A 144,179-nucleotide genomic window follows, 5' to 3' on the forward strand; every position below is an offset into this window, starting at 1 on the left:
TAACTGTCCTGAGGAGCCTGCATGCTTATCCACAGAGCACTAACCACAGTGAACTGCTGTCTTACCTGCTAGAGTAGAAGCTTTTTGTTTCTGTTATATATTCTGGCTATGTTGAAGACACTCAAATTTTTAAAAATTAATATTTTAGAAAGGATCTATTTGTGAAATCCTGTTCCTCATCTTATTCTCCTGGTGACCTTTAGACATTCGGAGAAATGAAAAAGTAGATCTTCTTTGGTGACACTTGGTGCACAAACAGATTTGTCTCTTCCTTTCCCTTTTCTGCTAGATACTGCTGGACTGAGATGATGGATAACATTGCTACCTTTTGAGTATTACATGCTACAGCTCACTTTTTTGGGGGTGACTTCTGGTTTTTTGCTGAGTTTTGCTTCTTGGAAGGCTAGGCCTTCAGATATTCCATTCCAGTCTCTCTATGGTGAGACTGCGTACATGATAATGAAGTCTGTTCATTAGTTAAGTTCTTGTATGAGTTGTTAGGCAGGACTGTAATGGCAAACCCTTGTTTCTCTATCTTAGGCAACAATATCTCTCATCTCACATGCTTTCCTAGAATGTTGTCACTCACCTATCAAGAGATGGAGTTTATGTCCTCTGCCTTTGGAGCAGGGTTGGCCTTTGTGACTGCCTTGAGCAATAGAGTATGGTAGTTGTAAGGCTAGATGACTGTGAAATTAGGTCATTAAAATACAGTACACTTCTGTCTTGCTCTTTTGGAATGTCTGCTCTTGGAACCAGGCTGTGAGGAAGTACGTTCTGGTGCACAGAGAGACCACAGGTAGGAAATCTAGTCTAAGTCTGATTCTGAAGGCAGGAGAAGACAGATGTCCTAACTCAAAGATGGGCAGAGAAAGCAAATTCTTCTTTACTCTTCCTTTTGCTCTATTCAGACCTTCAGTGGATTGGATGAGGACTACCCACATTAAGGATGGCAATCTGCCTTCCTCAGTCTAAGGATCTGTGTTAATCTCATCCAGAAATATCCTCATAAATGCACTCAGAATAATGTTTAACCAAATATCTGGGCATCTCATGGCCCACTCAGTTGACACATTAAATTATCCATCATAGACACTAAGTTTAGGGTGATTTGTTAAGATGAAATACGTAACTATAGTATATGTCTACTCTTTTCATCTTAAAGATAGTGAATTCTATAAATGTAGTGATTGAGGAATAAAAATATATGTTTGAAAATGTAAAAATATTATTTCCCTTTCCTTAGTAATCCATTTGATATCACAATCACATTAATCACATCTCTGGGTAGATTTGAATTTCTAAAGGCAATTCCTTGCATAGAAATGCAAATGAAGAGACAGAAATGGATTTCTTCTCCTTTTTCTCCTCTCCTGAGCAATTCCAACCCTAAGAAACAAAAAAAGCAAAGAACTGTTAAATTGGGTGAGAGTGAAGGCAGATATATTCCTGTTGAATGTTCTAAACATTTATCATATTTAAAATCCTGTTGTGGCGTGCTTTACTCATTTTTAAGATCTGCACATGTGAGTCAGGGCAATGGGGAAGCTGAATGGCCCCTTACAAAATAATCATCTGCTCCCTACCCGCTTGCAGTTAGATGGAGTTGGGTGCCTGTTTCTGGCCAATGGGCTCTGAAGAGGAGTGATATGGATCACTCTTCAATGGTCACTATAAATACTGTATGCTGGCAGTAAGGAGCTGCAACCTGGAAGCAGCCTGGATGGCTACAAAGAGGAGCACAGCTGCCCTAGAGACCAGCTGACCTGCACTGGACACGTAGCTCCAGTGTGTTGAGCCATGGAAACTTTGGGGGTGTACTTTAGGCTTAGTCTATCCTGGCTAATACAGATACCAGCAGTTGGAACTATCATCAGTATGACCAATTGCTACTAGATTGTGCTCCATGAAGTCCCTAGTGGACAAAACTTACCATGTGTGTCTGTCTTTTAGTTTCTCAATTTTAAACATAAATAGACAGTAAAATATCACTAGATATTTAAGTAAAGTGTTCCCATATTAAAGAGAGGGATCATAAAAATAAAAAAAATTGATCTTAGAGGAAACAGAAACAAAGCAGTGAGCAAAAGAAAACTAAAAAATATACAATATAGTTATAACCTTAGGGGAATGTGAGGAGCTATTTTATCCATGAAACAAAAACAGGTTCCTATTAAAAAAGAGGTCATGAAAAAGCCTTTGGAAATAAAAATTAAAGTGCCATAGCTGAGTTGCTAGGCAGGACTGTAATGGCAGACCTTTGTTTCTCTATCTTAGAGACTTTGAAAGGGCACTAAATCCTCCCATTGGAAAATAAAGTGTCAATCACAATATCTAGGGATAGCCAGATGAATAATAATAATTTCCTTTGTTTGGGAAAGGAAACTGAAAAGGGGAAGAAGTAGTGCAGACGACTGCTAATTTTCTTTTTTCTTTTTTTAACATTTTTAATTGATTGATAATCATTTTACAATGTTGTGTCAAATTTCAGTGTAGAGCACAATTTTTCAGTTATACATGAACATATATATATTCATTGTCACATTTTTTTCTCAGTGAGCTACCATAAGATCTTGTATATATTTCCCTGTGCTATACAGTATAATCTTGTTTATCTATTCTACAATTTTGAAATCCCAGTCTATCCCTTCCCACCCTCCACCCCCTTGGGAACCTCAAGTTTGTATTCTATGTCTATGAGTCTATTTCTGTTTTGTATTTATGGTTTTTTTTAGATTCCACATATGAGCAATCTCATATGGTATTTTTCTTTCTCTTTCTGGCTTACTTCAGTTAGAATGACATTCTCCAGGAGCATCCATGTTGCTGCAAATGGCATTATGTTGTTGGGTTTTATGTCTGAGTAGTATTCTATTGTATAAATATACCACTTCTTCTTTATCCAGTCATCTGTTGATGGACATTTAGGCTGTTTCCATGTCTTGGCTATTGTAAATAGTGCTGCTATGAACATTGGGGTGCAGGTGTCATTTTGAAGTAGGGTTCCTTCCGGATATATGCCCAGGAGCAAGATTCCTGGGTAATACAGTAAGTCTATTCCTAGTCTTTTGAGGAATCGCCATACTGTTTTCCACAGTGGCTGCACCAAACTGCATTCCCACTAGCAGTGTAGGAGGATTCCCTTTTCTCCACGCCCTTTCCAGCATTTGTCATTTGTGGATTTTTGAATGATGGCCATTCTGACTGGTGTGAGGTGATACCTCGTTGTAGTTTTGATTTGCATTTCTCTCATAATTAGTGATATTGAGCATTTTTTCATGTGCCTATTGATCATTTGTATGTCTTTCTTGGAGAATTGCTTTTTTACATCTTCTGCCCATTTTTGGATTGGGTTGTTTGGCTGTTTCTTATTAAGTCGTATGAGCTGCTTATATATTCTGGAGATCAAGCCTTTGTCGGTTTCATTTGCAAAAATTTTCTCCCATTCTGTAGGTTGTCTTTTTGTTTTACTTATGGTTTCCTTTGCTGTACAGAAGCTCTAAGTTTCATTAGGTCCCATTTGTTTATTCTTGCTTTTATTTCTATTGTTTGAGTAAACTGTTCTAGGAAAACATTTTTGAGATGTATGTCAGATAACGTTTTGCCTATATTTTCTTCTAGGAGGTTTATTGTATCTTGTCTTATGTTTAAATCTTTGATCCATTTTAAGTTTATTTTTGTGTATGGTGTAAGGGAGTATTCTAGCTTCATTGCTTTATATGCTGCTGTCTGAGGACTGCTAATTTTCATGATAACTTTTGTAGTGCTATTTATCTTTTAAAACTATGACCATGCATTAATTGGATAAAAATAATGTTTAAAAATAAAAAAAATTATATCTTTCTCCCTCTTATTTCTCTTTTCCATGGTTTTCTCAACCATGGCACTATTGACACTTTGGACCAGATAATGCTTTGTTGTTGGGACTGTCCTGTGCATTGTAGGATGTTTAGGAGCATTCCTCAGTCTCTACCCACCAGATGCCAGTAACACCCCCTTCACCTTCCCCCAGTCATGACAACTGAAAATGTCCCTGGACATTGTCAGATATTCCCTGGGAGATAAAATTGACCCCCTATTGAGAGCCGCTGCTCTAAACCTACACAAAACTAACATTAAAAACAGATGAAAGATGGAGGTGCATAAGCTCTCCAAATGTTGATCAGCAACATGTCAAAAACATTTAGAATTCACTTTGAATTGTACAGAATTTGTTAACAGTGTATGGGCTTTGAGATGTAAGTTCTCAGCATCCTTGCATTTAGATTTGTGATGTGTTGTGCTGTGTGGCTAATGCTGTTTGCCTACAATGAAAATCTTAATACCCACTGTATACCTTGACTTTCATTTTAGTCATAGTGAATTGATTAGCAATTGGCAGTCTAACAGGGGAGGCATCGAGAACCCTCTTTCCTCCCTGCTGGATGTGTGCACACCCCTCTTGTTCAGAAGTTGCTGAATAATAATCCACTGTTCCAAAGGAGATACCTAACTATGAAGGGGATGTAATTAAAAATAACAAGCTGTGTATGCTGTTTATCACGGTAACAAGTTTGGCTTTGTGTACTTGTGCTGTTTGGAGGAAGATCCTGCAGTTTTAACAGAACTCCTCTGGTGTTCATGTTAATCAGTGATCTTGTGGTCAGTCACAAGGTTGACTGATGCTTCCATGCTGCTAGAGTAACTCTGCCAGCTAAGAATAGAGTAATAACACAGAGAAGGGATAATAATAGATAGTTGGCAGCTCTAATGGCCACAGCCTTCAGTTTGAAAAGCTTGACAACCTCCCTTAAAGAGTCAGTGGACTGATTCCTTTTTAATTTGGACACCTGACACCTAGAATTTCACTTCTTACTTTGCGTGGTGTGATGACCTGGTCGGGGGACCACATATGAAGCAGTGTGCTCACATCACATAAAATTGAATATAATGTTTTCTCACTGTTTTGGGGCATATTTTCTCGGTCCACTTGCAGAGACTCTCAGGAAAAATGATTTTACAGCACAGCATGGGAAAGAGAGCCCTTAAAAAGAGGCCTTCTTAATGATTAACTTACTGTTATAAGTTTTTAGCATTCCATTGATTGATAATTTCTTTGTGCCCCATTTCTTTCCCCTTCTCTCTCTCACCCAGCATCTTCCTGTGTCTGGGCAACTGACCCACCTCTTCCATGGAAAAGCTGTTGGATTCTGTCTTTTCCCTAATTAGCCAGCCTCTTGGGCTCTCCAGGCATTTAAGTGAGAAAACAGGAATGTTCTTTCCCTTCCTGCCTTTTACTTTCCTTGGGCCCGTGGTGTCCCTGGGGTGCTGTGTGGCAGATGGAGAAATGACGCCTGCTGTTTCAGCTCATGAGCAGCTTACCTTAGTGATTCAGACTGGAGATCAAAGAACTGTACAGGTTTTTAAGACAAGACACATCGAGATTCAACTTTTTACAGCTGCCAATTTTTCTTAAATCTACACAAAGGCAGCATATGAATCCTTTCTCATTAAAGAAGTAACAATGCAATTTGCAGGGGCCTAAAGATTGTCCATTTTCCTGAACATAGGTTTGTGCTCAGAGGTTGAATTGCAAACTCATTGAAGAGCTTAACAAAGTAAGGGAAAGGGGAGCAATGCAGTTAAAAGGGAAGCAAATAGGAAACAATGTTTGTGCAACATATTCTTTCGGTTAACATGAATGACTAAAGAGCAGAAGTGACAATTTTGCCTGCATGTTACATAAACAGACTTCTCAGGACTTTAAGAGTTTAGAAGCCAAGATGACAAGAAAATAATTTAGAGGACTGGAGAAATTCACAAATAAATGGTTAATTGGTAACTATTCCTATTGCAAGCTTCTTCCATAGGGAAAAATGTAGGTAGTGTTCTATACCCTCTTGGCTCATCTGGACTGACCAGGCATGTGACAGATTTGTTAACTTTTGAATGAACGAAAGGGATTCGCCACATATGATCATCTTTGAAACTGAGATAACCAAGCTATGGGAGTTGTTGAAAATGATTGAACCTTTGAAGGGAAGCCCACATTTTGTAGTGATGTATCAAGTTCTTCAGAGAGTTGATGGATAGAATAAGTATTCCCAGCTAATCTTTCATTGGAGGAAATGCACTGTTCTGTTTGTACCTTCAACAAACATTTATTGAGCATTTATTTTGTTTCAGGCAGCATGGCTGGCACTAGAAATTCAGAGACTCAAATGCAGTCATTGGTCTCGAGGAACTCACATTCTAGTGGAGAGAAAGACAAGTGCACAGCTGTATGTGAATCTGTCTTAAGTGCTAAGATGGAGCCACCCCTAACCCAGGCTGGAGGAGGAGGTGAGGGTCAGATGAAGGGCTTGAAAGAAGATGTGTCAGGCAAATCTTGCTGAGGAAGAGGAAGCAAGTATTTCAGGAATTTGGATCTAGGCCTTTTTTCCTACTTTGTGGCTGCTTGGAACTTGGGTAGGGGCTGAAGAACGGTTATGAGGAGGATTTTTATTGGGTTTATGGGGGAGGGATCTCATCCTTTAGGGAGCTGCTTGGGATAACAGGAATACATTTAGGTGTGACCTATGCTATTAGTTTATATTCTCAGGACCCTCTCCCTTGTTTGTATAAAAGACTAATGGTTTGTTTGTTTTTTTGATTTATTTCGTAAAAGAGAACAATTTTCATACATCATTTGAAGTCTATTGTGGCAGTGAGGCAAAGTTGTGTTAAAAGAATGACAACGGTATTTACTTGATGAAACAATCAGAAAGATTAATGCTTATTAGGGACCATTTAATCCCTGTGTTGACTGCTGCTGCTTGTCTATATGAAACTGATATTAAATCATAGATTAAAAAATGGACTCAGACACAATTTCTAGTTGCTTTTCAATTGCAGGGTAGTGGGAGGCAGTCCAGGGCTTGGATTAAAATACAAAATACTCTGGACTTTTTGGATGGAATATCTTTATGGGCTAAACAGATCTCAAACAAGTCAAGTAACAAAAAGAACCACATTATTAGTAAGCTGCCAGAGAATTAAGCATAAAACTAACTTTCAGAAGCTTTACCGCTAACCTTTTACAATCAAAAGAATACAAGAATTGCATTTTCAAGTGACAGGATCAGAATTTGTTTTGACTAAAGCTAGTGTAAAGGTTTAATACCAAAATCAGAATGCATTATCAAGTCTTTCCCTCCGTTGTTGGTAGGGATTTACAAAACAACTTTGTCATAAGCTTGGACAGATTATTTCTATCAGACCATAACATAAAATGGCATTAGATGTTAAAGGCGTGCCAATTAAGGGTTTATCTTTGCAACAGAACCATCAGATGAGTGACAAAAATGTGCCATTTCCATTCCCTATAATCTGCGGAGCTAACAGCAGATTAACTGTAGGAAAGAAATTCCGTATCTTTATGTGTGAATCATTCAAACTTGGCTTCCTTCATAGCTCTTTTTGGTGGTTAAAAATTTTTGTTGTTGTTGCATATTTAGTAATTACAAGTTTAGAGACGTAGTGAGCCACTTGGAGAAAGGCTCTTGGATGGAATCTGGACAAAGAACTCTGGACTTCAGAGTGCTTAATTAGCTCACAGAGAAAAGCTAGACTGAGACTTAAAGTGACAACTAAGAAACAGTAACTTAGGTCAAAAGCTCTAAGAAATCTAGACCAGCTGCACTGTTGTCTCAGTACTACATAGACTCTTGCATTCTTCTGTAAGTTGAACACTCCTGTCTACCTTAATTTACCTTGGCTCTAGCCGACAGGGCCATGGCTGAGGTGTAACAAATGAGTGTGGTCTCTAATGTGTTAGATAGCCCCAGGGCAGGGAGAGGTCCAGTAACTCCTGTGGAAGGGGAAACTGTGCTTTAATTCAGGGCTTTGGCTTCCTGGTGCTGCCTTTGCATGAGTTTTTTTGAAGGTGTCCCCCTGGGAAGGGCAGAGTTTTGGAGGGCAGAGTGCAAGCTTGATTTCAGCCCTGACCTCCTCAACCAGGCACCACGTGAGTGGTCTATGTTTTAATAAAGGCTTTTGAAGAGAGGCCTCCACAGAAGCTGCAGAAAGAGCCCTAGACTCTTAAGTTCTACATGTAAGGCGCATGTCTGCCTTTTCCCTATTTTATCTTGTGCGTAGTACGAAGCACAGTGCGACAAATATTTGATCTGTAACTGCAACTGATTAGCAGACAAACAGGTGAGCCTCTAGGTTGGAAGAATTGTTACTTGGCTGTTTCTCCCAAATACATTTAAGGAATGAGGATGCTTCAATTGTGATAAGGCAATTGGATTCTCTCTGTAGGTGTAGACCTACAATTTTACACATTGGCTGTTACGATAAAATGCCCCTGATTGATGTGTGTGACATGCTACTCAGCGGCTTCCTCTTTCAGAATGTAATGGAGCAGGACCCTGTGGGCCTTCCAGGGTCAGACCCCTCCTCTCTATCCTCTGCTGTAGCTCCTCTCTGAAGCGCCCAGATAATAGTATCTCATGTATATTTCCTGAGCTTTTCAGATGCTTAAAACCACCACCAAAGGGAAGAAATTAACGACTTGATGATCGAGAGCACGTGGCCCCCAGACCTTCTTGCACGCAGGGGTTGATAGTGTTGACCACCCCGTTAACTTCAACATCAACCAGAGAATTGTGCACAAGCCGATCACATACCCTGAGATGGGACCCCCTCTCACTTGACCTTTAAATGTGCTTTGCTGAAACCCTTTGGGGAGCTCAGAGTCTTCTTGGGCAAAAGCCACCCTGTCCTCTTTGCGCAGCCCTGCTATAAACCTTTCTCTGCTCCAAACTTTGATGTTTCGGTTTGGCTTCATGGTGCGTCGGGCCTCATGAACTTGCCTTCAGTAACAAAAAGCTATATTAAGTACTTCAATCTGTTCTTAATCATTGTACAGCCAAATCACTACAGAGACATATGAATATTCATCAAAAGTTCAAAGAGACAACAAAGTGAAGAGACCGGAAGGTGAGTGAGAAACAAAGAGAGGCAAAGAGGGGAAGAAATGGTTGCAGAGATAGCGAGTTGGAGGTAACTGCTCGGCAATGACTCTTTTCGTCTTCTCATATTCTTTTCTTTACTATCCCAGGGGAATATCTTCTCTGAGCAAGCGTAAAGCTTTCTCCTACTTTCAGCAAAGATGTTCTCTGCTAGCTCAGTCATCAGAACAGACACTTGTCTGATGAAGCAGGGCGCTCCTGTTTGGATAGATTACATTAACTACAAACATGTGCTACCTGGGAAGAAGTTCCTAGATATTGCCTAAAGCATCTCTCTTTTGAACACTTTTACTTTGCATTCAAACTGCGTTTTGATTCTGTGCCAAAGTATATCTTGCAATTACCTGATTAGCGGAAATTAGAGGAAGAATGCTCAGTTTAGAAGCATACCTGTCCTTTCTGTTGCTTCCTGTCTGCTGTTCTCAATGTTTTGACTCCATGGGTGAATCAAATGCACAGGAAATTTCATGCCCAGTTTCCTCCTCTTCCACTGCTGAATCAGAAACTTACTTGTTTCGTCATGGAGACATAGAGGAAATGCTAGAAACATTTTCCATTTCTTTCCTGATCCACTGCTGTTTCTAAGAAATTTCTAACTGTTGACTTCTAAATCTGTGGTCCTTTTGTCAGTTATTCTTGTCCATGTGGAAACTGGACAAGTGTTGGAATTTAGTAAATTTCGTCACGTAAAGTTTCAGAAGGGCCTGAATTGGAATCTTTCAGAATTTACATGATGGTGGTGGTGGGGCAGGGGGGTGGTGAGGCAAAGAAAGCCAAAAAAGCTTTTAAAGCTGCTTTAAACTCAGGAGGATCTTCATGAAAATGGCGTCTATTCAGCTGAATCTAGGAACAGATGGTATGTCCTGTAAAGAACAGGGGATCTAGAGAGCTGGCTTCTTTTTAAAATAATTAATTAATTATCTTAATGGAGGTACTGGGGATTGAACCCAGGACCTCGTGCATGCTAAGCACACACTCTACCACTGAATGATACCTTCCCGCCTCTGGCTTATTTTTCTTACCCAAATAATTTCTCATTCTTCAATGTGACCTCAGTAATAGAAGAGTTACAAATTAATGACTTAGCCTATTGTCCTCTTCATTTCTTGGTGTGGGGCTATAGAGAGGTGACACTGAGGGTCCTTGGATAAAAGGCATTGTGCCCAGAAACACTTGAGCGGGTAAGTGGCACATGGCCTGGGAACCTTATTTACTAGATGAGTAAAGGAAGGCTTAAATCCCGTTTGAGTAATCAGCAGTTTCTTTTCACAGTGGAGGGAATTCTAGCAAAATGTATTTAGGCAAAGAAATAAAAATGGCTTGGAGTGAGGCTATTAAGTCTCGAGCTATAACATTTGAGATTTAATAACGACCTTTGGCTCTTTCCTATAGGAAAGTTCCATGCTACTAGCTTCCATCAGCATGGAAGCTTGCCCTCATTAGCTTCAGGGCTGTCAAGATTGTGACTGGTAAAATCTCAGCCCTTCACCCTGGTGTGAAAGGCCATGTACTCATGGTTACAGAGAACATGGAAAAGTATTTATTTTCCAGAAAGTTTAAGTAATTGGAATACTGGACTTGATATTTTTCTTTTGAACTTTGTTCTTCTGAATGTGTAACTAGACACAGAAAATAAAGAATAGGAGAAGTTTGAATGAACTTTATTCCAGGCGAAAATGATAAAGTTAAGTATTAGTTAGTTTAGAAAAAGAGAATTAGAAACTGAAAAAAAAATTAAGAGCAAGAACAGAATAACAGCTGGATTTTAAACATTTCTTTTATTATTTTTAATTAAAAAAATAACAAAATCAACTTTGTTCTCATACATTAAAAAGCCACCTACATTTACAGAAAGTTGATTTAAAAATATATAAAAATATTTTCCTTAACTATGAGGACTCTCAGAGGAGGATGAACACTAAATATCAGAAAATAAATATCATTAAAATGCTTCTGAGATTTTGCCTTAGCTTTGTGTGTACAGTATAAAGATATTAGCAAAACTTTGTTCTTCTTTTGTTGCTTTCTCCACTTAGGAAAGAATTTGTAATTATGTCCTCTACAAGATGCAAATCAGTAATTATGTTTGGAGAATTTTTTTCCCTGAAGCAAGAAGAATGACTTATTATGAAAAATACCCCTAAGATGGTAATCATAAGCTCTTGACAATAATAGAATACACCAATCCAGGATGCTGGGAACAGGACAGGAAGGGGAATATGGATGGGAACATGCCTGGGTACTGAGCTCCATGTAAAACTAATAAAATGATAGCAAATATGATTCGGTGGTGCATGCTCCCATAACTGCAGGGCTGAAAAGCAGTATGAAACACTGCTTAATGATGAAAACTTCATTAGGAGGTGAGCTTTGTTGTTACAAATTAAATGTAATCCCATTCTGCAAATTTAAGCTTGGGACCTGGGCCAAGACTCACAGCAATTTTCTTTGAACTTTGTTCTCCCTCCACTGGGCCAATCTGCTTTGTATGCTAAAAATGTTCCAGAGGGAATTTTGGTACTATGGAATGGATAATGGATGGGAAATTTAAAAGCTTGGCTTCTAGTTTCAAATCTGTTACTAATTAGGCCTGCCAAACTGGACATACAAAACTTCTTTGGGTTTTAGTTTCCTCATCAGTAAAATGATGTGTCCTTCCAGCAATAAAATTCTGTGACAATTGCCTGTAGCTCCTCAAATTCTCGTGGTAAGGAGACGGGGCACAACTGAGGCCTCGGATGGAATCTTTGCCTTGGGCGTCTAGTCTTATGAACATGTACTCAACCTGTTACCCTCTTTATCTGTAATATAGTTAGTGTTGGTGAGGCGATTCTAACTGTAAGTTTGGACACTGAAGAGACACAGAGTAATTTGTAATTTTGGGAGTGTCATGAAATTGAATATAAATTATGCAAAGCTAAAAGAAGCCAGATGACATTTATGGCGAAGTAGATTCTTAGAGTTGACACAAAGAAAATTAGACTTGGTACTACTTCCAGTCTGTCAAGCTGTTTTCTCCCAAATAGTTGTTAAATTTCACAGACTTGAGACCCAAACCTCAGGCTTTTATTCAGTGCTACCACTAGGTGGCACCAGCGGTGCATTCTCTATATAAAGCTCCTTACCTTTCAACCTGGCCATCTCTTTCCCGTTGAAATTGCTCAGAAGCCTCAGCCGGGGAATCCTAGTTTTAGGACCTCCTGGCTATACCATGAGTAAATGATTTAATACTGACATAGCCAATGTTCTTAGAGCAAATGACTTTTATTCTGAGTCCTCCTAAGGAATGTGACAATGATTGATTGAGCCCACTTCTCCTATAACTGCAATAATAACAATGTAACTTGAAGTCAAGACTGGTATATGAGCAGGTTGCCTTTTTTTTTTTTTTTTTTTTGGTGCTTTCAGATGGATGCGTGCTTGGAAGTCCTTTCCTTGCCTGTAATATCTCCACAGGAGAAGAAGAGACTCTCTTAGATTAATCCCTCAGAGGAAGGTTTTCTTGATATATTGCTGAGTTTTAATTTTACTTGAGGTACAAAGGCTTGACTGAAAGCCTTTTAAAATATTAAAGGTTGCATAGTATTTGAAACATTTTTCCATTTTCCCCACTCTTCTCCCTATTCAAGCAAGCAGTCAATTTTGGGCTCATTGGGCTCATTGGGAGGAAGGACGTAGCTGTATGAGAAATAGTCATGTGCTGTGAATGTCTCTGAACTTTGTGTTTCAAAATCTTTAATCTTCTGGGGGAGAGGATTTATGGGAAGAGAACAAGTACTTCACCAGAAGCTGGGAAGAGAGCAAGGCTATAAACTACCCCAGACTAGAAAGTACTTTCCTTAGGGCAGGAAGAGAGGAAAGGGACAGAGGTCCGTGGGACCCAGGAAAAAGGAGACCTGGGGCCTGCTGGCTACCAGTGCATTGGGGTGGCTGCAGGACTCTAAGAGGAAGTGGCTTCCCATTGCATTTAGGCTAATGGAGACCCTGCAGCATCACATGAGATTTTTCTCCTGCAGTTGTGGAATGGAAATAGCGGAGAGCCATAAACACTGAAGGGGTTATGTCATCAGAGATAACGGATGTTACAGTGGCCACCCACTTGTGTGGACTGGATCGCTCCGTATTAACCATCACACACAGAACTCCCAGTGCCTTGGCACTTTGTTTACCTTGGGAAAGGGGAAAAGCTAAATGTTAAGTGTTTTCTGTTAGTCTATAGCATGAAGGCTTGGAATAAAAAGTTGTAGAAAATAAGTATATTTTTATCCATCTGAATACATGGACTGTATTTCATTCTTTCTCTGCTGGGAAGGATTTTCTTTGTGCATCCATCAAGAGTATCCCAGAAGTCTCCTGACCTTTCCCAGTCTGGCTCACCACAACCCATTTTGAATGTCTTTGCTCAGTGAGGTTGGAAATGATCTTCTTTTCGGAACTTTCCGTAACACGTAAGTTTCCTCACAGGACACTTTCCTATCTGGCCATCAGTTGCAGCTATTGAAGAACATGGTATGATAGCAGCAATCATGGTATATATATATATATGTATATATATAATGAATGCCGTGACATCTGATATAGTATGTACTTGATAAGTCAGGGAGTGAGCACGGAAGTACAGCTTTATTAATAGTAATTTGAGATAAAGCAGCAGATTCACATGGAGCTACACTGGGTCAAAAGATTCTTCAGTGGATTGTTAGGACTTGGGAGATTTTCTTTTTCTCTCTTCTTGTTGATGTAATAAACAAATATAGAGGCCACTGAAATTAAGGTCAGGAATATTTATCCCGATGTGATGCTTTTCTATCCTTGAGAAGTTGTAGTTGCATAGGGATATGTGTAATATCTGAAAGATATGTGGTTTTCTTTTTTTAAAAAACGTTATGACTTTTGTAAAGTGATGCAGGATTATTGAAAAAATTATAATATAGAAAAGTACAAAAAATGTAAAAATCACCTGTTATCACATTACAAGTAGGTAACTACTGTTGAAATTTATGGATACTTTTAAATACCTCTCTATTTATATATTTCTGTATATAACACATTTACATGAATAAGACCCTATCATACATAGTATGAGGTACTACCTTTTTCCTACTCATCAATATATGGGCTGTTTATGTCAGTGCATATGAATTTATTCATAGTTTCTAATGGCTGCGTAGTATTCCATCATATATATTTACCCTGATTAATTTAAACAATGCCTTTTTCATGGGCTACACATTAATGAGGTTACATTGGTGGATACCAAGAGTTAGCCAATAAAGCTTTACTGTATGTGCACAAACACAGGCAACCTCAAATAGAAGTATGACTATGTAAAGTTTTAGGGATACACATAAAGCATTCCAAAGTCTGTTTTAAAAATATTGGTTTAATCACACACAAATTTGAAATAGCATTTTAAAATGTTCTTTTTCCTAATTTTGTAAAACTGTTTTATTCAAACTCTTCATGCAACTTTGATACCAGTGTCGTTCTTGTTTCTAGAGGTCTGTTTTGAGTCATTGATCATAGCTTTACTGCAAATATGATCTTTTTAAAAAATCAAATTGTTTCATTTACAACAGTTTTGAATCAACATATATGGCAGTTATTGGAAATTTTATCCCAAATTAAAGGACCCATTCACACTTTGTGATCTCTACCTGTAATCACTCATTGTATTGCTTACATTTTAAAATATATTTTAAATTTAAAATATATCACACCTATTGAACAGAGTGGAAAATGTATTATGTTAAAAATAATGATAATAATAATAATGGTCACGTAGATATTATAGTTTCTGTAGAAGACAGAGGGTACATACTTTATAGCAATTTGGGGGGTAACATAACACCTTTCAGTGTCTCATGAATGCTACAAACCTAACCAAAGACTTAATTTGTTTTCCCCAATTTTATATTATGAAAAATTTCAAGACACAGAAAAGTTGAAAGAGTAGTACAATAAACACCCATAAAAATTCCAACCTAGATTCAACAATTGTAACATTCACGATATATTTTTTCCTCCCTCCCTCCATCCCTTTCTCCTTCCTTTCTTCCCTTCTTCCCTCCCTCCCTCCTCTTCTTCCTTCCTTCTGTAGGGGAGGAAAAACCTTTTTTTTCCCCCTTACCCTTCTGGGTTTGGGGGCTGGCCTAAGGATTAAACTGACATAAAACAGATTAATGGGAGAAAAAGAATACAAATTTTATTTGATAAAATTTTACATGTATATGGGAATCCTCACAGGAAAATGGAGATACAAAAATGTGGTTGGTCCTAAGTGCTTATGTATTAGCTTGAACACAGAGAAGCAATAGTAGAAAAGTAACTAAAATATATGAGAGACCTAGGAAGGTAAGAATTATTTTAACAAGGTCTGTTTGTGTAGATCTTAGTCTCAGTTCCCTGTCTCTGGTGATAATGTTTCGTCCCCCACAGTATAAGGAGGGCATGCTTCACATGGGAATTTCTAGTCCTGCTTTCAGGAATAAAAAGGAAGGTCAGATGCCCTTTTGTACCTGCTGTTTTTCAAGTGTTTTTAGCTCATCAACACAATCAATATGACAAAGCCACGTATTTTGGGGTGACATGTCCTGAGCTCCTTTACTTCATTCCTTCCTTCTTTCCTCTCTTTCTTTCTCTCTCTGTACACACACACACACACACACACACACACACACACACACACAAGAGATGTAGAAATTTTTTCTGTACCATCTGCAAGTAAGTTGTAGATATCAAGACACTTTATTCCTATATACTTGAGCATTTATCTCCTGAAAATAAGGTCAATTGGCTACATAATCAGATACGATCTTCACAGCTAATAAAATTAACAATAATTCAGTGATATCAAATAATATGCAGATTATATTGCAAATTTCCTTATAGTCTAAAGATTTCATTTTATAGGTCTCCACCCCCTCCCCAAACTGTCTCTCCTGTCTCTTATAGTCTACTACAATAGTTCTAAAAGTGTAGTCTGTGGACCCCTGGAGATCTCTGAGAGCTTTTAGGAAGTCTATGAGGTTAAAATTTTTTTTATAATTATACTAAGATATAATTTTCCTTTTTCACTCTGTTGACATTTATAGTGGTGGTAGTGCACAGCAATGGTGAATAAAACACAAATCAAGGCAGTGGCACCAAACTGTTCTAATGAATCACAGTCCTTTTCACTGCTGGGCACTAGAAGGAAAATAAAAAGCCAGTTTCACTTCACTGATGAAACAATGTAATTTATTAGTTTTATAAAATATCGACCCTTGAGAATATACATTTTATGTGTAAGAGTAAACAGAAAATACTCATAAAGAAGTTCTGCTGCATACCAAAGTATGATGGTTTTCTTAAGGAACACCCTTGTGTATTTGAATTGTGAGCTGAACTAACCATTTTTTAAAATTTTACCTGAAGGACAACTGACAGAAGCTCTGGATTCAGATTTGGGTATTTGGCGGATACTTTTCAAATATGGGCTAAATGAACCTGTCTCTTCAAGAAAAATAACTGACAGGATTTGTTACCAAAGATAAAATTTGAGATCTTAAGAAAAAAATGATAATTTTGGAAAACTTTAATCCACCACCAGGAAGTTGACAACTTTTTGGTACTTAAAGATTTTTTTGGTGAGATTGGTGGTGATATTAAAAAATGTGAGTTTTTGATATTGTGTAATAAAATATATCAACATTTAGAAGATCTGTATAACTCAGTGAATCAGTATTTCTTTTAATTGAAATATAATTGATATATAACTTTGTATTAGTTTTAGTTGTACAACATAGTTATTTGATATATGTATATGCTGCAAAATGATTACCACAATAAGTTTAGTTGATATGTATCACCACACATAGTTACAAATGTTTTTTCTTATGATGAAAACTTTTCAGATCTATTCTTTTAGGAACTTTCAAATATACAATACAGTATTTTTAACTATTGTCACCATGCTGTACATTATATCCCCAGGATTTATAATTGTAGTCCATAGCTTTTGAACACTTTTATCCATTTTGCCCATTCCCCATCCCTTGTGGCAACCACCAATCTGTTCTCTGTATCTGTGAGTTTGTTTTTAAAAGTTAAAAAAAATTCCATCTATAATTGAGATCATATGGTATTTGTCTTTCTCTGTCTGAGCTATTTAACTTAGCAAAATGCCCACAAGATCCATCCATGTTGTCATAGATGGCAGAATTTCCTTCCTTTTTAGTGGCTGAATAATATTCCATTGTGAATGTATACTACATTTTCTTTCTTTCTCTCTCTCCTTCCTTCCTTCCTTCCTTCCTTCCTTCCTTCCTTCCTTCCTTCCTTCCTTCCTTCCTTTCTCTCTCTCTCTTTCTTTATTACTTTCTAAGGCAGTCTTTATTTCTCTCTCTCTTTCTTTTTGATGGAGGTACTGTGGATTGAACCCAGGACCTCAGGTATGTTAAGTACATGCTGTACCACTGAGCTCTTTCCCTCCCCCTATACTACGTTTTCTTTATCTATTTATCTACTGATGGACACTTAGGACTCTTAGCCAGTGTCTTGGCTGTTATAAGTAATACTGCAGTGAACATGAGGGTGCAGATATCTTTTTGAGTTAGTGTTTTTGTTTTCTTCATATAAATACCCAGCAGTGGAATCGCTGGATCATATGGTAGTTTCAGTTTTAATTTATTTTAGAAACTTTTATACTGTGTTTCAGAGTGGCTACACCAATTTATTATTCCCACCAACAGTGTACAAGTATTTCCTTTTCTCCACATCCTTGCCAACATTGATTATTTGTTGTCTTTTTGAAAATAGCCATTCTGACAGGTATGAGGTGATATCTTATTGTGGTTTTGATTTGCATTTCCCTGAGGATTAGTGATTTTGAGCATCTTTTCCTTTATATGTTGGCCATTTGTATGTTTTCTTTGGAAAAATGTCTATTCAGATCCTCTACCCATTTTTAATCAGATTTTTTCTTTTTTTTGCTGTTGAGCTGTATGAGTTCTTTATTTATTTTGGATATTAATCCCTTATCATATATATAATTTGCAAATATTTTCTCCTATTCAGTAGGCTCTGTTTTAATTCTTTTGATGGTTTCTTTTTCTGTGCAGAAGCTTTTTAGTTTGATGTAGTCTCACTTGTTTATATTTGCTTTTGTTGACTTTGCTTTTGATGTGAAATCCAAAAAGTCATCAAGACCAAGCTCCTTAAGGGGCTTATTGTCTATGTTTTATTCTAGAAGCTTTGTGGTTTCAGGTTTTTGCGTATGGTATAAGATAGGGGTCCAGTTTTCCCAATACCATGTATTGAAGAGACTGTCCTTTTCTGATTGTATATTCTTGTCTCTTTTGTTATAAATAGATTGACCATCTATGCAGAAGTTTATTTCTGGGCTCTCTATTTTGTTCCATTGATCTATGTGTGTTTTTATGCCAATACCATAGTGTTTTGATTACTATAGTTTTGTAATGTACTTTGAAATCAGGAATCACTATTTTCTTTTTTGGGGGGGGTAATTAGATTTATTTATTTTTCTTTTAATTAATTAATTTTTTTAGAGGAGGTAATGGGGATTGAACCCAGGACCTCGTGCATGCTAAGCATGAGCTCTACCACTTGAGCTATATCCTCCCTGCAAGAATCACTGTTTTCTAAATGACAATGCATTTGACAATATCAAATTCAAAGTATAACACAGACAAATAAATTTTAATGTAACAGAAAAGTTTATTGATATGGTTTCAGGTTCCATATTGCAATTAACCTTAAGGAAACTTCCACTTTTTGACTTTGATGTAGTATTGAAGAATATCTATAATTATCTGAGAAAGTTATTAGAATATTTCTTCCTTTTCTAACTTCATATCTGTGAGGCTGGATTTTATTAATATACTTTAACAAAAAGAACATTTTATATCAAATTGAATATAGAAGCAAGTATGAGAATCTAGCTACCTTTATTAAGCCAGGCATTAAAGAAGTTTTCAAAAATATAAAACAATGCCACTGCTCTCATCCTATTTTTTGTTTTGGAAAACTGAGTTTTTTTTAATCAAAAAATATGTTACTAATTTGGACCTGTATGGGTTAATTATTATTTTTAAATGACCCAATAAACATGTGATTTAAAATATTTGTTTTAATTTCTAAATTACAATATTAATAGATATAATCTGTATAAACAAAAACTCTCTGGGATTCTTAATAATTAGTAAGACTGTAAAAGGGGTCCCAAGCATGAGAACAGCTGAGACTGAGAGATGAAATTTAGCTGGGTGACCAGGAAAGTGTTGTCTGGGGAAGTGACATCTGAGTTGAGAATTGAATAATGAGAAGAAAGCAGCCAAGTAAAACTTTAGGAGAAGAACATTCCAGGTAAGGAGTGATGGTAAGGAGCAGCCAGTGAAAAAGCTCCAAAACAGGGAAGAATTTTGGATGTTCCCAGGAAGAAACAAGCCAGTAAGAAATCAGGTTAGAGAGATGAGTTGGGGTTGGATCATTAGGGTTCATATCGTGATAAAGAGACTGATTTTATTCTGTGTCTAATGGGATTCCACTTGGGAGTTAGCAGCAGATTTGGTGTCTGGTGATGCCTGCTTCTTGGTTCATTGACTGCAGTCTTCTCTCTGTGTCCAAGTGGTGAAAGGTATAAGGGAGCTCTCTGGGGTCTCTCTTTTATAAGAGCGCTAATCCCATTCATGAGGGCTCTGCCTTCATGACCTAATCATCTTTCAAAGGACCCATCTTCAAATACCATCACACTGGGGATTACATTTCTACATATGAATTTTGGAGGGAGGCAAACATTCAGTCTATTGCAAGTGGCAAGAGTTAGATTATACTTTTTTGAAGATAAAAATGACTGATAGATTAGATGGGGAATGCAAGGGAAAGTAATGGGCTGGAGTTTGGTCAGAGCAACTAGGCAGGGGGTGGAGATATTTACTGAGACCAGGAAGACTGGGAGAAGTACAGTTTTAGAGAGTTCTGTTTTGTTCTAGTATTCACAAACCTTATGACATAAGTACAATTATTTTCTACATTAAGAGGAAATGAGGATGTGATGGTTCAGTGAGGTTATGAAACTTGTCAGAAGTCACTGGTGTGTAAGTGGTGGAGGCAGGATTTGACCCCAGTCAGTCCAATTCCAGAGCCTGCTGTCTGAGACACTAAGAAGAGAAGATACTTGAATTTTGGGAAGGTGAACCACTAGAATGATCTTTTAAAATATAAAACAGATTGGGTCTCCTCTCCCATCCTCTTACTCCTTTCCATGACTTCCCACTGGCACAGAGAAGAAAATTCAGATCTCTGCCATTTCTCCAACCTCACACCATTTCAACCTCTGGTGAAGCTCCAACACATTGGTTTCCCTTCTCTTCCTGGAACATGCTGCGTCTCTTCCTGCAGTAGGGCCTTTGCACATTCTGTGCCCTCTGCCTGCAGTGCTCTTGCCCCAGCAGTCTGCCTGGCTGGCTCAGTCTCACCCTTCAAGTCTCAGGTCAAAGTCAGATTTTCAGAGAGAACTTTGTTGGCTCCTTTTTATCTCAAGGAGCCACTCCCCGGCACCTTATTTATTTCCTTGTAGACCTTTTATAGTATGAAATTACCTTGTTTACTTATTTCTTTACTTTTATACTGTATGGTTTTCAGCACTACAATGTAAGTTCTGTGAGGGCAGGTCCACTGTTCTTTTTTCACCACTATCCCATAGGCCCAAGATAAGTGCCTGGAACAGAATATGCACTCAACAGACAATTGAATGTTGAATGTATAAATGACGTACTTTACTACTGGTGAGTAAATAATCAGAACTATTTATGGGGTACCAAAGAAAGCGAGGGAGTGATTAACTCTACCTATTTATTAACCTTGAACAAGATCAACCCTTTCTGAGTGAGAGGTTGCTTAAGGCTTCCAGTCCGATATTTTCTGCCCTGCACAAACTGCTTGAAATTCTTTATTTTGATTTGTTGCACTTCCTGAATCATCACAATAACAGACTGAGTACTTAGCATTAACAATTTCTTGCTCTCTTCTTTCTTATTTGCTCTTAAAAGGCAAATATCCCTGGGAGAGTAAACACAGACCGAACTATTAGCCAGTCATATTTTAGTGGGAATCACTTCAAACAGCTTCTTTTCTAATAATATGAACCCTCAAGAGAATGGAGGAAACAGGAGTTAACTCTGAAATACAGTCACTGGACACCCAGAGGAGGGCCCAGTCGTCACAGCTGAAGTGAGGGAAGTAGAGAGGTGAGTGAAGGGCAAAGACTAGGACATGAGAAGATCCCCAAAGGCAAAATCCTTTTCTCAGTTTTGTCCAGAACTGAACTTGGTAGTTTAACGATGTTTCAGCTCATTCAGATTGGCTATTACTTAGTTCATGAAACGTCAAAATCAGTTATTTAAACCATCCCACATGTATTCAGCTGTAAAGATGCTTTCCTCTCAGAGATTTAACTGATGCAACCTTTGCAGAAGAATCTTATGAATTATTGAAATGGTGGAACAAGAAGCAAGCAGTTACCTAATTTGCCCTTGATGATGAATGGCAGGGATTTAGAGATTAATCTCTTTCTTTGAGACTTATTTTCTGTTAAATGAAGATGTAGACACTATCATTTGAGTTGGACCAGAGTGGAAAGTATCTTTCCAAAGTTTATTAGCTTCCAGCTGTGAATGTAATAAACAGCTTTTTTGCAAATTAGTGTTTGTTTTCATTCTTATGGTTTTAGCAATTGTTTTCTGTTCTGGGGCATGGAAGTGAAGATGTTGACTTGGGAATAAATTACCCCTGTTGTCCGTGGTTTATGTAGACAGTATTTTTACAAAATGGCAAAAAATATCATGACATTTTGGGAGGAAGCTTTTACTTATAACAATATTACTTTTGTTATTTTTATGGTTACCTAGCAGGAGAAAACTTTATATCTTAAATTCAGAGCAATTTTGTTTGTTTGTTTGTTTAGTTCACGTCTTTTTGAATTTAACATGCTGTGATATGAGGTGAAGCATTTTATTTAGTATTGACGGAAGGTGAATTTTTTTCATTTTTCAGAATTAGAAAAAAAGTTGATTAGCTTAATAGAATTATTAAAAAATCAAATAGTTGTTTAAAAAATCTAGTTGTTTTAGATTATAATAATAAACTAAAGATTTTAAGGTATAGCCCAATTCTATCTTACTACTGGGATCTAAACCCAGAACCTCCTTCCTCTCTTCTTTATTCGTGCATTTCCAGAGCAAGAATAGATATAGATGTTTCATAAATACATATTGAATAGATGTGGCTGAGATGAAGACTGTTTAGTGATACTTAAGTACAATTGTCTTGTAATACACACTTAAACAGAATTATCACAGAGAAATCAAAATTAATCCCTTCTGCCCTTTTGATTAGATTTTTCTCCAATGAGTCTGGAAGATTTAATAATTTGTGTAATGTCCAAAAACAAACAAACAAACAAAAAACACAAAGTGCCCATGAAGACATAGAAAACAAGGGCTAAGTCTCATCAGTAACACTGAACCATATATTCCTAAAGAAGTAGTTATGGTGTGGTCATCAGTGGTTGGGATTTCCAGTCTTATTGAAATATAACTGACATGTAACATTGTGTATATGTTACAAAATGATATCACCATAGCGTTAGCTAACACCTCCATCACTTCACATAATTTATCATTTCTTTTTTGCGGTAAGAACATTTAAGATCTACTCTCTTACCAACGTTCAAGTATATAATACAGTATTATTAAATGTAATCACCTGTACTTCACACTGTACATTAGATCCCCAGAATTTATTTATCTTATAACTGGAAGTTTGTACCCTTTGACCAACATCTCTGTTTTCCTCACCCCCAAGTCCCTGTTAACCACCATTCTATTCTGTTTCTGCGAGTCTGGTTTTTTAGCTTCCACAGGAAAGTGGTATCATGCAGCATTTGTCTTTCTCTGTTTGACATACTTCACTTAACATAATGCCCTCAAGGTCCATCATGTTGCTGCAAATGGCAGGATTTCCTTCTTTCTTGTGGCTGAGTGGTTGGAATTTTCATTGCCAAGATAATAACCAGTATAAAAGCAGTTACCATTCTATCAGTAGCAGGGTTTGGTGTATCAGCGATTTATCATGGCCACATTCCCTCCATTTGTATTCCTGCCATGCAGCCACACACTTGACACCATGTTTCTCCGGCTATTTTTTGATTTTTGAAACAGGAAGCATGAAATAGAATGACTATTTCTAAATGTAAAAGAAGTATAATGATTTTAACTTTATTATGAGCAAGTGAGCCAATGTGTCGAAAACTGTGGCAGTAAATCAGGACCTCTGAGCTTATGAGCTTAGATCCTAGTCTCTCTTACTAGCCAGAGGGGACTTGGAAAGATTTTATATTATGCTTTTATAGTATTATTGACAGTGATAGACTCAGTCCATATGCTAAGCCAGTCTTTCTCTCTCTCGTGTTTGACACCTAGAGATGTTTCTAAAGTCTGAGCCAGAGACCTTGCAATATTTTCATTGGAGGTTAGTTGAACAGTAATAAATCATTGAGTCCCTCAAGCCAAATATACTCCTTTGGCTATATTCTGTGCAAGGGCAATGGCTAATATATCATACTGCTTTGTAGTCCTTTGTGCTCTCTCTCTAGTTGCACTTCTGAAGGCCCAAAGCATTTGGAACCTTAGATCTTCAGAGACATCATGTACCTTAATATTTCCTTTGATTTGGAAGCAGAGAAATTTTGAAATGGAAGTTATTGAACAAGAGAAGTATGGGACAGATAGATATCATCTCCGAAAAGATAATAATGAACTTTGATCTCCAGAATAATACACTAGGTGGGATAATAAAGCTTTCATTGAGTTCAGAGCATTGCCTTGTTAAAAGTAGCTTTATTGCATTTTTGTGCTTTTCTTAAAAAAATCAAAGATGGCTTATGTAACTAAAATATATAAGCCTGAAATACATAAGGCTGAACATATTCAGCGTGGCTTAATGTGAGTTATGAGAACTCGTTCTACATTGTGACATGGTATGAACCTGCATATGATTTTTTTCTTCTGCATCTTTCCTGTGAGCAGGAATTTCTATAATTTATAATTCTTCGAATCACAAGTCTGGAGATTCTGTTTATGCTTTTAAAATTTATCAATACTAAAGTGCCAGTCTGATCTAATGGTTCAGAAGCAGGTAAGAGAGTGGGAAGAATTGAACTTCAGGCCTTGAATGTATGCTTTAATTTTCTTTCTTAAAGTACTCCTCACCTTAGATTTATACCTTCTGATTATAAAATTGATAAATGCTCAGTGAAGGGAACTTGGAACTATAGGAAACCATTAAGAAAAAAAAAAATCACCCGTCAGAGATAACCATTCTCAGTTAACAGTTTAAAATTTATTTTCAGTTTAAAAATTGTGTATTTTAAAAAGATAATTTGTAAATAGACCTTAAAAGTATCTTAACTCATTTTCTTCATGAAGATCTTTTAAGATCATTAACGACAGAATTACTAGATTGGAAGTAATTAATATTGTAGAGATTCTTAATAAATATTTGCATTGTTCTCAGAACTTTGGTTTTATTGGATAAAGATCAATTTTGCTCTTTGGTAAATTTTTAATGACATTTAAAAAATCATATTTAGTGTCATTATTACATTTGAATAATTTAACATTTACTCCAGGAACTCAATATCCTTGTGTCCAAACGTGCAACTTAATTACCTAAATCAATTCATATATTGTAAATGAGAGTCTAAAAAGCATGTGGACAGATTCCTTTGAAGTCCTGATGCCAGGCTGTCTCATGTGCTTGGACATTTGTGGATATCTCCATTCTGAAAAGTCAAAGCCCTGGAAGTCTTTGAAAGGATTTTGAAGGGGGAAGGACTGATGTGTCTTACATAGAATCGAACGCTCCCCACCCCCACCCCAAATCAAGTTTAGAGTTTGACCTTGTTGCTTTTACTCTACCTCAACTTGAAGCTCAAAAGTACCCATTTCCTCATTGGGTCAATTTGCGAAGATGTCCTAGTGAGCTGAATAAATATTGATAAATTGGTTTAAGCAATTCTTCACAAAAGATTAAATTTTGCTTAAAAGTAGTGAAAATAAAATAGTAAACTTGAATATAAATGATATATGTGCAAAATAGTTCTTTAAAAAAAGTCAAAGCCAAAACCACTCCAAACAAGACAAAGCACAAGCCTTAACAAACCCAAACCAGGGAGTGAGCGTCTGAACTTAAGGGGTAACTTGTCAGCAGATGCTTTTCTTGGGCCATGTAGTATTTTGCATCATCATTTAAGTGGATGTGATTGTAAATTGGTATAGTAGCAACTCAAAGGGCATTGATTATTTTTTGCTGGTCTCTATGTGCAATAAGTTTGGGTAAAACTATATTGCCATTGTTAGTTTATATTAGTAATTTAAACTTTCAAAGGGAGAGAGGGAGACTGAAGATCTTCATGTAATTTCATTTTCATGTTGTAAAAACAGACCCCACTCCCAAAACTAAGAGCTAACTCATTCCAGCAAACATTAACCAGAAGTGTTGTTCAGTAGTTCACTGGGTCCAGTGTCAATGACAATAGCTTGCTACAGAGTTAAAATAATCAATTTAAAAAGTTACCTTGTAGAGGGCCTTAACATATTAAAAGAACCCTTTTATTTTAAAAGCAACAGTATTTATTGTGGACCATTTGAAAATAAAGACCATAGAAAAAAAATACAACAATCTCACCTGTAGCACCATTACTTAATATAATTCTGAGCTATACTTCCAGTCATTACTATTCAGAAGTGGAGTCATAACATATTGTTGTTGAACTCCCAATATATCATCAGACAAACCTGTTCATATAGAAAAGGTGTTTATTAGAACACATTGCAGTAAGAAAGTCACTACCTTGACAGAGACTTGCCAGTTGCTCAAAATGGGGAAATTAGAGAAGGGTATTTCTAGAGTTTTAGGCCTAAGATGAGGGATATTTTATCATTTAGAATTTATGACTATTAGAATTAGACATTTCTGTATTGAGTTTAATATGTTTATGGACACATCATATATTTGTACTGCTATTATGTTTCCATTCTTTGGCACTTTATGTAGGCAGATTGGAAAGTAATTTGTATTAAATGAAATTTTTATATTTGCCTCTGTGTAACCTAGACTTTCCTAGTGCTAGGTCTGCAAGTTATTTATGGATTGTTTCAATCTGGTTGTCACTGGGTTGAGAATGAACCTCATCATCCATATTGTACACTTAGGGGCAATTTCAGCATGGTGAAATCAAGCATGGTGGCTTGATTAACAAATAAATGGATTGTGGGCACTCACCTCTTAAACGGGAAGGTGGAGCAATTTAATCCTGATATTGAATATAGCATACTTATAGGAATAAAAGGCAGCCCCAGAAATGATATGCATAAGCACCTACTCCTAAGCTTCTTTTCTTCTGCTACATCACAGTAATTGTCTGTAGTGGAAGGCTGATCACAGTATACTAGGTGATCAGGCATATTTTGCAGTTGTGTTAAAAGATTACTTTTTCATTTATATGTTTTTTGGTTTTTTGCTTTAAATACTTTATTTATTTATTTATTTATTTATTTATTTATTTATAACATTTTTTATTGAGTTATAGTCATTTTACAATGTTGTGTCAAATTCCAGTGTCGAGCACAATTTTTCAGTTATACGTGAACATACATATATTCATTGTCATATTTTTTTTTTTTGCTGTGAGCTACCACAAGATCTTGTATATATTTCCCTGTGCTATACAGTATAATCTTGTTCATCTATTCTGCATATGCCTGTCAGTATCTACAAATTTTGAAATCCCAGTCTGTCCCTTACCACCCCCCGCCCCCTTGGCAACCACAAGTTTGTATTCTATGTCTATAAGTCTGTTTTGTATTTATGTTCTTTTTTTTTTTAATTCCACATATGAGTGATATTATATGGTATTTTTCTTTCTCTTTCTGGCTTACTTCACTTAAAATGAGATTCTCCAGGGACATCTATGTTGCTGCAAATGGCATTATGTTGTCATTTTTATGGCTGAATAGTATTCCATTGTATAAATATACCACGTCTTCTTTATCCAGTCATTTGTTGATGGACACTTAGGCTGTTTCCATGTCTTGGCTATTGTAAATAGTGCTGCTATGAACATTGGGGTGCAGGTGTCTTTTTGAAGTAGGGTTCCTTCTGGATATATGCCCAGGAGTGGGATTCCTGTGTCATATGGTAAGTCTATTCCTAGTCTTTTGAGGATTCTCCGTACTGTTTTCCACAGTGGCTGCATCATTTATATTTTATAATGACCATATCCTAACTAAGATAACTCTATCTCCTTTACAGACTAATAGTAGCAATAAAGAATCTTCAGCATTTATAGTTCTTACGATAAGACACAAGTTCACTTCAAAATGACAACTCTAGATAGGTGCAAAATTTGCAGAAATACATTCAGGGTTAAAAATACTTGTTGATAAGAAAGAATTTTGCTTTATTTTATTTCCCTGTCAAGTCAATAGAATATAAGCACAGTAGTAATAATTGGGGTTGCTGTCTTTATAATTGAAAATACTGAATATTTTTAACAGACCTAGTATCTTCAACTAGTTTACCGAGTACTTTTGACTAAAAGCATTCTTACTCTAATCGATCACACATGTAAGGATGCCAAGCAAACTGAAGGGAAAATAACTGATAATAAAATGATAGTCTGTAGGCACTACCTCAGTGCTTGTGACAAGTCATTTTAAGTCAATTTTTTAAAGGTGGGCTGGGTGATTTTAAGATGGGCCTTGCAAACTGGGGAACAAGTTGATTGGGAAGATTTTATGACATAAAAACTTTGGATTGATGGATGGAGCATAGAGTAGGTCATTAAGTGAGACTGTTGTTCGATAAGTGAGCTATCTGCTCAAGCACATAGAGTGTTGTCTCAGAAATTATCGAGGATCTCCAAGCAGTAAAGCCATTTATTGATTTATTATCTTAACTTTCCTAGTTAAATAACTTAGTCATGTTGGCCCATTTGGCCTTAGTTCTTACTGCTAATAATTATGTCATGGTGATACAGGTGTCGAAGTCCACACTGTTCTGTAAAACCTTTTTCTTAGCACGTATATCCTGAAAGTTAATCCAAGAAGTCCTGAATCTTAGACAAATGTAATCACCTCTCCTTGGACAGGATTTTAAAACATACAGTTAACACTTATCCTCAAATTTTTTTGGGTAGTAAATACTGCAGTACCACATGATCTGGCATTGGTTGAATCTGCAGCTGCAGAACAGCCGGTTGGGAGGAACCATGGGTGGGCAGGGCTGATTGTAAATTATATGGGAATTTTCAACTCTGTGCAGGTAGGTGCCTCTAACCCCTGCATTGTTCAAGGGTCAACTATATACAAAAAGAATAGTGTCAAATGGGAAAAACTTTATTTTTTATCTGAGCAAATGCCTGAAAAGTTGTGCATGTGGTTCATCCTTGAGATTAAATCAAGTCCTTTCTTTCTAGCCCTAAATCCTATCTTAACCCCAGAATTTAGGCAGGTGTTTGACTGAGTGGAGAGGGGGTGTGCTGGCCAGATGCCAGATACCAGATGAGCCTGGCTCTATTTATAAGTAGAGATTCCTTTGTTATGTACTGTTACAGAATCCTATTTCTTCTCTTTATAGCCCATTATTTCAGGTGGTAATTAAATATGTACTTGGTTAATGATTGGAAATTTCGAGTGAGCAAGAATCTTTCTTCTTTTGGTTTTAACGATATTCTTAGCACTGAGTACAGAGCCTGGCAAACAATAGCAATGACTAAGGCTTACCAGGTTCTACTATGTGCCAGTCACTGTTCTAAGGGCTTTAGGTATACGAACTCATTTAATTCTTAAACAATTTTAAGAAGTAGATATGATGAGAAACTTAAAGCACAGAGAAGTTAAGTAACTTGAGTCATTTTTATGTAGCAAGTAAGTAGCAGAGCTAAAATTAGAATCCAGTCCAGCATCTACTAAATATTATTGAATAGATGGAATTAATGGGTAAAAAAGTAAAGTTCTTTAGGATTCTTTTAGATGAAAGCAGTAATGCAGTAGGGGGCCCTTAGTCCTCTCTAGCTGGAATATTCATAAATAATAATTATAAACTGACATACTAAGTAAACAAAAGAAGGGCAGCATGACAGAAGCATTTATAAATCAGGCACTTAGTTCACTTAAAGCTATATAAAGAAAACTGTTTGGATTCAATCTCTATCTTCTAAGCCTCTTAAAAGTTCACTGTTAAAACTATCAAAGGAAGATGAAGTATTCTGGTTCACAGGTGAGCTGGCTGGGAGGCTTCCCCTTTCTTTAGGTGCCTTGTGGTGCTTTATGCAACAAGTACCTTGTAGATTATATCTCTAGCCTAATCTGTTGGGATATAATACTTTTGTAAAATGACTCAGATATCAAAAACTCTAGTGTTCCCTTTTGGGCTTCTGAGTAACCCATTTTTAATACTTTTAAGAATACAGTAAGTAAGAAATGAATTTTAAAACCAGAGGATAACCTGATAGCTTTTCCCCCTACTATCATTCACCTTAATATTTTTTGTTTCCTTAGCATGCCAAATTTCAATCTGCAATGCACAATAAAAACCTTACCAACTCCCCAAATCTCTATTCCTTGTAAATTTGTAGAAGAGCTTTTGTCTTCTTAGAAATGTTTAAAAATAAATGTTAGGGCATGGCTATATCTCCTGTAATATGTCTATATTTGTTTCCCATTTCAACCAGCTCAGGATCTCGTTTTAGTGGAAGCTGCTCAGTCTTATTAAGAATTTTAGTTAGCATTGAAAATTTGTATTGGCAGGATTAATTGCATACAGAATTATTTCCATAGGTTTGCTGTAGATAATTTACAATTTGATGTTACTTCTCTAATACTTTACTATTCGAAATGGAATCATGTATGATTTTCCAAAGATGATGGTATAATGTTTCACTGGAGTTGAAAGTTTCATTTGAAATTTGAACTTTTGCAAGACAGAGTATAGTATAAAACAGTGAAAGGCATTAAAACTACGATCTCCCATTAGAGAAATATGATGGTTGCTGCAAATTACCAGAATGGAAGTAAATCAGAAGCTGGTACTGTAATTTCATACATCCTTGTTTATCCTTGAGTATTCTGAGTGACTTACTTTCAGCCAGAATACTGGTGTTGTACTGGTTAAGCTTAGGTGGAAGAATATCCAGTGAGATTCATAGAATTATGTAAAAAGGGGAGATATGTGACCTCCTTCTTGGTGTAATTAAAGGATACTAAAATTCATGGAGTCATAGAATTTAGAAAAGTTCTGGGCCTGGGTGAGATGTTGCTCTGGCTTCAGTAATCAAGGAATAGTCTGAAGATTATGTTGCAGTGATGAAGAGTGAAAGGCTTCTTGATGAAGCAGAGTAATAGCAAAGATAAAATAGACTCTGCTTTATAATTTTTCACAATGTTTGACTTGCCCATTGACTTTCATTGGGCATTGGCTTCCTAGACTCTGCTGAGGACCAAGCTAACCCCAGAAGATAGAACTTTAAACACTGAAGATGTTTATGAAGTCATTTAATGTCCTGAGTGCCTTTCACACAGTAGAGACTGGGTTGGATCAAGGAATGAAATGTGTAGAAAGAAGAGCCTAGGAGGAGATGGACGTGGAATTATTTTCTTTAGAAGGTACTGACTGTGATCTTTTTCTGTTCTCTCTTTCTACCTTTCCATATACTTGGAAAAATGACTACCTGAAATATTATTTAGGCTTCAATAAGCAGGAATTTATTCACTGATCGAATATTTGATATGTGCAGTGATGTTCTAGGTCCTAGGAATATAGCAGTAAACAATCCACATTTATGCTCTTATGAAGCTTACATTCCAGTTGGGGCACAGGAGAGAGGAGAGAGAGGAGAGAGGACAGAAGGGGTAGCAAGTAAACAAATACTTTTCAGATGGTGATCAAGTCAGGGCATAGATAATGAGGAAGTTATTTTATATGGGATTGTCAGGTTAAGTCTCTCAATAGGTTGATTTGACCAGAGACCTGGCTGAAGTGAAAAAGCTGGCCAAGCAGATATCTAGGGAGAGCATTCCAGGACAGGGGTGAAGAGGCAGATGTTGCAAATGACTTGGTCCTCACAGTGCTCCAGCATCTGTTTGCCACAAGCTGCCTTGAACTTCCAGGACCTCTCCAGTATATCTGCAAATTCGGTCTTCTTGGAGAAGCTCCAATGTTTTATGTCTTCGTGGCACAGATGTTAACAGTAGTAGCTCTCATTTATTGAGTGCGAACCAAGGTGCTAGACACTGGTTATCTAATTTATTCCTCACAACAACCATGCAAAGCAGGCACTACTATTTCTGTTTTAAAGATGAGAAAACTGAGGTCCCAAGGGGTCACAGAGTTTAACAGCACATAGTGGTCCCTGATGTCTGGGGCCGAATGGAGGTTTTCTAGTTGTGAAGTCTATTTTGCTGGACTATATGGTCTCTCTACATTCATTTCGTTCATCTCTTTCCCTTGACCTTGCCTTCAGGTAAGAGCTAGTGTTTCTAACACACAAAATCTTGTTAATGGGTTAATATTTTTTTAAATTGAACATTTTATTTTGAGATAATTGTAGATTCATATGCTGTTGTAAGTAATAATACAGAGAAATCCTGTGTTCACTGTACTCTAGTTTCCCCAGTGATAACATCTTACAAAACTATAGTTCAGTAGGAGAGAGGAGAATTGAGGCAAATCTTTTTTTTTTAATTGAATGAAAGATTTTAAAATTCTATAATGCTTTACAATTTTCAGAAGTTTCACACACATGATTTTATATAATCCCATAATAACCCCTTCTTTTTTATCCCTTACCCTTATATTACCCTTCCCCCATTTCCTCTCCCCAGTGGTAACCACTGGTTTGTTCTCTGTATCTGTGAGTCTCCTTTTTTTGTTTTGTTTTGTTTTATTCATTAGTTTGTTTTAATTTTTGATTCCACATATAGTGATATCATACAGTATTCATCTTTCTCTGTCTGTCTTATTCACTTAGCATAATGCCCTCCAAGTCCATCCATGTTGCTGCAAATGGCAAAATTTCAAGAATTTTGAGTTTTTAAACTTTACCCAAGGCTGTATAGACTGCCTTGTGACTATGTGATGTGAAGGTGAAAAATTTAGGAGTCAATTTCAATCATTTCATTTTTCTTTAAAATAATAATCCTCAAAATACATACTTTTTACTCCTATAAAGGACATAAGTTAACTAGCTCTCTCTCATGGATATAACTTTGAATTACGTTGATTGGAGGATAAATCAGGAGAACTGCATACTAGCATATGAATGTTTAAATAATTATCGTTAATTTAAGTGTCCTTAAGAGAGTTTTAGCTGCTCAAGTGAGCATTTGCTTAATTTAAATTGAATTAAAAATGATCTTTGGGAGAAACAGTTTCTAAAGTGCAACTTGAGTTTTATGGAAATGGGAGGAATAAGAGATGTTGTATTGCAAAGAGCTAATATTGTGAGGATGGAATTTTGAGCCACGCTGATGCAGATATGCCTCAATATTAGATTGGTACCAAATTACAATGTCAAATGGCGTTCCAGTGGGGCAGAAAAGTTTCTGTCCAAGGTTTCTTTCCTGCGGCCAGAGTCCTATAAAAGGTTCATTTCTTGCTTTCAAATTTAGTAGCATCTAGGAAATTCCCTAAAGGATAATTTTATGTAGAGTATATTAAAATGTTCCAATCTTTGCCCACCTTCCAGGTGGCTGAGCAAAACTCATAGGGAAGGACATTACATAAGGGTCTGATAACCAACATGAAATAGGTGCCAGAGCCACCTCTTTGTTTTAGAAATATGTTTTTGGAGAATTGCTTAAGAAAACCAATGTATATGGTATATTCCCTCACTGGAGTCGCCTGGGCATGGTTTAATTCTTACAGTCATCTTATCTGGATTGCCACCCTATTTTAATAGGGAAAGCACTGGATATTTTAAAGAGAGTTATTTGGGAGAGAGGTGAGGATGTAAATTTCACTTTGTATGTATAGACAGGGTCTTTGAATTTGGGGAACTTAACATCAAACAAGGTTATCATATAACTTATTCAGTTGGGCATTTTTGCTAGTGAAAGGGGGACAGTTAATAATTTCTTTGGGACATGTATAACTGGGACTGTTCCTGGGGGAACTGAGATATGTGGTTATCCCAGCTTTGAACACTTACTTTCTCCTCTTTTTCCTTTCATGGGTATCATGGGGATTTGTGAAACTGTGAAGTGTTGTAGATGTTGTGGGAAAAAATACTCAGCAAACCTCTGTTTTTTTTTTTTTAACATTTTTTATTGATTTATAATCATTTTATAATGTGTCAAATTCCAGTGTAGAGCACAATTTTTCACTTATACATGAACATTTATATATTCATTGTCACATTTTTTTCTTTGTGAGCTACTGTAAGATCTTGTATATATTTCTCTGTGCTATACATTATAATCTTGTTTATCTAGTCTACATTTTGAAATCCAATCTGTCCCTTCCCACCCCCCGCCCCCTTGGCAACCACAAGTTTGTATTCTACGTCTATGAGTCTGTTTCTGATCTGTATTTATGTTTTGTTTTTGTTTTTCAGATTCCACATATGAACGATCTCATATGGTATTTTTCTTTCTCTCACACCTGTGTTTGTTGATACTAAAACATGGCTTCAAAATTCTATGACACTTCTCCTGTTAAGAGGTGGGGTCTATGATACCACCTCTTGAATCTCTATAGGCTTGTCACCACCTTGACCAACAAAGTATGATGAAAATGACACTGTGATTTCCAAGGTTGAGCCAGCAGCTGATGCAGCTTTTTTTCTGTGACACTACTGTTTGGAACCCTGAGCTGCCACGTAAGATATCTGACTACCCTGGGGCTGCCATATTGTGAGGAAGCAAAGCCAAGTGGAGAGGCCACATGCAGGTGTATTGTCAGCAGTGCTCATCTTCAGTCATCCCAGCCTGGACGAATGTGAGTGAATGAGCCCTTAGATGACCCTTGTGTGTAGACTTCAGGTCTTCCCAGCTGAGGCCAGTGTCAATGTGGGGCACAGATGAACCATTCCTGCTTTGTCCTTTCTACAATTTTGACCCACCAAATTCATAGCATAATAAAATGGTTGTTTTAAGCCACTAAATTTTAGGATAATTTATTATACAGTAATACGAATAGGAGTACTGTGCTTTCCATTTTTGCATTTATCTGTTTCAAAGTATTCCAGGACTTTCCCTAGTATTCATGGTTCTGAGAAGAGAAATCTCACTGTTGTACAAACACACTGTTGGTCCCTGTGTCTTAAATCACTCTAGCCACATATTAGCGATCTTGAGGCACATCTGTTTTCTTGAAACCTGCTTCATGGACGTCGATACTTGGTTTTCCTGTTCTCTAAATTACAACATTGTACACTATAATATACATTTTTTTGCACCTAATGATGAAGCATTTTATTCTGCATCAAGGCGTCTGGAAAATAAAACTGCATTATTTCCTAGTATTGCCAGATACTCCATTACTGATGCTTAATTGAAAGTAAAACATGATTTGCCACACTAGAGGGCTAGAAGTGAAATATGACAGAATTTAAACAGGCAGATATAAATGTAGCACCTACCTGTATTAAGAAAAAAATATTGAAAAAATCCTGAGGAAGAGTTCTGGCCTTACATTTCACCTGAAATACAGCCAGAAAGCCAGTCCAGTTGCAATTTTTAGCAATTCATTCTATGAAAAAAAAGTTATGAATGCTATATGAATTCAGTGACAGAAAGGGCACTTTTTGGCTAAAACTACAAAATAAACTGGTTTTCTGACAACACTGTTGTATCAGACATTGGGCTTTAGTAGACACTATTTGTATTGCTCACTATTGTTTTGTGTGTGCCCTTTCTCCTCAGGTAGGTGGTAGTATAAGCTGCTTCTTTTTTTTTTTTGTCTTGATCCCAAATCTCATTTTTTTTTCCTTTTTCAGTTTCATTAGGTAGAATTATTATTGTTTACACATATACATTATATTTCATATAAATACATGTATACAATATACTGCAGATTTTTTTTAGTTTACATATGTGTACTTATCATTGTTTCTAAGAACAGATTAAAGCTTTAGCTTTTTAAACTTACATTAGTTATCAAAGGAATAAAGCCAACTACAAAATAAGAATCAACAGAATGCAGTAATCCAATCATAAAGGACCGTCAGATGTGCTTACGGTAGTATAAGCTTCCTGAAGGCAGCAGCATGTTGCATATTTTATCTTGTGTAACACAGTATAGTGATGAATGACAGAGTGAAAGTATCTATTTGCCTGGTTCTCCCTGGGACGGTGTTTACATTTTCAGTATTTTTCTTCAATCTTGAAATGTGATGGAGCTCTGATGTATTTGAAAGCCATTCTCAAGGAAATTCTGAAATATAAAGAAAAAGCAGAAGAGACTATTTTAGGTGTGTTGTGCACGATGAGTTGAGATGCTGGGAAACAAAAGCACATAGTGAGTGGCTCTATTTGTGGGATAAATAAGACTTGCAGAATGTGCCAATACAATATCTTTTATGATGAGGTGGATTTAGATTCTTTGAAGGCTTTTGATCATGTTTTGCAGGCTAAGAGGGGGAAAAGTATTCTAAAATCTTTGCCATAAATTAGCTGATGCTTTTATTTTCCCTAAATCAATGATTGTGTTCCAATAGGAAAGCTTTAAAGGGAGGTTTCTTAGCAATGGATACAAGGAAGTTCAAAAAGACTTAGAAAGATGTTGAGGAGGTGCAGAAGAACATTTTAAGGTTAATTGCCTAGGAGGGTTTTCAGGTTCCAGGGCTATGAAGATAGGGCAGTTCTGATATAATGTGACACTCCCTCAGTGTCTTGTGGGCTGACAGTGATACTATTTTATCTCCTCTTCCTGGACCTTATTCAATGCTGAAATCTGCAGTAGAAGATTGGGGTAAAAGTTTCCAAGTTCTCCATTTCATCCCCTGGGAGTGGCATAAACTAACAAGGGAAAATTTGGTACTAGATTAGATAACTGAATATGGAGGAAACATGGGGAACTGTAGAGAAATGTCAGAAATAAAATTTTCAAAGACAAACAGTAAAGACATCATCGTGCAAAATGAATTCTCTAAGTGGTTTCGCTCTTAGATGTTTTGATAGTACAAGTCCCATTTTAAATTCTAGGTTGCTATAGAGTTTTGGTCAAAACTGATGGCCCTTCAATTTCTGCTTCTTGGAATTTATTTTGCCTCAGAAATTGTCTTATTTTAGGTCTTCAGATCAATGTCTTTGACCCTATAAAAATTTTTTTCACTTTTAGACCCATTTGAGGATATGAAACAAGATTAGAGAACTTATAATTATTAGTCACTTTTCTTTTTAGGACTTTTGACTTCACCAATTCTGTGGCTCCTGATTAACCTTAGCTTTGAGAGCTAGGGGCAGTGGTTGACTCAGAAATTCGCTTCTTATGAGTCCCACTGCATGGGGAGATTTTTCAGGATCTATATGCTACAACTGATGTTGGAGTAAGTTTAGGAGTTAGTGATATGAGTTAATGGCCTACAAATCCTATTGTAATTAGGTGACTTAGAGGACATTGCAAAGAAATCAGTCAATGAGCACCCCTCAGGGCAGAGTGATAATGGGTAAATAGCTTAATTCTCAAATTTAGGGATGAGGAAAAAGACAGGTTGGCACAGCACACCCTAAGCTCCTACACAGATGTGGCTCCTACATCTGATACCTTGGCTGCTCACAGATGAAATGAATTGGGTCTGTTAACTCTTTTACTAGATGTCTCTTGGTTTATGAAAGAAATAGCAAGTCTACGACAACTTATCTTAGAGGAACATGTGAATCTCAGAAGTTTGTGGTTCCTAGTTGTCAGAGAAAAGTGTAGAATCTGGAGCACAAATGTATATTCTCGTTGCTAAGGTCAGTGGTGGGCATCCTCTGCTTTTTTATTGGTTGGGTAGCTGTGGGACATAGGAAAGGGCAGGTGGTAGCATCTTACCAATTTCTGAATGAAATTTTAAATTGTCCTTATATCATGTATTCTATTTTAAATGTGAGGTTCATACTGAGAAAAGATAGAGGAAGAAGAAGAACTTAAGTCTCAGTTTCCTATGGTCCGGGAAACATTTGTATCAAGGAATAATAATAATAATAAAATTTACAAATTAATTTTTTGTTTACTTTTCATAAAAGCCTACTTTTAAGAAGGTTGAATAGGCATTTGGAGATTGAGGTATAAGCAGAAGCACAATTCACTAATGGGTTAATTATTTTCTACGTTGTAGACCTCACTTAGTTTGATCTTTAATAATAGTAAGAAAGCATACTCAGAAAGAAATTAACCTTGTTACAGTGAACTGCCTACCTGAGCCCCAGTAACTCTCCTCACTCCCTGTTTGTAAAAGTAACATGTGCGCTTCATAGAAAAATTTTCTGAAAACAAAAATCCTTTATACTGCTACCACCAGAGGGAACTACTACTGTTAGTACTTTTCTTCTATTCCTAATTTTGTACATTATTGAGATAATATTGAATATATAAATTTATCCTGCTTTTAATATAAGCATTTTCCAGTTTTATTGCAAATTCTTCCTGAATGTGTTTAGTGCTTGCATAATATTCTGTTGGCTGCTGATTTAATGCCTACCACCCACTTAATATTTATATTATAGGCTGGTTAGGAAATCATGGTGTTGACTTTGAGTGGAGTCGACCCTTGCGGGTAATAGCAAGCAATAGTGTGAGCAGTCTAAGCAGCAGGCAGCTGTAATCCATTCACTCCTAAGCCAGTTTACCCAGGACACCAGGAAAATGAGCTTTGCCTTTTTCCTGCTAAAAGTTCCTTTCTAATAATGATGCAGACAGATAGGATACATTTTATTAGTGCACAAAACTCCATTCATTTATTTGTATAGATTATTACTAAGTCAGCTCTAGGAATAATGGGTCGGCCATTCCTGAGACGTTCTCGAGCACCCAGCTGTGGTGAAATTTGTGGTATACAAAACCCAAAGTTATTCCCTGTGTCATTTAGAACGTTTCACTTCACTAGTTCAGTGGGCCCATCCTGGAATTCTCCCTAAGGTAGGGCTAACAAGAAAATGTTAATCTACTCCTAATTAGTAATTACTTCATTTACATATGGATTTTCTAAAAATACATGTAGTATAAAGAGGAGGCCTAATCTGAGAACAACAGAAAAAGGTGCATATTCAGTTCAATTTTTTCAGACATCTTAGCCTTACTGGGTTACCTGTTCTTACAGAGGTTGTGGGAATCCTCACTTCTGTACTTTTAATACTGTAAATTTTCTGCAGTGTCTTTCTCCCCCTTTCATCTGATTTTCCACAAGTTTGCACTTACCAGTATATTCTCTCCTGAGTTTACTGACTGTCAACTTATTTTTTCCTAACAATACTTGATATTGTCCCTCCTCCAGGATTGATAGATCTGATCAACAGTATCTAACATGCTACTGAATACATTCCACTGTATGGGGGACACCATGATTTCCTAACCATTCTATAATATGAATATTAGGCTTTGGATATTAAGCTTTTTCATGTTTTGGATTAGTTGTTAGGATGTTTTCTTTGAAATAAAATTACTAGATCAACGTTTATGAGCATTTTAAGGCTCTTGATTTATAGTTCCAAAGTGCTTTCCAGTATGCCAGCCTGTGGCATACATATGAAATACTGACAGGGATGGCAGGATTGTGACTATACTTGTGAGGAAGGATCTATTTGATATATGTCTTCTTATGCATATTTGTGATGCTCTATCTATGAGAGATTTTTAATTTGAAGCTTTATGGTGAAATGAGGAAGGCTGACTCCCACCCCAGTACACAAATGAGTGATAGTACATTTACTCTGTGATTAATTTAAGCATACATTAACTATAATAACCATGAATACCACAAAGAGATTCTAATGTCCATTTACTGTTCATCTCTGAGGGACCAGTAAGCATCTTTTGTTTATTGTGCCAAGAGAACAGTTGCACCTCCAGTTTGACTTCTTTCTAAAATTGCCTTGTCCAAGTACCAGAATACTCTTTCACACATTCCATTCTATTTCCAACTCCATCTAAATTGGAACTGATTCTTTTCTTGCTTAGGAACTTATTACTATTTGCAGGAATTTCTTGTTTTTGTCATCTCTGAATACTCAAAAAATTCCTAAAATCCTCCATGTTTATTTACATATTGGTAAGAAATGCTGATTTTACTATTATGTTTTTGGTTGCATGCTGTACTTATTCCTTGGGAATTGCTTCTTCCTGCTGTCTCTTCTTACCACATTCATTCTCCATGAGCACACTAACTCAAATGCTCACATTCTGAATGGCTCTCCATCTATGGTTTTAAATATTATGTATGTGCTTATAACTGCCAAATTTTCAACCCCTGCTCAAATCTCACCCAACTGCAGAATTGTGTATCCAGTCATCTAATTGACATCTTCATTGAGATGTTGACTAAACATCTCAAACTTGAACTTTATACAAAAGTGAAATTTTCAAGTTTCTGTCTTCCCTCCCTGCCTCAAAATATTCCGACATTTATCAACAGTTTTTCTTTCTTTTTTTAAAAATTGAAGTATAGTTGATTTACAATGTTGTGTTAGTTTCAGATGTACAGCAAAATAATTCATATATATATATATATGTATATATATAGTGGGGCTTTTTTGTTTGTTTGTTTGTTTTAGATTAGTTAACAGCAATTCTGTTCTAGTTGCTCAGGCCAGAGGCCTAGAGTGATCACTGACCTCTCTTCCACATTCTACTTTTACGTATTTTTTTTCACATTCTACTTTTAAACTATTAGTAAATCCTGTTAATTACCTTTAAGATGTCCAAAATCCAACACGTTCTACTACCTCTACTGCTAACAAACCAGTTTAATACACCATTACCTCTTGCATGAATTATTGCTATCACCTCCTAAAAGGTCCCTTTACTTATATCCTTGCCCCACTTTACTGGGTTGAATAGTGTCAGTCCAAAATCCATGTCTATTTGGAACCTCAGGATGTGATTTTGTTTGGAAATAGAGCATTTGCAGATGAATTAATTAAGAAGGGATCAGACTGGATTAGAATGGGCTGTAACCAAATGGCTGATGTCCTCATAAGAAGAGAAAACAGACATAGAGACACAGACAGAGGGGAGATCAGGGGAGGATGGAGGCGAAGATTGGAGTGCTGCATTTACAAGCCGAGAAATTGCCAATAACCATCACAAGTTATGAGAGTCAAGGAATGATCCTCCTCTTGAGCTTGCATGGTGATCATGGCCCTACTAACACCTTGACTTTGGACTTCTAGCCTCTAGAACTATGAGAGAATGAACTCCAGTGTTTTTTTAGCTCCCTAGTTGGTGGTAATTTGTTATGGCAACTCTAGGAAGTTAGTATACTCACTATGGTTCATTTTCATCAGAGCAGCCAGTTATCCTTCTAGAGTGTAAGATCAAGTCCCTCTTGCTCAAACCTTTTCGTGACACCCTTTCACTGAGATTTAAATACACAAGTCCTTTCAATGGCTACAAAACTCAACATTATCTGTGGCATTCATCCTCTCACCTCTCTGGCCTATCCTTTGTTCCTCTTCCCTCACAATTTGCTATATCTTGACTACACCGAGCATGCTGTCACTCTAGAACCTAGACATGGTCTGTTTCCCTCTTGTCAGAATTCTCTCCTACAGACATTTGAAGTGCTAACTTCCTCATTTCTTTCAACTCTTTGCACAAGAGCTCCTTCTTGATGAGGCTCACCCTGACCACCTTACTTAAAATTGTAAACTGCTCCCTGCTCTGACCCAACTCCTTATTTTGCTCTTCCCTATTTTTCTTCCATAGCAAAATCAACTTCTAATATACCAAATAATTTATTTAATTTAAAATATTTATTATATATTTCCCTTCACCTACCACAGAAGCACCATAAGGGTAGTAATGTTTGTATGTTTTATGTAATAAGCCAGAGTCTGTCATGTAGGAGGTCTCCAAACACTTTTTTTTTTTTACATTTTTATTGCATAATAGTCACTTTACAATGTTGTGTCAAATTCTAGTGTAGAGCACAATTTTTCAGTTATACCTGAACATATATATATTCATTGTCACATTTTTTTTTCGCTATGAGCTACCACAAGATCTTGTATATATTTCCCTGTGCTATACAGTATAATCTTGTTTATCTATTCTGCATTTTGAAATCCCAGTCTGTCCCTTCCCACCCCCTGCCCCCTTGGCAACCACAACTTTATATTCTATGTCTATGAGTCTGTTTCTGTTTTGTATTTATGCTTTGCTTGTTTGTTTGTTTAGATTCCACATATGAGCAATCTCATATGGTATTTTTCTTTCTTTCTGGCTTACTTCACTTAGAATGACATTCTCCAGAAGCATCCATGTTGCTGTAAATGGTGTTCTGTTATCAGTTTTTATGGCTGAGTAGTATTCCATTGTATAAATATACCACCTCTTCTTTATCCAGTCACCTGTTGATGGACATTTAGGCTGTTTCCATGTCTTGGCTATTGTAAATAGTGCTGCTATGAACATTGGGGTGCAGGTGTCATTTTGAAGTAGGGTTCCTTCTGGATAGATGCCCAGGAATGGGATTCCTGTGTTATATGGTAAGTCTATTCCTAGTCTTTTGAGGAACCTCCATACTGTTTTCCACAGTGGCTTTCCTTGCTTCCCTCTACCACTCTTAATGATTTAGATGTCTTCTTTTACAATTTTGTGTTTATTCTTTTTGTAATTCATGGCAGTTATCTCCTTTCCGGTTATGAGTTTCTCATTTTTGTAGCATCTTGCTTCTTTCCTATTTAGAGTATACCTGTCAATATTTCTTTTAGCGTGGGTTTAGTGTTGCTAAACTATTTTAGTTTTTGCTTGTCTGTGACATTCTTTATTTCTCCTTCTATTCTGAAGGATAGCCTTGCTGGATAGAGTTTCCGAGGCTGCATCTTTTGTTCATTCAGGGCTTTGAATATATCTTGCCACTCCCTTCTGGCCTGTAGTATTTGTGTAGCGAAATCAGCTGAGAGCCTTATGGGGGTTCCCTTATAACTCACTCTGTTTTTCTCTTGCTGCCTTTAGGATCATTTCTTTATCCTTGAATCTGGCCATCTTGAAGATGGTATGTCTTTATGTGAGTCTGTTTGGGTTTTTCCTGTTTGGGACCCTCTGAGCCTCCTGTAGTTGAATATCTGATTTCTTCTTTAGGTTTGGAAAGTTTTCAGTCATGATTTCTTCAAATACCTTTTCAATCCCCTTTGTTCTTTCTTCCCCTTCTGGAACCCCTATTGTACATAGATTGGCACGCTATTTATATTATCCCGTAGGTCCCTGATATTGTTTTCATTGTTTTTTATTTGTTTTTCTCTCAGCTGTTCTGATTGGGTGCTTTCTGTTGTCCTGTCTTCTAGGTCAGTTGTTCATTCCTCTGCATTATCTAGCCTGCTTTGTACAGCCTTTAGGTCAGCTCTCATCTCAGCAAATGAGTTTACTAATTCTACTTGGTTCTTCTTTATAGCTTCTATTTCATTTTTGACATATTTTATATCTCTAAACAGTATTTCTTTTAGTTCCTTCAGTACTTTCATCACTCCTTTTTTTGAAATCTTGATCAAGTAGGCCATCAATGTCTATTTCCTTGATCGTGCTTTCAGGGGATTTCTCTTGATCTTTTAATTGGGAGTGGTTCCTCTGCTTCTTCATCTTGCTCATATCTCTCTGGCACTGTGGCTTAAGGAGTATCAGTTATCTAGTTCTCCTGGAGACTCTGTGCTCTTAATGATTTTATCTAGAGGTCTTTGTGTCTTTGCCTTGTTTCACGAACTCAGCTTGCTGTTTACAGAGGCCCTCTGTTGGTGCCCTCATCTGTGCTGCTCCCAGTGGCTGTTGGCTAGCAGATCACACCCCCTCCCAACACTGGTCAGGTGCTGAGCTCTTACCCGGTGGGCGGGCGGGTCACTCCCCCTCCCGATGCCGCAATCGGATGCTGCGCTTGGGTGAGGCAGGTGGGAGGATCGCGCCTCCTCCCAGCATGGTGGTCAGGTGCTGAGTTCTTGCCAGGAGGGCGGTTGGCCGCCCACCCTCTTCTGGCACCAGTCGCTCCACTGCTCTGTGCAGCTGCCCGCTCTGCCTCGGGTTGTCGCTCTGAAGGCGGGCTCGGGGAAGACCGTGGAACAGCCCCACCCCTGCTCATTGCCAAATCTCAGATCCTTGTTTGTCTTGGTGGCTCGCGTTCTCTGAGGTGCCAGGGCAGAAAGATCCTATCTGCCTCGGGCTATAAACAAGTCTCAGTCCTGCCTAGGAGGTTGTGGAGCCCCCCGGGGGTGGATTCAGGCCTCGGCCCCTCCCCTGCCCAGGCGCTGCGCACAGGAGATGGCGGCTGTGGCTGCACCCCACCTCTCTTCTCACCAGAAGTGCCAGTAATGGTGGTGCAGGTCTAAGGAGACAAAGGCTATGGCACCCCTACCCCCTAAGGCACACCAGCCATTTTGCTTTGCTTTTTTCGCAATTTATGGGGGACCCAGGTTGTTCTGCTCCATATCCCCTCCCAGCCACGGCGCGCAGCATTCTGCAGTCTCCCAGGGCTGCCTCAGTGCAGCCGCCCCTGTCCTCCGCCTGGCTCAGGAGGCCTGTCCTGGCCCCAGCTGCTGGCTTGTGTCTCCAGCTGGGTGTCGCGGGGACCCTTTGTGCCCGTTTAACTCAGTTCTGTCGGCCAACAGGTGCTTGGGGAAGATCTGAGCCTCAGAGGCTCCCCCTCCATCCTGCTGGCCTCTCTGTTGGAGAGAGGAGACCCAGCGAAGGAGCGCCAGTCCTCCTTTGCTGCTCCCTCCCCGCGGGATTGGTCCCGCACTGTTTTGCTTTTTCTTCTTTCTTTTTTCCTTTTCTCCTACCAGATTTTTGGCATCTTTGTCTTTTGAAGAGGGCAATGTTCTGTCGGAGTTCGGCAGGTGCTCTGGTTGGCTGAGTAGGTCCGTAGATGTGAGTTTTGGTGTATTTGTGGGAGAGGGTGAGCTACGAGCATCCTTCTATTCTACTATCTTGCTTCTCTTTCCAATGAATAGATTCATTTATCCATTCAACAATATTTCAGTGCATACAATGTGTTGCATAGTGGCTCTAACCCTATTTTTATATGCTGCATTTTCTGTTGTGCTCTAGTTCATGGAAGGGCATTTTAAACTCTTTTAATATGTACTTTATAGAGTTGTTATGAGTATTTTGTGAGTTGTTAGTTATAATACATTTTGAACAATCCTAACAAGTATTAAGTTATCAATAAATTTTATTTTTACTTTTGGAGGGAAAAAGAATTGCTTCCTAAATACATTCTAGATTTGAAAATAGATTTCCTCAGCTGGAATGAATCCTAAATACTGTTATTTCTTTGCTTTCCTTAATACAGCAGCTCAAAGGTGTCCTTTTAAATAATTTCATGTATACTATTATATGGGCTATTGTAGCATATATTTAATATAGCTATGCTGTTCCAAATGATGAAAAAAAGAGCTTTGTAGGAGACTAACGGGAGTGAGTTGGTGAGAGAGTTAGCTAGAGTAAACACAGCTAGCAAATTTCTTTGATCTTCAAGTAAGTATATTGTTAAATTTTTGTACATTTAAAAATTATTTGTGAAGGACCAGTATTATTAGACTCATTCCACACAGTGGATTTGCAAATACAGAATAAACTCTTTAAAAATTTAGGGAGCTTTTGAAGGTCACTTGAAAATTCATTGTGGCCTGTGCTAACCAAAATTAAATAAGAATAAGTGGATTGTACTAAAAATCCATCCTTAAATCTCTGTTGAGATACAAATAAACTCTAGGACAGAATAAAGTCCAATACAAAGATAAATTAAGAATATAAATATTATGTAAGTGTATATGTATACATATATTTCTATATTATTCCATATTAAGTGTATATATATTTTAAATTTAATCTATATATTACTGCTCAGGTATTTATTTAATCCTATGTTCCCACTTATTCAGTATGTTGCCATTTTTCTTTTCAAAAGCAATCTGCTCTCTCCTACAATTTTTTTCCTATTTGTATATTTTGACTTCCTTAATTTTTCTTCATGTTTTATGTATACTAAGCTTGAATTATTGTCTTTGCCCATTTAATTATCACATGAACTGGTTTTTAATGTTCTATTATTATGCTAGCAATTTTAATTAATATTTCTTATTTTTCTTGTCCTTTCACCATTCTTCACTTCCACTGAAGTAAAAGTTATGTCATTTTGTCTGACTTTTGCAATGATCTTCTGTTTAACCAGCATGTGCTTTCCCCTCTGGGACATCCAGCAGACTTCTCCTGCCCTTCGTGATGACTCAGCTCAGGTGAGTGTTCCCTTGCCTAGCAGGTGGTGTCTGAGCACTCCCTTCCCCCTACTCTGGTAGGATGAGGTAAAGCTTCTCTGTGTCCCCACAGCAAGCAGTGCATATGGCTCTCATAACACTTGTTTTTTCATCTTTTTATCTTTCCTTTGAGCTCCTTGATGGCAGGATCATTTTGCTCCCCTCTGATTTCTCAGCCCCTCACACATCTAGGAGAAAATAAATGCCTCTGTGCCCTTTCCTTGATAAAAACTCTTGTATTTAAAAAATATATATATATTTTTAGGAGTGAAACATATCTTCTTTTGTAGATAGATATTTAAATTCAGGTTGCTTGGAAATATTTCAGATACTTCTGAAATCTTAAGATATGTTAAGCATTACAAAAAAAATATTGGCCAAAGTATATCTTTTACAGATATCAAAATAATAATTTCAAGAAATTAATAGGCATTTTTTGTATGCCACTAAGGTACTTGTGTTATGCTGTTTTCCTGAGTGTGTTCTCATTTTGGTTCTTACAACAGCCCTGACAATGTAATTATCTTAAGTCTACAGAAGTAGAAACTGAGTTAAAAATAGGATCCCTCTCTATCTCAGTGGAAATCAGTAATCATTTTCCTTGACTTATCTGCTCCTTTGCATTCTTATGTGCATTCTCACCGAGTGGCACTTCCATTCACTAGATTGTACCCGTTAGGACCAGGGTGCCATTTGTGACTGTCTTTGCCCTCTCTACTTATGGCCTGTCACATGATCCTGTTTGATAGAACTTTCTTACAATCTCTGAATCCACCCACATTGCTCTATTAATGCAGCTACTCCCCTAGTCCAGGCTGCCTTCATTACTCACCTGAGTTCCTGCTACAGTTTCCTAATGGGTCTCCCTGCCTCCAGCCTCCCTGCAGTTCACTTCATTTTTCACTATCATTGCAGAAACATGAATCTTTTCTAATCCCTCAGTATGATTATGTCACTATTCCTCTAAAAATATTTCCATGACTTCCCTATTCTCCACCAGGATAAAATGCAAATTCATTCCTTATCTGGATCCTTCTTTTTCTCTTTGTTCATGAATCACTACTCTGCTGTTCACATGATGCTCCAGTCTGATAGGATGTTCTGTTTTCCAGAGCTCTTTTGTTTTCCTCCCACCTCCCCTCTTTCTAGGATTTTGCATGTGTTCTTCTGTCTCCATGGCACATTTTTGTCTGACTGCCTTCCTGTTGCTACTTTACCTATCTGGTACCTTCTCATCCTGTTAGCTCTTAGACATTCCAACTTCTCTAAGAACATTTTCCCAATCGATGCTCATTTTACCTCCAACAACACCAGCTCTGTCTAAAGTAGGATGTGCCTCTTCTGTGCTTCTATGGTATCTCGCATTTCACCTATCATAACATTTACCACAGAAAATTGCAGCTACCTGTTTATTACTCTGTGTCTCACAGGCTGGGCTGGTGATTTGCACATCTACATATTTTAAACATGTAATGCTGTGCTTGGGACCTTAGGAGGCATGCAAATAAAGATTTGCCAGATGAATGAACAAGCTTTTCAAACATTTCTCACCTTAAAAAAGATAAATTACTCTCAACATTTTGCTTGATTATATGTTAGGACAAAATTCAAATTTTAACATCCAGTATTTTCACAAAAATAATGCAATTGATATGTTTGTTTCTATTTTTCTTTAAAAAGGAGTTATTTGGTAGCCAGGGCTGCTCCAATGGACTTAATCACTGGGCATTTCAGAAACCAGTACTTGAAGGTGACTGATCAGAGAACATACAGAGAAGACTATTAGCCTTGATTACATAGAATCTAGGTCATTTTCTTAGGTTGAGGTAGAGGGAAAAATTCTATGGAATTATTATAAGCTGAGAGCTAAAAAAGATATCTGTAATATGTACATACTGACTCCAGGACTCAGATTTGCTTAGAAACGTGGAAGAAAAATCAGCTACAAAATAGTGATAGGTCTGGCAACAGTGGGAAGCTAGAAGGAAAAGGAAGGGTGTCTTTACCTGGAGAAAGGGAGAAATTATTTTGGGGAGAGAGATAAAGACGTTAGATGACAGGATACATAGATGTGAAAGGTAAAGAATACACATGCACTCTTAGCCCCTTCTAAAGAGAGGGTTATTTTAGTTATTCTTAGTGACTGACAACTAAAACAAATGATGAGGTGAGGTCTTAGAGACAAAATTCAACAGACTGACCCAGAGTTTGCCCAGGACCGTGAAATAATTAGGAATGCCTTCTGAAAGTTGTAGATAGGGAATTAATATCAATACATTTTTGAGAGTCTCTCTTGGATGACCGGAAAGGCCACACTAATGATTATAGAAAATTTGGACGGATCTGAGGTTACTATGCTGGAAATTTCACTACTGACCATCTTGGATATTATTAGATGAGTTTCAGGGTGACCAAAGTTATTATAAATAGGGAAACACACACTTGGTAAGTCCCTTGGGGAAACATGGCCAGAATTTATGAGATTTGGATTCTTTAATAACGTAGATTGATCATGAAGCACATTAAAAATGAGTCAAATGGGACCAATACAGACAGATAAAGCTTGGATTACAAGTTGGACTGATGGAAGGCTATTTCCTGTGTGGAATAACCCTTAACCCTGCCCAGGGATTTGAAGGAGGGCAAACTTTATCTGAAGAATAGATGTTTGTAGCAGACCTTGGACTTAATGACTTCTTATCGCTCACTGTGGAGGACTCTGTAAGACAATCTATAGTTACAAAAACAAATTTGAGGGTGGGGAAGCAAACAAAGCAAAACAAAACAAAACAAAAAACACCAGTAAAGAATATTATTGTTAATACTTCTTGTGGTAGAAAGGAAATGGCAACAATCTAAGGATTATGTTGAAATGATCAAGACTCATTTGGTCCTGCTTGAAAGGAATAGGGGAACAATGGCCAGATGTGGGAGGCTGGAGATGGGTTCCATTACTGTGGGGAACAAGATGGCAGAAAGAAGAGTTTCTGCCGCTAATAAATTGTGCAGCTTATAATAGGTTGGGAAATTAAAAAACAATGAAGTAATGAAAAGCTTTGGGGACTAAAACATGTCAGATGTCAGATGACAACAAATGTAATGTGGTCACAAGATTCTAAAAAGTGATTGTCTAGTGAAACACATATGGAGATCAAGGATAAAGTTTTGCTCAAGTGAAGTTTAATATGCTCAAAGAATTCTATACCAGGAAGTAATAACACCTGCCTGTTTAGTACAGGAATTTTTCTGGGGATGAAAGACACTGAGATTATAAGTGTTTGGGCCTGTAGGGAATGCAAGACCATACAATTTTTTTGGAGGAAAGTAGAGTATGCCCTTTTCTTAAGAGAGAGTGGAGGCCACTCATGTGCCAGGAAATTTATAACAAGTGTTTAGATTTTATTCCTCCAGAGAGGAGGAAAAATAGTAGGAGGATTTCTCTTCTTTGGGTGTGGGAAACCAGTGTCACAATTACTCTCTTGAGAGGAGACTTCTAGTAGTTGAATTTATGTTTATATGTCTTGGGCTCTAGACACTGGCATGAATTCACCAGCCTCCTGGCAAAGCTGAAACAAGAAAAGATTTTCTTTTTCTATCCTGTTTTCTCTTTCTACACTAGATTAGCACCTACTCTCCAATAATACAAGGTGTCTGCTACCTTGACTGGCAGAGCAATGTGAATCTCATTGTAAGATATGCTTGGTTCTGAAAGTATTATTTTTTGTTTGGGATAGGGTTGTCAGCTACAAGATACTGATTTTTTTTTTAAGGTGGGGCTTATGCTGTGGAAAAAGGCAAGAGAATGTCAGACTAGTGAAACTTGTTTCTGGAATTTTGGGGAAAATTAAAAAATAAATTCATAGGAAAGATAAATACAATCCTTTGATCTGAGATTCTAAGCAAATTATTGCTTATGAGGGAAAAGGGGTTCTAAAAATATGTTCTTACTTTAAATTCCTGAATAAGTCCAAAGAGAAGGAAAAAGAAAGGACCTATAGAAGTCGTAAGAACACCAGATAATTTTTGGTGCAAACCTAAAAGATCAATCTATCTATGGCCTATAGTAGATTATGTATGTATACACGCACACGCACACACACACACACATATATAATGAAAAACATATATATATATATATATAAAATGAAAGACATGTATAAAATGGAAAATATACATATATAATGAACAATAGATATAATGGAGAGATATACATATTTATAATGGTATATATATCTTTTATATGTATATACAATGGAAGGAAAGGCTAATGACAAGGAAAGATACTAAAGAGGTCTTTTTTTTAACATTTTTTATTGATTTATAATCATTTTACAATGTTGTGTCAAATTCCAGTGTTCGGCACAATTTTTCAGTTATTCATGGACATATACACACTCATTGTCACATTTTTTTCTCTGTGAGTTATCATAACATTTTGTGTATATTTCCCTGTGCTATACAGTGTAGTCTATTCTACAATTTTGAAATCCCAGTCTATCCCTTCCCACCCTCCACCCCCCTGGTAACCACAAGTCTGTATTCTCTGTCTGTGAGTCTATTTCTGTCCTGTATTTATGCTTTGTTTTTGTTTGTTTGTTTGTTTTTGTTTTTTAGATTCCACATATGAGCAATCTCATATGGTATTTTTCTTTCTCTTTCTGGCTTACTTCATTTAGAATGACATTCTCCAGGAGCATCCATGTTGCTGCAAATGGCATTATGTTGTCGGTTTTTATGGCTGAGTAGTATTCCATTGTATAAATATACCACCTCTTCTTTATCCAGTCACCCGTTGATGGACATTTAGGCTGTTTCCATGTTTTGGCTATTGTAAATAGTGCTGCTATGAACATTAGGGTGCAGGTGTCATCCTGAAGTAGATTTCCTTCTGGATACAAGCCCAGGAGTGGGATTCCTGGGTCATATGGTAAGTCTATTCCTAGTCTTTTGAGGAATCTCCACACTGTTTTCCATAGTGGCTGCACCAAACTGCATTCCCACCAGCAGTGTAGGAGGGTTCCCCTTTCCCCACAGCCTCTCCAGCATTTGTCATTTGTGGATTTTTGAATGATGGCCATTCTGACTGGTGTGAAGTGATACCTCATTGTAGTTTTGATTTGCATTTCTCTGATAATTAGTGATATTGAGCATTTTTTCATGTGCTTATTGATCATTTGTATGTCTTCCTTGGAGAATTGCTTGTTTAGGTCTTCTGCCCATTTTTGGATTGGGTTGTTTATTTTTTTCTTATTGAGTCGTATGAGCTGCTTATATATTCTGGAGATCAAGCCTTTGTCGGTTTCACTTGCAAAAATTTTCTCCCATTCTGTAGGTTTTCTTCTTGTTTTACTTCTGGTTTCCTTTGCTGTGCAGAAGCTTGTAAGTTTCATTAGGTCCCATTTGTTTATTCTTGCTTTTATTTCTTCTAGGAGAAAATTTTTGAGATGTATGTCAGATAATGTTTTGCCTATGTTTTCCTCTAGGAGGTTTATTGTATCTTGTCTTATGTTTAAGTCTTTAATCCATTTTGAGTTGATTTTTGTATATGGTGTAAGGGAGTGTTCTAGCTTCATTGTTTTACATGCTGCTGTCCAGTTTTCCCAACACCATTTGCTGAAGAGACTGTCTTTATTCCAATGTATGTTCTTGCCTCCTTTGTCAAAGATGAGTTGGCCAAAAGTTTGTGGGTTCATTTCTGGGCTCTCTATTCTGTTCCATTGGTCTATATGTCTGTTTTGGTACCAATACCATGCTGTCTTGATGACTGTAGCTCTATAGTATTGTCTGAAGTCTGGGAGAGTTATTCCTCCAGCCTCTTTCTTTATCTTCAGTAATGCTTTGGCAGTTCTAGGTCTTTGATGGTTCCATATGAATTTTATTATGATTTTTTCTAGTTCTGTGAAATATGTCCTGGGTAATTGGATAGGGATTGCATTAAATCTGTAGATTGCCTTGGGCAGTGTGACCATTTTAACAATATTGATTCTTCCAATCCAAGAGCATGGAATATCTTTCCATTTTTTAAAGTCTTCTTTAATTTCCTTCATCAATGGTTTATAGTTTTCTGTGTATAATTCTTTCACCTCCTTGGTTAGATTTATTCCCAGATATTTTATTACTTTGGGTGCTATTTTAAAGGGGATTGTTTCTTTACTTTCTTCTTCTGTTGATTTATCGTTAGCGTAAAGAAATGCAACTGATTTTTGAACGTTAATTTTGTAACCTGCTACCTTGCTGAATTCTTCAATCACTCTAGTAGCTTTTGTGTGGACCTTTTAGGGTTTTCTATATATAGTAACATGTCATCAGCATATAATGACACTTTTACCTCTTCTTTTCCAATTTGGATCCCTTTTATTTCTTTCTCTTGCCTGACTGCTGTGGCTAGGACTTCCAGGACTATGTTGAATAGGAGTGGTGATAGTGGTCATCCTTGTCTTGTCCCAGATTTTAGTGGGAAGTTTTTGAGTTTTTCACCATTGAGTGCTATGCTGGTTGTAGGTTTGTCATATATAGCTTTTATTATGTTGAGATATGTTCCCTCTATACCCACTTTGGCGAGAGTTTTTATCATAAATGGGTGTTGAATTTTATCAAATGCTTTTTCTGCATCGATTGAGATGATCATGTGGTTTTTGTCCTTTCTCTTGTTGATGTGATGTATTACACTGATTGATTTGCGTATGTTGAACCAGCCTTGTGTCCCTGGGATGAACCCCACTTGGTCATGATGTATAATCTTTTTTATGTGTTGTTGGATTCTATTTGCTAAAATTTTGGTGAGGATTTTGGCGTCTATGTTCATCAGTGATATTGGCCTATAATTCTCTTTTTTTGTAGTGTCTTTGCCTGGTTTTGGTATCAGGGTGATGGTGGCTTCATAGAATGAGTTTGGGAATAATCCCTCCTTTTCAACCATCTGGAAGAGTTTGAGAAGGACTGGTATGAGTTCTTCTTTGTATGTTTGGTAGAATTCCCCGGTGAAGCCGTCCGGTCCTGGACTTTTATTTGTAGGGAGCTTTTTAATTGCTATTTCTATTTCCTTTCTAGTGATCGGATTGTTCAAGTGTTCAGATTCTTCTTGATTCAGTTTTGGTGGACAGTATGTTTCCAGAAACTTGTCCATCTCCTCTAGGTTATCCAGTTTGGTTCCATATAGTTTTTCATAATATTCTCGTATGATATTCTGTATTTCTATTTTGTTTGTTGTAATTTCTCCATTTTCCTTTCTTATTTTGCTAATTTGTGCCCTCTCTTTTTTCTTCTTTGTGAGTTTGGCCAGAGGTTTGTCGATTTTATTTACTTTTTCAAAAAACCAGCTTTTGGTTTGGTTGATTTTTTCTATGGTCTTGTTAATCTCTATTGTATTTAATTCCTCTCTGATCTTTATTATTTCCTTCCTTCTGCTGCTTTTTGGGGCTTTTTGTTCTTCTTTTTCTAATTCATTCAGGTGGTGGGTTAAATTGTTTATTTGAGATTGTTCTTCTTTTTTGAGGAAGGCCTGTATCGCTATAAACTTCCCTCTTAGCACTGCCTTTGCTGTGTCCCATAGGTTTTGAGTGGTTGTGCTTTCATTATCATTTGTCTCAAGGTATTTTTTAATTTCAGCTTTGATTTCCTCATTGATCCATTGTTTTTTCAATAACATATTGTTTAATCTCCATGTTTTCCTTTTTTTCTCCTTTGTTTCTCTGTTGTTGATTTCCAGTTTCATGGCATTGTGGTCAGTAAAGATGCTTGAGATAATTTCTATCTTCTTAAAATTGTTGAGGTTTCTTTTGTGCCCAAGTACATGATCGATCCTGGAAAATGTTCCATGTGCACTTGAAAAGAATGTATATCCTATTTTTGGGGGGTGTAATGCTCTGAAAATATCCACCAAATCTAGTTTTTCTATTGTAGTATTTAATTTCTCTGTTGCCTTGTTTATTTTCTGTCTGGAAGATCTGCCTAAAGAGGTCTTTTTTTTAGGGTAGCTAAAGCTCAGAATAAAATAAAGTTCACACAAATGCTTAAGAAGTATTAAACTTATGATCTGGGTTGAAGAGCAAAGAGGGAAGACAACGGTGCTGAAGATCATGTGATGCTCACAGATGAATTAGAGACAGAGTGATGCAATTCCAGTTGAATTTTCATTTTACATCAAGGGCAGAAATCTTAAAATTGGAAAGGGCAGAACATACAGTGTTAAGGAGAAAATGAAGTCTCAGGAAGGTGAGGAGATGGGGAACATTCATTTTCTTTCAGTAAGTTCAGGTCTCCAGGCCCAGAAAAGTATGTCCAAACCCAGATGAAATATATGAGCTGAAAGGATTTGAAGATGACATCTCACAGCAATTACCAGTTTCTAATTGTTCTTCATTTTGTGGGATATATGATGGAATTGAACAGAAACAAATTATGAATAAATATCCTGATTTTCAAAAAGATTAATAGTAGACTCTGGGATCTACAGATTGTTGAGCTTGACATGGATTATTATCATGATAAAATAGGTAATTAAATAATTGGTTTGAGCAATTAGAAGGCAATGATGATCAGTCATAGGTTTTCCAAAAGCAATTTATTTTACAAGTTGTTCATTTGTTATTCATTTGTAACAAATGGTTATTGAATATCAGATTGTCCCAGGCATTGGTCTGGATGCTTTTGAAAGAGCAGGGTCCAAGAGAGGTAAGTGGGAAAAACAAAAATAGGTATAAGTAATGAGTTAAAAATAAATCACAAATTATTGTAGGTATTATAAAAAAAAAATAAGCTGAGTGAAGAGTAAGTCCCTGTGATGAGGGCATAATATAGGGTAGTTAGGAAGGAAGGGGCTTTCTGAGGAGATAAATTTGAATTAAATCTGGGAGAATGAGAGAGTGAGCTGTGCAAAGACCAGGGGAAGAAGGAACAGCATTTTCAAAGAGCTGAAATGTTAGGCAGTTAGATACAAATGAGCACCGAGCAAAGGGAGAGGAAGGGGGAGGGTGCAATCCAGAAGATAACAGTGCGCCTGCACTCAGGACAAGGGGTTTCAAAGGGTTTTACTTCCTCTAAATGAGTGCCAACGAAGAAGCTGGTGAGAATCAAATGCTGTGCTGCGCAGTAGAGAGAAGGACCGGGTTTAGCATGACCCAGCATGACCTCATTATAATGTAATTAGCATTGCGGTTTGGTCCCCCTCCTGTAGGGTTTTCTGTGTGCATCATGGGTAAGAACATGCGTAAAAGAGATGAACATGCTTAAGCACTCAAGAGATGTGAGCTCTCAATCAATCATGAGAATACCCCCTAAGCCAGGATATGATAGGAGAAACAAATGAGCAGTGCCATTTTTCTCTCTTGGGTTGGCCTGCCTTCAATTCTCGGAGGTATACCTACTAACTTTTGCTGTACTAATAAAATTTTCTGTTTATTTATTTACTTTAATTTAAAAATTTTGTTTATATCATGCTTTCAGTCTCCAATTTAAATCCTTTTTCTTAGTAAGGCAAAGAGCCGAGGACTTTTTCCACTCTTCATGGTAACAAAAGGAAAGAATCAGTTTGGATATTTGAGGAGCATAAAGCAGATCAATGTATCTGAGATAAAGTGAGAGAGGTAGAGAGAAGGATCAGACAATCCTGGAGAGGAAGATAGGAGTCAAGGTACATACTGCCTTGTGGGCCAAGATGGGGAGTTTGAATTTTATTCTTAGAGCAGTGGGAAGCTATGACTGTTTGAAGTCGGGGACTGATGTGATGCGCTTTATGTTTTAGATGAAGACTATGTGGAGAGTAATTTCCAACATGGGTATGGGAAGAATGGAGGCAGGGAAATGAGATAGATTATTATAGTGACTCAGGCAATATGTGGTGGTGATTTAGTTGAGATCATGGCAGTGGACAGGAACTGATGGCTTGAACATATATATTTGAGATGGAAGAAAGAAGTTGATTGATTGGATACAGGAAAATAAAAGAAAAATCAAGGGCAGCTCTTAGACTTTTGGTCTGAGCAACTGGGTGAATAATGATGCTATTTCCTATGATGGGTAGGAATACATCTGTTGGGGGTAGGAGCTAGGAGGTAGGAGGGGACTCAGGAGTTGAATAATGTGAAGAAGAAAAAAAAAGGAGTCAGACAATGTAAGTTAGAGAGGCCGATTAGACATCCAAGTAGAGTGGGAAGTTGCCTATTGGAGTCTGAAGTTTAGGGAAAAGTTCAGAACTAAGGAGGTGTGTTTGGGACCTGGGAGCATATAGGATGTATTTAAGGGCATGGGGTCAATGAGTGTAGACAAAATGGACAAGAGAGCTCAGGATGAAATCCAGTTTTTGGAGGTTGGCCAAGAAGGACACTGAAAAGGCATGGCTGAGAGGGAGAAGGCAAATCAGAAGGGTGATGGTATGGAAGCTAAGAGTGTTTCTCAAGAAGAAGTCCATTGTCAAGTGCTTACTCAAGTTCTCATGTTGGGTAAGAAGAAGACAGGGAAATAATTCTACCACCATTTCCACTTAGGCTGTAGATCTCTTGCTATTCAAAGACTTTTCCTGCAAAGATCTATTTTGAATTATAAATTCCTATCTCTTGTCAGAAGCATAAGCCTTAATATCACTCACTTAAAAGGAAAAAAAAAACCTTGAATATTTGTTCTTCTCAACTACTTCCCTTTATCACTGATCCTTTTCATAGCACATTTTGTTACAATTGTATAACTTGTCTTTCATCCCCACCAGACTATTGAAATGACTGTTTTTATGGTTTCAAATGACCATAATAATACTTTGTCATATTGAATAAAGAATTCTCTATTTTCATTTAAAGTGAAAGTCCCAGCAGCATTTGACATACTTTCCTAAAAGATTTCTCTTTGCTTTCTCAATACTGTGTTCTCCAAGTTTTCCTCCTATCTCATTGCTTTTCACTCTTATGTCTTTTGCTCAATTCTCTTCTTCCTGATCTCTAAATTTGGAGTGCTTAAGGGCTAGATTCTAAATACCACTTGCAATGCTCCCTAAATATGTGTCTTTAGTCTCAACTTTTTCGCTGAGGTCCACACTCAATTCTCCTTGACACTTAAACCTAGATGTCCAACCATTATCTCAAAATTATCATGCCCAGGATAGAACTCCTTATTCCCTGTCCTTTCAGATCTGCAGGAAATCTGCTTTTCTCTGGGCTTTCCTGTTTACATTAAAATCTCCACCATTCATCTGTTTGATTAAGTCAACAATTTGTGAGTTATTTTCAATTCACCAGCAAGTTGTGTTGGCTTTTCTTCAAAACACTTCCTGAATTTCATCCTTTAAAAACTCATTCCTTTGTTACAAATTTGACTAACCCAACCTCATGCTATCCCATGTGACTGGACTGTAATAGCCTCCTGTTTTCTCATTTCTGTTCTTGTTCTCCTTATTCTCCATTTCCCACAGAGTAGCCAGATTTTGTCTTCTAAAAGGGAGAATCAAATCACATAACTTTGTTACAGTATGTTTTTTTAATCTTTAGTATTTCCTATAGTTCTTAGGATCTCTGTCTTTCTGCTTACATTGCCCATCTGTTCTTGAATACTTTATCCATTAGAGCCCATAGCATATTAATCATAGCCTTTTTTTAACATTCTTTTTTTTTTAAATTGAAGTATAGTCACTTTACAATGTTGTGTCAATTTATGGTTCACAGTTGTTTTAAATTCCTGGTCTGGTAGTTCCAGCATACTCCCATGTCTGGTTCTGAAGCTTGCTCTGCCTCTTCAAATTTTGATCTTTGCCTTTTGATATACCTTGTAGTTTTTTCCTTGATAGCTGGGCATGATGTGCCAGGTAAAAAGAATGGCCAAAAAATTGGCCTTTAGTAATGTGGTGGTGAGGTATTGGGAGAGGGGAAGCATTCTATAGTCTTACAATTAAATCTTAGTCTTTTCATGAACCTATGCTTCTGGACTGTGAAGTTAACAAATGTTTCTCAGGTTTTTTTTGTTTTGTTTTGTTTTTGTTTTTTGTTTTTTATAATCTCAGGTGGGACACGATGGCTAGAGTGGGCTGGAGTTAGGTATTGTCCTTCCCTTGTTCAGTTAGGTTCTGATAAACCCCTAGCAGGTTGTGCTCAGATAAACTAGTTTCCTCTGAGGGCAGGCCTTGATAAGAACAGAATGCTCTGTGTTATTTCATACTGGTTCATTTCCCCTCTACCCCTACTGGAGCCAGAGAGAGTTTTTCTGATATTGACTGTGGGAGTTTGATGGAGCTCCTGGGGTCCCTCTGGAGTTTTTAACTCTTAGACTGGTCCACACTCAGCCTTCAGCAATTTGTCAGTTACAGTCCTGGTTTTCCTACCCTGGCATTGATTCTCACTGAGGTTTCCTCTCTTGAAACCAAGACTCCCTGTATTTGCCTGTCTGACTCTCCAGTATTGAAGGCAGCATTTGCCCTGTGTCCTTCTTCCCTTTCCTCTCTTACAGATCCAGGAAAAGTTGTTGATTGCTCAGTATGTTCAGCTTTTTACTTGTTAGGACAGAGTGGTGACCTCAAAGCTCCTTACAGGAGGAACCAGAAATTAAAGCCCCACTTTTTTAAAATTAAAAAATTTTTTAAATTATTTTTTAAACATTTTTTATTGAGTTATAGTCATTTTACAATGTTGTGTCAAATTCCAGTGTAGAGCACAATTTTTCAGTTATACGTGAACATACATATATTCATTGTCACATTTTTTTTTCACTGTGAGCTACCACAAGATCTTGTATATATTTCCCTGTGCTATACAGTATAATCTTGATTATTTATTCTGCATTTTGAAATCCCAGTCTGTCCCTTCCCACCCCCCGCCCCCTTGGCAACCACTAGTTTGTATTCTATGTCTATGAGTCTATTTCTGTTTTGTATTTATCTTTTGTTTTTTTAGATTCCACATATGAGCGATCTCATATGGTATTTTTTTTCTTTCTGGCTTACTTCACTTAGAATGACATTCTCCAGGAACATCCATGTTGCTGCAAATGGTGTTATGTTGTCATTTTTATGGCTGAATAGTATTCCATTGTATAAATATACCACCTCTTCTTTATCCAGTCATCTGTTGATGGACATTTAGGCTGTTTCCATGTCTTGGCTATTGTAAATAGTGTTGCTATGAACATTGGGGTGCAGGTGTCTTTTTGAAGTCGGGTTCCTTCTGGATAGATGCCTAGGAGTGGGATTACAAGGTCATATGGTAAGTCTATTCCTAGTCTTTTGTGGAATCTCCATACTGTTTTCCACAGTGGCTGCGCCAAACTGTATTGCCACCAGCAGTGTAGGAGGGTTCCCTTTCCCACTTTCAATCTTAAAGTGTATTTTGGGCAATAAAGGGTATGGCCACCCTACTTAAAACATCTAATGGGTGTCCACTGCAAATAGAATAAAATTCATCCTTCTTACCATGCCCCATAATATCATATGTATCCTTGCCTTTCTGTCCTGTCTTCTTACAGTTGTCTCCATGGTTCATCACTTTACTTCTAGCATTTGGGTCTTTGTCTAAGTGGTTTTCCCTGCCTGGGACGCTCTTCCTCCAGGTTATCAAATGGATGACTCCTTTTCATCACTTAAGGCTCAGGTGTGGTTTCTCCTCCTTTGAGAGAATTTCTCTGGTTGTGTTATCTAAATTAGTATCCTCTGATTACTCTCTGTTCCCATATTGTTTTTATTTTTCTCATAGTACTTAGCATTTTATGACATTATTTACACTTAAAGTCTGTTTCCCACACTACAGTTAAGTTCCATGAAGAGAGGGACTTTGCCTTGCTCACTGCAGTATTGCTAGTTCCTAGAGTAGTTTGGAGCACTTGACTAGGTGCTCAAACTTTTGAATTAATGAGAGAACACAGAAATTATTAAGGACGTTGGCAAGAGTTGTTCCACTGGAATAAGGGGGAAAACTTTACATCATAAAGTGAATGGGAGGCAAGGAATTAAAGACGTTGACTCTTTCTGCAAGTACTGTGAGTACTAGTCACATGCAAATCATCATGCTATGAGCCATTTGGGATAAAAAGGGAATCAATAATTAATATGTTCCCTATGCTTAAGAAACTCTGTTAGGAAGTAAAAGATAAATACGCATAAGGACAGTGCAAGTCATATCAAAATATTCTTTCTTTTTTATACTTTTAACACTTAATCTCATTTTTATATTAACATGGTTATGAGATTGATAGAGGATATTGCTGGTATATCGTACCTCTATATTTTTAGGGCACTTGACAAAGTGTCTCATAATTCTTGTGTCAATAAAATGGCAAAATGTGGGCAGAATGAGAGGCTAGGATTAAGAGATGATTTGAAGTTTGTCCCCAGAAGGTTGGTTACCAGGGTGGTGTCAATTTGAATTGAACTTTTAAGTAGAATAGGCTTTGGTAATATATAACTGAATTTATCTGAATAGGTAATTGTACTCTTTAAATTGGGAGAAATCAACAATACTTTGAGATACTGAATGCTTATATACTATTCTTTCCTCTGATTGTGTAGGAAAACAAAACCTCAACACCTATATTTACAGGCTTTTTAAAGTCAATCCCTTCCATCATGGATCTAACTGAATTTTTCACTGATGGAGCACTTACCACAAATAACTGGGAGATTAACTCCAAATTATAGTTTTTGCTTAATTCACACCCATTTCTAACAGAGCTTATTATTAGCTAATGGAACTGAAATTTACTATGGTATAAAACAATTAATGTCTCGTGCACATTTGTGCCTGGAAGAGAAGATATGTGGAGATAAGAAGCCAATGAAAAAAATGGATGTGCATTAAGACTAGGAATGAAAAATAGTAACTTTCATAAACAGACTTTTACTCTAGGGCAGTGATACTTAACCAGGGGTAATTTTTCTCCCTAGGAGATATTTGGCAATATCTGGAGACATTTTTGGTTATCATGATGGGTGGTGGGGGTTTGCTACTGCTGTCTAGTGGGTACAAGTCCAGGATAACATCCTACAAAGCACTAGACAGGCCCCTTCTCCCCCCAAAATCAAGAATTATCTGGACCACAATGTAAATAGTACCATGCTTGAGAGAATCGTCTCTATAGATAGTGGTTCTTAAACTTTGATGTGCATCAGAATCACCTGAAGAGCTTGTTAAAACATATTTCTGTATTGGGTCTCCAGAGTTTCTGACTCAGCAGGTCTGGAGTTTAAGTCCTGGGGCCTGAGAATTTATGTCCCGGTAAATTCTGCTGGTCTGGAAGGCACATGTTCATAACCACTGCTCTAGCGCTAATATTTTTAAAAGAAAAAATTTAAAACTCCTGAATTAAAACAAAAAACCAAAACAAACACAATGAAGACACATAAAAGGTCTGCTGTCCTCATATCTCTTTGATTCATTTCCCCCTTTATTTTTAATCATGTGATAAAGCCATAGTGCATGGTTTTAAAACTTTAGCACATGTATTGATTCCTGTAACCACCAATATTTTCATGACACAAAACAGTTCCATCACTCCAAAAAATGTTCTTGGATTACCACTTTGTAGCCACATCTTCCTTCTTCTGATCTTTGGAAAAAGCTGAATTCTTTATGGCTTTATAAGTAAAATTTAAGACCTCTGTTGGTGACTTGTCTGTCTACTTCTAATGTTTGCATTTTGGAAACATGTTCTGTAAAGATTCATCTACTTCATTTTTACAACAAATATTTATTGAGCACTTGTGCTATGCCAGGCATTGTCCCAGGTGCTAGGTTTCCAAGAGGTGATTCTTGACATTCTAGAATGGTGATTCAATATGGAAGCTAGTAAAAAAACAATTAAAATATAGAAGGTAATTATGTTAGGAGAATATGCTACATCTAAAACACATGAGTTAGGGACCCACTAGTTTTAGAAGCCACATGGGGAAGGGAAGGGAAGGGAAGAGAATACTGATCACCCCCTTTGTGACTCTCTGCTCAACAAAAAATTTCTGAGCACTTACTATGTACTAGGCACTCAAGATCTTTCACTAATTTCTTGATTTTTGCTTAGCAGTTAGAATCAAACTTGGTATGTATTGATTGCACTACCTATTTACTGCCTTTATTCACACCCTCATTCCATCTCTTTCAGCATCCTTATTATATTGCTCATCATACTCTTTAAAGCTAATACCAAGCTCTGATTGCTCCACGTGAAAGTATTTTGCCCTAGTAGTTGTCCTGGTGTATTTTTCAAACCATGGGTCATGACCCATTAGAAATTTTTGAAATCAGTTAAATGAACAGCATTTTAAAAGGGGAAAACACAGTAGTTTAAATATTAGTTTATTTGAACCAAGTGAAACACCCAGTATTTTGCTATTTTGCACCAAATAAAAGGCAGTTGCACATGTTCAACCTGATAGATAATGTTAGAGATGATCACAGTTGGTTAGGCTTAAGTTTGTTTTGAAGAACTTTTGTTTCACTCTGGCATTAAAAAACAGCAACAACAAAAACCCTGCTTCATGGTCAAAGAAATTTGAAAGTCAGTGTACTAGACCATCCACATTCTGTTGCTGAGTTATGCCACTGTGATCTAGGACACATACCTATGTGTTGAGTGACATAGCTAGGGCCACAGTCTAAGACTGGGCAATAATCCATACTTTGACCTTATTAGCTTTATGTTTTTACTTTCATTCAGCCTGCAGTTTAATTATGCATCCTATTTCCTTTTCTTCCTTTGTCTTCTCCTTTTTTCTCTTCTCTCTTCTCCTCATCCTTTCCCCCCACCTCCTCCTCTTTCTATCCTTTATGGCTTTACTGATGGATTCGGTTTTAAATAAGTAAAATAATTACCACCTGCCAGGGAGTGATCACTATTTTTTGCTGGTTAGTGAAATTGATGGACACAACATCACTTCAGCTGTTTCATTGTTAGTTGCTCTCATTTGTTTTTGTTTCTGCTTATACTTGGAGACTCTGGGAAAGTATTCTCAGTTCATGGTTTGTACAAATGATTTCAGATACTTGGGGAAACTGAGATGCTGCCATATCAGATGTTTGTTTAATGCTTTAACGTTTACTTTGGGAAGGTAGGAAGTGTTTTCACTGGCAGATGAGGAAATTGAGTTACCAAAAGATGACATGAATCTGCTTCACCTTTTGCATACTGAGAAATGCAGCAGTCTCTCTTCTGTATGAAACAGATCTCCCAGTACTAATTATGGTGAATAGTACTAAGCTGAATACACATTTGACTATCCTGGAAAGATGAAAAGACTGTCTCTGTGGATGCAGATACCATGATTCTATCCAACTCTTCTTAGTCCCCTAAGCTTCTTACCTTGATTTTATACTCAAATATCCTCTTCACTTCAAAAAGATACTCTCCCAGTGAACTGCATAGCAACGCGAAGGTCTTATTTATCTGTTTATTTATTGGCCAGGAAATGTTTTCTCCATTCATCAGGGATGTGCCTGTCTTCATCATAAGCTCTGTACACTGTGAAATAGAGTGCTCAAGCAGATGATTTTAGAAAGCTGCTTGCTGCGAACCGTGTGCCTTTAGATCTCTTTAACAGCCTGACATGAATTGCTGTCACTGGGCATTAAGGCAGCTACAATATTCTTGTCATTAATAGTCTGTGCTACTCTGCCATCATAATTGCTGACCTTAGCCTAGCCCTCTGCTGTGAATTAGAATTTCTGTTAAGAGGGAATATTAATGAAACGAAGTTAAATTCCTCAGCAATTTGCAACTGGAATTGAAGACAGCCTCCATTTCATTTTTAAAAGAGAATGACTTTGAATCTATAAACATTGCTCTTGTGACTTCAAAATGATAATCAAAATGCATAAATAATTATATGCAGAAACCTTTCTTTTTGAGGAGGTTGAAATAGGTATTTTGTTCACTCTATAAAATTCCTGAAATAATTAAAACATTTATTCTAAAGGACTGATATAAATAAATATAAAGGATATATGGATAACACCAGCTGAAGAATTGCTTACTGAAAAGTATAAGACGGAGAAATGCCTTCTTTTCATCACCATGTACTTTGCTAATTTTAAATAAAAAACTAGGCCAGGACATAACTTCTCTAGAAACGTACAACCACTGAAGCATAGAGCATATCCTATCCTGTTTTTGAATGTGGGTTTTTAATGTTTACCTCAACTTCCAAGAGATACCATATGCGTATATTGAATCTTCACTTATATTTTGATAGTGGAAATGAAATATTGAGTGGTATATTAATTGTGCTGAGTCATGAGTCAGGCTAATCATGGAAGTAACTATCAGGCTGATAGAAACATGACTGGCTTTGGGGACTTGATACTTGTGATGTGTTAAAAATGCTCTATAACCCTTTTTAGTGACATTTTAGAAGTTAAAAACTTAACCTTTTTACTGTAAATCTTCTCTTACCATACTGTCATATGGGGTACCTGATGCTGAGGACATTGTAATCATAGAATCAAGAAATTGGAGATTGTCTCAATTTTATGTTCTAATTACTTCATTTTTTTAAATTGAGAACTTTATTTTAAGATTATGGCTAATTTCTACTAATTTATTTCAATGAAAATAATTTCCTTAATTTACTGCTTCAAATTGAGATTATTTCCTTAGGTTAAATCTCTCTGCTTCTGTCTTTCCTAGATTTGGAGGCCATTACTAGTTCATTTATCTTTCTGTTAAAAATATTTACTAGGATAGCAAAAGTTAGTAGCAAGAAGAATTATGCAATTCATCTGGATTTAGAGTTTCATTTAATATCTCAACACAATTCTAATACTTCTGAATATTACTATGGGACTAAATGTTCACAGGACCTTCCGAAATAGCATGAGGGCTCACTATATAAATGTAAATGTGTGTGTGTATATGTATGTATGTATGTATGTATATATATATATATATATATATATATATATATATATATATATATATATATATATATATAAAAATATGTGTGTGTATATAGTTGATTAATATCACTGGTCCAGTTCAACTGATAGAAAGATGGTAAGACTGAATTTTTAGGTATACGTAAAGCCAGTTTTCACTTACTAGTAGCGATGTTGGCCCAATGAGTTATAATCTTAAGACATTGTAATAAGCTTGGATCTAGCTAGAGGAGCCAAAAGCTACCCTTCTCACTATATTGCCTACCTTCTATTTTTTCAAAGTGGAAAATTTATTTGCAAGTTGAATAAAATTTTACTTCATGGCTGTGGGATAAAGCAAATAGGCTTGAATGTAAGAGAGTGGAGGGGGGATAGTGGTCTCTAAGTGAAGGGAATTTGACTAGAAGATTTGATTTGACTATCTATCATCACTCACTCTCTCAGAAGTCCCCTGGAATGAGGTTTTCAAAAATAGTCATCTAGGTCAAGACATGATCCGTCTGATATCTGTGTTTACTTGTCTGGCAAGAAAACTCTCATTCCCAATCCCAGCTAAAAGAATTGTGGTTTCAGGAAAAGAAAACAGAATAAAAAGTAGTATTGCAAGATAAAAAATAAAAAAGGCACGTCAAGCTCTGTAATTATCAGGGCAGCTCAAATTTGGCAATCATCCTGTAAACTTAGAACTATTTTTCCTTCCCTCAATCTGGCATCTATAAGGGGAGCCAAGGAGAAAAATAAAGAAATGTTAGCAAGGTTATTTAAAGTCTGACCTCCCTGCCCAGACTTGCAGTTCCCTTAAAAATTGCATTATCATTTGGCCCTCTTGTTGGAGTAGACAGCGGGGGTAGCTATAGTTCAGTTTGAATGTAAAAAAAAAAAAAATCAATATTTAAACTCTTGTTAAGATGGTAGTAAAGTTAGGCAGTTCCAGTAAAACCTAAAAGAAAAAATGATATTTCATTTTGGTTTCAAAGTATAAGCATTTTTGATATAAACTTTGCTCTGCAAAAAAATGCACATTAATCACTAACAAGATTATTTTGAGCTTAAAAAATTCGGAATATTCACACAACAAACAGGCCAAATTTTGTGGGTTTTAAAAAATATTTTATTAATTATTATTTTATTAAAATTTTTTATTATTGTGAAAATTGGAATAAACAGTCAAGTTAATATAAATAAAAGTCAGGGAAATCATTAATAAACAAAATTAAAAAACAAGATTGTTTCCAAATTTTTGGCATATATTAATGTACAGTTAATCTATGAGATTAGTAATCAGTTTCAACTTTCTGTTAGAACACATCCTGATGTGGTAACATTCGTACTGGAGGTTAGTAAACTTTCAATTACATAGCATAAAATAGAAAAATAAACTTCACTAATTTTTATTGTTCTTTCCCTCATTCTGAATTATGAGGTTGTGGTAGGTATGTGATCTCTTGAGATATTCTGGGTATTTTAAATGAATGAATAACTTCTTGGCATACTATGTTGGTAGTAGAGAGACGGATAGGTGTATATATATATATATATATATATATATATATATACACACACATACACACATACATACACACACATATATATGCATAAATATGTGTGTGTGTGTGTGTATATATATATATAATCTATATATAGATATCTATCTCAATATCCAAGATAGAAGTAAATGAGGGATAATGTGACCTACAGGTGTCAAAATGAACCCCAGCTGCCTACATATTATCCTCATGATGAATGACTACTTTGGGTTAAAACACAAAAGACTGCTGATAATTTGAAGTGTATTAAACTACTCTTAGCTAATGGCCTTTGCTGGAATAAATGTATCAATACTGGTATCTGTTTATTCTCAAGTTGCAATCAAAGCGAGGGAGGTAGTCAGATAATAAGGACACTAAATCTCTGGGGAAGAAGTAGGAGGAGGGAACGGGTGAAGGTAAGGTTGACCCAGGGTGGACATTGCAGGTAGAGTTTGCTTACTTTGCATTTTGCTGAGTGTGTGAGTATTGATTACGTGGGTAAAGTGGTAGTAGGTAGGATAAATTATGCTATTATACCTTTCAAACCCAGGCTTCATTAGATTGTTGCCATGGTGAATATCTTTCCTTTAAGTGACTGCTTAAAACCTACTTCAGGTCATGAAGTAATTCCTGAAATTACGATAAAGATGCAAAACATTCTCTGCTTTTGGCAGAAAATTACTGTGGCTATGGGCAAACCAGTATCAGATGTAAACAAAGTTGTGCCATTTGATTCTTATTCTTCCAAAATCCTATGGCTTGACTTGAACTTAACTTATTTTTCTGTTTGTAACCTATTGAAAAAAGCAGAAGAATTTAGACACAGCTGATAGACAAAGTCATTAATTGTGAATGAAGGCTGTTACCTAACAAAACTTTTGCACATAGAGAAATTATTTAATGGAAACATTGACTTATGTCATAACAAGTGAAATAAAGACTTGAGGAAATGATCTGCAATAATTCAGACCTAGAATAAATTTCTTCTAAACTTTGATATAATGGGGAAAAAATTTTGGAATTTGTTTTGCTTAGAGTATCTGTATAATTGCCTTTTCTAATGCATGTGAATCTGGAAACTACTCATTTATCCATCTTTTATTCTGTAAATGTTTATTGAACACCTACTCTGGCTAAGAACTGGGAATGTGCGGCGAGATGAACAATACCATCCCTCCAAAAACTTCCCGTATTGCGGGACTCTTAGCCTTTTAATAACTGATTTTTATAACTTTGCAAAATACAAACAGAAAACGGATAAATCTAAGCAGATTTAAGGCCTACTCTTGAGATATTAACCATCAAGAATCAAACCAGACAAATGGCTAAATATTCTGAAAAGCAATTTAAAATATTCACTTCAGTCTCTTGAAGTGTGCCAAAATGAGATTGAAATAATAAAGCTCAGCTACATTTTCCACCCCTCACCATTTCTCAGCAAGTGACTCTGAAATCTTCGCGCTTCTTTGCCACAGATGCCCTAAATCTCCTCTAGCTCTTGATTTTTCCTTTCCATATCTTCATAATCTTTTCTTTATAACACTGCCTTTTCAGTGATCCTTGATTCTCCCCTCACTCACTTCCCTGATTTGGTACAACAAAGACCACATGACAGAGATAAAATACAAACACACACACACCCCTTTTTTTGTGACATAAAACTTATGAAAGTATTGGGTTATAATTTTAAAATAGTCTGTCTCAGAAAAATATATTTACAAATCTAAAAAGGCCTATTTGTTTATTGTTTTAGTTACTTAATATTAATTGAGTTGAATGATAATTTCATTTTGTTTTTTGCTTTGGATCTTCATAAGTCCATTTTGCTGTTGTAGAGCAGCCAAGTAGACTATGATATATACTCTATGTTTTTTCCGTAAACACATTTAAATAGATATCCTCTTCCTAGACTGACACCACAGTCTGGTGTTTGTCAATGTTCCTTAATCTTTTAAAACCAAAATATTTATAAAAACTTCAACTGTGTATATTTGGAAAAACTGCTGCTTTGTGCAGTAGCTTGAATAGTTCTCATAAAATTTTTATATTTAGTGCTAGCAAGTCTATAAGATGTTATGGCCGCATTGAAATCATAATAGTTCTATTGATATCATAATTGCTCTGATGGACCATTACAGTGTAAATACGCAAGTGCTCCTGACAAGCTACACTGTTAAATGAAGTCACCAAAAACCAGCTGAGTGTAACAATGCAGATACAACAAGCCTGCTGAAGAACTGGTGTTTGCTCACTGTGTAGGGACTAAGGAAGCAAGGAGGGAATTAGGTGACTGTCTGGTATCACATTCTTCTGCCCACTGCAAGGTAGAGGACAAGGAGGGTTGAGGCAGAGGACTGGTGAGGGCAGCAGTCGCCCACTTGCCTGGACATTTGACTTATTGTGGGAATTTGGGGGTGGCCTGTTTGATGGTCTGAGATCAGTTGTGCACTGAAAGAGTTGAAGAGTTTGAAATGCTAGGTTCCAGGATATAAGGCCTTATACATAGAAGTTAGACATTTCATCTGGTAACTCATTGTTCTGATTTAGGCTTCATTGCTTGTACTTCCTCTCCATAAAATTAAGAATGAGTAATTAATTCCAGGAGAAGGGATGGCATCTTAATTTAGTGATTGTTAGTGATTTAAATGAGTGATTCTTTAGAGATTGATGCTAAACAACCATTAATAATTATTTAAAAAGTTATAGTCACGAGTACTTTGTAGAAGGCTAGCAGGTCTTGAGTGTGCAAAACCTGGGACAGTGACTGAGTTCAAGAGCACAGATGGCTTCCTTAACAAAGTAACACTTGAGCTAAACTCAAACTGGGGAAGCAGTGGGAAATAACGAGGCATAAAATAGAGGAAGAATGTTCTAGCAAAGGGCAAAGACCCAAGGTAGGAGGGAATATGGCGTGTTTAAGAAACTGAGAAAAAGCTATTGTAGCTGGAGAGTGGAGAGCAGAGTGAGAGTGGCTGGAAAAGATGCTCTGAGGAGTATGCTCAGATGTTGCTTAATAATTGGATATTCAATAAACTATAAATGTACATGTACTTGATACCGTTTGAATTTTTTAAAGAGCAAAGTTAAGTGGGATGAGATTTTAAATGAAAAATTTTACACTTCTGAGTATTTTTACTAGAGAGAGAGATATTAGATGAGGGAATTTTCAGGAAGAATGTATTAATGTGCAAAGTTATTGACGGGCTCAATAAGCTAGTTAATTAGTTGGGTTTTCTTAATGAGTGGGTATATTTCAAATTCAAGAAAGATCAATTTTTCTATTTAGAAGTAAGTGTAACATACACCTAACTTATAATGGAATGTGTTAAATAATGAAATGGATTGATTTTAGTTATCACCATTGTTTTTCCAAGCTGAGAGATCCTTGTTTTCTTTTCTGATTGTATGTTATGATTGAGTTAGTCTTGTTTATTCATGCAGCATTTTCTTTCCTCTTGGTTCATTATATTTTAAAAGATTGCAATTTTTGAGTTTGAAAATAATTAGAAAAGTTATTTAATATTTACATGGTTCATTCATTCCTTGAACCGCATGCTAGTTTGCCATTAGTGGTGACTGGTGACTGAGGGAAATATGCTAGCTCTGGCTACCGGAGCATTGGGTTTATTTACTTGGAGATGATCAAACAACCGTAAGAACAAAACTTGTTACTGAAACTTTTCACTCAATTTCCAATGCAAAGTTAGCCAGTCTGGCTATATCTGTAATTACATGCAATTTTGAATGCATTTTATTTGCAAACTAATTTAATATTAAATAAAAATTTCTGCACTGCTCAGCCTTAACCAGTAATAATATGGTTACTTCTAACAAGTTTACTTAGGAATCTTTTTTTAGTTTAATAATGATAGTGATGTGATAAAATGTCCCGTGTGTAGGAATCAAATGAAATATTCGATATTTTTAATACTTCCTGTAGTAATTTATTATTCAGGTATGCATGTTTCTAGCCTCTTCCAGGATGCCGTCACAGTTCAGATGGGTGTAGAGGTGAGGGTGAACTTTGTATAGAGTGTTGACCATAAGCCAGGCACTGTGCTGGGCACTAGATAAGCTTATCAGGAGCTTACCAAGATAGCACTAATATTTATGCTCATGGAACTTCTAGTCTAGTTGGAGAGACAGACTAAATAACTAGTTTCAAACTAGTTATTTAACATACAGTTTTGACAAGCTTATGAGGGCAAATAATAAGGAAGCTAGCTTTGTTTTGAGTGATCCTGAGAAGATCAGGGCACCCAGGAAAACTTTCCCCTGAGTAAATGACTTTTAAGGAGAAAGCTGAAAGTAATTAACAGTTGAAGGTTAGGCTGAGTGGGAGGAAGAGCCCTCAAACAAAGGCCCTGAGGTGGAGGAAATTGGCATCAATTCAAGGACCTAAAAATATTATTATTAATTATAATTAATAGTTACAATTGTTGATAATAAATGATAATAATAATTACTGGCTGAGGCCAGTAATTGGGAGGTGCACTGAAAGTCAATTATTACCTGCTCTACTACTCTGCCTGAAGAGATTCTTTCTGCTGTATTAAATTTATTGACAAGATTTTTATGAGCCGTGGTTACATTGATTGAAAAAAATAACTAAGAAGTCACTGTTTTTGCTGTCTTTTTCTCCCTTTTGCCAAACATTGAAGATCATGAGAATTTGCTTGTCGAAAATTATGAGGAGCTGGAATTTAAATTGGGTCGTTGCACAAAAATGAAATGTATAAAACTTTCCAAGAAAAGATGTAAATAGACGTAATTACAAATGGGGAAGTGGGGATTATCTATTTTTCAAACTGAGGCCAGTGAAGAATTATTATAATATATTAAACATAATTTTTAAAGTTTGCTACTTTTAGGTATAGATTCCAATTAGCCCCAAGTTAGGCAGGAAAAAAATGGGCAGGCTAAATATGTTAATTTAATGTTCAATGACAGTCCTTTGTCAGCTAGCCATTTAACCAGGTGTCTTCAGAATCCTCATGTTGCCAGTCTCTTTGGACTTTGGTCTTAGCCCAGCTTTAACTAAATAGGTGCAAGTCTTTAACTATCACCATCAAGTGAATGAAAGTGTGCTGACAGACATCTTTCTGAGACCAAAAAATTTCAAGACAACTGACCGTGAAATGTACAATGGTAGCTGTCCGTGGAAGTGGTGCTGAATCTGTTTGGATTGTAAAATTGGGTGGCAATTCGGACTGATGATCACTGAACACAGTGGCTATGCTAATTCCCCACCTCTGATGAAATCTGGTTCCTTATGAGTAGTCTTCATACTCAAAGTTATGTCTCACTCATGACAGGAAAAGAAGACAAATTTATGCTACTGACAACCATATAATGAAGCACTGTCCAATAGAAACATAATCTGAACAACAAATCAAGTTAAAAATTTTTTAGTAGCCACATTAAAGAGAAAACTGATAAATTAATTTTAATATGGTATTTTATTTAACTCAGTGTATCCAAAATATTATCATTTCAACATGTAATCTGATAAAACTATTAATGAGATATTATACATTTTTTCATACCGACTTCAAAATCCAATGTATATTTTACCTTTACAGTACATTTTAATTCTGACTTGCAATTTATCAAGTACTTAATAGCTACATGTAATATTTTTCACTACTGAGACAAGAAATTTATCATGATTGTTTCCTTTTCCATATTATGTGCTTTCACATGTGTAAAACTGCCTTTTTTGTTTTGTTCTCTGTGTATTATTTATCATTAACTTTTTCTTGTATATTGATAATTTTTTAGATACTCATACACATCAGATAATCTATTGATTTCTTTTTCTTTCTCCTCGCAGATCTTCATCTCCTAGTCCTTTGTCCTTCTGTTTCAGTTTGAACTGGTTGTTCCCTATGCTTTTCTACATAACTGAAATTCTGGGGCTTCCCTTTATCATTTTTTGTTGGATTATTATTTCTTGCATGCCACATCTTCCTTTTTCTTGGTTTACTCCCTTTTTTTGTTGGTGCTCGTTCTTCAGTAGCTTCTCACCAAAAATGGCAAAGGGATGAAAGATAATGTTTGCACGTTTATACAATTTATATTATAAAGAATATTTGGTGATTTTATGGGTGAAATTCATAATCTTTGTATGTGAAATGGTAGCAATCACTTGCTGAATACCTACTCCCTCTTGGGAGGTGATAATGGCAGCACAAGTCTAAAATTTGTGTAGTCTTTATTGCTCTGGCTTTGGGGGGAAGATAAACTGGGGATTTAGAAATTACAGCAGAGAATAGGCTGTGGCAAAAACTCAGGTGAGAGACTGCGAGGCTCTAGGGTTGAAGGGAGGGGTATAGATAGAGTTATACAGAAGGTAGACCCTAAAGGGATCTGTGATCATTTGACCCAGTAGTCAAGTAAGGGGTTGTGCACATATATGTGTGCACTAATTGAATGTGCACCTGTGTTTGTGCCCATACACAGCCCTACTCTATCCCTCTTTATATAAGAGGGCTACATATTATAACCTACTTCAAGGGGTAATGATGAGGATTAAGTGGGATAATGTATATAATACACTGAGATGACTGCTTGGCATGTAGTAAGCACAAAATAAATGTTAGTTATCAAATCAAGTTGCGTTTTGAACCCTGAAGTGCATGGGGGTGGGTTGGGCAAAAAGGTCCCTGCAGAAAGACCATAGACTCCCCAGTATCTGCTCAGGTGCATGCTCGAGTAAGCGTGAATCTGGTAGTATGAGCCGAGGAAGAGAAAGGCATCTCTCTGCTAAGCCTAGAGAGGTGATAGAATCTTGACAATGAAAAGATGAAAAGGTGGTTTGCTACTGCTTCCTTTCCTGTGGAAAGGGGCCTGTTTACGGGGCCACTTTGGACATTTTAAGAAATAAAAAAAATTGCAGACCATGCCTTGCTAACTTCCCAGACTTAAATTCAAATCATGTCTTTGTTCAGGATTAATATATAAAGGGGCCTTATACCCCACCCTCATTTTCAGTCCTACTTCAGGATTGACGGATATAAGTGTTGATCCCACAAGGGGCTGTGATTTCTTTGAACTTTGATTTAGGCAAAATGAGGAGAGATGAGATCTGTTGACCACTGTATCCTGCCCTATTCATTCATCTTTCTCACTTTTCTTAAAATTTGAGGTACTTAAAAACCAAGCAAACTGTGATGCACTACTTGTCACATTCTCCCTCTTTGCTGCTCCTCCTTTTCCTTCCTTTCTCAGCCTTTCCTTTTGCCCTTGCTTGCTCCCATCCAGACTGTCTTCTTAGATCCCTGGTGCCCTTCAGGTGCTGCAGGTTCTCAGTTCTCTTCATTGAACCTGCTTGTGTTAAGACCCCCCCCCCCGCCCGAGTTCTACTGAAAATGTCAGACAAGTCCATGGACTGTGCATATAGGCCTGTTATCAGAGAGGACTAAAACCAAAGGTAACCTGGCGCCCCTCCTGCTGCTTGTTCTGCTGTTGAGAAGTGGCCTTCAGGGAGCCTCAAGCTCCTATGACTGGCTCAGGAGAAGAGCAGTTCATAGAAAGTTTCCATGACTAGGCCTGTATTCCAGGCACACTGTGTCTCTCTCAGCACCAGCCTTCTCCTACTAGTCTTTGTGTTTGCTTCCTGGTCCCTCTACCAGCAATGCCTTTTTTGTTCTGGTTTAATTGTTGCTACCCAACTTGCGTATCTTTCCTGACACTGCACTGGGTCAGTTAGATGTGATTTCTATTGCAGAGAACGATGCACATTCACCTCTCAAAGATCTTTGCACATCTGAATCTGATTTCCTACACACGGAACTGTTTTTTGTTTTTTTTTTTAACCTGTTCCCATCATACTTTCAGCAACTTCAGGGAGACCCTACATCCTATTTTTTTTGAATCACCAGCACTTTGCGTATTGCTTGCCACATTGTAGGTAATCAACACCATATCAACATGCTGCTAAAACACGGTATCTATGATAGAAAGACTAATAGAGGAAATTTTGGGCCAAGTGATATGGGTTTGAGAGGAGGCAAAGAGCTCTGTGTGGACCACACGGTAGTATCCCCAGATGGCATCATTTAAGGCAGCTGCTTCCAGGGTCTGTTCCTAAAACAGATACTTTTTCTTTGAAGGCATTAATTTGTACATATCCCCAGATAGATAACCTGAATTACTATGTCTTTTAAAAAAAATTTATGAGTAATGTACGAAGCAATGTGATTGATTTTCTCTGAATAAGCACTTCAATTTTACATTTCCAATTTGAAAAATTTCATCCCTAAAATACCGATTTTGAGTTAGTTTTGGCTTATATTTCTATGAGCTAATAATATATTCTATTAAAGTTTCAATCTTGACTTTCCCTCATTTTCTCTTCTTATTTTAGCTTGCTTGCAGAAGGTCCATGTAGAGAGGTCATCTGCTCTGTCCCCTTGCCCCAGGTGGGACAGCTGTGTCAGCAAGACAGTTGGCCAGAATGCTGTATAGGGTCACAATGAAAGCTTGACAAGCTGTTTGTCAGTCTGTGTTTTGAAGCAAATGTCTTCAGTTTAGAAATCCAGATAATGAAAGTTAGTGCAAATACTAATCCCTGTTGCTTTATCTCAATTCTGTGCTGCACAGAAATGATTTTAAACCCTGGTGATTATCAGTTGGTGAAAACAAGAAGTATGTAGTCACTTCTTGTGTATATCCTAAAGTGTATGCACATTTGTATTATTATTCCTCTGTGAAATATAGTTTCTCCTGTTCCTTCTAAGTAGGAAAGGAAAACAGGAATAAACAAATCTATGGATTCTCTCTTTCTGTATCAAATATTGTATAGATTTTTGAGACATATGGTTGATCAGATATGCATTATTTTGAGAGAAAAGTAAACCAAAAATTAAAAATGACTTTTACCAATAGGGCATGTTAATGAAAATTAAGATCTAAAATATTTACCCGGTTTCTGATATTCATCTTATCTGCGGTTTAAACCTGGATAAGATTCATCTTTACAATGTTAAACTGTTTGTTTTTTGCATCTGTAAAACAGATTTATCAAACACACAAGTCGGTAACATTTCTGTTAATTGCTTCTAAACATACTGAAAAACTGCTGTGTGTGTAGAATTGTTACATAAGTAGGATTGAAGGCCCGAGAGCAGATTGTGAATTTTGCAGTTGCATTTTTAGAGCCAACTCAGTCTAGCCTATAACTATTTTCTTGGCTTGTATTCATATAATGGATAATGGAGGCTTTCTATGAGGTAAGCAGATTGAAATGAATATTGAAGTTTGTATTTCTTTGCTTGAGAAATCTGACTTCTTTTAGTTAGGCCCAAACTACAGCAGTCTTTATGGAAAAAATAATCTAACACTCTCAAAAAGTATATTTCAAGCCTATAATCATTATAACAATGAAATGGAGGTTGATAACTGCTCCCTGAAAAAGTGGTTCTTACAGTTTTGATGTGAATTTTTCACATATAGAAAAGTGGCATAATTGCTTTCCCATCTTCCTCCCCTCTGTCTGCTCTATCTTCTTCCTTTCAGTTTCCTTCCTTCTGTGAAATTAAACAACTGTAAAGAAAAATGTAAAAAATGAAATTAAACTCTATTTTTTACTTTATATTAATTTAATATCTAAGTAGCTATATACAGTATAATGAATTTCACTGTACATACCATTTTGCATTCCATAAAATCTAATGCTATAATTTTGTATACATATATCCAACATATTGATATATTGATTTGTTATCTATGTATCTACATATCTATCTATGTATCTATGTATCTATGTGTCTGTCTATCAATATAAACTTTATTTTTCTAGAGCTGTTTTAGGTTCACAGCAGAATTGAATGGAAAGTACAGAGTTCCTGTAAACTCCCTGTTCCTACACACTTATATCGTCCCCCACCATCAACATCTCACAAATTTGTTATAGTTGATAAACCAACAATGACACATCATTGTCACCCAAAGTCTGTATCTTACAAAAAGTGAAAAAAAAAATTAAGAAAGAGGAAAGATCTTTTCAGATCAGTCTTGAAGGATGAGTATGATTTTCTAGGCAGAGAAGTGAGAAAATTTTTTCCAGGATGACGGAATCATCTTTACAAAGCCATAGTCAATAGTACTGGCTAAGTCTAGGGACGAGTAATACCATAATTGAGGCTGCAGTATGTGTTTATATAGGTTGGGCGAGACAGTGAAAATTGTGGGCATTGTGGAGCGTGAGACTGGGTTCTTAGGCCAGCCTAGATTGCAAGAGGTTCTGTGTCTCCAAAGGAACTTGAACTTTATCCTTTGAACAGTCGAGGGTCAGCAGACTTCACCGAATTTACCCTGATAATCTGGGGTTAACAGGAAGTGGTGTGAGTGACAACAGCAAATGTTATGGAGCTGGTGGTTCCCAAACTTTTGTATGATTCAGAATCACTTGGAGAGCTGATAAAAGCCAGGCTTGTTGAAGTAGAGTGGCCTAGACCTCTGGATTTTTGCCAGGTTCTCCAAGTGATTCTGATAGACGCCAGAGTCTGAGAACCACGGATGTGCAGCAGTATACAACAGCCATTGTGTGTCTCACTTTCTGTAGCATTCCAAGAAACTTCTTTCACAGGAAAATTATGATAAGTGGAAATTTTAAATATTTAACAGTTTATAAAATAACACCAAACTAGAATGCCCTTTATAACTTCTTGGATCCTGCCTTTCCCCATCTCTCTTTTTATATACTTATGAGTCGTAATTTAAACCCTGTGTGTAATTTACTTGTACCTTCCTCATAGTCTTGTTATGGTGACTAAAAACGTTAATATACATAAGTCCTTAGAATTATGCCTGGCATGTAGTGAGGGTCTATACATTTTGGCAATTAATGTTATATCTCACCTTTATGGCTACAGTCGTGAAAGTATCTCAAATTCATTTTCTCTAAACATCTCCCCTGCTGCAACTCTTTCTCAAACTAATTTTCTGAAAGTCTTAAATTTTTCATGCCCCATCTCTCACTTTCAGGACCGATTCTAGCTTTTGTTTTGTTTTGTTTTGCTTTTTTCCCCTGCCCGCTTTTATCTGTTCTGTCCAATGTAAATCTTAGAAGCCCCTCTGGCTTTTCCTAAACTTCTAGCTTCAAAGCCTCATTAACATCATGTTAGCCCTTGACTGAAATTTGCCTGGGCTTTAAAGACTCTTTCTCTTAAAGAAGAGAATAAAAAAAAGTGATTGAATCTTTCTTTTTTCCCCCCTTTTACCTAAAGTTATAGCAAAAGAGTCTTTGACATTGAATACTTCACCCAATTAGATTTCTTTCCCTGGTAGATTTTCTGGCCACTTACATTCTCTATGGTGGTCCTTAAAGACCTACTTCCACTTCATAGTTCTGTTTTAATGCCTTTTTGGCATGAGCCTGAACTTTTAATATTGCACATGTTGATACTGGTGTTTGGTCAGTAGTAATGATGATTCTAATTATAATAATTATTAATATGTACTAGGTACTCACTATATGCAAAACACTGTATTAACACTTTTGCATATACTAAACATGGAAAGAACACAACAATATCCTGAAACCCCTTTCAGAGATTACTTAATCCTTACAACTGTTTAATGAGATGAATCCTACTTTGTCCCAGTTTGGAAAAAGAGGATGGGCGAACCTAACAAGTAATCTAAGGGGACAGGACTCGAACTTAGATCTGGGCTCGAACCCACCAGTCTTGACCACCTCTCATTTACTCTGCACTCCTGATACTGCTCCTTACTGGTAGGGGTTAGGGATTATTTCCCATCAGCAGAACAACTCACCAGGCTCCCTTAAAATGGATATTTACAAAAGCCCTGGTATCCCAATTTTTGTTAAACTGTAAGAATTAAAATTAACACTTGTGTAGACTGTTCTGGAAATGCTTACTTGGCACCACATGTGACACTGAATAATTGCTCATGAGTGTTTGTTAACTAGGCAGACAATTAACTTGTTCCATGCCTTGTAGAATCTTCTCCCCTCAAAAGTTTGGGCAGTGGAATAGTGGAATGAGCCTAGCCTTTGGAGTCATACAGGTAGGAACTTTGAATCCAAGCTACCTCTGCTACTCACTACTGGAATGATCATAGGCAACTGGTGCCTTGATTTATTTATTTCTTGTCTGTAGATCGCAGAAATGATAATAACGCCTACTGTATCACAATTGTTGTGAGATATGAAAGAGTCTAGCATGGTGCCTAGCAAGGAGTCGGCTCTTAGTCAGTAGTGAATTGGTAAGGGTGTGGAATCTGGAGCCAAAGTGGCTGGACTGGAATACAGGTTTTTCCACTTCCTGTCTATGTGATCTTAGGAAAGAAAGCTTTTTAATCATTTCTGTGCCTCAGTTTCCTATTATTGTAAGTGGATACATTAATTCTATTATTGGAATCAATAATACTATTTATCTTACAGAGCTTGTAAGGCATTTAGAACAGTACCAGGTATACAGCAAGAACTAATATGATAAGCTTTTCTTAGTCAATCAATGATACATTAATCAGATTGTGTTTTACATTTTGTTGTGTTGAGCTATTAGACATTCAAGTGGTACTGCCCTAGTGTCAGCATTCTCTAATATCTCTAGCCAGAACCAGTGAAACCCAGGGAACTCTTCATACAAGATTAAATTACCCCTTCTATATTTTTTCATTATAGTTTTAATTTTGGTGTAGTGATGGTGTCAGTGCAAGAGTTCCTTCTCTTTACCTTTATTACTGGGTGTTACATGTTTAGACTTATTATATAGCCAACTGGTGGATTGAAACTTTAATCACTGTGAAGTATCTTTTATATCTATATCAATGCTTTTTATCTTAAAGACAATTTTGTTTTCGTTACACTTCATTTTCTTTTGCTTGCCATTTGCATTCCATAACCTTTCCATTCTTTTATTTTTAACTTACCTGTATTTTTAATGTTTTAGAAGTGTCTCTTATAGGCAGCATATTTTTAAGCCTGACAGTAAGTGACTTTTAGTTGGAGTTAATGTATTTTCTCCACTTACATGTAATGTAATTTGTGGTATGTTGGGGCTTAATCTATCATCTGACTTGGCACTTTCTATTTCTCTTGCCTGTTCAATGGTTCCTCTCTCCTCTTGCCTTCTGTTGATTTATTTATTTCTTTTTGGAGGAGATACTGGGGTTTGAACCCAGGACCTCCTGTATGCTCAACTTGCGCTCTACCACTTGACCTATACCCTCCCCTCCTCTTGCCTTCTTTTGGATTGAGGAATTGTTATTTTATTTTTTCCCTCAATTACTTTTACTTTTCTTTTTAGAAGTATAATGGATTGCTGCTTGCATCCTTTACTTACCAAGGTCTAATGTTAAATTTTGCTTTTACCTTCTTCCCTGACAAAGCAAGTACTTTAGAACATGTAGATTTCTTCTCCTTCAACTATCTGCTGTTATTGTATTTTAAATTCTATCTGTATTTTTAACTTCATGAGACATAATTGTTGTTTTCCAATGAATATTTATTTCTATTTAACCATGTATTTATGTTTCCTTCTTGCATCTTTTCACTTTCACCTGGGATAATTTTTCTTCTGCCTGAAAAACAAACACTTTTTAGTATTTCTTTTATTATAAACTTGCTGGAGGTAAAGTCTTTTTTTGTCCTGGAAATGGCTTCTTTTATCTTCATTTCTAAAGGTTATTTTCACTAGGTGGAGAATTTTAAGGTGACAGCTATTTTCTTTTAGTTCTTTGACAGCATCTCCCATTGTTTTCTTACTTTCCTCTGTCTTTTCTGTTGAACAGTTAGCATAAAGTCATTTGAAGATAATCTGTTTCTTTATTGTTGCTGCTTTTAAGACTTTTTTTCTTTTCTTTTTTTAAAATTTTAGTATGACATATATAGGTGTGAATTCCTTTCATGTTTTTTTTCTGATTGGACTTATATGAATTCCTGCTTCTGTGGATGGATGTATTTCAACAGTTTTAGGAAGTTCTTAATCATGATCTTTTCAAATGTTGATTCTACTCTATTTTCTTTATTCTTTTCTCATGGTCCACAGTTAATTTATAATATGTAAACTGGTCATGATGTCTTCTCTTTTTACTCTCTCTTCTATATTTTTCATGCTTTTCTCTGTGCTTCATTGTGAATATTCTGACATATCTTCCAGTTAATATATCCTCACTTCACCAGTGTTTAATCTGTTGTTAAACCTATCCACAAAGTTTTAAATTTCACTTACTGTATTTTTCAATGATAAAATTTCTATTTGATTTTCTTTCAAGATTATGCCATTTTTATGGGGTTTTTTTTTTGCTTAAAATTTGAATTTAATCTTTTATTTATTTGATAAGAGTTATTTTAAAATCCATATCTGATCATTTTACTATCTATAGTTTTAATGATTCTGTGTTTGTGGTCTGTTGATTTTGCTTATTCTTGTCCATGTTGTCTTGATCTTCTAACTTCCCACTTTATTTATTTTTTATTGTTTGTCATTATATTGGAAAAAATTGTCTGCAAAAAAAATTAAGGCCTGTGATGATATTTTCATTCAGAGAAGATTCTATTTAATTCTGCCAAAGTGCCTGGGGACAATAGCAGTTTGAATATTTAGCAGTTGTTTTTCTTAGAGCCATGCAAATAACTGAAAATTGGACTATAGTTTGTGCAAGGATTATGTTACTTCTGCTTCACTCTATTCCCTCTGGAGTTTCTAAAGGAAACTGTGGGGGATTTAACAGGGCTCCAACCCTACATGGAATCTGTCTTCCATCTTGAGGTTTTCAAAAGTACAGCTTAACCTCTTGTCTATCTCTTCTGGAAATGGTAAATGCCCACAGAATGGCAAAAGCCACAAATATGGGCTTACTTTTCTGTTTGTCTGTCATAGATCTTGGCTGTGTAATTCTTCACTGAAATACTGTCACTCCTCTGCATTCAAATAGACAATTTGAATATAGTTTTATATTTTACAAATTTTTCTAATTGGCCTAAGTGGTAGACTTGATCTGACTTACCTACCATTACTAGATGTAGAAGTTCAATTTTCTTTTCTGTTCCTTTCTTTTCTTTCCTAAAACATTTTAAATAGAAAGACAGCATTTTAAATATTAAAGCAGCATGGAGGACAGATTGGAGGAGAGGAGGGATGTATAGTTTCCACCAAATTGGTTACAAAATGGATGTACCAACTGACATTTCTATTAGTATTATATGAGAGATTCAGTTGTTCCATGAGTATGTTTCTCTAGCCCTGTTTACCTGCCAAAAAATTCCTAAAGAAATCTCTTTGTGTGGCAATGAGTTCTATCTTCATTATAGGAGCTTTATATCTGATCTGTGGGTGAGACAGGATGTAGCTTAGTGGGATGGATAAGTAGCTTTTTTTTTGGGGGGGGAACATGGACGCTCCCTGTTTATTTTAGCAGCTATAGGGCATATTGGTCATTTTTCCTGGCCCCAATGCCCAATTAAAATGTGTCTTCAGTTAGAACACCCTCTCCAAAGTTTATTTAGAACATTATTCCCATGGTTCTTTACTTACCTAAGACCCAGGCCCCCATATCTCTGATCTTCGCATCAATTCTATGGTCTGCTGGGAAAATTCCTTGTTTGGAAAGTCCTTCCTGTCTCTTGTCTGGTTGTGGGTTGCTGGCAATGCTAGATTTCTCCATCGATTTATTCTACTCTATTATATATTTTCCAGGAATCTTTTATTGCTTTTCCTGGCATTCTTTCTATTTTTCCAGTATTTTTTAAGTGAAATATATGTTAATGTTTTTCACTTTGAAGGAGGGGTAAAATTTGTATACTTAGCCACCTTGCTCAGAAATGCCATAAATTTCTAATATGATCATTGATATATTTCAAAATACCTACTTTCATAGCTATATTTCATAAAGTATTTCATATTTTATATTGTCACCAAGCAAATAATATACTCCTCCAAGAAGATCTAAAAATAATAATTACTTGGAGTTACATTTCCAATCACCTTTCTTTTATTCATTGTTTTATATTGATAGCCTGAAATCCACCTGAAATTCAGTGTTCACATCTCATATTAGCAAAGCTGTGTCATCTAATAAAATAGTGTTTATCTTTAGCTTTCTGCATTTTCATTTATTTTTAAAAAATATTTTCATCTTCTCACTACCATGGTTTCTTATTTTGATCATTATATCCATAAGAATTTTGTTGGTAAATTGTTCTAGGTTTTGAAATATTCTTTTGTTTTGAAGGGAAAAGTGTCTTGCTTTTTACTCTTTTGTAGTATCATTTCTATCTCTTTCAAAGTTTTGTAAATTTTTCTTCAAGCTTTTAAAATAATCTGTAGTATTAGGGAAAAGGAAAAATCTTTTTATTTTACCTAATTTAAATATTATGGATTATTTTGTTTTGGGTATATTATTTGGGGATTCACTGAAAACAGCTGTATAACAGGAATCATATTAGACACTGGGGATACAGAAGTAAGTAAGACAGATGTGCCTGCCTTTATAAAGCCTACTAATGGAGAAGGAAGAAAATCACATAAGTGATAGTAATTAAGTATGATGAGTTTTATGACAAGACAATTACTGGGATTTATCAGAATATACCATAGAGTTTCCTATCTTAATCTAGAGATAAGGGAATGTCTCCCAGGGGCATAATGATATCCCTACCAGACTATGACTTACAGATCAGCCATATTGTCTGAATCTAATATGTTAATTATACATTGACTCTTCTGTTTGTTTTTTCTATTTTATCAGACATTTTTCATAATTCTTATTTGTGTATTTTAGTTCTGTGCTTCTTAAATCTATATAACCACCATAGGTATACCAGGTCACAGGACACACATGCCTTGGTTTTCCAGTGTGTTTTGCTGTAGAATATAAAATCTACAAAAATTTATTGTAAGATAAAGAATGTGATTTGAAAGAGATTATTTCCTTATGAAGGGCTTTGGGAACACATTCAATGTTTATTGTCATTATCAGAAGAATATGGGTAGCACCAATTTGAGTAATCTGTGTTACTCCTTACTACCAATTGACATCTTTATTTTTCATCTAATCTATTTGACTCCAATTAAATCTAGCTTTTACTTTAATTCCATATGATTTCTGCCTCTCTCATGTATAAATATTTTAAATTAAATATCAAATTGTAATGACTCCCCTCAAGTCAGTAGTTATGAAATGTGGAGGCTGCTGACATTAACTCTTGTTTTTTTATTTTTCTTCCAGTTTTATTGAGATGTAATTGACATACAGCCCTGTATAAGTTTAAGATGTACAGCATAATGATTTGACTTACATATATCATGAAATGATTACCACAGTAAGTTTAGTGAACATCTATCATATATAGACTCAACATTCAAGAAATAGAAAAAAACATATTTTTTCCTTGCGATGAGAACTCTTAGGATTTATTCTCTTAAAAACTTCCTTATACAACATACAGCAGTATTAATTATATTAATCATTTACATTAAATGTACATTACATCCATAGTACTTATTTATATTCTACCTGGAAGTTTATCCCTTTTGACTGCCTTTATCTGGTTTCCCCTCCCATAATTCCTTGCCTCTGGTACCCACAGATGTGATCTCTTTTCTATGAGTTTGTTTGTTTTTGAAGTATAACTGACCTACAACACTATGTTAATTCTTGGTGCAAAACATAGTGATTTTCAAAATGATCACCATAATAAATCTAGTTGTCATCTGTCACCATACAGAGACAGTACATTGTTGACTATATTCCCCACACTGTACATTTCATACCTGTGACTCATTTATTTTGTAACTGCAAGTTTTTACCTCCAGTCTTCTTCATCTATTTCTCTCCTCTCACTGCCCCTCTCTCTTCTGAAAACTACTTATTTATTCTCTGTATCTTTATCTCTGTTTCTGTTTAGTTATATTTGTTCATGTGTTTTGTTTTTTAGATTCCATATACAAATTAAATTATATAGTATTTGTCATTCTCTACCTGAGATTTCACTTAGCCGATATCCTCTAGGTCCATTCATGTTGTTGCAAATGGCAAGATTTCATTTTTTTTTATTGGCCAAATGATATTCCATTGTATATATGTGTATACCACATCTTCTTTATTCATTTATCTGTTGAAGAGCACTTAGGTTGCTTCCATATCTTGGCTATTGTAAATAATGCTGCAATGAGCATAGGGGTGCATGTAACTTTTCAAATGAATGTTTTTGTTTTCTTTGGATAAATACCCAGGAGTGAGATTGCTGGATCGTGTGGTCATTCTATTTTTAATTTTTTGAGGAATCTCTATACTATTACCTCAGGCAAGGGAAACAAAAGCAAACACAAACAAAGGAGACTGCATCAAACTAAAAAGCTGTGGCACAGTGAAGGAAACTATCAACAAAACGAAAAGGCTGCCTACTGAATGAGAGAAGATATTTGCACACAGTATATCTGACAAGGAGTTAATACCCAAAATATACAAAGAACTCATACAACTCAACATCAAAAAGACAAACAACCCAATTGAAAAATGGATAGAGAGCCTGAATAGACATTTTCCCAAAGACGATATGAACAGGCTCATCAAAAGATGCTCAACAGCACTACTCCTCAGGGAAGTGCACATCAAAATCACGTGAGATATAACCTCATACCTCTCAGAATGGCTATTGTCAAAAAGACAACAAATAACAAGTGTTAGTGAGAATGTAGGGAAAAGAGCTCATGCACTGTTGGTGGGAATGTAAATTGGTGCAGTCACTATAGAAAACAGTGTGGAGATAAATCTTAAGTGGTTTTATTACTCAGTCTGATTCTTGACTTGTTAAGGATGAAGCATGATGACTAGGGTAGTGTGATGAGGGCTGGTTTTTATAGGATCCTAACGACTTATTTTTCTAGCCACCATATGGTAATTAGTAAGTCTAATGTTCAGTAATTTCAAATCTCAAACTTGCACTGAGTGGCTGGAGTCAAGGCTGGTTTTAGAGTTCTTTCTTTAATACCAGGTTTTTCATTTCTGTTTCTATCTCGAGATAGCCTAGGAGTATTGTTCAAGTGTAAGTTTCTGAGTCCATTAGCGTTCATGAGAACCATTGGAGTCTACCATCACAGTAGATTGGGCACTCCAGATTAGAGGACTAACCCAGGGTTTGTGTTTTTTTTTTAACTTTTAATTAAACTCACCTAAGTTTTCAAAAATTGGGGCAGATGTTAAGACCTTGAGGACCTTGAAACTTAGAGATAACTTGTGCTCTTGGCAGAATGATAAGGGAGTTTATTTCGGGTGTTGAGAAGAATAGCTAGTCATACAAACAGAAACTTTGAAGGAAACTTAGAGATGGTTTTGTTCAACATCCTAATGTTAGGGGTGAAGATATTTCTAGGCTCAGCAAGTTTGAGCAATTTGCTCAAGGTTGAGGGAGTTATTCAAAGAAATTAAGTTGATGACAGACTTAAAATTAGGCTCAGGTCTTCTGAGTCCTAGGATGGTTTTTGTACATTTAAAACTGTACTTCTGCCCAAAGTTTCAGTGGCAAGCATGTCAGAACATTCTGGTGACTGGTTTCTTGGCACCGTAGTATGCAGCTACTAGAATTGGATTCCATTTCTTTTCTACCCATCTGCAGCAGACCTTCCCCTCTACTTTTCCATTACATCCCTTGGAGTTTCTATAGACAGTTAAAATTTTTTTGAACTTAACCTGAGAGACAGAGACAGACAGACAGACAGACAGACAGGAGGAAGATGGGCATCCATGACTGCTTAATTCTAGTTTTATAATTGAAAGTTTTATTTCAGTATTGTTAATGGGCAAGGTAAATATTTATAATCAATTTATAATCAAATTAATATTATTTAGTCTTTTTTTAACCTGGAATTCTGTAAAAAATATTCCATATGGTTCATGATTCATTTTATTCTACTTATATTGTAATTTGGGATTTAAAATTTTTATTTATTATAAATGGTGACCATAAGTAACTTTGCAGAAATTATGTCTTTAAACTTCTTAGACTTAAAAGAAAAAAAAATAAAACAAACAAACAAAAAACATGTCACTATGAATCTTCAGTCTTTTGGTATGACTTCCTTTATTTGTAAATAACTCCTCATTGAATTATTATTTCAGTGTTATAGTTGGATAGTTTTATTTTAGAAGAATTTATTGTTTAGTTGGAAAGTGAGTTCTAAAATAATACTGGAAACATACATCTTTCTTATTTTTCTTAAACCTCTACTTGGTATTTTCTTGAAAATAATATTCACTTGAATTTTATTAAAAAACCAACCAATCGTGAATATTTAGTTGATAAAGAAAACAAATCATAAATTTAGTCTAATAATTTTTTATTAAGCACCATTACTTACAACCTTGGAGTATGCAGGGGTATAGAAAAGAAATGTAAAGTACATTATCCATTATTAATTTTAAAAATTGACACACATACACAGAGTAGCATTTTCTGGCTTTTTCATTCATCAAGTAATAGCTCCCATACCCTGTACAATTTCTAGTCATATTGGATTTTGTATGGCTGCCTTCATATACTATATTATAATACAACTTCATGCCTTTCCTTATAATGTTCTTTCTCTCTGTCTAGAATGTTACTCCTCTTTCTCTCTTGATTTACCTGCTTGTTCTGTAAAGATTCAATTACAGGCTCACTTCTATGGCAGTCCTCCCCAGTACATCCTTCCCTTAATGCACCATTAAAAACAGTCCTTCTCTCTGTGCTCCTTCTGTACTGTGTACCTTTTCTTAGAGCTAGAGAATATCTGATTGCTTTAAAAACTAGCAAAAATAACAAAACAAGAGCTGTGTGTCTGTGAGTCCATTTATGGCCTCCATTAGGGAAGTATTAGGTATTTTCCTATATGGAAAAACATTTACTTGTCAAAATCTATCTGTAAGAATATAAAAAAATTCACTGAAAAACTGTTCTAGACTTAAATTCTTGGAGTCATAATGTGTTCATCACGCTTTTTTAAGAAGTAGCAGTCTCCTTTTTCTTGACTGAATTTCTTAAACTTCTTAAGAGCAGGGACTGTCTCATTCACTCTTGTGTTTTCTAGGCTTAGAAACATGTCTTGTACATAGAGGGATTCAACTATTGTTTATTGAATGAATGGGTGAACATTCAGGGATTCAGTTCATTCTGCTTACTCAGTGTGTTGTGCGTTTTCCATTTGCCCCTCCAAATTCATTATCTGCCCTCACTTACTCTGCTGTCTGCCCTGGAGCCTGACTTTTAAGGCTTACATCCCTTGTTTCCTGGCTCTCAGTTGAGTTTAGTCAATGGGGAGTCCTGGAAGGAGATTGGAAAGAGGGAGGGTTTATTTCTTTGCTCCTCTCAAGGTGGTTTCTTCTACAAGACTCTTTGCTTCTTGGTTTTAGTAACTGCTCCATTTAGGGAAATGGAGTTTCTTTCCCCTAAGGGTTGATTATTCAGATCTCAGTTGTCAGCTTATCCCTTTGAACTGCTCTTCTGAGTTAAGTTCTAAGAACTTGTGTTTCCTCTATACCACATTTACACTTTTGTGATTTGTCTCTTCAAAAATAAAGTTTCTTGAATTACCCTAATTTGATTGTTCCATTTGTTTCCAGTTGGGGCTCTACCTGGTAAACCCAGCAACCATTCTTCGGCCTTTTCCTTGGAGGAAAAGTCCTCTTTTCCTTTCAGGAACACCCTTCCTCTTCGTATAGCTCATGGAGCTGATCTGAGTTACTGTGCCGGGGATTGGCCCATGACTCAGACTTGGCAGCGTATCCACCTCTCTAGCTTGAGTTTTTGGCCTATTGATGGGCTCAGGACCAGAATAATTTATTCTCTAGCTACTTTTTTCTATCTCTAATGGGAAGGAGGCACCCTCTCCTAAAATTATGGTAAGCCGAGTGTCTTTTGGAGCCGTCTTTGCTTTCACATAGAGGGGAATCTTCATAAAAATGAAACCAATATAAAGGAATGCTGGAGAAGAGGGAAAAGATTTAGCCTAGGTTGAATTGAGTCTCTGTTACTTGCAATTGGAAAAATATCAATGTATGGTACCATTAACACTTACAAATAATAGTTGTGTGTTAGGAACTGAGTAAAGGAACAAGACTGTATTGAGGGGTGTATTGTGCTAATTTATGACAATAGCATCTAGAGAACAGAGGTCATTTTGGTTTTTATATGTCTACATACCTATTAACTTATGGCTGTAAAATTTAAATATTAATTATTCTAATTCTAGGGGGGTTATAAGAACTTCATCTGCATAATATTAAGAAGCTCTTCTATTCAAATTTTTTTCCAAAGCCTTGTATAATCAATCTTTTCTACCCTTTTTCCTATATATTTTGGGTTTTCAGTAAATGCCTTATTTCCCTACCTGAAAAATATTTGTAAGCTTAGGTTTTTTCATTCCTCCATAGGCCAATGTTTTCCAAATAAAGATTGCTGGGTTAAGCTTTAGTTTGAAGGAATCCATCAAATTGATTTCACTTGTGGTCTAAGTTTTATTTTCACATAAATCTCCAGAGCAGGAAATCTACCAGTTGCAGTAACTCATCTCTTAGTAAGAATTTTGAATGGAGTAAAGAGCAGATTGCCGAAGGCAAATAGAATATATTGTTGAAAAATGTCCTGTTTCTGGCTGCATCTCAGAATAATTTAAACTTAATAATTTCCTCAAACGGTAGTTTAAAGTAAGTAGTTTATCAGAGAGACGTATATCCTAAGACTTCAGCTAGTTAGCGTGGGTCCTAGAATTCAAAAGTCATGGTTACATTTTCATTGAAATGAGTCTAAACTTTCAAACTATGCTTCTCTTCCCAAAGGAGATGGAAAGGAAACAACAACAACAACATGTTCATTTTTAAGGGTTTGGGATGAAGGGATTACTTTTTGATCTATTTAGATGTAAGAGTCACAAATCTCTATTTCTAAGTGTCAAGTTATTTTTCAGGAAAGCTTTAAATTCTTTCAAATAACATTGACAATTGAGATTCTTTTCCCTAAAGGTTGATTATTTGGACCTCAACTGTCAGTTTTCTAAGAGGAAAATGCTGCAGAAGCAGTATGTCTCAGTCCAGAATAAAGAACCAAGTATCTTCTGATTTGTTGTTAAAATCTAGAAACAACTATTAATAAATCTGAATCCTGATTGTTCAACTCTTCTTTTGAGTCTCAGAGATACTCTTGTAACCTCCCTTCAAAACTCCAACCTTCACTAAAAAATAAAACAAACAAATGTATATAACAAAACAGAAACAGACTCACAGGTAGAGAGAACAAACTAGTAGTTACCAGTGAGGAGAAGGAAAAGGGGAGAGGCAAGATAGGGGATGGGGAGTAAGCGATAAAGGCTACTATGTATAAAATAAATAAGAATAAGGATATACTGTACAGCACAGGGGAATATAGACATTATTTTATAATAACTTTAAATGGAGTATAATCTATAAAAATATTGAATCACTATGTTATATACTTGAAACTAATGTAGTATTGTAAATCAACTACACTTCAATAAAACATTTAAAAATAAAAAAAGAATACTTCGTGACATAAAAATTATATGAAATTCAAATTTCAGTGTCCATGAATAAAATTGTATTAAAACATAAAAAACTTCCCATCCTGTAATCTAGTAGGTTTTTTACTTTTTTGTTTGCATTAGCTTGAGTTGATTCTGTTGCTTGCAACTAAAATATCTAAATGATGTTCTTGAAGTGGTTGCACTCCATGATAAGATGCAACAGAAGATACTTACACCCAGCAAAAGCACAAATTTCACTGTTGTAATCCAAAAATATTTATAATCCTTTCAAAAGAAGTTAAAATAAATTTCTGTGAAAAACTGAGTGACTGCTATCTGCAGTTGTTATGTCTGCTTTAGTTTTCTGGCCACAAAGTAGGTGGCTTAAAACAACAAAAATTTATTCTCTCATAGTTCTGGATGCCAAAATTCTGAAATCTAGGTGTTGGCAAGGTTTCAGTTCCTTCTGAAGGCTCTGAGGGAGAACCTGTTCCATGCCTTTTTCCTATCTTCTGGTGACTGCTGGCAATTCTTCATCCTCCTTGGCTGGTAGCTGTATAACTGTTAACTCTGCTTAATCCTCCCATGGCTTTCTCCTCTGTGTCCCTGTGACTTCTCCATTTCTGTCTCTTACAAAGACATTTGTACTGGATTTAGGACTCACCCTAAATCTAAGATGATTTAATCATGAGACTCAATTTAATTACATCTACAAAGACACGATTTTCTTTAATTAATTAATTAATTAAAGCACTGTCAGTTACAATGTCAATTTCTGGTGTACAGCACAATGTCCCAGTCATGCATTTACATACATATATTCATTTTCGTATTTTTCATTAAAGGTTATTACAAGATATTGAACATATTTCCCTGTGCTATGCAGCAGAAATGTTTTAAAAATATATTCTTATATATAGTAGCTGACATTTGTAAATCTCAAACTCCCAAATTTATCCCTTCCCATCTCCTTTCTCTGGTAACCATAAGATTGTTTACTATGTCTGCGAGTCTGTTTATGTTTTGTAGATGAGTTCATGGTGTCTCTTTCTTTTCTTTTCTTTTTCTTTTTTAGATTCTACACATAAGTGATATCATATGGTATTTTTCTTTCTCTTTCTGGCTTACCTCACTTAGAATGACGGTCTCTAGGTCCATCCATATAGGTGCAAATGGCATTTACAAAGATGCAATTTTCAAATAAGGTAACATTCACATGTACCAGGGGTACAAGGACTTGGATATATCGTTTTGGGATCACTATTCAATCCATTTGAGTTTTGGAGTAACCTGTGAGATGGGTGGCAATGTCTCACATGAGTTTGTTAGGCTGGAATCACTTAGACAGCAGAGTGGAAAGCAGGACACCAGCCAAACCTCATTCTAAGACCAATGCTTTCTTCTATGCCGCAGCCTCTCTTGACACATTGTTTTTGCGCACATAATCATCTCGTCTTTTAAAAAGAAGATGATTGCATGTTTAAACATTGTTCATAAATTTTACAAAGTTGTATATTTTATCAGCGTCATATTTAATTCTTCAAAATAAAGTGATTCTTGTTAGTAAGCTATCTCTAACAAGATTCCTCAGCTTCTCAGAAACAAATGGAAATTGAGAGAAACCAAAGTATATTTTCCTCAAGTATATTTTTCCTTCAGCTCTATTTTTAAACTCCTGAATCTAATCTTTCGTTTATACTGCTCTCCTTCTGCTCACTCTCATCCCATTTCCTGATCCCTGGGGTTCAGCCAGTGATGAGCACTCTCAAAGAAGCCCAGGGAAGGCATTCTGGTTCTGTCTACAAGTCCCTTTTCTTGGCATTCTGTGTAAATAATCAAGGATGCACCTGTTCCCATTACAGACCAAGGAGCAGGGCCATGATGCATGTTAGGCTTTTGGTTTTTAAGAGCATCTGTTTTGTGGATGGGTCCTATTGAGGGCAGACCACAGAGAGCATGAGGTAACATGTGAATAGGTTTGCTGCAAGGCATGACATGTGGCAGTAATTTGCCTGATTGACCTAGGAAGTCTTGACTACTTTTCTCATGCTTATAAAGATTTGGAATATGCTGCAATCCCACAAAATTCAACCATTTCAATTTACATTGAGTCAGTTGTATAAATTCATCATATATAGGAAGGATATGACAATTGTTTGGTTTTCTAAACCAATTCTTGATTAAAATATTCTTTACATTCCCATATTACTGAGCACTTATCTCATATTAATCTGAGTTCATTGCTCAAAAGGGGTTAAAAAGTAAATAATATGCCTTTAAAAAATAAAACTAGTCTGTAAAAATATCTGAGCATGTTATTTTTTTTCAAATGTGATGCCCAGCTCCTGTCCATGTTCTACCTTCACAATAAGAATTTTTTTGTGAAGTCTACATTTTCCAAGAAGTCCTAAATTCCAGACTTCTTTGACTTCCTACTCTCCTCAAATTGATTAGCAATTGGTTTGTACCCTACAATTTCATTTTTTAGCATTTGGCATGAACAGTATAATTTTGAGTGCTTATGTCTTACCTTGTCACCAGAATATAAGTTCCAGAACCTAGTACTTACCCTGATACCTGCAAATAACCAGCTGAACATGCCCAAATATTGAGCTACGACTCATGCAAAGTACAGCCTAAATTTATTGTAAGTCTAGAGCTGACAGAAGTCAAATTTCTTATTATATTACATAACACTTAATATTACTGAGGGTTTGCTGTGTACCAGGCACTGTTCCAAATGCCTTTTCTGTATTCACATCAGTCTGTGGAAAGTTTGAAGACTGATTTGTTGGGAAATTAGAGCAGCATTGCCATTCTCTTAAGGAATATAATTTTCATCAAAGCTTTGGTTGATATCACTTTCTGGAGAATATTATTGCTCTTAATGCAAAGTCAGGACCAACTTGACTTCCATCTTCACCTTCCTCTTCCACTCTGTCCCATTTCAGTGTTTTCAAAAACTCCCATTTGTTGTCGGTGCCCATTCAAATCAATTTGAATAAATGAGGCTGTTGATTAATTTTGTCAACAAGTGAAGAAGGAATTGAGTGATTATATTCTTTTACTATTTTTTTTTTTGCACTAACAAACATTCTTGGCAGTTGATTTGAAAATATTAAACTTGCCAGTATTATAGGTAAATTTAGGAGTGAAAGAAGTCCCAACTTCAATTTCTTTAGTTTGGCTTTTCCATGAGGAGTTTTTGCAGGAGAACTAAGCCTTTAATACCATTTGGACCAGTCTTGTCCTTAACTGTCACTAAAAATTTCCTACTCCTAGGAATCCAGATATCTACCAGTCTTTTATATTATCTTCCTCAATGACCAGCATTCTTAGTACTCTAGATAGAGATTTTGGAAGCTAACCTAAGATAGAAGCTTGGGAGACTTTGTTTGATTGGGTATTCATGCATTTGGGCATGTAGGCCCCATACATCTGTAGCTAAAGAGTGATTCTGATTCAATTATCTCTCATATTCAGGAGTTAAAGATATAAAATCTTTAACCTCACATTGCTTACTTTCTCTCTTGTCTCTCCCTGACCCTCAGTTTCACTGTCAGGGACGTTAGTTCTATGGAATCCTACTGCTGCAGCCTTTGTAGCAGACCAGGACCTTCCACCATAGCATCTGTTAGGGGTTAATGTTTGTGTTCCCCCAAATTCATATAATGAAGCCCTAACCCCAGTGTGATGGTATTTGGAGGTGGAGCCCTAGGGTGGTGATTAGGTTTAGATGAGGTCATGAGGGTGGGGCCCTTGTGATGGAATTAGTTCCTTGAGAGGAAGAGATCATAGAGCCTGCTTCCCCTCTTTCCCATGGGAGGACACAGCAAGAGGATAGCTGTATGTAAGGCAAGAAGAGAGCTCTGTCCAGGAACCTGACAATACTGGCACCTTGATCTCAGGCTTCCTAGCCTCCAGAACTGTGAGAAATAAATGTTGTTTAAGCCACCTAGTCCAAGATATTTTGTTATAGCATCCTGAGCAGACTAAGATAGTTTCCATTTTGATGATTTATGTTTTCAATACCATTTGTTCCTTGCATACACCATCCAGTTTTTCTTGTCTTACAGTGTTTTACCTCCATTAGGATGTCCAATACCAGAGTCAAAGGCATCTGGAGAATTTGTCATCTCTGATTCACATAAAAATAATTTTCTGTCTATGAAAAGTTTTCATAGTGTTTCTCAAAATTCAATTATGATCATTTTTTGGTGGTAGATTAGAAATATTAACCCAGTCCAGAGCTGTTTCATTTTGGTTAAAGTCTCTTTGACTCAGTGAAACAGATTTCAGTACCTCTTGGCAAGTACAAAACCTAACAGGACCGCACAGAAAGATGTTAGAGTTTTTCTCTGAAACTTTGGTGTTTTCCAGTTTGTTTTTTAAATTTTTGTTGCCTTTGAAATAGGTTTTTTACTTAACAAATGGCTATTTGACATAGAGTTGTTTCAAGTCAGCTACCTTTACTCCCATTAAAGGTTTTTACATGGAAACCTCCTAAATTAGCCAAGTTCCTTGTATTTAAGATTATAATGTCTTCTGAAACCTGTCTCTATATTATTCGTATCCTTATAGAGTTGTCATATCCTATACAGATGAAATTATGTTTCAGGAGCTGAAAAGCACAAAACAGAAGAAAATTTCATATCTGAAAGAAAGAACACAGAGAACTATCATGGAGACATGTACTTTTGTTGCTAATACTGTGATCCTGTGAAATGGCAACACCTTAAATAGATTTATTCTTTCAATGCCTTCATTTAGAAGAGTTGCCCCATTGTGACATGGAATAAACTAACATCAGAAATTTCTATAACACTTAATAAGATTAAAATGTCTATCATGAAACTTCAACAGTATTTAAACAGTAATTTGAAGCTGTTTACTCAGTACACAGCTCAAAAGTATCTTAACAGCTCTGGCTGAAGAATACTGACAACAGGGAAGAGGGCAAAAATTCCACCAGCTTAAATACTTTATCACTTATGTAACCTGTTTTGAATCTAAATATGGGAGAAATGTCTGGGTCTTTTAAAAAATTAAAATTTTACTATTGTATTATTATATTTTAATAAACTTCATGTCATTTGTGGTGGGAATTGGTAGGCGAAAGCTCTGACAGTCACTAGGGGGACCAGGTCATGTAGGACATATTGTAAGGACTTTGGCTTTTCTGTTGGGTGTGATGGGGAGCTATTGAATGATTCTGAGAAGAGGAGTGGCACAAACGGACCCATTTTCACAGGATCCCTCTGGCTGCTATATTGAACACGCAGAGCAGGAGGGCAAAGTAGTAGAGAGACCAGTTGGAGGCTATTGGCAATAATCCAAATGAGAAAATGGGAGGAATTAATTTTTCTCCTGAGATGAAAACAGGCATAGATGGGAGGGGGACAGAGAGTAGAAAGAGCAAGTATAAGGAGAGGGGCTGTTTGGACACATGGCCAATGGAAGTTTCCCATTGTGGGGTGGATATGGGACTTTTAAGAAGGTGAATGTCAAATATTGCCTTTGAAATTGTTGCCGCATTTCTGTTTCTGCTTCAGATTTCACATCAAGCCTATTTTATTCACAAATGTAGAAGTGTGTCTCTGTCTCTGTCTCTGTCTTTATTCTAGAAAAGCTGTGACTGTCATAACTGGGTTGGCACATAGAACACAAGATACTTACAGTAGCAGGAACTCGAATCAAACATAATCAGGAGAATGAAAACCATGAGAGTTGATAGAAGTCTTGGGGAAGGCTTTGGATCTTCAAAATGGATTAAAGATTTGAGCAAGTCTTATCTAACTGCAAGAGGCTTGAAACTTTCCAGCTGACTTCTGACCTAGGACAAGTCTAGAGATTAAAATTTTTGAGCTTCCCCTTATAGAAATGATGAATAATACAGGGACTCTTAGAGGGAAATAACAGGAAAAAAAAGGTTTGTACTTCAGTATTATTTCAGATGGAAGAGAGAGATGGTAGATTCAGTAAAGCAGCATGAGACTGGAGTGATTGATAGACGAGAACCAACGTTGCGTGTTGTGGCAGTCTGCTGGTTTTCCACGCAGTTCCACATTTCCACTTTATATTCCTAGAATCCTAATTTTTATTGTACAGTGAAAATACTGTATTTCCTGTTTCCTCTCCTCATTATGTAGCAAGGCTTGACTCAGTTTTTTCCAGTGAGGAGTAAGTAGAAGTTGGATGGAAGTTGTTGACAGAATGAGAAGGAGCCTTAAAAGTGAGCAGATGGCTGCGATGAGTCCTCCCTCCCCTCTATTTTTATCTCCAGGAGGTTGGAAATACTATGATGGCTGGAGCTTCAGCAGTCATTTTGGACCATTACATGCCCTTGAAAATGAATAGTAATTGCTAGGATGATGGAGCAAAAAATAGGAATAGCCCTGGGCTTCCTGTCTGCAGACTTCTTTTATGTGAAAGAAAATAAATTATTTTTCTTATTTAAGTCATGGTTAATTTAAGTATTCTGTTTATGTCAATGCAACTGTCACATAATAATGGCAGCCCCCATTTACTGAGCCCTATTATATTTCAGGCATAGTGCTAAGAACCTTATATTATTTGCTCAATTAATCATCCCAGTAACCTATGAAATAGGTGCTATTATTTCCACTGATTTAATAGATGAGGAATGTGAAACTTAGAAGAGTCACATAAATTGCCCACGATCACCTATCTGGTGTGTAGCCCCAAACTTCTTTGATTTTAAAGCTTGTATGTTTCCTACCCCAACATGCTGTCAGATGGGGATAAAACTTAAATGAGGTTCTGAGAGTCTTATATGAAACTACTCTGTTTCTCTAAACTTAATACTTTCTCATGACCAGCTGTACTTTTTAGGCCCTGTCTTCTTTCACGCCTGGTTTTGACAAATTCCCATCTCACCTAAGACTCATTCCACTGCAGCTGTGCTACAGCAGTATGATGTTTAAATCCTGCCAGAATCTGCTTCGTACAGTTCTCTACAATAGCAATCCTGAGGCGGGGGGAGAGCTGTGCTCTCAGAGGGTAGGTCTTTGTATCAAAATCGAAAGGAGGTAGCAGCTGGCTTAAAATTATGACTGGCATCTGGTCTCAGACTCATTATGGTTGCCCTGATGCTTTCTCAGATTCCCTGAGATGTTTTTTCCTCTGAGAACAAAGCTTCTAGAAACTCAAAACACCTGTATTAACTGGTGACCTAAAAGGAGCACTTACCTCCTAACTTCCTGGCTGGTCTTCAAGCAGCTTGGCAGAGACTTCCTGCTGTTAGAAGGCTGCTGTTAAGAGTTAATTATTCTGAATACCTAGGCCCATTTCAACAGGAATTGCCTCACTTTTAAAATCTGTCTTCCGAAATTTTCTAATAATCATTAAGAGCCCATTAGCAAAATTGTAAGGAAAATAGGAAGGTAAGACTAGTAAAGCCGTTATCCCAATCATCCCTACTGAAGACACAGCACACATTAGATGCATTAGCTTATGTGGATGTTTTTGTTTTACAATTAATCTAGATTACGGGGATGAAAGAGCATCACATTTTTTTTTTAATGTGTGTGATTGGGAGTGGAGTATGAGAGAGTAGCTATGAATGGAAAGGATCATTTAAATATTTGTAGTTACATGACTACTTACCATCTGTTGAATGCCTATTAGGTGCTAGGTGCCACACGAGATATGTTATTTGTTTCGTTTAATGCGATCCTTGCACCAGCTCCTATGAGGTAGAGCACAGTTTGTAGATATGATGTTCAGAGACACTGAGTGAATTCCCCAAGATCACACAGTGGGAATTTGTATATGATCTGTCTGTCTCCAAAGTGCATACTCTTTCAGCTTATTATTCTATAACAAAAAGTGTTCAGTGCTATGGGATATTTTAAACAGAGATCTGCTTTATAGAACTTCAGTGATAATGAAAACTCAAGTGCCACTTGTGAGTGACTCTGAATCACTGACTATGGTCTGATTTGAAGTTTCCAGATTCCTACATCCTTCTCTTTCCTGCTGTTACCCTTTGACCATTTCATATATGCTAGAAGAAAGGATGCAGTTAAATAATTTTGTTCATTATTAACTGCCTTGGCAAAAGTTTTGTTGAAGAAAATGGAAATTACTGATTAGAATAAACTTTGTTTATTATTTTTCAACTTCATTTAATGGTACATTACCATCCTTCATTCCCATGATTTCTTGAATTGATATTAAAAAAACTCTAAATTGCTCTCAGTTAGCAAGTGAATACAGTACTGTTTTTACAAATAAGAAAACTAACTTATATTTGCCTATAATGGCTTATAATTACCCTAGTGGTCACATAAAGAAAGAAAGTAAATCCTTAAATCAACCAGCTTCATTTGTTACTTTGAAGAGGGCCAATAACCGCAATATAGTAGTATGATTCTGAGAGAGCTTAGTGTGGTGAGGTCTCAACTGGATGGTATATTTGTTCTTTTGATGGACAACCTAGCTACGTATACAGTTGATGCTTAAAACCTTTAGCTGTAGCTGTAAGGTTTTATCACCATTAGCAGTAACTAACATCACTCTGTATACTTTAACGTTTCTGCTTAAAGGAAATTTATCATTCGCTTAATTTTATCCTTTTTAAAAAATTGAAGTAAAGTTGATTTACAATGTCTAAGGTGTACAGCAAAGTGATTCAGTTACACACACACACACACACACATATATATATATATTCTTTTTCAGATTCTTTTACATTCAAAGTTATCACAAGATATTAAATATAGTTCCCTGTGCTATGTACAGTGAGTCCTTGTTGTTTATCTATTTTATATGCAGCAGTGTGTATCTATTAATCCCAAACTCCCAATTTATCCCTCCCCCTCTTTCCCCTTTGGTAACCATAAATGTGTTCTCTATGTCTGTGAGTCTATGTCTGTTTTGTAGATAAGTTCATTTCTATCATTTGCTAAATTTTACATGAAGGTCAAGCAACATTGACTATTTTGGTAGCTATAAAACATATACTTTATTGGTTATCCTCTATAGAAATTTTGAAGAGCAAATGAATATTGTTATTTAATTTCCATTTTGTGTATCCTTCCAGCTAATGAATTCGGAGAAAGTAATAATCAAAGTCTTGTGTTTGTTTCTTTTTGCATTTGAATAAGTAAAGTATTTTTCAGTTTCCTTAATGGGTTGTATATTGACTATGTGATTACTGACTATTGGGAATTTGTGCATTCAATGGGTTATTCAATGTATCTAGGACATTTGTGTCTTTGGAAACATGTAAGAGAAAGAGAAAAATATCTAAATATTTATAAACTGACAAGATTAAATAATCCTGTTATCACGAACTTATTGCTGATAGTATTTGTTGGTGAATATGTAGGAAAAGGAGAGTTTATCTACAGACTTAGATTGCTGGGCTTGCCTGTTTTCACTTTGTTGAATAGCTTTCCTAGAGCTGGAGGATAAGCAGGAATCATGTACTTCCATTGCAAAAGGAAAATTTGTTTGAGGGTATAATTTTGCCTGCATTTTCATGGTTGTAGGAAGGACTACTTGCCTGGCCTTCTATGCAAGTTTAGGGGACATTTGCAGTCCCTGTTCTAGGATTAGACTGCAATAAATTAGACTGCAAATAAGCCAAAACCAGTTGCTCTAGCATGGTGGTTCTCAAATTTTGGCATGCATCAAAATCTCCTGGAGGGATTGGTAACCACATATGTTTTGGGCCCCCAGATCCAGAGTTCCTGATTCAGTAGGTCTAGGGTGATGTCTGCGAGTTTTCATTTTCAATCAGTCCCTGGCTGCTGCTGCTGCTGCCGCTTGTTCAGGGACCACACTTTGAAAATCACTGCCCCCAACAAACAGATAAGTTTTGGGTAAGGGGGTTCCTGTGAACCCGGAATGCTGTGACTGTGATGCTTACATGTGAGACATTATGGGGCTTTATCAGGAATCCAGTCCAGAAAGGGCAGATCTGGAGCAGTGGACAGCTTCTTCTGTAGCTGTGCTCTGGGGCAGTGAGAAGCAATGGCAGTGGACTTGTACCATCTCTCTCTACCTCCCCTGAAGAAGAAGGGATAGGGAGCTTTTGCTGAGCACATGACATCAGAGTTGGGTCTTGATGAATAAGTTCTTCACGAAAGAAAATGTTTCAGGCAGAGGTACAGCTTGCATAAAGGCAGAAATCAGCATGGTAGTGTTGTAACGTGTGTATGTGCACGGATGTGTGCCTAGGGAGTGAGAGATGGAACTGGAAAGGTAGGCAAGGGATGGAGTAAGACTGGTTTTTTATACATACATTGATCAAGATATATGGTTTCAGACAGTGCTCCAAGAACCCTTTCAGGTACCCAGTGATGGAAGTAAATGGGACATTGGGACTCTCATCCTCATTTCAGCCAGGGTTAATTTACATATTTTGTAAGTCTGAGTTTTTTCTAGTTTCTATATTAAATAAAGCATTCTACAGCTCTCATATTCACCCTTGGTGGTGGTTTTATCTTTCTTGCCATTTCTGGCATAATCTTTACATTTCAGTATGCTACTTTTAAAGCCATATGCCATTGTCTTAGCTAGTGTATGAACTGCTTGGACCACCATATTTCTTTGTTTTGCTAGTTCACTCTCTTCTCTCCTCATGAAGACAATATGTGATTGAATAATCAGAATAATGTCTCGTGGAGGCTCTAGTCCTTTTGACCTCTATTTTCCTTTTCAAGATTACATGCCATAGAATCATGATTTTTTTCTCCAAACCTTCAAATTCTTGTCTTACTACAGTCTAGGCTTATGTCAGTCCATCTAGCTCAACCTTTTTCTTGCTGGTTATTGTAAGCCCCTGAATCCTAAGATTCTTAGCACCTTTGCTTTACTAACCAGTTCTTCTGTGGTCTTAAGTCCCTGGATGTTTCCAAGACAGTTCTCAGAGCCAAGTTTATGACCTGTCATAAGCTTTGTTTGTACTAAATGAGAGGCAAGAGCTAATTGAGGTCTTCATCATGATTGTACCTATGTTGTGACCTGTCTCAGTAGCACATTCTATAATTGACTCAAGAATGTTACAATATGATAATACTTTTCATTTCCTTCTTCCCACAGATTTCTACCAAAATGTTTATCTTCATTAATTTACTTCTACTGCACTAACCTTCTACCAACCTAGTGTGTCTTTTTTCCAATAGGATAACTCCTCTACTGTTATATCTGAAATATATAGGCTTATACTAGAAATTATCAATAGTAACTATATGATCATGGTTATTATCCTGTATCATACATGATATAATATAGCTTGATGTTCATTCCAATTCAATCTTGTTGGCTTTCAGGACTCTGTACATGGCTACATAGATATGTTAACACCAGTTATTGTTCTTTTTAGCATCAGTTATTGTTAAATAGCATTTATGATATTTAAAATTGTTTTCTCATGGTAATTGTTGGACATCTGCTTTCCAGTTATATTTTTCAGGAAGACTGACGGGAGAAATATGTTGGGCAAATAGAACTCTCGGCATTCCTCAGTAACACTTAGAAATGATTTTCTGTTTTATGTCCAGTGGTAACCATTCATGATGTAAAAGCCCAGCTGAGAGACCTCTTTTAAGAAGAGTGGCAGATAATATGAGGAAGAAAAAGTGGGAATGTGTACTAACCTTGCACCCAGTTGGGGATTTGGCAAGCTTTGCACACAATAGAGCTTGACTACTTGACTACTTTTTCCTCTTATAGATCACAGTTTGAGGACACCATTGGACCAAGACACATAATTGTTCTTACCCATCATAAAACAAAACAAAGACCATAATGAATGTATTTGGAGAGAAGTGAAAAATTGAAGGAATGAGACGTGATATTATTGGATTATTTCTGGATAAAGATATATAATTTGCTTTTGCTATCATAGGTAGATTCTATTAGAATGATTCTGTAGCTATGGATAACCACTAATTCTTATTTAATTTATAGAGATCTCAGAAACCCAATTTACTTAAGCAAGTGAAATGATGTAAAATTATTCATGAAAAATCATTAGTTCAATATTTTAACTTATGCCTTTGAAGATCATGACAAGTTTACCTTTAGAGATAGGAGTTACCTCAATAGATTTTTTTCTTCTTTGTGAATCTACTTTCTACCTTGTTGTGATGATTCTAATGTTAGTGCCCACATGGACAGAATGTTTGCTTTCATTATTTCAATGTTATTGATTTTGTTTTACACAGTGCTTTTGGTCCTTTTGCTGATCACTCTTTTAGAATATTTGTTCATTCCCAGTGCTATTTGGGGGAACTGAATGAATAAGAGAATTTATAGCCCTATAAAGTCTTGTGCCAAAATATTTATTGGTTAAGTGGTTTCCCTGACCACTGGCATCCATGGCTGTAATAGTGTTTTTCTTATTCCAATATCTTTTCCCTTGTTAACTATGATTACAGAATGGAGATATTGAATGAGATATTGACTTCCTTATTTTAGGGGATAAGAGAGTGTTATATTATTGGAGATGGCACTGAAACATGGTTACTGTAGCTGTGGAATTTATAGTGTGTATTTCCACTGGATTATAGGGAGGTCAAGGGGTGATCTGCTATAAAAACTGTTTAGGATTAAAAGTAGTTCTTCCCAGAAGTAAGTGTTAATGGATTTTCTTTGTAAGTGTTTTATATGAAACCTAGGCTTTGTGTAGCCAGAGCTTGGGAAAGAGAGCGGAAAATAGGCAAAAAGCAGGCTAAAAGATTGTTGTACATACCAGAATCAAATGTAAATTTGGGTTAGAACAAACTTACGGAAGAAAAAATTCTTTTAAAAATAGTTGTAAAACCAGTGGCATTTTCTCAAATTCCTTGCTTTCGGATATTTCAGTCTAATAAAGCTACATTGAAACTTCTGATAAAGATTCAGTTTGCATGGCCAAGATCACAAGCACTCTTCAGGCTAGCATAGGAAAGAGCTTCCATCTTCTTCCCTGTTTTTGTTTCTTGAATCATATTCCAGTGACCTTTCTGAACACTAAAATTTCTCTAGGTCATCTGTGCTATGGTTTCTTATATTTTAAAAGCACTTACTTCATCCACTAAGGAGAATGGATAGAAACCTTCAATAGGAGGTGAGCCCTGTGGTGTTTTTCATCAAGTAAAAGTATGACAAAGCCTTCTGATGGGACTAAAGAGAAATACGTGAATAAAAACACACCTGCTGCTTGAGTTTTTCCTGCAGATGGCACTGGTGTTACTTAAAGAACGTTTTTCTGCTCAGCAGCTTGTCGTTCATTGTGCATACTGAAAAGGCTCATATGTACTGGGAAACTTAAGTAGATGTCTTGCAGTAAAGTAGTCACTTATCTGTGCATGACTGAACCCCAGCGTGGCTCAGCCAGTCCTTTTGGAGGTCTGCTTTTCAATTAATGCATTCACATGGACAATAAAATCTGATGGACTACTCTTTTGACCAGGGAAGAGGGCTGCTATATAAATCACATTACAAAGTCCGGGCCCATTCTTCCAGTTGCAAAGTATAAAAATCTGGTAGATTTATATTAATAATCTTAAAAGTGAATTCAAGAAAGACTTAATTGAACACCTGTTTGAGGCAACATACTGTCCCAGATTGTTTTGGAGGGTTCAAGGTTAAAAACCAAAAGCAAACATGATCTCTAGCTTCTCAAATCTCTCAAGGTATATGCATAAGTATGTGACATACAAGTTTCTGAGTCCATTCAGGCTGTTGTAACAAAATATCACTGATTGGGCAGTTTATAAATAACAGAAATTTATTTCTCACAGTTCTGGAGGCTGGAAGTCTGAGATCAGGGTGACGATGTGGTTGCGTGATGGCTCTTTTCTAGGTCACAGACATCTCATTGTATCCTCTCATGGTGGAAGGGGCTAGAAATCTCTCTGGGGCCTCTTTTATAAGGCACTAACCCTATTCATTAGGGCTCCACTCTTACGACTTAAGGACCCTCTACTACCCACCTACTAAAGGCATCATCTTTAGGAAACAGGATTTCAACGATGAATTTTGGGGGTGACACATTCAGAACACAGCATAAAAAGTAGTGTCATTAGTGATAGACAAAGTACCAGTACATAAGAAGTTACTGGAGTAAGGAAGGAGTGTTGAGGTGAGTTTGAGATGGACTGTGAAAGCTGCCTTCAGCTGAATATGAAGTGAGGAAGAGACAAAGTAGAATTCCCAAGAAAGGAAAGAAGCAGCATATAGAGAATGGTGATCTTTTCACATTTAATGATTTATTCAGGGACTGGTATATTCTGTGCTCTCTTGTTAGGTGCTCTAAAACCTGACTGTATACCACGGTTGTCTTAGTTCAGGTTTCTACAACAAATATACCATAGACTTGGTGGCTTAGACAACAAACAGTCGATTTCTCACAGTTCTGGAGGCTGGGAAGTCCAAGATCAAGGTGTCAGCAGATCCAGTGTCCTGTGAGGACCTGTTTCCTGGATTGCAGTTGGCCACCTTCTCATTATATCCTCACATGATGGAGAGCAGAGAGAGAGGAAGCAAGCTCTCTCATGTCTTTTCTGATAAGGACAGTAATTCCATTCATAGGGCTCCCCCTTATGACCCAAGTACCTCCCAAAGGCCCCAACTCATAATATATCATATTGGGGATTAGGCTTCAATATATGAATTTTGAGAGGTCACAAACATTCCTTCAGTCCATAGCAACTTTCTAACTCTGTGCTCTTGGGTTATTTAACCTCTTTGTGCCTTTGTTTCCTCATCAGTAAAATGGGGGTGATAAGTGTACTTACCTCAAAGGGTTTCAGAGGGGATAAAATAGGCTAGCACATGTATGGTACCTGGTCATAGTAATAAATGTCACTGTAATTATAAAAATGAATGTTTTATGTTATTGTGCATTTTTGTACTTTGTTCCAATCATTCTATAAGAGGAATTTTAGTTCTTTTGGGAGACTAAAAATTATGTATCCTTATGATTTTGCATACAAGAAAGTGTAGGCTTAGGAAAATTTATTAGCTTGCTAAAGATGATAAGGGCTATACTTTTTAAATGGAAGTATAATTGATAGTTAAAAATTGTATGTTTAAGGTATATAATTTGATGATTTAATATGCATAGACATTGTTAAATAATCACTGTAATAAAGGTAATTAACATGTCTGTCAATACAGGCTACATTTGAACCAGGGCCAAATCTATCCATTTTTCTGCTTCATCATTCAATTCTTAATAATTAAGTTGATTGTAATCAGCCTGTGTGGTGAGTGGGTAGCAAGGAGCTACTGCAGGATTTAAACATAATAGGGGCCCAGAGTGGAGTGCTTCTAATGCTTCGACAAAAGTTTAAACTTTGCTATGCAATGAGAAATAATTTATGGATTATCATGGGCAGGGCCTCTTTCCCTTGGCAAAGAATGAAAGATAGCTAGACTCTGCAAAGGGCAATTAACAGGTTGGTTGAAGGCTAATTCAAGGAAAAATTATTCAAAATTAAATGTCTGCTAACCACTCTTTTATAGATTGGTGCCCTGGTCTAGAGGAATATTCTTAAGGTATCACGCTGGGCTATCCAGGGAGATAGGCAAGAGACCTGAACATGGAAGAATGTTTAATTTTTAGATAAAAATTGAAAAAGAAGATTAATCCAAGGGGTTAGGAGAGAATCAGGAGATATTCTGAGTGTCACGGATCCAAATAATGGAAAAGTTTTAGGAACGAGCAAAGTGTTGACTGCTATAGTGTGGTTGAACAAGGCAAAGCTGAGAAGAGGTTGGACTTCCTGGCTCGATGTACATCTGTGATAGTTCAGAGAACAGATCAGTTCAATGCTGGGGTTTCAAACTGATGGGTGAAGTAAAGAGAGATAGAGAAAAATAAGTGGGGACAAAGAGAGATTAGTCTGATAAGAACAAAGTTTGGAAATAGAAAAAGATGATTGTGATTTAAGGGAGAAATATTGTTACTAAGGGAGGAGTGTTATCGCTGAAGGTTTTCTTTCAGTGAGAGAAGGGAGCATCGTAGTACTTTAAGGGATTACAGTAGCAAAGGACACTAAAAAGGAGCAGCTGAGGAAGGAGAGTAGAAAGCAATGAGCAGTGGAAGACTGAGAAGAGAAACCGTGTGTAGAAGCCTCTTTTGAGGCGCTTCATGTGCTTGGTTATAAAGAGAAGGAGAGAAGAGAGGCAGCCCCAGAGGTGGTCTGTGTTTGGTTTGTTCGTTTGTTTTTATTTTTAAGGATGGGAATCTATTTATAGTCTTTGGGGAAGATATAAATAAAGCTCAAGCTAGAGAAAAAGAGGTAAGCTATGAAGGCCAGGGAGGTGATAATAGAGAATCTGATCAGGAGCTCAAAGGATTAGTCATCTAGGGCAATGTAGATTGGATGTAAGTTTGTTGGAGGAGGTGGGATGTTGAAGGAGCTCCTTTTTGCTTCACAGAGCAAATACAGGGACCAGTATATCGCATATACTCTGAATTCTATACGGCACACAAAACTCTTGACTAATTCCCTAGGTTTCATCTCCTGCCTCACTGCATGTGACACAGCATCATTTAGAACTGTTACCCAAGGCTGTTCATATCCTGTGTCTTTGCATATGTTGCTGCCTCTGTTAGAAAGTTCTTTCTTTGAATAGGTACCTATTCTGTTCAAGCAGAGTTTTATGTCTCTCTTGTGGTCCTCTGTGTCTTGAGCCCCATAAAGCCCTGCCAAACAGACTAGTAGATTGAAAGCACATTAGGAACAGGGACCATTTTCCACTTATCTTTTTATTTCTAGCTCCTAGCACACAGTAGTTGCTCAATAATATTTGTTGATTAATTTCTTCATTTTTCCAAAATAATACTTTGTGTGTGTTTTTAAGAAGTTTTTCTAGCAGTTGGGCATTATTCTAACTGACATACTTTCAATTTATAAAGGCTAAGTAGAGGCAGATTTAATTTTAAAATTGGTGTAACTAATATTTTGCTGGCTAACTCACTCCCTTAAGTGTGCACTGGGTTCGCTTGTTTGACTTGGTGTGTGTCTGCCATCTGTATGTGGATTGTGGATCACTAACCTGTGTTAAATCTTGCAAGGGCATAATGTTTGTTTTAATTTCTAAGTCTACAACATAGACTTGCCAGAACCATGCTCAATTGATACATAACAAACAGCGAGTATTTGTTAATTAAGTAGATTTACAGACTGTTTACAGGTAGAGTGTTTTCTTGGAGAAGTCATTTTACAGACCTGTGTCATAGTTACTGCTCTGTGAAGTGACTTCATCTGCTAACTTCTTTTCCCCAATTATACTTCAGAATTAAGCAGGTTATATTGATTAATAATTTTGCTCATAGAAGACAAGCACTGTATAAATAATTATTCAACCAGAAGAAAATTTCTTAGTCATGTGCTGACTTTTTCAGTGGATGACTGTACATGGGTAATATAATCTGCAGGAGCCATGTTTGTATGTGAAGACCAATAAGTAAGGTAACAGATGCTTTTGCTCTTACTTAAATGATTGTGGACATATTATCTCAGTTCCTTAAGTGATCAGTTGGCTCATGTGTCTTATTTAAATCACTTTAGATTTCCATCTCCTTTCTTCCATGGTTTGTATACAACTCCCCACGGTCCAAGATATTACTCCCTGATCTTTGGTTTCTCTTCCTCAGCTCACAGGATTTCTCACCACTTGGAGTGCAAACACTGTCAGCGTGTATTGATGGTTTTCATATTATGTGTTGACAGTGCTACTACTCAGGAGTAGGAATAGGGTCAAAAAGACAGATATGGCCATCTTCCTTTCCAGAGAATATTGCTCTGATAAGGGACACTCACAAGAGGCTTTTCTGTTTTAGCTCCCAAGGTAACTTTGATGTGCACATCTTCCTTGTTATTTTCCAAAATATACTGTTGCTGTTTCTGAAGGCTCTACTTGATGTCATATCCTAGGATTTTGCTTCTGTGAGTTTTGCTTAGCATGCATGCAAAGAAATAGTGATGTTGACATTCTCTATCTTATTTAGAATATTTTATCGAGGGCCCAACGTACTGTGTAATTTAATTTTAAATAATAAATTGAATACAAATGGAAATAGTGTGCTGTCTTCCAAAACATACTTCCTGGGGCCCTTTTCTTGAGATTGCTGTGACTATCACAGGACACCATTACAGAAACATAACCTTGTGTACCACTCCATATTTGCATGTGCTTCAGAAAGGCACTAACTCAAGATAAAAGACAATCAGATTGTATTTTAAGTCCTTCAGCAATTTTGTTCCATTTCTATAAAGATTTATCCCACGATATTATATTTAATCAATCTCTTAATATTTGTAAATACACTTGTATTAATACAATTAACACAATTGTTTTATTGAGACTATAGAATCATAAATAAAGAAAGTGGATTAAATTTGGTAAAAATTAATAAAGTAGGTAAAAATAGTGTAGAATTAGAGAGGAATTAAGGAGAATCTGTTTATAACCTTTACTTGAAGTGGTTATAAGATACAAAATGTAGAATATTTAGTAGAAGTGATTGATAAATGTGATAATATCAAAGTTTAAAACTTTTGTTTAAATTAGACACTATAAAGTCAAGACAGGCAGTACACTGGAAAATGTTTATTCATTCACTTTGTCATTCATTTTTCCAGTAAACATTAACTAAGCATGCACCATGTGCCAGGTACCATTTTTGGCCATAGGGATCTAACAGTGAACAAAACAGATAAAAACCATTGCTATCACAGAGTTTACAGTAGATTAGCATTCAGAATATATGAAGAACTCCTTCAAACCAAACCAAACAAAAGCTCAATGAACAAAAAGATGAGTAGGTAATTCAAAAGAAAAGTATAAATGGCCAATGAACTTAAAATCTCAGTAATAATCAAAGGATACAAATTAATAACAATGAGATAGTAAGTTTTCCTAAAAAACATTGAGAACAACTAAGAAAGACTGACAAATCCAATGATAGTAATGTTGTAGGACAATAGGTATTTTCAAGCAGTTTGGTGCTCTGGTAAGTTGGTTCAGTCCTTTTGGGAGACAATCTGGAAGAACCTTTCACCTTGTAGCTCTCCTCAGTATATATTTGTTATGGACTGAATGGGTGCCTTCAGAATTCATATTTTGAAGTTTCAACTCCCAGTGTGATGATCTCTGGAGATAGGGACTTAGTGGAAGTAATTAGGATTAGATGAAGACACAAGCGTGTATCTCTTTAAGAAGAGACATCTGAGAGCTACTCTTTCTGTCTCAGCCATGTAAGGACACAGGGAGATGGCAGCTGTCTACAAGCCAGGAAGAGAGCTCTCAACAGAACCTGACCATGCTGGTACCCTGATCTCAGAATTCTAGCCTCCTAAACTGTGATGAAATAAATTTATTTTATTTAAGCCAGTAGTCTATGATATTTTGTTATGGCAGTCTGAGCTGACTAATACGGTAATCTGGAAAAACAATAGTGCACAGTCGTATTCAATGAGTTTTTGTAGCATTTTTCAATGGCCCGAAATGGAGGATGGGTGAGGAAGCGATAAACAGATGGACCACAGAGGATTCTTACGTCAGTGAAAATATTCTATATGATACTATAATGGAGGATATATGTCATTATACATTTGTTCAAACCTATAGAATGTACACCACTAAGAGTAAACTGTAATGTGAAGTACAGGCTTTGGATGATAATGATGTATCAATATAAGTTTATCAGTTGTAACACATGTAGCACTCTGGTGTGGGATGTTGATAATGGGGGAGGCCATGCACGTGTGGGGGCATTGAGCATATAGGGTTTATCTCTACCTTCTCGTCAATATTGCCATGAACCTAAACCTGCTCTAAAAAATAAAGTCTTTAAAAAACAGAATAGAAAAAACAAAACAAAACAAAACAAAATGAAGAAAATCCAAATATTCATAATGGGTGGATTGTTAAATAAAATATGACGTAGCCACATTTGGAGTACTTTGGCAGATTTCTATTAGTGACATGAAAAGATTTTTAAGAAAATGGGTAAGGAAAAAAATTAAAATGGTAATGGGATATGATCCTATTTATGTAAAATAAACATATAAATACACAAAACAAAGTATAGTTGATTTACAATGTTGTATTAGTATTAGGTTTGCAGAAAAGTGATTCAGTTATAAATATATCAATTCTTTTTCAGATTTTTTTCATTATAGATTATTACAATATATTGAATGTAGTTCCCTGTACTATACAGTAGTACCTTATTATTTATCTATTTTATATATAGTAGTATATATATATCAATCCCAAATTTCTAATTTATCCCTTTCCCATCTTTCCCCTTTGATAACTATAAGTTTGTTTTCTATGTTGGTGAGTCTATTTCTATCTTGTAAATAAGTTCTTTTATATCATTTTTTTAAGATTCTACATATAAGTGGTATCATATGATATATGTCTTTGACTTCACTTAATATGATAATCTTTAGGTCCACACATGTTGCTGCAAATGGTATTATTTTATTCTTTTTTATGGCTGAGTAATATTCCATTATATATCCACTGTATATATAGACATATACACACACATTGTAAATATCCATTGTAAATATACATATGTATGTATGTGTGTGGGTGTATATATATACACCCACACACACACACACATGCACACTTTTTATTAACAATCATATGTCGGTGGGCATTTGCATTGCTTCCAAGTCTTGGGTATTGTAAATAGTGCTGCTTTGAACATTGGGGTGCAGGTATCTTTTCAAATTAGAGTTTTCATCTTGTCCAGATATATGCCCAGGAGTGGGATTGTTGACTCATATGGTAACTCTGTTTTTAATTTTTTAAGAAACCTCCATACTGTTTTCCATAGTGGCTGCACCAATTTACATTCCCACCAACAGTGTAGGAAGCCTCCCTTTTCTCCACACTCTTTCCAGCATTTATTATTTGTAGATTTTCTGGTGATGGCCATTCTGACTGGTGTGAGGTAATACCTCATTTTAATTTTGATTTGCATTTTTCTGATAATTAGCAATGTTGAGCATCTTTCATGTGCCTATTGGTCATCTGTATGTCTTCCTTGGAGAAATGTCTATTTAGGTCTTCAGTTCATTTTTTGATTGGGTTGTTTGTCTGCTTTTTTGATATTGAGCTGTATGAGCTGTTTGTGTATTTTGGAAATTAATCCCTTGATGGTAGCATCATTTGCAGATATTTTCTCCCATTCCATAAGTGTCTTTTCATTTTGTTGATGGTTTCCTTTGCTATGCAAAAGCTTTTAAGTTTAATTAGTTCCCATTTGTTTATTTTTGCTTTTGTTTCCACTACTCTAGGGAACAGATCCAAAAAATATTGCTGTGATTTATGTCAAAGAACATTCTACCTATGTTTTCCTCTAGGGGTTTTAGAGTATCCAGTGTCCCATTTAAGTCTTTAATGCATTTTGAGTTTATTTTTGAATGTAGTGTTAGAGAATGTTCAAATTTCATTCTTTTACATGTAGCTGTCCAGTTTTCCCAGCATGATTTATTGAAGAGACTGTCTTTTCTTCATTGTATATTCTTCCCTCTTTTGTTGTGGATTAATTGACTATAAGTGTGTGGGTTGATTTCTGGCTTTCTATCCTATTCCATTGATCTATATGTCTGTTTTTATGTGAGTACTGTACTGTTTTGATTACTGTAGCTTTGTAGTATAGTCTGAAGTCAGAGAGCATGATTCCTCCAGCTGTTTTTCTTTATCAAGACTGTTTTGTCTGCTTGGGATCTTCTGTGTTTCCATACAAATTTAAAATTTTTTTGTTCTAGTTCTGTGAACTATATATGTAAAGTGTATGTCAATACATACAAAGAAGTATGTTAATACTGATTGCCCCTCTGGGAAGATAAAGGGGATTGGAAGAGAAACCTAGGGGAACTTTACCATCACCTAAATTATTTTAATTCTATGCATGATGCATTCATTTAATTAATAATTGTATAATTAAAGTTGATTTAAACAAAGACAACTGCAGATATTTTTTTTAAAAGTCAAAGAGCAGGAAAAAAATTGGCAGTTGAGAGTATTAAAAGAACTGAGTTCTCCAAAATATAAGGAAATGGTGTCTAGTCAGATTTGTCTGAAGTGCCAGTCATAAATTGAAGAAGTAAGGAGAAAAAAGCTGAAAAATTGAACTGGAAGTGGTTGTATATAGTTTTTAAGGTTGGACTACATTCTGTGGATTAAGTTTGAAGCAGACATATGAGATTATTGGATCTGTAGTTTTTGAAGTTTTATCTCTTGTACAGGGTGGATTGGAGAGACTAGAGATAAGATGGTTAAAACTTTTTTTGTGTGTGTGACAATTTCAAGGAGAAAATACGTATTACATCTCATAAAACTGATTTACAAATATACTACTAGTGGTTGATAGTAGAAATAACTTTGAGCACACTTGCACGTTAACATGCCTACATAATTTCCCATTTTAACTATTGCTATCTTTTATATATTTAAGGAAATTTCAAGATATCAAAATTATTAGAAGTTAGCAAAAATTTTAGTCTGTTTTTCAAGAGCACTCATTCTGCTTTTTTCTTCTATTCCCTTGGCTTCAGCTTCTTAAAAGACTATGAACCTTATATCAGGCCAAAAAGACAGACGATACCTACTACAGCATTTGTCTTTCTTACTTCTTTAAATAAAAAAGATGGATATTGAGAAAGTCATCAGTCACCACTGCCTTTTCCCCTGCCAGTGATAGAGATGAAGTCAATCAACCTGAGCATCTGCCCAGGTCAGCCGACTAGAAGAGACTCCTGACACAGAAACACATTTATGATACAGTTATCCCTCCAGAATGTGTACTAATCTTAACTCTGGAGTCCTCTTATTGTTTTTAAGAAAAAAGGTGGTTGTTCTTGTATCTCAGGCAAACTGTTTACCTTCTCCCATGCTGTTTTTCATCACCAAGGTTTTTTAAGGCTATCTGTTTCATAATATTAACACAAAACCACATTTCCCAATTGTGCTTTCACCTCCTAGAGCATGATTTTAAAAAGTTGAAAAGGGAAAAAGAAATCTTTCTTTTGCAGGACACAGTATACATTTGCTGCTATATGCTTGTCAAGTTTTCAAAAGTGAAATTAATATGGGGATGATAAATGAAGGTAGTGTTCCCATGTTCCCTTCTGTCTTTAAGTCCATTTAATTCTCCCCTTTCCCTCCATCCTCAATCCCCCACCTTCTACAACACCTGTTCCTATTGTTCCCACTGTATTTAATGGACAGACATATGTCCCATGCCTACTAAATATAAGTCCCAGAGCAGGAGAGCAATTTTGTCTCAACTGTGGATAAAAAGAATTAAAAAGGAAATGGAATCTATATTCCATGGCAATGAGTTTCTTGAGCACAGAATTCTTTCATTCAACAAATAATTGCACACTAGGTCCTAGGGACCCATGCTTTAGACAGCAGGTCTGCCTTGGTGGGAGGGCTCAGATGACTAGGAAGGGCCTAGAGGGAAACATGCCATTGTAATACACTATCGTAACTATAGCAGAGGTATTTAAGGAGGTCAGAGAGGTCAAGGAAGGCATCATGAAGGAGATGACACTAGGTGACCAAAGGAGCAGTGCAATATAAAAAAGAGAGTGAAGGCCCTTCCAGGCAGTGTGCATGTCATGTGTCAAAGGAGAGAAGAGGAAAACATTTACTATTTGGGGAAAAGAAAGTTGTTCCGTGTGATTAGAAAACAGGATGGGTAGGGGGGAGTGTGGAGAAGAACTGGGGGTAGGGAACAGCCAGATGGGGTGCTGTGCTGGCAGGAATGACCAGTCACTGTTCTCAATGTTTTCTATGTGTTCTAACATTTATTCCTCACAAAAATTCTGGGTCAAGTATTCCCAAAAGGAATCTAAGCCCAGATAAAGTAAAAACAAACCCCAAAGATCTTAAATTTACATAGGCAGAAAGTGGCAGAGACAGGATTTGGATTCAGATCTAACAGATTTTAAAGCCTGTGTTCGGATTCATAGAGGAGTGGGAGGTAAAGGGAAGTCTACCTGTGAAGACCCTTGTTTGCGATGGGAATTTGAATTTTGTGTATATGCAGTAGGAATTCAAAGAAACATTTTAAGCAATAGGAAGGGAATACTCCATCATAAAGAAAGAGGAAATCAATGATGTTTTAGAGTTTCTTTTGCTAATATTAGTGACATACAGTCATTAGTATTAGTTAAGACTTTGCCTCAGATCAGGAATTGGGCAGGTACAAAATATAATGAAATTATTCTATGGTAACTGGATGTAATCATCTATACAGAATTAAAGTAAGATATAATTTAATCTAGGAAGGCACCCTGAAAAGGACGAGAAACTAAAGCCAGCCAACTGCATGATTTTCAATATATTCTCAGCTCATCGACGTGTAAATGAATTAAGAACAGAGACCAGAGACCAGCTCAAACACATCTGCAGCAGCACTGCTCTCATGATTATGTAGGATTGATGGCAACACAGGATCCAAACAAACCCAGTATGACACAATGTCTTGTTAGCCAGGCTTTTCAGACTTGGTGATAAATTCAAAATCTGTATAAATTTGAAGCAAGTCTGTAAGATTTGTAAGCATCAGGTTGAGGTGGGTGTATCACTGCTTTTTACAACCTGATTTTTATATGAAACAAAAGGCATGCTGTAATTTGTTGTTTTACAGGAAGCAGAGTGTACATCAAGAAGAGTCCCTACATTAGGCCCTATGATGTCCCTGAACTATGTGTGTAGAAACTAAATTGATACTAAAAGCACAGTGACCTCTTATATGGCAAATGTTTGCATTTGTTTGCTGCTTTAAAAAAATGAGTGAAACCGTCAGTAAGCTGGACAGTTTGATGCATTAATCTGCTCATATTGCAAAGTACAGATATGTTATTAATGGAATCTTAATATATATAGATTAACTTGAAAACAGATTTTAAAAAAATACAAAAGTGAGGAAAAGTTACTTTTTCCTCTGAATTCCACATTTAAAGGTGACAATTGTAGTTTAGGTAGACTTATTCAAGCTGATTCTTCTACTTTGAACTTTGCTTCTTCTACTTACTAGCTAGATGATCTGAACAAGTTACATACAGCTCTAAGCCTCAGTTTCCTCAACTGGAAAATGGGAATAAACCCCCCTCTTCCCTCTAGAACTAGTATGATGATTAAATGTGATCATAGGTAGGTGCTTAGATCATGGAGGTGCCCCACTGCCCATCCTACAGAAGGCCACATATAAATTGTTTTGGTTTCAGTGTCTGATTGCTGCCAAAGTAGACAGTCTTGCTGAGAAATAGATTTGTGTGTCCAAAAATAAATTAAAGATGATTATAGGTATGAATCTTAGACTTTATCTGAATGCTCAAACACTGTTTTATGTTCATATTAGTCATTAGAAAATTGGAATTCTGATGCTTCTGCCTTCCTTAAAGAGTTGTAGTTCATCAAAAGAGATTTTTAAAAAGATAACAGCAGGATTGGGTGGCCTGCTCATGGAGAAAACCTTAGCTGGAGCATGACTTATAAAGATGCTTTCCTCCCTAAATCTAGTTTTAGATTCTTATGAGAAGACAGCTTCGTTCTAGTTGCCAATCTGCAAGATAAAGCATGATCTCACTGTCTCCCTTATGACAGAGCTGGTATTGAAACCAGACCAAAAAGGCTTCAAAGATGCTCAGAATAACTCTGCCAAGAACTAGGGATAGGGTCTGTTTTTCCTTTTTCTTTTTCCTTTTTCTTTTTTTCTCTTGCAGCTGACTTTGAGATATGTAATTTACAGTTTGCCATGGAAATGAGTCACATGTGTGAATTCCCATAACAAAAGTGCCAGCGTGTGAATGGTGAATATTCAAGGTGGCACCAGGCTCATCTATGCTGAGAATAGTTCAGTTCTAAAGCATCCCAAAATCTTAGTAGTCATAGCCGTAGCAAGGAGGGCACTGTTTTAGTGAATTAGAAAACAATTGCCTAATACATTTCTCTACTTAGACAGAAAGAGTAGCTTCTCCTGTGTGGGTGTGTCATGGTGAGTGTATATATGTTGACCAGGGCACATTGATTCCTTTTCCACAAACGATGAATGAAATATTAATAAGAATATTGACTTGATTCTTCAGTGTTAAGTTTTACTCAGTCCCCCTTGGTATCTTTAAAGCAATCTTGAAAAATAACTCCTCGTAATATGTTGCTTTAGAAACCAATATTTGTTTAGTTTAGCTGAGCTGTTAGCATAAAACCTCAAGCTAAAGGAAAGTTAATATATTAAAAAACTATTCTCATTATACTGTGGGTTGTTTTGTATACTTTACAGAGAAGAGCTACTTAAGTTTTAGTTCTTAATGTATTTTTCTGATCCTTGTTTTGCTTACTTTCCTACCTCTTTCACTTACTAAAATAAATAACAGACAGTGGATAGACAAAACAGATATGGAAACTGCCAAATGGTATGCATTCTGAAGATACATAATTTCAAAAATCAAGACGCTAGAAGAGTCACATTTATGTATTAATCAGTATTTCCATCTTGTTTTAGTATCCTCTGCACTTGGATTCCACAACACGACTAGTAAAATGGTTTATTTTAATGACTAACAGGTTCTAGTTACAGAAACACAAGAAGAAATTTTCTTTTGTTTTGACTAGCCCCAAAAGAAAATTTTAACCTGCTATTGATATGTATGGTTGGAATTCCCATTCCAGTTCCCAAATACAATTGCAATTATGTTTCAGGTCTCAGTTCACCACCTCTTCTACGGTTTACAAATCTACATATTTTCTACTCTACTCTAACCACTTTGGATAACTGTACTTATATGTCATTTTATATACCATTTTTCATAAAAATAACTTCTTTTAATTCACCACCCATGACTATATGTGTGGTATGTATGCATGCCTAACAATACATTATTATCTTTCAAACTTTACATGTAAATAAAACTATTTCTTCCTTGTTTCTAGCTGCCTTCAGCACAGAAGACCTGGCGATTTCATTTGAAGTTTACAGATTTGCCTTAAGTAGTTTCAGAGAAAAGTGCTAAAATGAAAAAGATAAAATCACTAATCCTCAAAGATAACATTCCATATCCTCCATACTAACATGCAAAAACCCCGCATTCCCCAAATCCCCCGTCACTTGGTATGTGTCCAAAAGGTGCCATGATGAACAATTCACAGGTTTTTGTCAGACATAGTTTGCTGATTGCACGTACAGGCAGACAGAGTGACTGGGTAGAATTCCAGCAGAGCAAGATAGAAAAACAATCCATAAAATAAAACCTGGAAAGAGAGTTAAAGGTGAGAACTCAAGAGAAAATGCTAAAATGAAACCAGAGAGAAATGTTGAACATGGAGAGAGACCCCACAGAGAAAAGAAGTAAGAGAAAAACGAACGGATTGTAGACAGAATCCTTCTATAACTGAGCATATCTGAAGAGTCAGGCAATACATCTCTAAAAATGTGTTTGGAAGTGCAGTCATTTCTTTTTAATAGCAGGCTATTCTCAAGTGCTCTGAAACACATGTGAGATTCAGTGTCGGTTCTACTCTTGGCATCTAGTCTTTTTGTATGGACACAAAAGGAAACCATGTGGGTAAAGGAAAGGTAGAACACAGTTTTTGTAGAAGGGGAAAAAAGAAACAATGTGTTGACATTATTGGAAAAAACATTTTAGGAAACTACTCTCCTAACTGCTTATGCATCTGTGCTGTGGATTGTAGACAGCTTTACTGGCATTGTTGCCAAACATTGATTTGAAATCAAATGACTTGCACGCTTTGTTTCAATATTCTATCATGTATTTGAAAAAGCTGTCTAATAAAATGGCTGGAGGAATTGTGAAGTGAGTTTTTCTTCATTGGAGTTGTAAAATTCATTTACAGTGGCTACAATAAAGTTTCATGGTGCTTAAACTACTAAACATTCCTTTAAGCACAAGGTATCAAACCATTTGAGAACCTCAATCATTATAAAATGTTGAACATTGTAAGTAGGTAGGCTTTTGAGCTTATCTATTTTTGTTACAGAAAATTCCTTCCAACCAATGCCAGATTTCCATTCCTCATGTGATCCTCTCAATCAGTTAGAACAAAGACAGGAAGAATTTTAACTCTTTCCAAGAAGGGGTTTTGTAGAGAGGCTGATATAATGTGTCTGTTGAGGATTTATTTCCTCTCAAACACAAAATCACAGCACAATTATTTTATATTTGATGCATGGACAGAGATTTAAGACTTTTGAGTGCCTTACCAAAAATTAGAAAAAATTACTGTTTGGAGATGTGATAATGATGAATAAGCTGTAGGCACAAAAAAAGAGAGATCATTGAGAGACTTTATTGCCCAGTTTGATTCTCTGAATTTTACCCTTCTTTAGATCTGGCACTATTACACTGACAAAACAACCAAAAATCTTGTAGTGGTAAGTATGCAGCCTGGATTGCATGATATTTTTAGCTAGATTATACTCAAGGGAACTAAATGAGGGCCAAGAGTTATCAAGTTTATCTAATTTTTTAATATTCTTTTCTCTCCCAGATAGGGAAATACATTAATAGGGAAGTAGCTATCCCCAAAATATTTATTTCCAACTTCAAGTCTAAAATGGGAATATAAATCAAAAATAAAATTGAGTTTTTTGATTGTTAGTTTCTGGTGTACAACATAGTGATTCAATATATTTATAGATTATACTCCATTTAAAGTTACTATAAAGTATTGGCTGTATTCCCTCTGCTGTACAACGTATCTTCATAGCTTATTTATTTATACATAGTAGTTTGTACCTCTTAATTCCCTACCATTATCTTGCCCCCTCATCCTTTTCCCCACTGGAAATCACTAGTTCTGTTTTGTTATATACATTCATTTGTGTCATTTTTTATTTATTTAATTTTTTATAATTGTCAATTACAATGTGTCAGTTTCAGATATACAGCATAATGTCCCAGTCATGCATATACATATGTCGTGTCATTTTTAGATTCCACATATAAGTGATAACATAAAGTATTTGTTTTTTTCTGACTGACGTTTCACTAAGCATAATATCCTCTAGGTCCATCCATGTTGTTGCAAATGGCAAAATTTCATTCTTTTTATGGTCAAGTAATATTCCACTATATATATGTGTGTGTGTGTGTGTGTGTGTGTGTGTGTGTGTATACATACATACACATGCACATGCACACACATACCACACAGCATCTTTATCCATTAATCTGTTAATGGACACTTAGGCTGCTTCTATATCTTGGCTATTGTAAATAATTTTGCTATAAATATCAGGATGTATGTATTTTTTCAAATTAGTGTTTTTGTTTTTTATCAGATGTATACCCAGAAGTGGAATTGCTGAGTCATATGGTAACTCTATTTTTAGTTTTTTAAATGAGCCTCCATACTGTTTTCCACAGAGGCTGCACCAGTTTACCTTCCCACTAACAGTGTACAAAGGTTGTCTTTTTTTCACGTCTTCACAGCATTTGTTATTTGTGGTCTTTTTGATGGTATCAGTTCAGACAAGTGTAAGGTGATATCTCATTGTGGTTTTGATTTGCATTTCTCTGATTAGCAATGTTGACCATCTTTTCATTGCCTGATGGCCATCTGTATATCTTCTTTGGAAAAATGTGTTTAGATCTTCTGACCGTTTCTGATTTTTTTTGATACTGAGTTGTATGAGCAATTTATATAATTTAGATATTAGGCCCTTGTTGGTTGTATCATTTTAAAATATTTTCTCCCATTTTGTTGTTGTTGATAATGGTTTCCTTTGCTGTGCAGAAAGTTTAATCAGGTCTCATTTGCTTATTTTTGCTCTTATAACTTTTGCCTTAGGAAACAGATCCATGAAAATATTGTCAAGATTTAGGTCAAAGAGTATTCTGCCCATGTTTTTCCCAGGAGTTCTATGGTTTCTGGTCTTACATTTAAGTCTTTAATCCATTCTGAAATTATTTTTGTGTATGATGTGAGAAAATGTTCTGATTTCATTCTTTGCATGTAGCTGCCCAGTTTTCCCAGCATGACTTATTGAAGAGACCGCATGGTATCAGTGCAAAAACAAACAGATAGATCAGTAGAAGAAAATAGAGAGCCCAGAAATAAACCCATGCACTTACGGTCAATTAGTCTGTGACAAAGGAGACAAGATTATACAATGGAGAAAAGACAGTCTCTTCAATAAGTCATGCTGGGTCCTGGGGCTATGCTGGCCTACTGGTAGGTGGGCTGTGCCCTGACACAGCTGGCTGTGGGGCTGTGGTGGTCCCAACATTGAAGTATTGGCCCATGAGTGCACAGAGCTGGGTCTCGGGGTCTCTGACTGCAGGACCCTAGGGGTTTGGGGGCTAGTGCCAGCACACTGAAGTGTGGAGCCAGATCCTGGACCTTCTGGTGGAAGGGCCCTGTCTTGGGGCGAGTGTGAGTTCAGGGTGAGACAGGAAGGCTAGAGGGAGTGGAGCTGGGTATTGCCCTCTGCCTATGTGAGGTAAGACTTTAGTAATGTCTTTTTCAATAGAGATTAGGCCTTTGTTATGCTGTATTTGAAATGGATACTAGTTAACACCTATTCCAAAAAATTGCAGAGGAAGGAACACTTTGGAACTTATTCTATGAGGCCACCATCACCCTGATACCAAAACCTGACAAAGATATCATTAAAAAAAAAAAAAGAAAATTCCAGGCCAATATCACTGATAAACATACATGCAAAAATCCTCAGAAAAATACTAGCAAACAACTCCAACAATACCTTAAAAGGATCATACACTATGATCAAGGGGGATTTAGCCCAGGGATGCAAGGATTTTTTAATATCCACAGATCAATCAATATGATACACCACATTAACAAATTGAAGAATAAAAATCATATGATCATCTCAATAGATGCAGAAAAAATTTCTGATGAAATTCAACATCCATTTATAATAAAAGCTCTCCAAAAAGTGGGTATAGAGGGAACATACCCTCAACATAATAAAGGTCATATATGACAGACCCATAGCTAACATCATACCCAAAGGTGAAAGCTGAAAACATTTCCTCTGAGATCAGAAACAAGATAAGGATGCTCACGCTCATCGCTTTCACTCAACATAGTTGAAGTTATTTCTGTTTCCCCAGGTCAGAATTTCTCTTCCTGTGGACTACAATTTCTGGTAATTCTTTTCTCAGTGTACATTGAGCTTCTTGGAAAAGATTTTTCCTTTTTGAGGTAAAACTAATTTCTTTATACAGCATTCACCATGAGACCAGCATTGTTTCAAGTGTTCTACAGGTGTTAACGCCGTTAATGCTCACAACGACCCTAGTGGATGGCTTATGTTATTAACATTTCTGTTTAACAAATGATGGAAATTAGTCTCACACTATATAAAGTTTAGAACAGGGACTGTGAATTTAACTACTAATTATTAGGTTTCTCCCTGAAGATTTGGTTTTGAAGTCCATATTACTAAATTACTGCCTTTTTAGTTTGTATATGAAAGCGTTCAATTCACAAGTTTAAATGAAATGTATGTCCAATAGAAAACTTTATTCCCTCCAAAATGCTCAAAAGAACACTACCTGTCTGCTTCTGCTTGGCACTGTCTCTTTGCTGTCTAACTCAGGTTTCAGTGTTCCTCAGCATTCTACCTTTCAGTGTTCTGCCCCAGTTGCCATGCTAAAGGGGAATTCTGACCTGTTTCTTGTCATTGGAGGAATGTTTTCTTGACTGAGATCCAAGAAGAAAATTGATTCCCAGGCCAACTGACATCAGTGCTCCTTAGTTGTGTCCTTGATACAGTTTTAAACTCAAAACTTTTGATTTACCTAATGAAAAGTATTCGAACACAGATTTCTAAGATATCAAATGTTAATAAGGACCATCAAGTACCTAATAATGGTTTTCTCTGCTTGATCAAAGATCTCCACAGGAAGGAGATTGGCAGTTCAGTAGGTGACACTTTTCCCACTGAGCCAGAACTAAAGCAAAACCCCAGGAGTTCAACCCACCCCAGGAACAGTTACCTTTCCACTGAGAAATGGGACAAAGGAGGTATATACTGATGGTATTAAAAATATATTTTTTTGAAGTGCTCAGGTGTGCTGGTTAAAATCCAGTTTGGATAATTACATTCTTTTCACAGAAATTCCACCTACAATTATAACTGCCAACTCCAACTTCACCAACAGTTTGAATTCTAAATAGTGTCTCTTTGACACACATTGTTCTTTAGTTCCACTTCGCAGTGGCTGGCCAACTGCTCCCTTTCTCCCTGTGGCTGACTGGGATGAAGTAGCACAGGAAAATATTTTTGAATATAATTAAGTGATTTGAAATAAATAGCACTATTAAGGTGATGTAGGACTTTATTAAAATACAATCTGGTTATGCAGACTTCCATGGATTTTGGAATTCCTCTGATGATGAATGCTTTTTGGCTTTTTCATTTGCAATATCCTGCAAACCTAGAACTTGATGTACTACTTTTTTTTAATTATATAAGTATCAGGTGTATAGCATTACAGTCAACATCCTTATACACTACAGAGTGATCACCACCACAAGTCTAGTTACCATCTGTCACCATACAATTGACCTCCTCTTACTTTGCCCACTCCCTAACCCCTTTGCCACCGGTAACCACTAATCTATTCCCAGGATCTATGAGTTTGTTTTTGTTTTATTTTGTTTGTTGGTTGGTTTTGTTTTGTTTTGAGATTCCACCAATGAGTAAAATCATATGGTATTGTTCTCTCTCCAACTGACGTATTTCACTTATTTTCAGTCAAGGTTCATCTATGTTGTAGCAAATGGCAGGATTTCATTCTTTTTTATAGCTCAGTGGTTTTCCATTGTGTGTGTGTGTGTGTGTGTGTGTGTATAAAACAACTTCTTCATCCATTTATCCATTGATGGACACTTCAGTTGTTTCCATATGTCGGCTACTATAAATAATGCTGCATATATATATTTTCTCATTGGTGTTTTCTTGTCCTTTGGATGAATACCTAGAAGTAGACTAGCGGGTCATTTGGTAATTCTAGTCTTAATTTTTGAGAAATCTCCATACTGTTTTCCATAGTGGTTGTGTACTATATCCTTTTGCTTTTTAAAAATTGACCATGTTGTATGATTCTTCTTTTAAATATGTGAGTGTGTCACCTGCCTGATGAAAACATATTCATGCTGTTGGTATTCACTCCATATAGTATGACATAATGTAGTTGAAAGACAAAGTGCTTTACATGGAGAACACAGAGTACTTCACTAACACATATATAAAACTCCTTTCTTGAACTGAGTAATATATGAAAGTAAGTTTGTTTTTGTTCTCAAGAGCTTATGACTTTAAAATTGAGGGAACCAAAAATAACAAGAATTTTCCTTAAACCAAATCTTCAGAAGGGAGAAGTTGTATCTAAAAGTGAAAGCAGTTTTGAGAACTAATCTCTACTATCTCCGAATTTCCTCTGTCCTCTCATCCTTTCACATACCATTATTATCCCCAAATCTCAGAGAAACACATTAATTTCTTATTCTTTATTCCTGCGAGTCCCTTTTGCATTAGGGTTTCATTTCTTTTCTTTACATACCTTGTACCCTCCTCTAAAAACTGAGTACATGTAATGATTTTCAGCTTTTCATTAGTACCTATATAATGCATAATAATCACTGTTCAGATAAACTACAATAAACATCTTTGAAACACTGAGAACTTTAAAAAGTGAAAAGTATTAATCATTTAATGAATAACTACTGTGCACTAATCGTATGACAGACACTTTAAAAAGTTAGATACAATGATTGTTACTTTTATTTTAGCAAACCAAATTTTCCATCAAAGCTCCAAGCCCTCACAGCATGCCTAGAGCAAAGCCTGGCTTACACACCTACTCTTCTCATTCCCCATCCTGAGATTCAGTCATCTAATGCCAACTGCGTCAGGTATATCATTGCAATCAGCAATGGCAACAGAACAAGAACCTCCTCTGGTATCTCTCTCTCAAAACATAAGTCAACCCTATTGCCAATCTGTAGTTCCAACTTGAGTTCTAACTGTAGCAAGAAAATAAAGTTAAATCCCTGCCAGTACCCTTTTTCATATAGGTAGGGAGAAGAAAAAAAAAAAACCACGTTACTCATTTAAATGATGTAATTCAGAGGGTATTATTAAATTTACTTACTTCAAGATAAAGGCAACATGCAAGAAAACAGAAACTGTGCAACTTAAATAAACAAAATCTATATTTGAAAAATAGGGGGTTTCTAACTAAAGTTATCTTAGATCAGCAAATGGGCCTCTCACATTCCTGCCTGGTAATATGTGCCCTCAAGCATGTGAAAGGTCTATTTAATACACATGAACTAACAGATATTTCCTCCTTGATCAAACTTTATTCAGGTTCCTTTGAGCCCTCTCTTTGATGGGTGCTGTCTTTTGTTGCTTGAGCCCAGTTTTTGTAAAGAATCTGGTTGTGCCCAGTTTCACCAGGGATCCTGCTAAGCCAGTTTAGTGAGAATCTGTCCACCCTTGATATCCCCCATCACCTTTTATATTTAATCAATTTCTTCTCCCACTATTGATATCTAATCAAGCTCCTCTTAGTAATTTTCTCTACAAAGACTCCTTCACCCTGCCCTTTGGCTATAAATCTCCAGCTACCCTGTTGTATTCAGAGTTGAGTTCAATGTTTCTCTCCTACTGCAATAGTCTCTCCCCCCTATTGCAATAATCTTGAATAAAAAATTTTCCTTACCTGTTTAACTGCACTCGGTGCAATTTTTCTTTGACAGAATCAAAGGGTGAGCTTGATCCAAATACCTTCCATCAAGGCCTTCCACAATATGAAGCACACACACATATAAGTTTTGAGTGATAGACTTTCAAAAATACAAATATATAAAGTAAAGGGGCATGTAGTAACATCCATTTGCCTCTAGTAGGATATTTAAGGGATTAGACCCATGACCAATAACTTTTATTCAGGAAGGAGGATTCTGGAAAACAGTTACAGGATAAGGAGTTTATCTGATGGAGTTGGTATCTACCCAAGACCACAAGGGGGATCCCAGGCAATTTGGCTTTGGGGTGGAGGACGGTTCACACACAAGGTATAAGGTGCCAAAAAGGAAGAAAAGAGGGAGACAATAAAATGGAAAATGTTTGGGCATCCCAAAGAGATGGCAAAAATATAATTGAAGTGGATTCTGCTGTTCCTCAAGTCTGTGTACTCTCACTACAAAACAAGCTCTAGCAAGCACCTAAGATAGCACTGGAAAGAGTAATGTCACAAAGAGAGAATTCCCCCAGTAGCTTACTAAATTTTACAAATAAATGAGATCTTCAGTTTTCTCAATTCCGACCCAGAAATCTTAGCTGAAAATGTTGCTTATCTCTCTTAGGTGTGGGAGCAGGGTGGAACCAAACTGTTATTGTCAAATACTGAAAATTTTAACAAAAAATAAGCAAATAAGCGAAAGTTTATTTTTTTATAATTTATAAAATATTTAAACATGCTCCATCTTTGCATACTGTTATTATCTGTAGAATATGCTATTTAGATGCATTTTTAAGGATCAATGAGCCACACACATGATGAGGAGAAAGAGAAAGCCACATACAAAAGAAAGCCACACACTTTCTCTTGTCACCTTTAAGGCCTAGAACATGCATTGACAACATTTAACTGGTTTTCTAGGGCAACCTTTGACATAGAACAAAGCAAAGCTAAGGCTTGTGAAAGCCTTGAACCCAAGACCTTGACTAAGTTCTGCTCTGTAACAAAACAAAAGCTTTGAGAAAGACAACTGTTTCAATCACTTTCATCAGAGAGCATGGCTTTGAACACATTTTACGGAATCCAACACTACTCTCTAACAGTCATAGAATTTTCTCTCCAAGATTCATACTATGAACACTGAAAATGCCAGTCCCCAAAGCCTTAGAAATAACTGTTCCTTCTCCTACCTAGGGAAAGATTATTTTCATTTAACAAGAGCCTGATGATTTTATTCATTTTACTAGATGGCTCCTGGAAGGGATATGACTCTTTAATAGAGTTGTGGTGAGTGGGGAATTTTCTTTCAACATATTTACAAGTATACATTACTATGGTACTTGGTTTAAAAAAAATAATTTCCATAGATGATTTTTTTCTGTTTAAATGTGGATGATACTAATCAACTGTGAGTGTGAAGGAAAAGCTGGGCTGGTCTAACAAGATAACTCACAAGTCTAGGAATGTGAAGGAGAGGCTGGGCTGGGCTAACAAGATAATACACAAATCTAAGTATTGGAATACTGATCTGAGTTCTGCTAGACTAACTTGTAAATCTAGGTTAATTAGCGTTGGTTTGCTGTTCATGTTTTTTGCTGGCCAGCTGGGTTTTCAAAGATACATATCTGGCTTTGGAATGTTGGTTTGCTGCCTCCCTGCCTCCACTTTTGTGATGATAATGCTGCTAAAGCTGTTCCATGCCTATTGGCCGAATACCCCAAGCTTGTACTTTACCCTATAAAACCTCATGCGCAAGTCTTGGAGGTGCTCATAGCTTCGGAGCAGAAGCCCCTCTGAGCCCGCCGGCGTAATACATCTGTGTACTCCAACCCTCCCAGTGGTGCTTGTTTCTCGACTGGCCTGTCGTTTCCGTAACATGAGTAGCAGGGGGAAAATACTGACAAAATAATGTTAAATCTGTTTATCGGATGCAAGTGGGTGAAAATGATAATGAGAAAAAAATAATAATGAGAAAAAGGTGAACATTATCCCCAAATTCTAGCATTATATACGCTTTGGCGGAAATGGGACCAATCATAATGCTGAATTTTATCTTAGATTCTACAAGTATCTGCATCAGAATCAAAAGCTGCTTTCATGGCTCCTCCAATTAAATTCAAGGGGTATTGTCCAAATGCATCAAACTGGTCAGATGTTGCCAACTCCAACAAAGAATCTGATGAGATTCAGACCGTTTGAAAGTAATTAAAACAGCACAGTAAACACCAAAGCTCTTCTACATCCACAGCAGAACGCTATTTTTCTGAATGTAAAGTGGGCATAAAGGAAACAATTGTGCTGCATAGAGAAGTATGAATAGAGTCAGGAAGGCACCACTTAACGTGCCTGTCCGCCAAGCACTTGGGAGGTCACCCAATCAGAAATCACTCCGGAAGTCTTTTCAACTTTGCAGGCATGTGGTTAATTATAGAGACGAAGACGGACAAAGCCTAACTGAAAAAGGCTAACAAACCCAATGCCTTTGAGTGAACACAATACCATTGTGAGCCTTTCCACTTTACAACAAGTTTAGCCCTTATGTAATATGGTTAACAACTGTCATACACTCATGAATGCAGCCTGATCCTCTCATGGACAAGTTCTCCTTCGTTGCTCCCACAAATTCGATAGCCCAACCCTAAACAGGAGTTTTCTCAGAGGATTGCCATCTTGCTCAAGTTGCCAGACCTATGAAACTGCTTTAACAGATTTTCAAGAAGACTGTTGATCTGCTCAGATTCATCTGCTGGAACTTGCACAGCTTCTGTCCTTCCCTGCCATCTTTCCTCCAATATCTCTTTGCTTCATTTTCCCTGGGGTTTCCATTTCCCAAAAATGCTCACTATAGAAATGGCTTTTCAATAAATCCATTTCAGGACTTTGCCATCAGTCCACTAAAATCCATTCTTCATAGTCAAAAAATCAGGGTTGAATCTTAAATTAAATCTAATTAAAGAGCTAAGCACTCTAGAGCATGGCCACCTTACCTTTGTTCTCTCATTTATAAACCCATCGTCGTGGGTTAAAAACATTTCTACTTTTCACCTTACTTTATTTCCTTAAAATTAAAATGTCATTTGAGAAAATAATACAAAATAACTTTGATTCTAACTACCACCTTCTGGTTTCTTCCTACTGTCATCTATCTCCTGAACAAATATACTACTATCCCTTATTTGGCCAAAATTACACCAAATTTTATACTTAGAAATGCCACCTAAGACATCATCATAATAATGTCTTTATTTTTTAAAGTTTAATCCTGGATAAGACTTCCATATTCCCAATATTCAATTAAGCCAAATTCAAAATGAAGCTTCTGAAGTTTTTTTAACTTTTGACATTATGGCATTGTTTTAAAGTATGATGACAGTCACAAAGTAAGAAATGCTTCTTGAATGATATTTTATAATAGTTTGATAATATTGTGGATGCATATAGTTCATCACCTTGTAACTACAGAAGAGATACAGATGAGCTATGTCAAATACATAGATATACATACACATGCTCATATACACAAAACCATACATTTATGCATACATACATCATATATTTATTATGTGCACATACATCATGTATTTATTATGTACACATCCATAGAAATAAAATAAACTAGAGAGCAGTAAAAAAGCCCCACATGTATATAAGCACACATGCATTCTACTTGAACTGCTTAATTAAAAAGCATTTTTTTGCTCCTCAACTATTAGAGTCCTCCCTCAAATGAAAAAATGAAACTTAAACTAAATGTCAGACTTCTCCAGAAAAGGAACCCTTGTGCACTGTTGATGGGAATGTAAATTGGTGCAGCCACTATATGGAAGTATGGAAGTTCCTCCAAAAATTAAAAATGGAACTACCATATGATCCAGCAATTACACTGCTGAGTTTTTATCCAAAGGAAATGAAATCACTATGTTGAAGAGATGTCTGCACCCTGATGTTCATTACAGCCTTATTTGCAATAACCAAGACATGAAAACGACCTAAGTGTCCATTAGCAGATGAACAGATAAAGAAAATATGGTATATAAATAAACAGAATTTTATTTATCCCTAAAAAGGGAGGCAATCCTGCTATTTCTGACAACATGGATGGGCTGTAAGGGCATTATGCTGAATGAAATAAGCCAGACAAAAAAGACAAATACTGTATGATCTCACTTACGTGTGGAATCTAAAAACACCTGAACTCAGAAAGAGAACAGGTTGGGGGTTGCCAGAGGCAGGGTTTGAGGAGGTAAGAGAAATGTGTGAAGGTGGTCAAAAGGTACAAACTTCCAGTTATAAGACAGGTTCTGCTGATGTTCAACATCGTGATTATAGTTAACAATGCTGAATTGTGTATTTGAAAGTTGCTCAGAGAATAGATTTTAAAAGTTCTCACTGCAAGAAAAAAGATTTGTGAAAAAAGATCACTTTGATTATTTGTATTCTGGGGTCAACGATTGTTGGGTTGTTGATTGTACAGACTTTTCCTAGTTATCCTGCTTCTTTGGAGAATCTGAGACACTAACAAATACATACCATCGATTGACAAAAACAGAAGAAAAGAACAACAAATAAAACTTCTCTACAATATGTCCAAAATGTCATTCTTTCCTTAAACCTTCCATGAACACCTACCAGCACCCATCCCAGATAACTGAGTATATTTTCTACTTTGAACTCTCAAAGCTCTATGAATCTCAGCCATCCATCTCTCATCCATACATCTGTTCATCCATCTATTTTCTTACTCATTTAGTCCATAACTGTTTTCCACCTCATTGCTGGCTCTGTATTAGGCATTTAGGAAAACATACACAATCCCTGTTCTAAAGGAACACATGGTCTACCATTGGGAATGAATAGTAATTTTACTAAAATCAAATACTTTTGTAATTATTTCTTTTCTTCCTCTGCTAGAATATGAGGACATTAGAGCACATGCTGTGCTTTCTTAATCTCTGTAACCTCTTACAGTTTCTAAAATATTATTTGCATCAAATAGCTGTTCAGTTAAAGATTAAAAAATTTACAAGTCTCCGTATCTAATTCCTACCTAATTTTATTGACAATTTTTGCTTTAATCATTTGTATCCTTCCAGGCCAATTGCTGTGCTTGAGAATTCTAGTTGGTAGGAAATTCTATCGGGTAGAAACTGTCTTGGTCTCATTTCAGCCTAATGTATGAAAGATTTCTGGTGATGACTATGTAAGTCAGAAAAAAAAAATCCTTCAACTGTATGTTTTCTGTGGATTAAAAAAAAAATTTTTTTTGTTTCATTGGAGAATCCAAGTATATATAAAAGATTTCCCCAATCATAAATATACAAATGGTGATGAAATTCCCACAAAGCAAACATCTGGAGTGAGCATCCAGAACAAGCGATTGAACTGTAAATACCTATGCAAATACAAAATCATATGATTTTTTTTTGATCCTAGTTAGCAAACTCACTTTATACAGTGACTACACATTGCCCTGTACACATTCTTAATATTTTATAAGAATGCTGAATATTTTAATAAATCTGCTTGGATTTCTTTTAAGTAAGAGGCTGTGCTTATTTTCATGTTTGTACTACTAAGTAAAGTAAAAATGTGCTTCTCATAGCAAATGCTTTTTTGCAAATACACACCAGTGGAACATTCACATCCCCCTGAAATCTCTTGTCTTCTTGGCATTCTGTTGCTCCTGCTTTGCCAACTCCCATGCCTGAGTGAGTCTCATTCTCTGTTTCTGCTCTCAGAGCTTCTGACTACTGCTGGATCCACTATAATTTCATGCTGTACGTTCACTGGTGCTGAGAAATCCTTTGTTTCATCTCTTGTTGACTTTTATTTCATTTCTGGAAGTGGCAGTTCCAATTGGCTTGAATTCTATTTCAGCTCTTAATTTTTTTAACTTTTAGCAATTGATTTGGCTTGTAGTTACTGATATATGTGAATTTTTAAAATTTTCCAATTTTATTCTCACTTTAGTTTTCTTATGAGTGTTAATTTCCACCTGGTCTTTTTATTCCCTAATTATGCAACAATGTTCTTTACTTAGTCCTGGTTCTACTCAGCTGTCTGCAGCATTCCACACTGTTAGACCTCAACAGTACCTGGATATATTGGGTACGAAAGGAAATGCTCCTTTCTTCTCTCCCTCTATTATTTCTTTCATATTTCTCTTTCTTGGCTTTCATCACACTTCACATAACTTGGGGGTTTTTTTTGGCCAAGAATTGCTCTTGTATCTTCATAGGCTGAGTCTCCTCCCTTCCAAACTTAAGTATTTGAAGGAATGGAATTTTAAACTCCTCCAACACATAGTTGGTGTTGAATAGGGATTCACTAAGTAATAAATTCACTAAGATTCTCTCATTTTTTTCTTTCTCTTTTAATCTTCTCTCTTATAACTTTACTTTTTCTCTCCTTTCTCTACCTTTATAATAATTTTTCTTTCTCCTAGCAACTTTTCCAAGATCCATAAGTAGTCTTACATCTCCTTCATTGAACACACAGAATAAATGTGTGTAGTTGGGTTTTTCAGTTGTAAGAAATGGAAACCACTTCTGATTAAACATAAAGGTGTTTATAATTGTGAGCTCCAGCTCACCAAAAAAAAAGGGAATCATGGATGACTAGGATCTTGTTGAAAGAGACTTACTTACATATCTAAAAAAGGAGCATAACATAAAAAACTCGTAACATAAAATAACTTTTCTCCATACACCTAAATACAAGTTTATTTTCTACTCAGTCCTCCATGACTCCATCCACATACAACTTCAGAGTCTGGCTTATAATCAGCTTCCTTCTAGTTCTGTTGTGATTCTTTCTAGAAATTCTGCAACCTACAGACTAAGTTGTAAAGTTACATACGCCAAATAAGTTTATATAAAGTAGCAGGGGAAAGAAAAAAAGGGAAATTATACACATAAAAGTATTTTTATACTCTAATTACAGTACAATCAGTTACAATGTGTCAATTTCTGGTGTACAGCACAATGTCCTAGTCATGAATATACATACATATATTCATTTCCATATTCTTTTTCATTATCGGTTATTACTAGATGTTGAATATAGTTCCCCGTGCTATACAGAAGAAATTTGTTATTTTTAATCTATTTTTATGTATAGTGGCTAACATTTGCAAATCTCAAACTCCCAAAATTATCCCTTCCCACTCCCTTTCCTCCCAGTAACCATAAGATTGTTTACTATGTCTGTGAGTCTGTTTCTGTTTTGTAAATGAGTTCATTAGTGTCCTCTTTTTTTCTTTTTCTTTTTTCAGATTCCACACATGAGTGATATCATATGGTATATTTCTTTCTGTTTCTGGCTTACCTCGCCTAGAATGACAATCTCTAGGTCCATTCACGTTGCTGCAAATGGCATTATTTTATTATTTTTTATGGCTTATTTGTATTCCATTGTATAAATACACCACAATTTCTTTATCCAGTCATCTGTCAATGGACATTTAGGTTGTTTCCATGTCTTGGCTATTGTATATGGTGCTGCTATGAATATTGGGGTGCATGTATCTTTTCGAATCAGAGTTCCCTCTGGATATATTCCCAGAAGTGGGATTGCTGGATCATATGGTAAGTCTATTTTTAATTTTTTGAGGAATCTCCAAACTGTTTTCCATAATGGCTGCACCAAACTATATTCCCACCAATAGTGTAGGAGGTTCCCTTTTCTCCACACCCTCTCCAGCATTTATCATTTGTGAATTTTTGAATGATGGCTGTTCTGACTGGTATGAGGTGATACTTCATTGTAGTTTTGATTTGCATTTCTCTGATAATGAGTGATATTGAGCATTTTTTCATGTGCCTATTGACCATTTGTATGTCTTCATTGAGAACTGCATATTTGTATACTCATACTTATTAATTTATTGATTATTATTTAGTAAATTATCCATAAATTAGCAATTCCTTATTATTTTATATTTATTAATTTTTGTATATGAATGTATATGTATATGCACAAATACATGACCTATTATTGAAGGAAAAAGCACAATACATGTTTCAATCTTCATTTCTGTACCTAGTCATGAAGTTACAGATGCTTTAGTGATTTCTTCTTCCCCTGCTCCTAATGTTCCCCATGGTTACTTCAGAAGTTCTGTGGCTGTAGCTTACATCTTGTTAGGAGGAAGGTGCTCCAGGGGCTTGCACTTAGTTCCATGGTAATAGCCTGCAGAGGAAGCATGCAGTGTAACAAGCATGTGGATTCAAATGAGAATCTCCAGCTGTGAATCTAGGATCTCATACTCAGTAGCTTTGTGACCTTGGGCAAGTTACTTAACACATTTGTGTCTTAGCTTCTTTTCTGTAAAATAGGGATAATAATGGTTCAAGTGTGCTGTGAGGTTTAAATAAGTGAATGCATGTAAAGAATTTATAACAATGCCTGACACATCACAAGTACTCAGTGTTAGTGATTATTATTATTAGTAATAGTAGTAGTAGTAGTAGTAGTAATAATAGTAGTAATAGTGGTGGTGGTGGTGGTGGTGGTGGTGATAGTAGTTCTCCAAGAGTCAGGTAGTTAATGGGGGATAATAATATGGTGGGTTCAGAGTGTCTCTGGCCAATAATGAAGTGGACTTAGGTCAAACTGCTTTTTATCCCTCTGTTTGTATAAGCTGCCATTCTGACAAGTGGACCACAGTGGCAATATGAGTTCCCATGAATTTGTGTTGACTCAGAGCGAATGTTAAATACTTGAATGTTTTAAATATGCCCCCTTCTTCAGTGTACAGTAACCCTAGTAAATGGTGGCAAATCCCATCAGGAAAGGCCAGAAGAAAGATGAGAGTACATCCTTTCATGTTATTTCAGGGACCTTCCTCAAGTTATAGCCTTCCCTACATTTCAAGGGGCCATGTGAATTGTCTTAGGTCTGAGAATTGGGGGAAGAGTCATGAGTCACAGTAATGTTAATCTTAGTGGACCGCCTATCTAATTTGTTCTTAAGAGCTTGCCAGTAAGTGAGGTAAATATCTAAATAGTTCATGTCCTTCCATTTGCAAATAAATTTACTGTTCAGGTAAAGCCACATACATAGACTTCATATCATCTCGTTTGCCTCTATTCAATCTTCTCTGCTGATTTAACTCAGCTGCTAGGTCAGGAAAATTTTTGGCTTCTGAAGGAAAGGGAATAAAATATAGAAAGATCACTATCACTGTTTTGTTTTCAGATCCCTGACTGTTTTTCAGAACCCTAGCAATTTGTAGTTGACTATGACTAGACTGGGTAGGTCTGTTTTAGGTGAGATAGACTGGATTTCAGCTTCACTGCCTTTGGAGGCTGTAAATCCTGAGTACCAAGAAAGACTCATTGTGTAGAATATTATTTCTCTACTTAAAATGTACCTTAGGCTGTTAGTCTCATTAACCAAGGGTTGTAAACTTTAGGGAATATGTAGTTAATAATGCCTACTGTGAAACAGACTGTTTGTTTTATGGCCAGGTATAATGCCTGTCTGGTACTGCCTTTCAAAACTGTAAGGTACAACAAAATGGCCCCAGCTTTCCCCTCCCTATCACCTCTCACCCATGCCCATAACTAAGGCCTAAAAGTCACCAGTTGCAAACCTCTGATCTGAACACAGAGCAGTGAAATGCCAAGAACAAGGATACAGGAGGAACTGAGTAGCAATAGCTATAAAGTGTAAGGCGGAAAATAAATACAGAAGGTGGTTTAAGGTGGGAAAAGTTAGCTTCACCAGCATGTGGAAACTGCCAGAGTAGAGTGTTCAGGGCCACTGTGGACCAATTACATTACAGCTGGACCTCGCTGGATCTAACTCTGTATTTTGGGGAACTTTTCTAAGACTGTGGTATGAGTCTATGAGACTAACAAATATTTACCGGAGGGTAGACACTATCACTATAGTGCTAAAAAAGTTTTCCGAATGCCGATGAGTTATGTTTGAATTTCACATCTTAGATCAAGCAAGTATCCCTAGTATATCAAAGATTGTCAAATGCTTTCCAGAGCCTTTAATAATATTATTAACAGCAAATATTCCACCTGGTGTTTACCCAGTCGTTAAAATTAATTGTAAACTTCTTTATATGAAGGATTGGATTAGTCAAGATTCTTGGTTGCAAGCAAAAAATTCAAAGCAACTTTATTTCAACCAGAGGATTTATTTGAAAAATACTGGGGTGGATCACAGAGTTAAGGGAAAATCTGTAAGAACTGGGAAAGTTCTTGGCAGGCTACAGTTGGAGATTTGATTGCTACTGAGATTCTCTCTTTCCATTTATCTTCTCTGCTTTTCTTCAAATTTTGACCTTATTCTCCTTTTGAACAAATAAGCTTTCTTAATAGGTGACTGTATGGTCTAGGTTAGTAAAGACTAGCCTGTAACCCAGAGGACTTGGGCAGATTCAATATTTCCCACTTAAATTTAAAGAAATTCTAGGAAAGAACTCTGATTGCTGTGGAATGGGTCATCTTCAACCAGTCATGGTGTCTGGGGAGATGAGGTCCTCTGAATGCCCAGACTGGGCCTCATTTCATTTCTGTGGCTATGCAGACAGGGCGTTATGATAGGCAATTCCATCAGACCCACATGACACCAGGGAGGAGCGGGCAGTATCAATAGTTGTGTGTGTCTGTGCACGCACATGTGTGTGTGCACATGTGTGTTAGTGAGAACACATGAATTTATGAGAGAGACAGAGAGGAAGAGAGATATTACTAAAAGAAAATGAAAAAAGGATGCCGAGAGGAAAAAAATGTATAGGCATCATATCTTATCCAGTCTTCACATGGAACTGTATACAGATGACCCTCCATAAGTGTTAAGTTAATTTCCTTATACTTTTCATCAAGGAGAGATGCTCGTCTTAAAAAGGCCTCATTGAAGCTTGTATCAAATTCAGGCACTGATTCTAGAGGAATCCTGGAAAGATGGAGGTGGTCTTAGGATGACTGGGTATTCCGTTGAAAGGGATTTTAGTCTGTCAGTCTGAAAGCCTGGCTTATGTTTAGATGAGATTCATCACTCTGACCCTGACTTTGGATAGGATGGATACCTGGGGGCAGGGAGGGATTTGGTACATAATATAATTGTGATACCTCCAAAGACATTTCTACCCAAATGCTTGTAGTAATGAGGGCTCCTTGTTTCCAATAAGTGCATTTTCTTTAATAGCTATATTGGTTACATTATTTTCCTATATTGAACCGTAATAATTACCTCCTAGATTTATAGAGGCTCTCTGTAATCAAACATTCTTATATGATATAGTTTTTCAATTTATGGATGCTGCTGTCAAGTCCTTTGAAACCATCTCTTAAGGTTATTTACCCTCTTTTTTTTCCTGATGAGCGCATCATTTGTGAGTAACACTTTAAAATTGCTCCACACTATTTAGCAGTGTACATCAAAACCCTGTTAATGTTTTGCCTTAATAATAATGCTTCTTAAGAGTTTATCCTAGGGAAAAATTATATGAAACTGTAAGACTCAAGATATTTTGTGTGGAAAAAGGAGAGTGATTTATAAACATTGAAAGTTATAATGGCTTAAATGTCCAATAATTATGAATTGGCCAAGTAAGTTTTGAAATGCTCATGTGATGGGCTATTATAATGTCATTAAAATACTGCTTAAGTATATCTGTTGAACATTATATAAGGTTGTTTCAATTTTCTCTTGCTGCATAACAAATCTCCTCAAAACTTAATGGCTTAAAGCAGAAACAGTTTATTTCTCCTGACACCATAGGTTAGCAGTCTGGGTGCTTCTGCTTGTCTCTTCTGGGATCACTTATACAGCTGTAGTTATCTGATGGCTTAACTGGTGCTGGAGAGCCCGAGATGGTCTCACTCGCTTGACAATAGTTCATGCTATCGATCATGGTGTCTCAGTTCTCCGAGGCTCCTGAACTTACACAATGTCACTTCTCTCATATTTTATGGTCAAAAAGCAGGTCACAAGATCCATCCCAGATCCGAGATATGAGGAAATAGCCTCTATCTCTTGATGGATAGAGCTACGAGTCACTTATGGCCATGTGCATGATTTACCACAAATATCAAGTAAAAGAAGCAGGTTATAAATAGCTTGGCTCATATTTTCTAGTGTTATTGACACACACAGACATACAGAGATAAAATTCTTCAAAGAGGCACACACAGATGTTAATAGTGATTTTTTGTGGGTGATAAGATTATGATTATTTTTGTGGGATTTTTAAAATGAGTGATATCATGATTATCTAATTTTTGTACAATTAATTGTATAATGAAGGTAAGAGAGACATCTCAAAAATATTAATCTTTCTGCTTTACCACAGGTGATCTTGGGCCATTTTTCTCTTCTCCATTTTAAAAGAGTGGTATAATATACAGGTCATTTAGTTCATATTTTTCCTATCTTCAGAAAAACATTACAAAAGAGATTTTTATTAAATGCCTTACAGAAATTAATGTGTACTTGCTTATGGCCTTTCTTTTATTAGTCTGCTAGACTTACTTAAATAGGATGAGGTTACTTGATTTGTCTTGTTCTTCGTGTCACATGCTGGGTTCCAGGGATTACCACTTCTTTTTCTAAGTGTTCACAAATTTCCTCCCCAAATCTCTTTAAATAATTATCTTTTAAACAGTTCTTGCTAGAACCATTGGGGATCATGTTAAGTTCATCAGATAGCACTGAATAAAATTATAATTTGAGTAGGAAGACTAAAACTCACCTACATGAAACAATTATTAGTATGTCTTGGTATGTAAGCACCCCTTCCTGGAGTATCTTCCCGCCAATGTTATATCTCTAAATGCCCTCCCTTAGACCAGCCTTACATCCAGTTCTTGAAAGCCTTCTTGGGTGTTACTAGGCCACACTAATCTCTTATTTTCCTAAATTTTGATTGCCCTTACTGTCTTCACTCTGCAACCTAGTGTTTGGACATATTCTGCAATGCCTTCAAAAGGAGGGATAGATGTCTCTTATGATATCTGTACAACTAGTTTTATAATATAGTACTGGGCACCCACCAATAGCTTAGCAAACACTGATTCGCTTGACTGTTAAGAATTACTGTTTTTGCTTAGAAGTTTACTTTTCCTGAAAATGTTTATCATCTTCTGAGCTCTGGAATATCTCTCCTTTTTGACTGTTCTGCACTGTCCTTTTAGCCCTCCTTCCCCTATGTATGCCCTGAACTTATGCTTAGAATTCCTAGAATATTTCCTTATTTTTCTTTTGTAAATGTGTTTCTTTTCTAATATAGATAATTTTTATGAGAGTGGAATAATACTTCAACAGGAGATGAGGATATTCAACATGATCTATTTTGAAACTTCAGAATTTGAAAATTAAGTTAGTTTCCTATTTATTAATCTCAGCATTCAGGAACTTGGTGCAAGGAATGACAATGTGTATTTTTAAGTGGGTAAAGGCAATACTCTGAGGAGGAGCATTATTTAAATTGAAGAAACAGACTATGCTTGAGGTATCACTTAATATCTACATGTATATCTTGACCAATCATGTTCACTTACCCCAAATATTTAATGTCTCTGTCTGTGAACGTTTTATATCATTTGTGTGTGTGTTTCTCTTTCTTCCTTTCTCCTCCCCCAACTCTCCTTTTAGGTGTATGTTGTTCAATACATTGGCTGATAGCCACAGTGGCTGCTGACCACTTGAAATGTGGGTAGTCTAAATTGAGATGTGCTATAGGTGTAAAATACACACAGAAATTCAAAAATTATAGTACAAAAATATAAAATATCTCAATAATTTTATATTGATTGCATGTTAAGATAATAATACTTTTTGTAACCTGTCTAAATAAAATTAAGTATAATGTTAAAATTAATTTCACTTTTTAAAACTTTTTAAATGTAGCTATTAGAAAGTTTAAATTACACATGTGCTTGATGTTTATGGCCCAAATTTAATTTTTATCAGATCGTTCAGCCTTAGACAGTCAGCTGAAAGGTTGGACTCACACATTATCCTCTTTGTTTCTTCTATCCCTCCCTACCTCCGTCCCTCTCTCCCTTCCTTCTTTCCTTCCTTCTTTCTTTTGTTCTCCGCTATGACCAGTAAAAACCCTGTAGATAAAAGCACTTGATAATAGCACAACAAAAGTTGAATGGTCAGAGTGGTCAGAATTTTGAAAAATTATCCTGAAATAATTTTATGAGGATGAAAGGTTAGCCAGCAAGGAACAGAAGAAACTGTTCCACTTGGACTTTCTCCTACTTTAAACATGGTCAGAAAACAAGAACTAAATTATTTCAGTCAGGATCTGCAAAGTTTATCCTATTTCCCCTCTATTTGGAAGTTGTTGGTTGGTGCTCGGAAAACATGTAAATCTGAGCACAAAAACTTAAACTCCCAACAAATCTTATCCACTACAGTTTCAAAATTATAGCTAAAGTGTGAAGGACTAATTTGAGTGTAGCTATTACAACAGATTATGTACTAGATAAAATGTTTTATCAAATACTATTTTCTGTCTGGGAGGTACGCTATCTTTTTAGTTTAATCAGTGATGCAAATAAGTTTGCTGCAAATAAGTTGGACTCTGGCCATGTTCCTTAATGCCAAACAAAACCAAAAGCCTTTAACAAAAGGAGACATAAAACAATTAGACAAGTTTATCTTTTGTACCAATTTTGTAAACTAAGTTCTTTCAAATGTTGTCATCTGTCAGATTGAAAAAAAAATGTGTACCAAAATTCAGAATTGTTTTCTTTTCTTTGTTTTTTTATGAAGAAGAGTTGATGCATTAGTAACTGATTTTTATGGCTTTTAGGATAACTATTAAACAATGTTTAGAGAAAATAAGAAAGATTGAACTTTAACAGTCTCTGTTCAGCCTTCACTGACGATTGATCCACAGCATATAATTTTCTGCAGTGTGTTAAACAAAAGGCCAAACTTGGGAAAAACAGATTAATTCACCAAAGGAATAACAAATGGAAATGTTTCTATTTCAGTAATAACCAAAAAGGCATTTCAATAATAACCAAAAAGGCATTTACATTTTTTCAACTTTGTTTTAAACAAATTATTTTAGTTTATTTTAGCTACGAACAAACACCTCTTCTAATAGTTTTTTAATTACTTTCTTTTCTATCTGTACCATAAAAAGTATTTAGATATCAAAAGACATAAATACTACTTTTGGGATTTATTCTTGACTATTAAGTTTCTTTCTTTGCTAGAGCACATTTTTAATGACCTGTTAAAAGATAAGCTCCAAAGTGTCCCTTTGGGACTTTGAAGACAAACTTCTGGACTAGCTTTGTCAAATCCTGTCTGGTCTATCCTCATAGCTGATGGACTTAGATATTCTAAACAACAAATAACAACAACAACAAAAAAACTAGTCTTATTTGCTGGGTCAATAAGGAAGGCATTGATATTCGCAGTCTTTCCCTCTACCATTGGTTCTGCAAGATGACTCTCTCACTTTTCGGTATTTTCTCTGTTAGGTGACATTGTGTGTCTGATGATGGATGCAATGTTAATGGCTCCCCTTGGTCCGTTGCTCTGCTTCCTATGCCACTGGGACCAAGGTGACAAGTTTGGTTCTTGGGAATCTCTTCCTCACAGGGTGTGAGAAATAAGCTGATCGCCATAGTCCTTGTCTGTGCCCAGTTCTTCTTCTCACGGATCCCTCTATGCTGTGGGAGGATATCAGGATATTTTAGGGTAAACAGAAGTAATGACTTAAGCCCCAAGTATCAGTGGTTTAATAAAACAAAGATTTTTTTTTTCCTTGCTCACACTTCATGCCTAATGAAGCTCAGTGGTGATGGTGTGGGTTTCTGCTCCACAGAGTTGCTCAAGGATTTACTCTGGCTGAGCCACCATCATTTTGTGATACTTCCATCTCAAAATGCGATTGGTTGCATGATTGTTCCAGCAGGGAAACAGCAACCCTGAAGATTCTGCCTGGGCTTTTAAAATCTTCTACTTAGAAGTGACACACATCCTTCTGCTCACAGCCCACTGGTCAGAACTAGTCTCATCCACCTGTCTAAGTAACTATAAGGGAGCTGCGACATGAGGAACACACGGATATTCTGTGAGCAATAAATATCTCTGACATGATATTCCCCTTAGTCATTAATATTCTCTTCTCTGTAATTGCAAGGTACCAGCTGTGATGTAGTCTGATCCTCGCCTTAGGAGAAAGGATCTGATTTTAGCATGGCAGTACAAGGAGGTTTTTCAGCCACCTCCAAATCTTTATCAGCTGTACTCAAATCTTTCTTACTCTATGAACTGAAGGGCCTCTTGGGGCACCAGTGGCTTGGACCTCGTATACTCACATTATGATTTCTTTTACCCAGACTAACTTGCCTTTTCATGTACTGCTGTCTGCATTCCCACTTCTTCCTCCACTCACTCCCAATGGCTAGGCACAGGCTTGTACAGGCCACCCAGCTGCTGGTGGAGAGTGGTGGAGCAAATCTCTGTGCTGTGCTCCTGGAGACAGCCTCCTTTTGTCCCGCTTCCTGTGCATAGTGAGCCCTGCTACCAGAGATTTAAGGACCAGGGACAGCTTTAACACCCATGTAAAGTCATACCAGGCCCATGGGAAGGGGAAAAGCCTAGATCAGACTTCTGCAGTCTGAGGGGACATCTGGCACTCCTTTCACCTGTCACCAATTCCTGACAATCTCCCAGGCCTGCAAAGATTCCTGTCATCATGTTCTTTGGACCTGGGAAAAGCAGTACTGCCCAAGCTATTATTATTATAGTGTAATTATGTAGCATACAGTAATATTCTTATACTGCTGAAACACTGTAACGATTTTTATTCTTTGGGTATGAAGCTACCTTGGAGCCATGTAGGATCAACTTTTCAACATTTTACTTGCAAATTTTGTACAGAAAAATAGGAGATTGCCTATATTTTGCTCCTGGACTATAGATTTATGTCTACTACTAATGATAACCATGTGATTTTCTAGTGAAAACTTTAAATTGGATGAAGACAGTCATATCAATAATTAATGAGAATGGAAAAAACAAAATAACTTAGTAACTACTGGGATGCCTTTGGACGTGTTTGCCATAAACATTACAGAGTGATCCATTTATGAAATAAGCTAATTAAAAGGAATTGCTCTCTAAAAGTGTTATAGATTGTAGAAACTTTTTCTCAGGTAATGAGTGCCACATTTTCACATGGTTCTTTATAAAATTTTAATTTGTATGATGCCTTATGAATCTAGTGAATCTAATGATGATGAATATACTTTTACCTTCCTTGGCAGGAAGCTATTAAATTAGATAACTTATATATTCATTTACTTATGCTGAGAAACTTATTCTGTAGAAACGTTTTTCTGTTTAAAAATCTTGCTGTTGCAGTGATGTAGATTTCTGAAGGGAAAACAAAACGAGCAGCCTGAGAAGAATGCCAGATGGTCCAGCATTGCACAGGGAGAGCTGTGAAGGCAGGTGTGATGCCAGGTGATGCTTACTAGGATCACTGTGAAGGTAGGAGCGAATGAAGAATTGACCTCAGTCTGAATCTTTCATATCTAGGCTAATTCTAGGGACCCATAAGCTTGGTAGTCCTGTCCACAAGTTGGGAAGCTGGGAACTTGACTACAGTTTAGGTTCTCTATTAGGTTACTCTGGCCCTAGGTTACTTGGAAGCCAGACAACCTATAGATGGAGATAATGACTTTGTGGAATGTTATGATCGAGTCTAGAAGTGATCAGTAAGTATCAACTTTCCCACTTCCATGTGTCAGCCAAAACCCTGTAACCCTGACAAAACTCAGCTCTTGAGGGAATCTCAGGTGCTATGCCTGAATGTTTGTTTCCCTCCAAAATTCATACATAAAATCCTAACCCCCAAAGTTGATGTTAAGAGTTGGAGATTTGGGGAACTGCTTAGGTCATGAGGGTAGAGCCCTCATGAATGAAATGAGTGCTTTATAAAAGAGTCTCCAGAGAGATCCTTGGCTGTCCACTACATGAGGACGCCGCGGACAGTTTACCAGCTACACCAGGAAGGGGTCCCTCACCAAAAAGTGACCATATTTTGATCTTAGGGGTCCCAGTCTCTAGAACTGTGAGAAATAAATGTTTGTTGTTTTTAAGCTACCCAGACTGTGATATTTTGTTATAGCAGACCAAACAAAGAAACCAGACAAATTAAAAATCTGAACCTAAGTATTTGTTAGTAGTGCTAAGGGATTAAGAATCATAAAATATCCAGGGAGTGTAGTAAAACAGCATTAATCATTCATCCATTCATCCAGTAATTACTTACTGTTCCTTAGAAATACCAGGTATTTGCTGGGCTCTGGGAAGACAAGCAAATTAAAGACATAGTCCTAGTCCTCAAGGACCTGGTGGTTTAGGTAAATAATGATTCCTTTCATTGAGATTTTTATGTACACAAAAGAAGCCTACTTATGTCGTACCGGGCACTTTCCAGTTCTTGCTTTCCCCATGTAGCATACATACCTCATAAGTACTTTGTTAGCCAGTGTACAATGTTAGTACAATGTGCCAGTGTACAAACACACCCATGGTAAAGTTTGATCAATAACAATTCTTCTAAAATTTCTAGTGTGCTTTTGTTGGAGGCAAGTAGGTTTTGACAGGAATTCTTTTAGTTCACATACCCTTTCCAATTCCTGACTATCCATCTACACCATTTGTTTCAATCTAAGAGCAGGTTTCACAGTTCAGTAGGAGCAGTGGTGGGAATGGTTGTTTGTAGGCTATACATTCCTCTCACTGCCCCTGCCCAACAACAAAATTACTGTTAAATTATGGAGAAAGTATTCGCAAAATAGCTTCCACAGAATTTATCTTTAGAAAGGTCGAATTACATTTGCATCATTGAGGGACTGTTGACAAGGTGCTGGTGATTTAGAAGGGAGAAGAGTTTTATTTTTTAAAGGAAATGACTAAGATTTCCCAAGTCCTTTTATGCAATGGGTTTAGGTGGAGGAAGATATAGAGAGCAAAAAATTTATACAATGAACAATTTTTGTTGATTGTAAAAATAATAGTAAAGAGTTAGTAAAAACAAAACTGAGAGCTTATTAATTAATAAATATGTATTCAGTAACCATATAAGAAAGGCACTGTGCTGAGCACTGTAGGAGACACAGAAAAGACCATGACCACTGATCCCTGCTTCCTAGGAGGTCGCAGTCACTGGGTGTAGGAGTATGACAGATAGATATAACTAAAGTACACACCATAATAGATTAAAGTTTTTATAAAAAATGAAAAAATAAAAGTCTACAATGTTTTGGAGAAGACAGAACATTTGGTTGAGTATGTATTTAGGGCTTAAGGGCACTTCTGAGATTAGTGAAATGGAATTTCTGCTGGGTCTGAGGATGGATGATATTGAAACTAGCAGAGATGGGCAGAAGTGCAGAGGTAGCAAAGTACAGATGAGGAAATGGCCAATAATTCTGTGTCAGGGAAAGCACGACATCCTTTGGAGAGCAATGGCTGATAGAGCTAGAAAGATGGTAAGGGGAAAACCTATAGATGTTTCTTATTTTTCTTTTCTCTTATTTTTACCTATTTTTTAAATCTGAATTTTTCCTCCTATCTTATACTTCTTTTTCCTTGTACTTACAGAGAAAAATCTGTCCTCCAAACAATCATTTTGTTTAATTGTAAAGTCATTAAATGTATTTTATCCAAGTGTCTAGTATATGTGATTTTTAAAGTCACTGCAATGAAATAGTACTCACAGGTCTCTAGTGAAGCAAGTCTTTGAGGATTAAAAAAGAGAAAAAAGAATAAAAGTGAACCTTTAACTATATGAATGTGAAACCAGGTGGTTTTCCATAGCAACATTTTCCCCCACAGGCATACAGTTTTGATGTGTTGCCTTTTAACTTCTAGTGGATTAAAGATAAAACCTCAGAGTTGAAACAGATCAGTAATTAGATTTTTCCCAGTCTCTTTACTTGAAGGAGAGAAATAGGCTACTCTCTATCCTGAGTTACTTTATTTTGGGCTCACCTTATAGTTGTTCAGCTTTGAGACATTTCATGTTTAGATTAAGCATGCCTTTGGGCAAATTTGATTTTTATCAGAGTAATTCCAAACCATGTTGT

At 36.4% G+C, this 144,179-nt stretch overlaps 1 pseudogene; it reads right to left on the reverse strand.

Moving 5' to 3' along the window:
- Positions 1-43,082: 43,082 nt before the first annotated feature.
- On the reverse strand, positions 43,083-93,477 carry LOC116664444 (annotated as a pseudogene).
- Between the last annotated feature and the right edge of the window lie 50,702 nt (positions 93,478-144,179).

The sequence above is a fragment of the Camelus ferus genome, chromosome 6 (assembly GCF_009834535.1).
Source record: "Camelus ferus isolate YT-003-E chromosome 6, BCGSAC_Cfer_1.0, whole genome shotgun sequence".
Classification (NCBI taxonomy): domain Eukaryota; kingdom Metazoa; phylum Chordata; class Mammalia; order Artiodactyla; family Camelidae; genus Camelus; species Camelus ferus.